The sequence below is a fragment of the Paroedura picta genome, chromosome 3 (genome assembly GCF_049243985.1).
Source record: "Paroedura picta isolate Pp20150507F chromosome 3, Ppicta_v3.0, whole genome shotgun sequence".
Taxonomy (NCBI): Eukaryota; Metazoa; Chordata; class Lepidosauria; order Squamata; family Gekkonidae; genus Paroedura; species Paroedura picta.
In genome coordinates, this window is record NC_135371.1 from 12326937 (window position 1) to 12469913 (window position 142977).

At 46.5% G+C, this 142977-nt stretch overlaps 3 protein-coding genes and 1 long non-coding RNA gene across 7 annotated transcripts; 3 read left to right on the forward strand and 1 right to left on the reverse strand.

Moving 5' to 3' along the window:
• Positions 1-235: 235 nt before the first annotated feature.
• On the forward strand, positions 236-10324 carry LOC143831540 (uncharacterized). The gene is made up of 4 exons (XR_013228914.1): positions 236-765; positions 2037-2158; positions 4751-5047; positions 9005-10324. It is a non-coding gene; the product is annotated as an uncharacterized LOC143831540 (long non-coding RNA).
• Positions 10325-14986: 4662 nt separating this feature from the next.
• On the reverse strand, positions 14987-36081 carry GTF2H4 (general transcription factor IIH subunit 4). 4 transcript variants are annotated; one of them, XM_077324604.1, is made up of 14 exons: positions 35928-36081; positions 29487-29623; positions 27321-27425; positions 25486-25617; positions 24600-24696; positions 24126-24214; positions 22449-22560; positions 22295-22363; positions 20849-20932; positions 20536-20668; positions 19067-19197; positions 18807-18854; positions 17692-17770; positions 14987-16699 (listed from the first exon to the last, which is right to left on the reverse strand). In XM_077324604.1, exons 2-14 carry the CDS (start codon positions 29603-29605, stop codon positions 16527-16529), a joined length of 1371 nt encoding a protein of 456 aa, XP_077180719.1. In that variant the 5' UTR covers positions 29606-29623; positions 35928-36081; the 3' UTR covers positions 14987-16526. The 4 variants fall into 4 exon arrangements, with proteins under 4 accessions (XP_077180719.1, XP_077180718.1, XP_077180721.1 ...); XM_077324603.1 differs by having other exon boundaries at positions 29487-29674; positions 35928-36060; XM_077324606.1 differs by lacking the exon at positions 35928-36081 and adding an exon at positions 28138-28285.
• On the forward strand, positions 36020-69726 carry VARS2 (valyl-tRNA synthetase 2, mitochondrial). The gene is made up of 30 exons (XM_077324601.1): positions 36020-36160; positions 38786-39140; positions 40046-40130; positions 42207-42307; positions 43898-44019; positions 44583-44649; positions 45469-45566; positions 46077-46158; positions 48074-48193; positions 48277-48388; positions 48757-48845; positions 50204-50294; positions 50410-50537; positions 52729-52832; positions 53784-53865; positions 54544-54620; positions 56296-56383; positions 56474-56579; positions 58337-58407; positions 59880-60005; positions 61142-61246; positions 61964-62032; positions 62119-62197; positions 63582-63709; positions 64156-64308; positions 64735-64944; positions 66534-66639; positions 67640-67821; positions 68102-68251; positions 69061-69726. Exons 2-30 carry the CDS (start codon positions 38895-38897, stop codon positions 69133-69135), a joined length of 3252 nt encoding a protein of 1083 aa, XP_077180716.1. The 5' UTR covers positions 36020-36160; positions 38786-38894; the 3' UTR covers positions 69136-69726.
• A 37616-nt stretch (positions 69727-107342) lies between these two features.
• LOC143831545 (uncharacterized) lies at positions 107343-114255 on the forward strand. The gene is made up of 4 exons (XM_077324610.1): positions 107343-107412; positions 108680-108889; positions 111736-111839; positions 113842-114255. Exons 2-4 carry the CDS (start codon positions 108760-108762, stop codon positions 113947-113949), a joined length of 342 nt encoding a protein of 113 aa, XP_077180725.1. The 5' UTR covers positions 107343-107412; positions 108680-108759; the 3' UTR covers positions 113950-114255.
• Positions 114256-142977: the final 28722 nt, after the last annotated feature.

Sequence of the window (142977 nt, forward strand, 5' to 3'; positions counted from 1 at the left end):
GGGGGGACGGGGACGGGACAGGAAAGACACCAGCTCCTCTCTTTGCCGGCCCTCCTCCTCCTCCTTCTGGACCTGGAATTATGCATTGGCCACGATGACACATCTTTTCCGACGGGTCCTGAACAGCACGCCGGGCTCTTCTCTTCTCTTCCCCGCCCCCCCCTCCTCCTCCTCCTCCTCCTCCTCCTCCTCCTCCTCCTCCTCCTCCTCCTCCTGAACTGAATGAGGTTGAAGCTGGAGAGAAGCATTCCCTTTTGGAATGCGGTTTTAGATAATCTTGGGGAAGGAGGATCCCTGTAGCCAATGTTGATGTTAGGGGTGTGTCGAATTGACTTAATCTTTCAAGGCTAAAGGAAGAAATCTGTGTTGTTTATGTAAACCATTGGAGGCTGGGGTGGGAGGGGGAGACAGGACAGCAGCTTTTCAGAACCTGCCAGCAACTTTTTGGGGGCTGCAGGGTGGTCCTGTGGGGTGTCCAATGGAGGCTTGGCCCATAAGGGCATCACCTCTCCCTGTCTCCAATGGGAAGATAATTAATACCATGTAATTGTATTGTTCTCTGTGCAGGTATTTTTGGGGATCTGCCCCACCTGTGTCAAAATTGTATTTCTATTCTTCTGCAGTTGAATAAAAATCAGAAAAAGGTTTCCAGCCTCATGGTTTAAGGTGTACCTAGACTTCCCCTCTTGGACACATCGGTGACAGTGCCTCGTGTGGAAAACTTTTCAAGGCCTGGCCAGGAGCATCAGATTCCTCTCTCCAACGGTGAGTCCATTTGAATTTTTTTTGGGGGGGAGGGAGGTCACACAGACAGAGCCAGTGAACTTCTGACCCCTACTGCCCCAAACTACCTTTAATTTCATAGCCCAAATGATCCAACGTTTGCCCAGAACAAATCCTGGTGCTATCTTATTGGAAAGTGTCAGAATGTGGATAACGACATATTTTTTCTTCCCCCTCCCTCCCTCCTTCCTGGAATTGACAGGTAGTCAATGAGATGTTATATGGCAGGGATGACCAAGCTGTAGCTCTCTAGGTGCCCATGGACCACAATTACCACGAGCCCCTGCCAGCATGGCCAATTGGAGGCAAAGGTGCCTAGGGCCTGCAAGAGCCATAATGCAGCCCTGAGCACTGGCAGCAAAAAGTCACGGCTGACTCATAGCAGCCTTTTGACTGTGGAGGAACTCCTGAAAGATTTCAAGGCTTCGAGGAACCGGGCTGGAAGTGATGCCTGCTGGCCAAGTCTCCCTGACATGCTTGGGGAGGACTGGGAGCGGCTTGAGGCAGCAGTGGGTGTCCAGGCTCCACCTCCTTTCCCAGGAGGGAAAACTACACAAGAATGCCACCCCCAGGTCAATGGATGCGGCCAGGTTCTTGCTTTCACGGCAAATACCAGGAACAGCTTGTGGAGGAGGCTATTAAGGCAGATTATAGGGGAAGGAGAGTTGTTTTTTTATACCCCACTTTTCACTACCCGAAGGAGTCTCAAAGTGGCTTACAATTGTCTTCCCTTCCTCTCCCTGCAACAGGTGGGACTGAGAGAGTTCTGACAGAACTGCTATGTGAGAACAGCTCTAGAAGAGCTGTGATTAGCCCAAGGGCACCCAGCTGGCTGTAGGTGGAGGAGTCGGGCATCAAGCCTGGCTCTCCAGGTTATGTAGGTTCATTTCCCTCTCATTAATGTCCAAAACAATGGGTAGTCAAACTGCAGCCCTCCAGATGTCCATGGACTACAATTGCTGACAATTTACAATTGCAAATGCTGGCAGGGGCTCCTGGGAATTGTAGTCCATGGACATCTGGAGGGCCGCAGTTTGACTACCTCTGACCAATCATGGGTCCATCTACATGTGGCAGTTATAAATTTACTGTTCACAGTGTTTATTGTTGTTCTATTGTTATTTATGGCTAGCGATTTTCCCTGTATTGTTCTTGTTTCATGTGAACCACCCTGAGCCTTAAGGGAGGGCAGCATATAAATGTAATAAATAATAATCCTAATGTGGATCATTGTTCCTTTATGCTTCCTGCAGAAGTCCTCCATCTTCTTTTGCTGCTATGTGGTTCTGGAAAATGTTACAGTTCTTCTTGCTATTTCTCTGTATTCCCGGAGTGTGGAATTTGTTCTCTGTTAACTGCAAGCAATGGCAGCAAGGTAAGAGGGGGCAGGGTGATCTCTCTGGGCTGGGGACCCTGAAGCAGAAATGCCTGGCATTCCAAAATTGGGCCATTTGCTGGAGATAGCCAATCTGGACACCTGCCACACCTGATTTGTTCTCTCACCTAGGCTAGGTGTGTGACTTTGGTTTCTCACATACCTTTCATTTGTGACTTTGAAGAAAGATGTCAGAGCTGAAAGGCTTTGAAAGCATTTTCAGTCTGTTGTCGATGCTTTCATGGCCAGAATCAACCGGTGTTTGTAGTTTTCTCGGGCTGCGAGGCTGTGTTATGGTAGATTTGCGCCTAATATATCATCTGTGGCTGGCATCTTCAGAGGACTGTCACAGCAAGAAGTATCTCTCTCTACCAGAACACGGCCCTGCAGCCCAAAAAACCCACAAATGTCAGTATCTTCAGGCCTTGGAATTATTTGCTGGTCATGGCTGAGGAATGTAAATAGTGTGGCCAATGAAAGTCAAAGCTGAAAAACTCCCTTGGTGCTACCTGAGTGGTAGCACCTGTCCTAAACTATCAGAAGGAAGGCCTCCAACCAAGGCTTGTCAACTGCTAGAAAGCTCTTCTTCTAGATTTCCCCCACAATGATGTAAAGGCTGAAAGCATTCTAAAAGAACCTTAGGGCCACCCTTAGGGCTCCGTGAAATACATTAGGATGAGTTATAACAATCGACAGACAGAAGGCAGCTAGTCCTCTGTGACCCAGTGTGTTGAAGCAGTCCTGTGGTGAACTGCAGGCCCTATTCCACTCTGCTCTCCAAGTTTTTCGAACGTGTAGGGGAGTGGGCTTTTCTTTCTTGCTGTTCAACTGCTGCCATCCCTTGACCATCATAGGCATTGCTCACTAAGAGAGCCAGAACTCCCAGCTCCTCTTCCAAACTCTGAGGCCTTGCCACTGTTTCTTCCACTATCCAGCACTTGGTTATCACGGGGAGGGGTTACTTCCCAACTGCCTGCCCATCACCTTTCTCCTGGCGCTCCTTTTAAAATAGCACGTCCAAGATAGTGGAGGCCTATGTGGTACAGAGAACCACTAGTAGTAGCGAAAGTTATAAAGTATTTGTTAAAAAGAAAATGTTCACAAGCATACTCTCAGCACAGCACCAGTTTGAACAAGGGATTCAAAAGAAAAGGGTACAACACAATTCCTCTGTGCCTCCCTCTATGCATGCCCTAGCAGGTGTTAAATATAAGGCAGGCTTTTTAACTTAGTCAATAACAGGGTTTCCCGAACTTTCAATCCTCCTTTTGGAGTGCAGGCCAGTACATGGCAACGACTGCCTACCACAGACCTCTGGTAAGAGTTCTGCCTGCCTCGATGGAACCAGCACCCAAATAAGAGCCTCCTCCTTGTTTCCAGGAGTTTCACCATCTCTTTTCTTCCTCCCACTGACCAGGTCAAGCTAGGCCAATGAAGCTTTTCCTGAAGTCTTTCTAGCACTTAATTCCTCAACATCTCTGTTCCATGCTGGCTATCACCTCTATAGCTAGAGATGAAGAGTAGGGCTGGACCATCCCATTGTCTCCAGCTCGGCCTATTAGCATTTCCTAAAGTAGCGATCCCCAACCTGTGGGCCACAGACCACATGTGGTCCTTTGACTAATTGGAGGTGGGCCCCAAAGGACACCTTCTCCCCCCCCCCCAGCCCTTTACAACACACTTCATTGTTGTGGTGTGTCTGTATCTTATTTTGAAGGGATGTTTAAACATTACCATAGCGATCAGAGAGCGTTAGGGCAGTGGTTGAGAGTAAAGGAGTAAACTACCCCCACACACACACCGGGCCTCAGTAAAAGGCGTTGAGTCCCCGGTGAGCGTTGAGTCCCCGGTGATAAAAAGGTTGGGGACCACTGTCCTAAAGGGTGGCTGAGGTGAGGCTGGAAAGCAAGTGAATCGACTCTCCCCTTCCCCCCTGCCGTTTCTCAATCAAGGAAGGATTTAAAATCTAAAACTAATGGTGAACATTTTTGCTCCATACATAGAATCATACAGTTGAAGGTACATCCTGGGTCATCTAGTCCAACCCTCTGCACCATGCAGGACACCCACAACCCTATTGCTGACACTGTAACCTGCCACCCCCTTGAATCTTCACAGATGGCTCTCCAGCCTCTATTTAAAAATTTCCAAAGATGGAGAACCCACCACCTCCCGAGGAAGCCTGTTCCACTGAGAAACCGCTTTGTTAGGAACTTCTCCTGGATGTTTAGATGGAATTTCTTTTGCATTAATTTCATCCCACTGGTTCTGGTCCATCCCTCTGGGGCAAGAGAGACCAACTCCACTACATCCTCTACATGGCAGCCTTTTAAATACTTGAAGATGGTTATCAGATCCCCTCTGAGTCATCTCCTCTCCAGGCTAAACAGACTAAGCTCCCCCAACCTTTCATCATACATCTTGGTCTCCAAACCCCTCACCATCTTTGTTGCCCATTCAAATCTCTCAAGATAAAATGTGCTTCTTCACACCTAGGTAGGTTCTTATGTTTTGTCCCTCACCACCCAAGCCTTTGGGATTCTGATCTGTAGTCAATCTCATCACAACCCCCCTCCCAAATCTTTGTTGCAGAGTTCTTTAATTTTCCTACATACAACTGTTCCATCCCCGCTTATTCGACCATCACAATACCAACGATGCTTAGGAATTGGACCTACCTGGACTGGCAAGTCAACTCCAGCAGTGAGGAAGTCACAGTGCTAACGGTCCATCACGGGGCCCTGAAACTTTTCCGCAGTGAATTCAAAGACTGCGCCCTCTCTAACGGTTACCTCTGCCTCAACAATCTGAGAGAAAACCAACAAGGAAAATATGACGTGAAGGAAAAGGAAACCATCAAAGCTCGTATCTATGTCAGCATATTGCCAGGTAAGTCAGAACCAATTCTTATGCAGAATTCTTTGGCACCACCTTAGATGCCCTTTTCACTTGGATGGCTTGAGCCGCTGTTGCTTCTCCCTTTTGTGGAATAGAATTTATTTTATTTATTGATTTGTTTTTGGATTTGCATACCGCCGTTTCCAGCAAGTTGGCTCGCGGCGGTTTACAATAATAAGCTAAAAACAATAACTAATATAAAACTATACAGCACATTAATAATAAGTTAAAACAATCCCCAACAGTAAATAAGATGGCAGTACATGGTAAAAAACTCCTCCCCACGCACTGGACCATTGGAGTCAGTCCGAGTAACATTAAAGTTGGTAATAAAAGTGGAATAAACTGGGCCATCCTCCAACAACTCTTAGCAGCAGAGTTGGTAGTAGCAGAAGGAGTCTCAAAGTGGCTTACAATCGCCTTCCCTTCCTCTCCCCACAACAGACCCCCTGGGAGGTAGGTTAGGCTGAGAGAGCCCTGATATTACCAAAGAAGAGTTGGTTCTTATATGCTACTTTTCTCTACCCGAAGGAGGCTCAAAGGGGCTTACAATCACCTTCCCTTTCCTCCCCCCCCCCCACAAAGGACACCCCGTGAGGTGGGTGAGGCTGAGAGAGCCCAGATATCACTGCCCGGTCAGAACAGCTTTATCAGTGCTGTGGCGAGCCCAAGGTCACCCAGCTGGCTGCATGTGGAGGAGCGTGGAATCAAACCCGGCTCGCCAGATTAGAAGTCCATACTCCGAACCACTACAGCAAGCTGTCACAGTCTAGCATTGTGCACTGGAGCCAAGGGGAGGGAAGAGCTCTGAAGGAGGAATGGTCCCAAGTCTCCAAAGCCACCTATAACTCAATACAGTTTGGTCCACGCCTCTGAGAATGCTGAGGGGAATTCTGGGATATTTCCCCCTTTTAAATATGGAGAACATGCATTAAACCTCCATAACTGTACATTCCTGCATGCACAGTCTGTGGGAAGTACGTTAGTTGAAGAGATTTGATTATGGCAGGTCTTCTCAACCAGCTTCACTGCTGTCCCAAGTCCCTCCGCTTGTCGGGAAGAGAGAGGGAAGCTATCAATTGGTCCCGGTAGTGACTCCTGCTGCCAAAAAACCTGTTAGAGAGACCCCCTGCTGGACAGATTTATATATTTAACAATGTGCGTCTACATAACCATCTCAAATTCTGTCTAGTTGCCATCCCCTGACTAACTCATACTGGCTAGTTGACTTGGTCAAGATGGACTCCCAAGTGTAGTTGTTCAGTCTTTCATGGCTTTTGTGTCCATCCAAAGAGAAGACCCAAACAGAAGAGGGCTTCTTCCGGCTGTCTTAGAATCACAGAGTTGGAAGGGCTTTGAGATGCCTTCAGGTAGAGGAAAGTAGGGTATAAAACTGTTCTTCTTCTCATAAGTCCTGATCAAGAGGAAGAAGAACTACCTAGCTATTTGACCTTTGCAGTCTTTTCTTCTTCAGGTGTGACCATCTAGAGCAGGGGTAGTCAAACTGCGGCCCCTTAGTTTTCTGCATTCGCTGGCAGGGGCTCCTGGGAATTGTAGTCCGTGGACATCTGGAGGGCTGCAGTTTGACTACCCCTGATCTAAAGGTATTAGATGGCAAACCTTTAGTTATGCTCTGGCCAGGTCCCAGTGCTCTTTCCTTGGGAGAAAGATGACTTTTCTCCTGTAGTTTTCTTTTTGCCTTGTAACTTCTGGAGCATGTATGGAATGCAACTCCAATTAATGCAATACTGAGGTGGAGATATTCCTCCACAAGTCCCCATTTTTAATCCAGAGCAAGATTAGATTCCAGTGGCGCCCTAAAGAACCTAAATAAGATTTCCCGGGTACAAACTTTGGGGGCCAAAGCTTAAGATCCCGAAAATCTTGCTCATCTTGGGATTCAAATCTTGTTCTTCTACTGCCGATCAACACAGCTTCCTGCCTGAAACTATTTTGTAATGGATTCTTAGTGGATATTTCAATATTCTAATGGATTTCTTTCCTTCCCAATGGCCGATGTCTCACTTGGAAGAACTGAATTAATTTACTGAAAAGCAGCTGGCCGTAGAAGTGCCCCAAGGAACTAATACTTGAGGAAATGAAAGATAAGCTTAGATGGATAAGCTTAGAGTTCAGATGGATAAGCTAAATAGGAAAGACAGTATTGAAAGCCTTTACACTTAGGATTCTACTTCATTCCAGAGCAAGAGGATCCCGTCTGTATCTGCAGCCCGCACGCTGCCTATCCCCTGCCTCCTGTTCTGCTTTGTGCTGCTTATGGTTTTCTGAAGAGAGGTTGGTTTTCTGCAGTGCTCCTGACTTTGGGCATTTTGGCTCTGGGGTTTAACAGCGCTTGTTGTATAGACTCACAGAATCATAGAGTTGGAAGGGGCCATACAGGCCATCTAGTCCAACCCCCTGCTCAACGCAGAATCAGCCCTAAGCATCCCAAAGCATCCAAGAAAAGTGTGCATCCAACCTTTGCTTGAAGACTGCCAGTTGTGTGTTGGCGGAGGGGAATTCAGGAGGAGGAGGATCTCAAGCCCCGTCTACCGATATGGACAGAGATCTGGCCAGCAGTGCTGAATTTCTGCTCCAGGAGCAGCGAGTCAGAAATTAAGTGCTCTGCAGTGCCCCAGTAGGACCGATTATGCACTGGGAACTTTACTGCCCCAGCTCCCGTGCAGAAGCACAAATTGTGGCTGGATAAGGTGCACCAGGACAAATGCTCCCCCGTGTGGGTGCAGGAAGAGGTGGAGCAACCAGCCATGACTAAAACTCCAGCCTGCAGCCTGGCATGAAACCTCCAGTGCATAAACGGTCTATGAAAGCCCATGTCTCTAATACTACCGTTTTGGGGAGGCGCTTGCAAAGCAGGGACTAGAAGTACATGGTGGAGACAGTTGCCTATGAATGTTCTTTGGAGCAGATTGGCTGCAGCCCCTCATCTGCCATAGCTTTGTGCCTATGACTCTGCAGAGGGATACTGCCCCGCTGTTAAGAAGAAGAAGAAGAAGAAGAAGAGTTGGTTCTTATATGCCGCTTTTCCCTACCCGAAGGAGGCTCAAAGCGGCTTACAGTCGCCTTCCCATTCCCCTCCCCACAACAGACACCCTGTGGGGTGGGTGAGGCTGAGAGAGCCCTGATATCACTGCTCGGTCAGAACAGTTTTATCAGTGCCGTGGCGAGCCCAAGGTCACCCAGCTGGTTGCATGTGGGGGAGCGCAGAATCGAACCCGGCATGCCAGATTAGAAGTCCGCACTCCTAACCACTACACCAAACAGCCTGTGCTGCAGCCACCCCTCTCTCTACAAACCACACAGACTCTTTAAGCACTCTGGGAATGCCTCCTCTCACTTCCCAATGCAGTTTCCACGATCTAAGGCTATAAAGACAAGTTGGAAAGGAGCATCTCACAAACTTGGAAGTAACACAGCAGGATTTCAGTGCAGATCTGTGCTGGCAGAACCAAGGCAGGAGTCCAGTTCAGAGCTCGAATGCGTGCTTTGCTCACAGAAAGCCCCACATTTAATCCCTGCTGTTTCCCGCGAAAAGGATCCGGAGAGCCAAACTGAGGGCACCCAGTGCGGACCGAGCAGGTGTAGTTGTATGACTTGATGGGAAGCAGTCTCAAATGCAGGGCCAGCCAAAGGGCTTCTGCCACCCTAGGCCAGCTGGCCTGGCACATTCCTTCCTTCCTTGAACAGGACAGGAGGGCAAGCTCCTTTCAGCGCCCTTCACCCCCTCTTGCCCTAGGTGTGCTTTGTGGGTAGGCTGCCCTGATCAGATGTTGACTATTCAAGTGGACAGCATGATCTCCCCCCACTAACAAAAGTGGAATAATGCATGCAGGTTAACTTAATTCACAAAGGTGTGAAGTGACATATTTGCCTGCTTCATGTACAGAACTCAGTTTTTCTTGACGCAAAACTTTGTTTTCTATGCAGCTCCAGTAATATCTGCACCAGGCACAGGTCTTCCATGGGATGGATCGCTGTAAATATTCCTGTTGCCTTCCATTTTGTCCACTGGATTCCATCACCAGCAGCACTGCAGTGCTCCAGCGCTGTAAATAATCCTGTTGCCTTTCATTTTGTCCACTGGATTCCATCACCAGCAGCACTGCAGTGCTCCAGCGCTATAAATAATCCTGTTGCCTTCCATTTTGTCCACTGGATTCCATCACCGGCAGCACTGCAGTGCCCCAGCGCTGTAAATAATCCTGTTGCCTTCCATTTTGTCCACTGGATTCCATCACCGGCAGCACTGCAGTGCCCCAGCGCTGTAAATAATCCTGTTGCCTTCCATTTTGTCCACTGGATTCCATCACCGGCAGCACTGCAGTGCCCCAGCGCTGTAAATAATCCTGTTGCCTTCCATTTTGTCCACTGGATTCCATCACCGGCAGCACTGCAGTGCTCCAGCGCTATAAATAATCCTGTTGCCTTCCATTTTGTCCACTGGATTCCATCACCGGCAGCACTGCAGTGCCCCAGCGCTGTAAATAATCCTGTTGCCTTCCATTTTGTCCACTGGATTCCATCACCGGCAGCACTGCAGTGCCCCAGCGCTGTAAATAATCCTGTTGCCTTCCATTTTGTCCACTGGATTCCATCACCAGCAGCACTGGAGGCCTGGACTACAGAAGGTTTACCTCATTGACTCCAGACTCAGGGACATTTATCTTTCTTACGTGATTCCTCTTGCAGAAAATGTAGAAACACCTTAAGTGGCTTTTTGATGGTAGAACTCCGAAGGGCCTGCAAGGTGATCCTCTTTTGCCAAGCATATGGTTGAGGCCAACCTAATTGCACAAATCAACATCAGAGCCCCTCCCCCTCCCTCCCTCACTATCTGAAAATGGCTTTAACATCTCCACCAGAATTGCACAAAGCCGCACTCTGGGGTGGGGATCAGTTTAAAGTTTCAATCCATTGACCTGAAACTGTTTAGACTGTATTTGTGCGCGTTTTAATTGGTGGTATTGTCTAGGTGAGGTAAAAATTTTCAAAATTTTTCAACATTTCTGACTACCGTATTGGATAAGGTTTATTAGAATTTCTCATCGAGTATATTACTTTTACAGGTATTCTATAATAATAATAATTATTATTATTACATTTATTCCCCGCCACTCCCAGAGCCAGCTCGCGGCGGGTTAGATGTCCCATAAAAACCCATTAAAAACCCCATTAAAAGGACACAACACTCAGAATATAAATCACAATAAAAAGTGAGAAACATGGTAGAATATTACCCCACCCAACCCTGCCTCTAAAGGTGGGGGGGAAGGGAAGGAGGGTTGACTCAAGTTGTTGCTTAATGCTGGAGCGGGGGGGGGGGCTCAATCTTCCTCACTGACCCCTGCCTCAACCATAGACCTGGCGGAAGACCTACGTTTTGCAAGGACCTGCAGAATGCTGGAAGCTCCCGCAGCTCACCTGGGAGCTCATTCTACCTATACTCAGGTATTCCATAAGGTGTTTACAGACGGTGGAATCGAAGTCTAACTTTTATACATAAGGTAGGCAGCTTTGAATTTGGATATGGTGCATATATTTGTCGCAGAGCCCTGATCTCACAGCTTTTATCAGTGCTGTGGCAAGCCCAAGATCATCCAGCTGGCTGCATGTGGAGGAGTGGGAAATTAAACCCATCGCACCACTCTCAACCACTACACCAAGCTGGCTGCTCTTAACCACTACACCAAAAGTATTATGACAACTGTGAACCATTAGATTGCTACATATCACTCCGGGGGAACGAATGCTAAGACTGAGCGGCATGCTTTAAAATATTCTTATGCAAAGCTGTGGTCTGCCACATGCAAGTACTGTGAGGTGTCTTTGTTGTTGTTGTTATGTGCGAAGTCGTGTCCGACCCATCGCGACCCCATGGACAATGATCCTCCAGGCCTTCCTGTCCTCTACCATTCCCCGGAGTCCATTTAAATTTGCACCTACTGCTTCAGTGACTCCATCCAGCCACCTCATTCTCTGTCGTCCCCTTCTTCTTTTGCCCTCGATCACTCCCAGCATTAGGCTCTTCTCCAGGGAGTCCTTCCTTCTCATGAGGTGGCCAAAGTATTTGAGTTTCATCTTCAGGATCTGGCCTTCTAAAGAGCAGTCAGGGTTGATCTCCTCTAGGACTGACCGGTTTGTTCGCCTTGCAGTCCAAGGGACTCGCAAGAGTCTTCTCCAGCACCAGAGTTCAAAAGCCTCAATTCTTTGACGCTCGGCCTTCCTTATGGTCCAACTTTCGCAGCCATACATTGCAACTGGAAATACCATAGCTTTGACTAAACGCACTTTTGTTGGCAGGTGTCTTTGTAACCCTCTTTAATCCTATTGTTATTAGCTCTCAATAATAGGAAGACGTGGAGATGTTTTATGAATTTTAATTGACCTTGGATGAAGATACATGAAACAAAAAGAACATACCCTGGATTTCTCTTGGTCCTTAGTTTATATTGGGATTCTCGTCTTGCGACACATTTTTAAAGTTGCAGGAGCCGTCCGTCTTTGAGAAAGCAAAAGGTCTCTTGAGAATCCTCATAAGGTCTGTTCCCTGGGCTTACTCCAAGGAAAGCGGATTGCCAAATGGGGAGCTCTCATACATACATTTTAAGTAATGCCATTTCAATCCACTTCAGTTGCCATTTGCAAGTGCCTTTGCTCATTTCACACAGTTGAATGATGCACTTCCAGTGGGCTTTTGCAGGCTGGGTTTTCCTGTAAACTCCAGTTGCAAATGTGCACTGAAGCTGCCGGTCTCTGCAGGTCTTTTCTGTAGAGATGCCTGCACAATCCCATATAGCAAGAATGAAAGGGAACCATTGCATTGCCATGAAATCAGTAAATGGCTGTAAAAGCTGCCTTAGAAGACTTAGAAACACCTCCTGCGGGACTGGAGTCTGTTTATGAATGAAGACTGACTTATTGAAGATTTTCCAATTAAGAAAATGTGAAACAAATTAAACCTGAGCGGTCTGCTGTCGTCACATCTTCGGCATCCTACAAATCCAAGACGGTATGTCTTATCTCTACATTTCTGCCTTATGAGTTTACAAGACGGCACGATCCTGAGAAATTCCATCTCAACATCCGGAAGAAGTTCCTGACAGTCAGAGTGGTTTCTCAGTGGAACAGGCTTCCTTGGGAGGTTGTGGGTTCTCCATCTTTGGAAATTTTAAAGCAGAGGCTGGATAGCCATCTGACAGAGGCTGATTCTGTAAAGGTTCAAGGGGGTGGCAGGTGACAGTGGATGAACAAGAGGGTTGTGAGTGTCCTGCATAGTGCAGGGGGTTGGACTAGATGACCCAGGAGGTCCCTTCCAATTCTGTTATTCTCTGATTCTATTCTATGACTATGATTCTGCGGTTTCGCCAATGACTTCCCATGTATGCTGCTCAAGTTCTGTAGCAGAGCGGTTTGCCTGGATATTGTGATGCAAGTCTTTTGTAATACTTCTAGCTTTACATTGTCGTTTCACTCTTGACAATACACTGTTTTGTGCACTTTTGATAAGAATTGCTCAAGGGTGGTTCTTTCCCCCATTCCATGCTATAGCTTTACAGCAATTTCCTGTTACTAATCTAATATAGTGGAGGAGATACTGTTTTAATTTAACCTGTGGTTTTAATGTTAATTTATGATTGTATTGCCAATTTTATATATGGGTCATAAAGGAAAGGCAGGCTATAAGAGTACAATTTATTAATAAATTATAATCATAAATTTATTAATAAATAATTATAGTAGAATTTTTTATTATTATTATTATTATTATTATTATTATTATTATTATTATTATTATTACATCTGATGCTGGATTTGCTGGCCATTTGTGATAAGCGAAGTATAATTTAGACCAGGGGTAGTCAAACTGCGGCCCTCCAGATGTCCATGGACTACAATTCCTAGGAGCCCCTGCCAGCATTCGCTGGCAGGGGCTCCTGGGAATTGTAGTCCATGGACATCTGGAGGGCCGCAGTTTGACTACCCCTGATTTAGACTGACTGCAATGTGAGAGTCAACTGGGACTATTTGAATAAGTTCATGTTTTTTGCACTGCAACTCTTAGGAGATTTATTGACTATACTCAGTATCATGTTTCTAGGGCTGGACAAAACTCTGCCATAGTAGCCAAATATCCCAAAAGTCCATTTCCCCCCTGAAAGTAGCACCTGCCCCCTTCATGTAAAAGGGATGTGGACCTTGGGGAAGGGGGAGTACAGAAAATGGCAGCGCTTAGGGCCTTTGGGGAAGGTGCTTGGGTAAGGAAACACCAGCCTCATGTCCAATGCTCAGTCCATCTCCCAGGGGAGGGGCAGGCACCAGGAGGGCAATAATAGCCATTAAGAAGTTGTGGTGGGGAGTTAATTGGTTGTGGGTTTCCCCTCTGAGGGAAACCACCTCAATTAACTCATTGGATTGCTTTAATGCGGTAATGGCCAATCCAGGGATGAAATGAAAGGTCCTCTTTTAGCCTTGTTTTTTCTCTGGGGCAAGCTGGACCGTGCCAAAGGGGATTGTTGTGATTTTGGTTTGCATTGCCCTACCTCTTATCAATGGCCAAAGAAAATGCAGCTCTTCTAAGGCCTATAGTAGCGATCCCCAACCCGTGGGCCGCGGACCACATGTGGTCCGTCGACTAATTGGAGGTGGGCCATGAAGGACGCCTCCCCCCCCCCGGCCCTTTAGAACACGCTTTGGGTGTCATTGTCTCCCATCACTCCCAGATGGGACCATCTCGTTGCAGAGAAACAAGCTCAGGGTTCCCATTGATTCGTCATTGTCATGAGTTAAAATTTCCATGAAAATAAAATGTTGATTATGTTCATTGTTGTGGCATGTCCGTATCTTATTTTGAAGGGATGTATAAACATTACCATAGCAATCAGAGAGCATTAGGGCAGTGGTTGAGAGTAGAGGAGTCAACTACACCCCCCCCCCACCAGGCCTCAGTAAAATTGTCAAGCGTTGAGTGGTCCCCGGTTGGGGACCACTGGCCTATCTAGCAGCAAGGCTGGTCCCTGGGTACAATGGAGGACTGAGTTACATGGGTGACATGCAGCCTTGGTTATAAACTAGGGGCACAGAGGATGGGAAAGGGACCCCAGATTCGGACCAATGACGGAAATACCCACAAACACCAGCAAAGAAATCTCTGGTTTCAACATTATTCCTGCAGACAATATGTCATTGTTACTATGGTAATCCTCCTGGCACGAATGAATGCTTTCCCCTCAAAGGTCTTAGAGGGAAGATTCCACCGTATCCCATACCATGGGAGACTCTGTCCGTGTGGTTCTGGCTGCCCTGACTCTGTCTCACACATTTTGTTAGATTGCCCCTTATATGAGCAGTGTCGGGATGACAGTTTTGTTGCTTTGCTGGGAAACAAGCCTTCTGTAAGTAAATCTGTGACCTGGCAATTTCTGCTCTCTGACAAAGACCCAGAGGTAACCATTTTAGTTGCCAGAGTTTTAACTAAGATGCTTTTATAATATGCTGCCTATCTTGTATTTTATCTTTTATAGTTTATTTAATCATTTTAAGATCTGTTTGGTTATGTAACCCGACGGCCTATTTTATTATTTTGTTGAAATTTTAAATCCTATTTTTATATGTTTATTTTTATATGCTATCGGACTCAAATCCTATTTTTATATGTTTTATACATATTTTATGCCAATAAAAGGTTACTGATTGACTGACTGAGGTAATTCTGAATGGTTAATACAAGTGCAATGCAGTACACTATTTGTAAGCTTGGCTTACATCCCAGCACAATTCTCCCCATCTTTTCTTATGTTATTTAATTTTCTCCATTATATTGTGGAAAGAATGCTCAATGGATGGTAGAATCAGGTGGGTAGCCATGTTAGTCTGAAGCAACATAACAAAAATCTGAGTCCAGGGACACCATTAAGATCAATAGTGTTTTATTCCGATTATATGCTTTTGTGAACACTACGTAGGCCCAGAATCAAAGTCTATTGGACTTAAAGGGCAACTATCCTCAAATTGTGTTCTGTCCCAGTAGGTGAGGTATTTTATGTTGTACTGTCGTACATTATAGAACCGCAATCGATAAGGGAAGACTGGAAGACATTCCATCAAGTTATTTTAGAATGCATATAAAATGGTGAGATCCAAATTCTACTCTCCTGAAAACTTACTTAGAAAAAGAGAGAGATTCAAGTGGGTAGCTGTGTTGTTTTGAAGTAGCACAGCAAAATTTGAATCCGATGGCACTGTTAAGACCAGCAAAGATTTATTCAAGGCGTGAGCTTTCAAGTAAATGCAAGGGGTGTCTTGAAGTGCTCCTGCCCTGCACATGAAAGCTCACGCCTTAAATAAATCTTTGTTGGTCTTAAAGGTGCTATCGGACTCAAATTTTGTTAAAAGAAAAAAAAAAGCTGGATGTCAAATTTTCTCTGTGACTCAATTCTTTGCTCGTGTACTGATCCAGGAGCAGCTCCTGCTTGGTATCACCAACGCAAAGGTTTTTCTCTGCCTGAGGTTTTGGACAGCTCCTCTCCAGCTCAACATCCTTTTCTTTGATCTTCACATGGACCGATCAGCTCAGATCCCAGCAGCATGTAAATTGAGACCAACCAGCTGACAGAGCAGCCAAATGAAACCTTGCCTTGCCTATACTTAACTCCAACCAACGAAGACGGGTGTCTCAGCTCCCGTGTACTTTTCTCCCTCACGTCCTAGGACCAGTGGGCTTGCTGACTTTCCAAACTTATGTGTGAAGTTATAGGCACTCTCCCTTGCATGCACTCTCACGCAAGAAAACAAGGCAGAACCCAAGTAAGGTCGATGTGGGCAGAAGAGCCCTTGAATCTTACCCTTGCTTACTAAAAGGAAGGTTCTCAGTGGAACCATGGGGAATGTGGCCTACAGAGACCTTGTTAACTGTTTTAAAGCAACAATGCATCTTCCATATACTTCCCCAGCATACAATCTCCTAAACATCCAGACAGCACTGGCATTTCACTCTCCTGCTGATGTTTTATGGTCACCTGCCTATCAGCACTCTCTCTCTCTCAAACACACACACACACACACACACACACACACACAGATATGTTGGTCCTCTAAAAAGTGGGACACAGTGCTTACGAGCAACTTCATCATTTTAGGCCAAACCGGTTCCATAACAAAACTAGCCGAACTTCAGTACTCTCCTGCCAGGAAGAATTGCTGATAGGTGATAAAGTTTTAGCTATTTTGTAACTCCCAAGGTTTCCCCTTCTCCTGGAGTTCTTCTCCTCTTCATTCCTGAGCAAGAGTCACCAGGCAATTCCCATTATGCCTTCTTCTCAGTTAGCAAACTTGTGGCTACCCGCCTTTAGAGTATCCACCCAAAGTTATGAGGGAGGGATGCGGCCAAGGACATCCACTCTACCACCATGTAGTACCAAGGGAGTGAATAGATAACGTCTGAGCTTCATCCTCAGGAACTGTGTTTCTGCCGCTTCCAGAAACGCTTGACGTCCGAGTGGCCGGCAGGAGTCACCACCATGAGCCGTCTGGATGGGTTCTCAAAGACAAGCACCCCAAGTTCCCTGGCATGATCGCGCAGCAGCTCAAAATCCACTTGGGACAGGAACTGGTTGTAGAGGACACCTAAGAGGGAGCAGAGCTACAGTGTAAGGATAAAGAGCATCCCAAGAAAGGGAAGATGCATGAAGCTGCTGGAGGGGTAAATAGAGATGGGCACAGAAGTGGGCATGAGAAGGGAAAAAGCAAGGCCAAACGTGGTGGGAAGAGGACCAAGGAGGAGGAAATGTGATGTAAACAGAAGAACAGACCAGGGCTAAATGAGGCAAAATAAATGTGGTAAAATAAAAGAAGGCAGAGATGAAAAAAATAATTAAGATGAGAAAAAAGAATACAGGCCAGGCATTACAAGGAGAAGAGGATTATGGGTCAAATGGTTTGTTGGAACAAATTCAAGGGGAGGGGGAGAGAAAACAGACAGCTCCCTAAAACCATATCTCCCCCCTCCCCCAGTTTAGTAACTATTTCATTGTCCCATGCAAAGAAGAGAGGTGGCCATCGATTTCTGTCCAATTGGATTTGTATGGAATTTTTAAAAATTGAGTTTTAGAATTTTAAAACTGAGATTAATATTCAATGATTATGAATTTTAAACATGGCTGTAAACCGCCCTAGACCCCCCCTGGGGAAGGGCTGGTTATAAATCTAAAAATAAACAAAAGGCAAAGGAAGCAGAGAATCAGAAAAGAGCAGACAAAGCTGGGCTGCTGGGGAGGGGGGAGGAGTAGAAGAGAAGGGAGTCACTGGGGAGGAAGGGAAGAGCAAGTGCAAGGTGAACAGACACAGAGAGAGATGTGAGAGAGCACACAACAGATTACAGCTGCATTTAGGAAACACTTGTGTGCACATGGAAGCTCATACCCTTGAATAAAACTTTGCTGCCTGAAAGGTGGACCTGGACTCTAAATTTTGTTCTGTCCTGGAGAGGGGCGAGCGTGCATGGGTGTGGGGCAATGGTCACAGCACAAACATGTGCTCGAGAGAGACAATGTTAATCACTTTCCTCATCGCCTTCGCCGCTTCCTTCCTCACAGGATCTCCCCTCCCTGCACACTCACCCTCAGAGAAGCGCAGCCGGTCCCGTTCCAGTTCCCACAGCCGGATTTGATCTGTGATGGTGGGGGGCAGCACTGGGGTCTGTTGGGAGGCCAAAGAGGAGAAGTCACGGCCACGTGACAAAGAGGCCATTGGCCAGGGTGCAGGAAAAAAAAGATTAGCTTTTCCTGAAAGTTAGTGAGGTTTCTCAGTGGAGCAGGCTTCCTCCGGAGGTGGTGGGCTCTCTATCTTTGGAGATTTTTAAACAGAGGCTGGACAAGCCACCAGCTCTCCCCCACCCCCGGAGGCGGCCCCCGACCAGAAGAAGGTTGGGGACCGCTACTTTATATAGCCGGCCGTCCTCACTTGATCCTCAATCAAGTGGAAATCAAAGCAATAAGGGCCAGTATAATACATGTATAATACAATGAGCCTCTTGTGGCGCAGAGTGGTAAGGCAGCGACATGTTGTCTGAAAGCTCTGCCCATGAGGTTGGGAGTTCGATCCCAGCAGCCGGCTCAAGGTCGACTCAGCCTTCCATCCTTCCGAGGTCGGTAAAATGAGGACCCAGCTTGCTGCTGGGGGGTAAACGGTAATGACTGGGGAAGGCACTGGCAAACCACCCCGTATTGAGTCTGCCATGAAAACACTAGAGGGCTTCACCCCAAGGGTCAGACATGACCCAGTGCTTGCACAGGGGACACCTTTACCTTTTTACAATGCAACAAAACTGAATTACAAAATGAGAGAACAATGAAATTAGAAATGGATAGAAGCACAGACTTTCAGCTGTTCTGATTTGGGGTAGCACCTCAGAGCTGAGAACATTAGGGTGCAGGTGAGTTTTTTTAAAGCCCTGATTTTGGGAGGGGTGTATGCAAGCCTGTGGGTTTTCTCCCAAATGGGAAATATCGGAGGGAAAGGGGGGGTGAAGAAGAGGTGACCTGGTGGCAGAGTGGCAGGTCAGCCCCTGAGGTAGCAGCTGGGGAGGAGGACGAGGAGGAGCCACGGCCCGGTACCGACTTATCCATAGACCGGTACCAGTCGCCGGACCGGGGGTTGGGGACCACTGATCCACAGGACATCCTTACAAAGCAACTCAGGGATGCTGGCTTCCAGCCTTCCTTCTCTTCCTCACCTGTTTGAGCATCACAGAGTGGGCCCTGGTGCGCAGGAAGTGAATGATCTGTCAGAAAGAGAGAACCCAGGGAATTAATCCAAAGCTGGCCTTCACACAGTTTGACCCCCATCAATCCTCGATCCCCCTATTATGCTGGGAAGTATCCACCTGGAATGCAGCAACTAAGGAAAGGAAGCAGCCTTCCCAACAAGCCTGCAAACCTTCGACCCGTTCAGGAGCGGCTTGCTCTCTTTCCACTGCCTCTCGGCTATTCTGACCTGATCCGCCGTGATGCCGTTGGCGATGGCCTGCTGCACGCTCTCCCGGGTGACTTGAGCCACCACCAGATTGGGGAAACGATACAGCATCTCTGAGAAGAGGGCAATGAGGGCGATCTGCAACTCAGAGTCTGGAAGAAGGACGGGGAAGGGAAGAGAAGCAGTGAGTGGAAAAAAGGTCACGTTATTAATTTCTTAAACAATCAGTCTGCAGGTTCGAGCCTCCCTACAGAGGGCATTTTTAAAGCAGAAAGGGATCTCCCTCAGCCCAGATTGCCAACGGCAGGGGCAGAGCTTGCATGTGTGCAACAGGTTGTAGTGTCAGTATACTATTAACTTGTTCCAAGGTACCCTCTCCTTTAACTATATAAAACAGAGCCCCGGAGTTGAAACAGCTTGTCAGCTGTATCCTGGGTCGATTATGCACAACTCACAAAAAGTCTGCAAAAAAAGGCGTTTCAATTTTTTATTGAATGAGCGGGAACCTCCTTACGGCAACAGATGGTACACAGCAGAAAGAGACCACAGTCCCTCCCTAACCCATTGCCAGAGCATCCTTCAGAACCATTTAGAATCATAGAAACATAGAGTTGGACATAGAGTTTAATGTCCATATTAAACATAGATTTTAATTCCAGTGCAGTCCTATTACCGGTGTAAAAAAGTCCTGCGGATCATTATATTTGGGAAAGACCCAACTAGAATGGGCTCTCTCACTAGTTCTCAGGAAATCCAGTTCATGACTTGATTTTATGGTTCTGCCTTGCATTTGTTGTACTGCTTTAACTATGAACCTCCTGGAGCAGGGTCTGGAGAGGTAGAATCCTAGAATCATAGAGTTGGAAGGGGCCATACAGGCCATAGAATCCTAGAATCATAGAGTTGGAAGGGGCCATACAGGCCATAGAATCCTAGAATCATAGAGTTGGAAGGGGCCATACAGGCCATAGAATCCTAGAATCATAGAGTTGGAAGGGGCCATAGAATCCTAGAATCATAGAGTTGGAAGGGGCCATACAGGCCATCTAGTCCAACCCCCTGCTCAACGCAGGATCAGCCCTAAGCATCCTAAAGCATCCAAGAAAAGTGCGTATCCAACCTTTGCTTGAAGACTGCCAGTGAGGGGGAGCTCACCACCTCCTTAGGCAGCCTATTCCACTGCTGAACTACCCTGACTGTGAAGTTTTTCCCCCTGATATCTAGCCTATATCGTTGTACTTGTAGTTTAGCCTATACTGTTGTACTTGTAGCATCTATATCTTTTAAATAAATGAATAAAAAGAACAAGGGCTCTCTGTCCACTTCTATTTAGGTGTTGCAGCACCTGGGGTATTATCAGGCAGGCAGTTAAGCAAGCCAATCAGGATTTCAGGAGGAAAGAAAGTCATTAACCGGAAGGGGGGGCAATGCGGTCTCAATGCAGTAATCAGACCCGCCCAACAGGGACATGCTGGACTTTGACCTCTGACCTGTGTATGCATAAATCCTGTAGTTGGTCTCCACCACAATGAAGCCCTGGTTGTGGGTGTCCACTGTCATGCCTGAGATGCCAGAGGAAAGGTTGATGGCCAGGCGGGTGGGGTAGTAACGTCGGGATTTCCTCTGGAACCGGAGAAGAAAGGACAGCAGTTCCAAGATTCATCGATGATTCCAATTCACAACTATATCTTTATTAATGCTACTGCCAACATCGTCAGTTCTCCCAGCCTATGGCTGTTTGGATATCTTTTTTCAAACTCTGGCTTCCCCGAAAACTCTCTCTTATGTCTTTCCAGGCATTACCTTCCTCTGAAAGACCAGGCCAAACTCCCGAAGATGCTGAAGGAAATTTAGCAGAGAGTCACTCATCCCTTCCACAGAATAATCCTGGAAGAAGAAAAACAGCTCTGGTTCACACATGCAGGCATATTGCTGGAATGAATCAGTGTGCAGCGGCCGACAGCTGAGTGTGCGAATGATGGCTTGGCCGGAAAGCACAGCAGGCCAATTTACACGTGACCAGGAATGCACATACAATCTGGTGCAGGGGTAGTCAAACTGTGGCCCTCCAGATGTCCATGGACTACAATTCCCAGGAGCCCAGGGGCTCCTGGGAATTGGAGTCCATGGACATCTGGAGGGCCGCAGTTTGACTACCCCTGATCTGGTGTATGGTGTGTACTTGGTTTTTCTTTATAAATGTTTTGAGTAATGATCATGTTGCATCAACAGATGGGTAGCTGAACATCTGTCTGAAACTTCACATTTAGCTAAGGCACCTGTCCTCGTTTCGTTGTCTTTCTTACAAAGAGACAAAACCTGCCTTATGGGGGCCATTATAATCAACAGGCTTCCTCATCCAGGGTTTTGGGAAACCCCGGGGTTTCTTGATGGCTTTGGTCATGTCAACGCCCCTCTCCCAAAATGGCCAATGACAGACCTGGAGGGGGTGGAAAGGGGTGGGGCCTTGAGTGGGCGTGTACACAGCTGTGTTTCCCAACCATATTCTGCACTACGGTGCCGCTTCTGGGGTTTCTCAGAGCCTGAAGAATGTTTCAGGGGTTTTTCAACCAAAAAAAGTTGCGAAAGGCTACCATAGGGTATAATGGAGAATCAATCCAGAGTATCTGGGGCTCAGGGGGATGTTTTTTTGAGGTAGAGGCTGCAAATATGCAGTATAGTTGCTAGCACCTTCCCCCTTCATTGTTCCTAGGGCAAGAGGAATGCTCCCTGTAGCAAGGGACAGTTTCACAGTGTCTGTAGAGCAGTCTGCACTGGACCCCTATATAAGATCTAAGCCAAGGTCTGAAGGACATGGAGAACCAACTTTGCTACAGCTAAGCAGATCTGGGTATGTCTAGTTCCTGGATGGGAGGACCTCCTGAAAATGTTATATCCATTGCCCGCAATCCGTCAGCTATGCTGACAGGAGAGATCTGGCCTTCTTTCCTCTCTCCACTACCCACTGAGGCTCTTACTCCACGCTGGTCTTCTGACCTTGGGAACCTATGTTCCCAGTGTTGGAAGGGGCTGTTGTGGGATGGCTGGATCCAACTCACTGCTTTGAGTTCCACAGAAGAAAGGCAGGACATATACATATCAATAAATTCCATCAACTAATATAACCCATATATCAACATTTGGTGCAGCTAGGTGTACTGTGTACATTGTTGTCATCTCATGTCAAGCAAAATATTGGAGAACTGCGGGGGAAGGAGGGGCGGAAAACCCTGCCCTGCCCTGCCTCACCTTGCCAAGAGTGGAGAAGCTGAGCTGAAAGAGGAAGGAAAGGATCTCCACCAGATCCATGCCCCGGGTCTGCAGGGAGCAATGCAAAGAAAGGGGTTAGAAACACAGCCAGGGGAGAAGCAGAGTGGTTGGGGCTGAGGCTGTGGGCAGTCACCTCAGCGGACTGGAGATACTGCAGCATGAAGTACCAGAGCTGAGAGGAGGTATCCAGCAGCAGGAACTGGAAGCCAGAAGACGTGATGCAAGGAGGTTCTCCGGGCTCACTGCTAAAGGGAAGAAATAGGCAAAATGGTGTTAAAACATTGGGGGGCAGGGGTGGGGGTGTAGACGGGTATACCTTACTTCTGTATAGATAGCACTCTCTCTCACACACACACACCATGTGAAGAAGTACATTTTTTCAACACAAAAGGAAGCCTTAAGTAAGTGAGGGTATCCCGGCACCCTCTTCTGTCCTGTTTTCAAGATAGGAAGCAGTTCTCTCTGCACTGCAGGAAAGAATGGAGTGGCTACTATTCCAGCATTCAGTTAGGAGAGCCTTCCTCAACTTTTTTAGCATTATGAAACCCCTGAAACATTCTTCCGGTTTCGAGAAAACCCCTGGAGGTGGCACGATCAGGTGGTATGTGGTTGGGAAGCAGAGCTGGGGACACGCCCACCCAAGGCCCCTCCCCTTCCCACCCCCTCCAGGGCCATCATTGGCCATTTTAAGAGGGAGGCGCAGATCAACATGACTGTATATGGTCATAGCACCCGATGAACGTTTAACACATTTAAAACATATATCAAAAATTAATTGACTCCCGTCCATTGTGGAAACCCTTCCAGGGCTGTGAGGAAACCTTAGGTTTTCACAGAATCCTGGTTGAAAAAACCTGAGATAGGAACAGAGATTCAACATCCTATGTAAAGAGGTGTCCGGTCTCCTCTCAGAGGACCATAGTGGGTCTGCACGATACCAAGAGAAGGAGGGGAGGGGGTTTCAAGACGTTCTCTGACTTACTGTCATCAGTAAGAAGACAAAACATTGTATTCCTTAAGCACTGGGCTGGATGAAAGTGGCTGTTCACTAAAGGTAAGATAAAGGTATCCCCTGTGCAAGCACTAAGTCATGTCTGACCCTTGGGGTGACGCCCTCCAGCGTTTTCATGGCAGACTCAATATGGGGTGGTTTGCCAGTGCCTTCCCCAGTCATTACCGTTTACCCCCCAGCAAGCTGGGTACTCATTTTACCGACCTCGGAAGGATGGAAGGCTGAGTCGACCTTGAGCCGGCTGCTGGGATCGAACTCCCAGCCTCATGGGCAGAGCTTTCAGACTGCATGTCTGCCGCCTTACCACTCTGCGCCACAACAGGCTCTTCACTAAAGGTAGGCTTTCTCAATCAGGGTTTCGGGAAGGCCCCGGAAGGGTTTCTCGAACGGGCGCACGTTAATTTTCTGATATATTTTTAAAATCTGTTAAATATTTACTAGGTGATAGGACCATATATGGTCATGTTGACCTGCCCCCCCCCCACCCCCGTGGCCAATGAAAGAACTGGAGGGGGTGAGAGGAGGAGGGGCTCCACAGCTCTGCTTCCCAACCATATTCTGCTCGGCCTGCTACTTCTGGGTTACTCAGAGCCTGAAGAATGTTTCAGGGGCTTTTCAACAGTATAGCCGAGAGAGAGTGGGAGGGGTAGGCACCAGGACCAAGTGACCAAATGCTCTTCCCTGTTACGTCAAAGGAGGCCGGAATACTGCCTGGTCTACTCTTCGTTTGGAGTCTCAGAGCCCTAAATCTTTTGACACTGTCTCTCCATTCAGCTTGGCCTTGTCTCTGCCACTTACCTCTTCATCAACCCAGCTTCTATGAGCAGCTGAGCTAAGTCTTGGCTCACCGCTGCACTTGGAGAGCCCACCATAAAGTGCAGGATGACCTAGGGGAAATATTGGGGGGAGGAAGAAAAAGAAGAGTTGGTTTTTATACCCCACTTTTCACTGCCTGAAGGAGTCTCAAAGCAGCGTACAGTCACCTTCCCTTCCTCTCCCCACAATCAGACACCCTGTGAGGGAGGTGGGGCTGAGAGAGCTCTGAGGGGATCTGCTCTGTGAGAACAGCTCTAACAGGATTGTGACTAGCCCAAGGTCACCCCACTGGCTGCCTGTGGAGGAGCAGGGAATCAAGCCTGGCTCTCCAGTCTAGAGGCCATCTTGCTTAAGCACTATATCATGCATAGCAGTTCTGAAGGGTTTACCTCCAACCTCAGTGGCCCCCAACCCGACTCTTAGTGAGGGAGAAGACAAAGGGCAAACGGAACTCACCTCCCACCTCTCCTCAGCATACTTGTCGAGCGATGGGACGTCTCGGGCATGTTTGTCGGGGCCCAGCTGGCTGGTGTCATCAGACCAGGCCTTCCCTCTAAGCAGACAGAATGAAAAGCAAAACATGGTCTATTAGAATCAAAAGGGTCAGCTAGTCCAACTCACTACACAATGCAGGAAATTCACAACTACTTGTCCACCCACAGTGACCCTTCTAATCTGGCATGCCAGGTTCAATCCTGCGCTCTCCCACATGCAGCCAGCTGGGTGACCTTGGGCTTGCCACGGCACTGATAAAATTGTTCTGACCGGGCAGTGATATCAGGGCTGGGAAGGTGAATGTAAGCCGCTTTGGGCCTCCTTTGGGTAGGGAAAAGCGGCATATAAGAACCACTATCTTCTTCTTCTTCTGAACTTCTTCTTCTTCAGATGATCCCCCCCCCCCAAAAAAAAAGCAGACTCCCTGGCCAGTCTGGCCTGGAGTAAATTTGCCCCCAAGTGGTGACCAGCATCTCCCTGTCATGCAAGAAAGACCCACAGGAGCCAAGCACTTACACAGTCCTTCCTATGCACCCACTCACAATCTGCCTGGATTCACAGAATCAGCATTTCTGCTTAAAAGCTTCCCCAAAAGGAGAAGACACAAATATACTCATGCTGTCGCCAATGTCACCTGTAATCCACAGTTAAAGAACGTGAAAGGGATGAGGGTCGAGGGGGGAAAGTGCATTTGACAGAATGGGGCAGAGAATTTCTATTCCACAGGCCTGTGCGAATTGTTCCTCCTGCACTGTAACCAAGTCATGCCTTTCCTTGCCTCCTCTTCCCAATCGCAACCTTCTGCCTTGAGGCTCAGGCCACAAGTAGCTCCGGGGTTCTCACTTACCCTCCTAGCAGAGCAATGCGCAAGTTCTCCTTGAAGATGGGGTTCAAGATGATCCCTTGGAGTCCCCCGGGCAGCACCTGCATGTGCCAGAGTCTCAGGCCCCGCAAGATATCCGAGCTTTCGTCCTGCTCCCTGCAGAACAAGAGAAGACTGTGAGATAAGAGAGCAGAGAATCCAAAAGAAACATGGAAGGAGGAGCAGATTAAGAGTTTTCTTGGCCTCTAGTTCCTATCTGTTGGCTCTCCAAGACTTCTTAGGTTGGGCATTGGGCAAACCAAGCAAATTCCTCTTTGATCATAGCACCAGCATGGCAGAACTCCCTCGCCAGGGATGGCCATCTATCTCCTTTCATCACTGCCCTCTGTCCAGCAGCTGAGGACTTTTTTTGTTTTGTTTTGTCAGGCATTTCCTTCCTGACCTCTGCTCCATGCCCTATGTTTTAATTGCTGGTTCCTCTTTTTAAACATGTGCGTTTTATTTCTGGTTATTATATGCTATGCATTAGAATGGTTTGCTTTTCATTGTTAACCTTAAAACCCTCTAATGGTCCGAGTAGGGTCAATACCCACGTCAGGCTTTCTCAACCAGGGTGTGGTGGAATCCTGAGGTTTCTCGATGAGCCTGGAAAGGTTTCCTAAGTGGGTGGCTAATGACGGGCCTGGAGGGGCTCTGGGTGGGCATGTACACAACTCTGCTTCCCAACCATATTCTGCACAATCGTGCCACAGCTGAGGTTTTTCGAAGCCTGAAGAATGTTTCTGGGGGTTCTCAATGGTAAAAATGTTGAAAAAGGCTGATCTTCTACGTATACGATAAATCACAAATAAACCAAGAAGTCTTTTTTATTTCCCGCTTGATTCCGGACGTGCAATGAAAATGATCCAGAGGGAAATATTCACGAACATATCCACTAAGCGATGCTTGTTCGTTGTCCCTGATTGGACAGAAAGTTGGGATAATAATTTTGTAAATAAAATTATTATTATTATTATATTATTATTATTAATTTGATTTTTATACTGCCTTTCCCATTAACTGGCTCGTGGCTGTTAACAAATAGCAAAATCCATATAATTTAAAATCCCCATAAAACAGTTAAAACAATTTACAACATATAACAAATAGCGAATGGCGGCCACCTACTATAACCATCTCCCCTGTTCCGGGCATCAGTCAGTGTAGGTCAGGGGTAGTCAAACTGCGGCCCTCCAGATGTCCATGGACTACAATTCCCAGGAGCCCCTGCCAGCGAATATTTCCCTCTGGATTATTTTCATTGCATGTCCGGAATCAAGCAGGAAATAAAAAAGGCTTTTTGTCCATGGACATCTGGAGGGCCGCAGTTTGACTACCCCTGGTGTAGATGAAATAATAACAGAAAGCATAATGTAAGACGAAATAAACCCGGCTGGAAGATTAAATTAGGCCCAACCACAGTCTAGCACTGCAGTTCACTATGGCCTGGGGGGGGATCCTTCCTGGCCTCAACCAAGTGCCTGAATGAACTGGTTGTCTACTGTGTGAAACAGGGTGCTAGAGTAGATGGACCACTAGCCTGACCCAGAGTACCTCTTATGTTGGTACACAGGGACGGACACACACCACAACCACGGAACCCCTTTCCCTGTGAGATTCATCAAAGCCTAACCTGGAGAATTTCCAGAATCATTCCGAGCTGGGCCGGCTTTCACCAGCCATCGTTAAGGAGAGTTAGGGGACTTGGAATTGGCTCAGCCTGCTAGTTTCGTTTTAATGGAAGCTAGGGGTGGCTTGAAGGCAGTGTCGTGCATCTCTTTGGGGATGGAGCGTATCAGGAATTCAAGCACAAAACTTACTTGACAAACTCCTTCTTTACCCATGATGCGACGGCCGCTTGAGGCAGGGGCTGCTCCAGGAAGAGCATTCGCATGACATAATTCTTAGCCAATCCTGGCAGCTCGCTAAAAAAAAAAAAAAAAAAAAAAAAAAAACATGAACATGAACATTTCTTCAGGTATTTAATGCAAAAGGATGCTAAATATTTTTACCCAATACTTCCTGCCTGAAAGACACTATGAAGGTTCAATTAGATCACACCCAAAACTCCCTTTCTGTAAAGACTTGGGTGGCATTCTGCTCCTTGCACCAGAGATGCTAGTTATTTATTTATTTATACACACACACACACACACTTGCTGATCACAGGGAGAAATTTCTTTGCTGTGATTCTTTGCTGATCACAGGGAGAAACAATCCATAACATATAGATAACCATTACATTACCTTGATTTTGAGAGTCTTCTATGTAAATGTTTCAAAATGTTTTATGTAAACCGCCTAGAGCCGTAGGGAAGGGCGGTCTAAAAATCTAAATAAGTAAATAAACTGATAATTGTAACAATGGTAACAGTGCTAACAGGTCCAGGAGCAGAATGCCCTGAAGGATTTCTGGGAGGGAGGGAGAAGGGGCCCTGCAGATGTTGTGGATTACACCTGGTCTCAACCAAATGCCTGGTGGAAGAGCTCCCTTTTGCAGGCCCTGCAGAAATGCTGGACCAGTGGTTCTCAACCTTTCTAATACCGCGACCCTTTAATACAGTTCCTCATGTTGTGGTGACCCCTAACCATAAAATTATGCAAGTGTTCTTTCACAGAAATTAAACCGAAACTGACCAATGGCATGAAGATCCGTTGTTCGATTGTATATAAATTGGGTTTTTTTCCGGGGTTTCTCAGTTCAGTTCTTGTCCCACCATGCCGATCTCTCTCTTTTCTGCTGCTCCAGACAGATGAACGCTCTGTCTCGATCTACCCCACAAGGCTGTTGTGTGGATGAGACAGAAGAGGAGCGATGTCGGCCACTTTGGAGAGAAGGGCGGGGTACGAACCGAGTAACGAAAACCAATGATTTGGAAGAACAAAAACTGAGTCCAGGGGCACCTTTAAGACCAACAAAGATTTATTCAGCTTTTGTGCGCAGGTTCCCTCCCTCAGACAAAATTGATTTGGAGGGAGTAAAAGGATTTGGGCCACTTTGGGTCCCCACTGGAGAGAAGGGTGGGGGAGAAGCCAAGAAGACACATGATTTTGGGGAGGCAACACAGACAGCCCTGAGAACTGAGATTCTCACAGCGTCTGGGCCAGGACAGGCTAACAGTGGTGGCACCCTCCTGGCCAAGCTGCTCGCCTTGCCGCAACCCCCGTGAAAGGGTTGTTCGACCTCCAAAGCAGTCCAGGCCCCCAGGTTGAGAACCACTGCGTTAGATAAATTAAGAACACTTCCATAGAAAAAAGTGAAGTTGAAAAATGCTGAATCATCAACACGCCTGTTTTGGTTCCCAGTTCCAGCTACTGAGGATGCTGGCCACAAGTTTTGAGTCTGCTCTACCTTGTCTCCAGTTTTGCTATTTTTCCTTGCTTTCCCCGCTTATCTCCAAATACTGTCAGTTCTAGCCTCTATTTTATGGGCATAAAGTTTGAAGGTCACCAAGGTCATTGCTTTTTAAAGGACCCTGATTTAGGGGCTTTTAAAAATTCTTTCCCTATGGAAAAAAACATTTCAGCAGCTGGAGCTCCAGCAAAGCCAAGAACATGCGTCAGGAAGCAGGGAGAAAAGAGGATGTTCTGATGGAGGCATCGACCCAGCTGAAGGATTTTCGCTCTCTTCGCACTCCCAGAGTCCCGCAAACAAGGCAAGTGACTTGCATCTCCTACCTCAGGCTTTCTCAACCAGGGGGTCATAAACCCTGGGGTTTCTTGAGTCTGCCATGAAAACGCTAGAGGGCATCACCCCAAGGGTCAGACATGTCCCGGTGCTTGCACAGGGGAGACCTTTACCTTTATGACCATATATGGTCATATTGACCCACCCCCCAATGACTAATGATGGGCCTGGAGGGGGGGGGGAAGGGGTGGGGGTCCCAGGTGGGCATGTACACAGCTATGCTTCCCAACCACATTCTGTCCTATTGCAGTGGGGGAACAACATTTCTATACCCAGGAAGATGGGGCTTCTCACTCACCGGAAGACTGCTAGGCAGGTGGCAGGATGGTTGTACAGCCGGTCTAAGATCCCCGGACTGAGTCCCCGCAGGAATGCATGAAGGTTCTTGCACTTCAGCTGCACCCTCTGAAGCGTCATCGCAGAGTCCGTAACAGACTACAGGCCAAAGAAGATGGGTAGAGTTAAGGGACAATTTCAGCTGTGATGCTGGGAGAGAATATGGACAGCCAAAAAGACAAATAAGTGGATTCTAGATCAACCGAAGCTTGTACTAGGAGATAAAATGACTAAACCATTCATTGGTCATATCATAGGAAAGCAAGACGCACTGGAAAAAAGACAGTAATGCTAGGTAGAAGAAGAAGACTTGATTTTAATATCCCGTTTTTCACTACCTGAAGAAGTCTCAAGGCGGCTCACAGTCGCCTTCCCTTCCTCTCCCCACAACAGACACTCTGTAAAGCAGGTGGGGCTGAGAGAGCCCCGGTACAACTGCTCGGTCAGAACAGCACTATCAGGGTCAAGGTCGCCCAGCTGGCTGAATGTGGAGGAGCAGATTAGAAGCCGCCACTCCTAACCACTACACCAGGGGTAGTCAAACTGCGGCCCTCCAGATGTCCATGGACTACAATTCCCAGGAGCCCCCTGCCAGCATTCGCTGGCAGGGGGCTCCTGGGAATTGTAGTCCATGGACATCTGGAGGGCCGCAGTTTGACTACCCCTGCACTACACCAAACTGGCTCTCTAGAGGGGCAGACGCAGCAAAGGAAGCAGTATGCATGATGTGAGCAAAGCTTTTAATGCTAGAACATTTCTGAAGTCAATAATAATTTATTTTTTAATGTAGTTCATTGCACTTATATACCACCTTCCCTTGCAGCTCAGGGGGGTTTTACAGGGGGGTTGCTCCAGCATTCCCTTCAAGGGTTTTCTCGTGGGGGAGTCAGCCACGGAAGCTCACGCCTTGAATAAATCTTTGTTGGTCTTAAAGAGGTCATTGGACTCAAATTTTGTTCTGCTACTTCTGCTACAATTACCTGTTGGTAATTAAACAAACCCCCTTCAAGGATCGCTGCCTTGTTGTGGCAAGGGGGCTTGCGTAGTTCAGTGAAGCTATGAGCTATACCGTGCAGGGCCACCCAAGACGGACAGGTCATAGCTGAGAGCTATGACAAAAGGTGATCCACTGGAGAAGGAAATGGCAAACCACTCCAGTATCTTTGCCATGAAAACTCTATGGACAGTTCCAATAGGCATAACGATATGACGCCGGAAGATGAGCCCCTCAGGTCGGAAGGTGTCCAATATGCTACTGGGGATGAGCAGACGGCTAGTACGAGTAGCGCCAGAATGAATGAAGCGACTGGGCCAAAGCCGAAAGGACGCTCAGTTGTGGAAGTAATTGGTGGCGAAAAGACAGTCCGATGCTGTAAAGATTTTTATTCCATAGGAACCTGGAACGTCAGATCCATGAATCAAGGTAAGCTGGACGTGGTCAAACAAGAAATGACAAGACTGAACATCGACATTTTAGGAATCAGTGAACTAAAATGGACAGGAATGGGTGAATTCAATTCAGATGACCATCAGGTATACTACTGTGGACAAGAATCTCGCAGAAGAAATGGAGTAGCCTTCATAATCAATAAGAGAGTAGGAAAAGCAGTCTTGGGATACAATCCCCAAAATGACAGAATGATCTCAGTTCGAATCCAAGGCAAACCATTCAACATCACAGTGATCCAGGTCTATGCCCCAACCACTGCTGCTGAAGAGGATGAAGTTGATCAGTTCTATGAAGCCCTACAACACCTTCTAGAAGCAACGCCAAAAAATGATGTGCTTATCATCATGGGGGATTGGAATGCTAAAGTAGGAAGCCAAAAGATAACCGGGATAACAGGCAGGTTTGGCCTTGGAGTACAAAATGAAGCAGGACACAGGCTGGTAGAATTTTGTCAAGAGAATACAATGGTCATAGCAAACACTCTTTTCCAACAACCCAAGAGACGACTCTACACATGGACATCACCAGACGGTCAACACAGAAATCAGATTGACTATGTGCTCTGCAGCCAAAGATGGAAAAGTTCTATCCAGTCAATAAAAACAAGACCAGGAGCTGATTGTGGTTCAGATCATGAGCTTCTTGTTGCAAAATTTAGGCTTAAATTGAAGAAAGTAGGGAAAAGCACTAGGCCTCTCAGGTATGAACTAAATCATATCCCCGACGAATACACAGTAGAGGTGACAAATAGATTTAAGGAATTAGATCTGATAGACAGAGTGCCTGAAGAACTATGGACGGAGGTTCGCAACATTGTACAAGAGGTAGCAACTAAAACCATCCCAAAGAAAAAGAAATGCAAGAAATCAAAATGGCTGTCTGAGGAAGCTTTACAAATAGCTAAGGAGAGAAGGGAAGTGAAAGGCAAGGGAGAAAGAGAAAGATACACCCAACTGAATGCAGAATTCCAGAGAAAAGCTAGAAGAGATAAGAATGCCTTCTTAAATGAACAGTGCAAACAAATAGAAGAAAACAATAGAATGGGGAGGACCAGAGATCTTTTCAAGAAAATTGGAGATATGAAGAGAACATTTCATGCAAAGTTGGGTATGATAAGAGACCAAAATGGTAGGGACCTCACAGAAGCAGAAGAGATTAAACAAAGGTGGCAAAATTATACAGAACAACTATACAAGAGCGAGCTTAACATCCCTGATGACCACAGTGGGGTAGTTACTGACCTGGAGCCAGACATCCTGGAATGTGAAGTCAAATGGGCCTTAGGAAGTCTGAGCAACAATAAAGCTAGTGGTGGTGACAGCATTCCAGTTGAACTATTCAAAATCTTAAAGGACGATGCAGTAAAAGTGCTACAATCAATATGCCAGCAAATTTGGAAAACTCAACAATGGCCACAGGATTGGAAAAGGTCAGTTTACATTCCAATCCCAAAGAAGGGCAATGCCAAAGAATGTTCAAACTACCGCACCATTGCACTAATTTCTCATGCTAGCAAAGTTATGCTCAAAATCCTACAAGCTAGGCTCCAGCAATATGTGGACCGAGAACTTCCAGAAGTACAGGCAGGATTTCGAAGAGGCAGAGGAACTAGAGATCAAATTGCCAACATACGCTGGATCATGGAGAAAGCTAGGGAGTACCAGAAGAACGTCTACTTCTGCTTCATTGACTATGCTAAAGCCTTTGATTGTGTGGAGCACAACAAATTGTGGCAAGTTCTTAAAGAGATGGGAATACCAGAGCATCTTATTGGTCTCTTGAGAAATTTATATGCAGGTCAAGAAGCAACAGTGAGAACTGAACATGGAATCACTGACTGGTTCAAAATTGAGAAAGGAGTTCGGCAAGGCTGTATACTGTCACCTTGCCTATTTAACTTGTATGCAGAGCACATCATGAGAAATGCGGGATTAGAGGAGTCACAAATTGGGATCAAGATTGCAGGGAGAAATATCAACAACCTCAGATATGCAGATGATACCACTCTAATGGCAGAAAGTGAAGAGGAACTAAAGAGCCTGTTGATGCGGGTGAAGGAGGAGAGTGCAAAAGTTGGCTTGAAACTCAACATCAAGAAAACAAAGATCATGGCATCCGGCCCTCTCAATTCCTGGCAAATAGATGGGGAAGAAATGGAGATAGTGACAGATTTTATTTTCCTGGGCTCCAAGATCACTGCAGATGGGGACTGCAGCAAAGAAATTAAAAGACGCTTGCTCCTGGGGAGGAAAGCTATGGCAAATCTAGACAGCATCCTAAAAAGCAGAGACATCACCCTGCCAACAAAAGTGCGTTTAGTCAAGGCTATGGTATTCCCAGTTGCAATGTATGGCTGCGAGAGTTGGACCATAAGGAAGGCCGAGCGTCAAAGAATTGAGGCTTTTGAACTCTGGTGCTGGAGAAGACTCTTGCGAGTCCCTTGGACTGCAAGACGAACAAACCGGTCAGTCCTAGAGGAGATCAGCCCTGACTGCTCTTTAGAAGGCCAGATCCTGAAGATGAAACTCAAATACTTTGGCCACCTCATGAGAAGGAAGGACTCCCTGGAGAAGAGCCTAATGCTGGGAGCGATCGAGGGCAAAAGAAGAAGGGGACGACAGAGAATGAGGTGGCTGGATGGAGTCACTGAAGCAGTAGGTGCAAACTTAAATGGACTCCGGGGAATGGTAGAGGACAGGAAGGCCTGGAGGATCATTGTCCATGGGGTCGCGATGGGTCGGACACGACTTCGCACATAACAACAACAAATTTAGAAGAAACTGATCATGAAGATACTTTTACTAGGATTGTACAACTCCTTGTCTCCAAGTTAGAGAAGAGTTAGATTTTGCAGGTTAAAACATATGCCAATGACCTGTTGATAATTTTGGAAGACCCAGAAGAGAGTATTAGGTTGCTTAATAATAAATTGGAGGAAATGGGTACAATACCTGATTTAAAAGTTAATAGTTAGGCAGGTAAAGTGTTTAGGGATTACAATTAGAAATACTAATTTGGCCCTTTTTAAAAATAATCACCATAAGGTGTGGGTGGACCTTAAAAAGGATATAGCAAGATAGAAAACCTGAAATTTAACGTTGTTTTGTAGAATTTCAACTATAAAGATGAATACAGAAACACTGTCCACTGATGAACCCTTTCCAGGACAAAATGCCTCCAGAATGGGGGGGAAAGGGGAATAAGTATTTCACAGTTAAGTGGCTACATTCCAAGCTGAGCACAGGTTTCTGGAGAGGTGCTGGGTAGTTGTTGCTCACGGGTTCAGGAGTGGACAGAACTAGAAGCTTAAAATTCACAGCGCCTCTCTCTGGAACGTCTAACAAAACTTGCTGGACATGTAAGCGAGCATCCTGGAGAGATGTGCCGCAAATAAGCATACTCTATGCCTGCATTTAAAGTTCCAAAATATTGTTCTGTAGTGCCTTTAACACATCCCACTTTTTGTGGCACTCCTATGTGTTTAAAGCCCACTCCAGTGGCATTTTAGCCTGGAAAGGGTTAATAAAAGTGGGGGAGTTTCACTTTTTCATTTCTAAAATATCCTCCAGTATTTGTAATGCATCCCACTGTTTTTTAGCAGTTCTCGTTTGTTTCATGCCTGTTCCAGGGTGTTCCAGAGGCATTTTGGCCTGCAACAGGTGAATAAAGATGTAACAGTTACACTTCTTTATTTCTAAAATATTGTTCTAGAGTGCCTGTCATTCATCCCACTGTTTTTTGCAGTACTTTTGTTTGCTCCAGGGTGTTCGAGGTATTTTGACCCAGGATTAACAAGAGGGTGAGACAATAAAATCAGAGTCCAGTAGTACCTTTAAGACCAACAAAGATTTATTCAAGGCGTGAGCTTTCGAGTGCAAGCACTCTTCCTCAGACTGGGATCTTACACTTCCTCATTTCTAAAATATTCTTCTCTGGTATCCAGAATACTTTTGTTTGTTCCAGGGTGTTCGAGGCATTTTGACTCAGGATTAATAAGAGGCTGAGAGTTACACTTCCTTATTTCTAAAATACTCTTCTCTGGTGTCCATAATGTACCCCACTGTTTTTTTGTGGGTACTCCAGTTTGTTCAATGCCCACTCTGGCCTGTTCCGGAGGCTTTTTTGGCCTGATAAAGATTAATAAAGTTGCAGGATTTCCACCTTTTCATTTCTAAAGTATTGTCTATAATGCATCCACGGTTTTTTTGTTTTGTTTTTGCAGTACTCTTTGTTTAATGCCCATTCTGGCTTTGACCATGTCCTGAATTACATTTAAAAAGCATTTCCTGGATTTTGTGAACATTTGTAAAAATTATTAACATTGCAGCAGGTCTTTAAACTAACTTAGCGCTACAGACCTACGTTTCTTCCTTCCACTTTGACTGGGTTTAGGGGGAAAAGTCTATCGATTTTTGTATCACTTCTCCCTGTCATGTCTGCATTTCTATTTATGTTTTGCTCCTAATCTGTACTGACCCTTCTAACGCACAATAAATTATTTAAAAAAAAGATCATAGGATCATAGAACCATAGAGTTGGAAGGGGCCATACAGGCCATCTAGTCCAACCCCCTGCTCAATGCAGGATCAGCCCAAAGCATCCTAAAGCAACATTGCAATATTAAATGCACAACATTAGAATATTAGAAATGCACAATATTAACATTAAATGCACAATTATAGATCACAACATTGCAATATTAAATGCACAATATTGCACTGGTAAAGGCGCAAAGCCGTGTTGTACATTTTCTACCGTCTGCAGGAAGCTTTCTCTCCAAGCAACGCCTGGGCAGGGCAAGCAGAAAGGGGCTGCCTGCCTCAATCCCAAAGCCCCCCCATTAAATTCAGCAGCTCCCCTTTCCCCAGGCTGCCCAAGGCCATTGCACTTTGTCCCTGCCTGCAATTGCACCTCAGCGACTCTAGCCAGCCCGGGGAGTCCCTTCCCGCTCACCTGGCTTGCATCCCCCGGCCTTCAGCTCCTCATGGCCGCTCTCGGAAGAGCCAAGCCTTCCGACTTCTCCCCTCCATGTCCCGCACACTCCCGTCATGCACCTCACGCGGAAAGCCGACATCGTGGGTCGGGCTTCATGCTGCACGTGAACGGCTCTCCCAGCCCCCCCCCAGCCTTGCAGCGGTCGGCGGAGGATGGCGCTTCCCGCTCTGTGTGCCTTTTTGCCCTTGAAGGTAATCCAGGAGCCGAGATTGCTGCAGGATTTGGGTTGCAATGAGAGTCAGACCCCTGGGGGTGGAAAGGTGGTCCAGGGTGGCACGAGGGGTGCCAGTCCCCAGGCGGGACCTGGGGATCCCCTGGAATCCAGCCTATTACAGAGATCAGTTTCCCCACCCCAGGGAGAAAATGGTGGATTTGGAGAGCGCTTTGTACTCCAGCGCTTTGTACTCCATTGAGGTCCCTCCCGCCCTCTTCCGGCTCCGTCCCCGAAGTCTCAAGGTATTTCTCCCCTCCAGTTGGCATCCTTAGGTGGCCCCTGGTCCTGTTGACAGGTTCAAAATTCGCCCCAGGAAGCTCTTCCTGTTGCATCCGCAAGGCTGGGGAAAGACTTCTCCCCTGCTGAATTTCTGCCTGCGGAGAAAAACACAGGGTGTCTTTTTGCTGGAGGAAAAGGCAGCAGTCCTCTTCCTCTCCCCCCCCCCGCCCATTTATTCAGTCATTTGACTCGTAAATGATGTGGATACAAGGACTATAAGAGCCGTGAAGCGATTGAACAATTAAAAAATCGGTAAGGTTAAAACTTCACAAATGAATGGGAGATTGTTGCATGTGAATATGAAAAACAGATAGAAATTGGTAGTATATTATTTACCATTGAAGAAACTATAGGGCAGGGGTAGTCAAACTGCGGCCCCTCCAGATGTCCATGGACTACAATTCCCATGAGCCCCTGCAAGCATTCGCTGGCAGGGGCTCATGGGAATTGTAGTCCATGGACATCTGGAGGGCCGCAGTTTGACTACCACATAAAAGTAATAACGGCAGAAAGAGGAGTTCAACTTGTTGACTCCAATAATCAACATAAAAATATTTGTCTATACTTTAGTATACCTCAGATACCTTGCTCGTCTTACTTTGTTGGGGATATAATGAAATTTTGCTACCCTACGAGTGGTAATTGGAACTTTATCCCTTAACAGAAAGCTTTCAAACGTTCACTGTTATGAGGGTAGAGATTAATGTTCAGTAAAATGTGATAGCAGAGGGTGAATTCGGCTGCCCCTGATACAGCTATAAAATGATCAAGATACAAGTACGGGTGAGATTGTCTCAATTTGGTTAGTACTACAGGGACATAAACGTGTCTTCAACAGTCGTCTGAGGAACCAGGCCTCCAAAAGAGCTGAAGGAAAAGCATTAAAATGTGCTCTAGAACAGGGGTAGTCAACCTGTGGTCCTCCAGATGCCCATAGACTACAATTCCCATGAGCCCCTGCCAGCGTTTGCAGTCAGGGGCTCATGGGAATTATAGTCCATGGACATCTGGAGGACCACAGGTTGACTACCCCTGCTCTAGAAAACGCCCAACAGCATTTTGGCCTTGAAATATTTGATAAGTATGGAGCGGGAGTATTTCCTAACCAGCTTTTCAAAGTATTGTAAAATTTGGAAAGAGCTGCTGTTTCATCCAGAAATCATCTGTCAAGAAGACATTGCTGTACAATGGCCTTGGCTGGTTTAAATCCAAGTTTTATTCGTTGTTCTGGGTCAAGACCCAAGGCACACATTTTAATTTTTAATATGATTTTGGTATTCCAAGGGAAATGGGAGGAAACTGCAAGAAATTTTGGGATTAACCCCACTCAGGAATCTTGACTGAACTCTCAAGAACCACACAGCTCCTGTATGGGCCCAACTGGGCCCCATACATGAGCTGTGTTAATACTTTGCAGAGTATAGTTTAAGGGCTTCTGGATAAATCCCCCCTTTAGTATAAAGGAATCTAAGGATGGCGAAGACACTTTTTTGTGTGGAGCCTGCAGCTCATTGAATATGGGCAGCCCTCTTGATTCAGAATCCGAGGTAAGAATCTGGCATGAGATTGTGGAGGCATAAAAACTGATACTTCCTACTATTGAAAAAGTACTCTGGGTATGCTCAGAAGAGAAGAATAGCTGGATTTTTTTATACCCTATTTTTTACTACTTGGAGTCCGACAGTGGCTTACAAGCCCCTTTCCCTTCCCCTCCTCACAACAGACACCTTCTTGAGGTAGGTGGGGTTGAGAGAGCTCAGAGAACTGCTCTGAGGGAACAGCCCTAAAAGAACTGTGACTGGCCCAGGGTTACCCAGCTTGCTGCATGTGGTGGAGTGGGGCATCAAACCTGCTTCCCCAGATTAGAGTCTGCCGCCCTTCACCATTACAGCACACTGGGTCTCTTAGTATAGGGGTAGTCAACCTGTGGTCCTCCAGATGTTCATGGACTACAGTTCCCATGAGCCCCTGACAGCAAACGCTGGCAGGGGCTTGTGGGAATTGTAGTCCATGGACATCTGGAGGACCACAGTTTGACTTGAGGCACCCTGTTTGGTAACATTTACATCCATTTGTTTGGATGTCAAGGTAGATACTTTTGCATCCTCCTTTCTTGTCAAGCCAGGGGTTAGCAATCTTGAAGGAAACCTCTCTAAAAACGAAATGGATATATATATGATTAGGGCCTTAACTAATTTTGTTTGTTTGTTTTATTTATTTAGATTAGATCTTTATACCACCCTTCCATACGGCTATAGGCGGTTTAAATAGAACATTGTAGAACATTTACATAGAACATAACTTGGGGTTTGTCCTTGTGCAGATCGTATCTCCTACAAGATAAAGAGAAGGGATCTCCATAAGCCGTGAGAGAAGCATCTTCGATTTTTCATCCACGCATCTATAAGGACTGAACACGGCCACTCGTAAAGATGCCATCAGCCCTGCTTAAGTCTGGCACTAGCTGGAGAATGTGTTCTCTCTGCCGTCTGTTTCCCCTGGCCAAGGAGAAGAGCTGGGAGGCGCCCTGCAGGTGGAAAGCGTATTCCCAAGGCAGCAAGCCTGATCCCAATAACCAGGCAGGTAAAACGTCTCATCTGAAAGACCGGGCGGAGAAACAGAAGCGGCAATCGGAGAGGATGGAGTCCATTGAAGCCAGGCTGGCGGCAGGCCTGAAGGTGAGGCAGCCTGGGAAGGCAGGAGAGGACCAAACGGGCTGATAATTTACAAGGGAATGGAGTTAGTTGCTGACAGCTCTGTAGATCAGATCCAGGATGGAATGAGATTAATTGAGAGACCACAGCCTGGTGGTTTGTGATCTGTTGCATGGAGCATAAAGTGGGTGCAATTTGGTTTAATTATTTGGTAGTTCTCTCGTTTAAAAAAATGCTCAGGGTCACTGACGTCCACTGTGACATATCGGTCACTAAAAATTAGCGAAATTATTGGGCAGCAGTAAAAAAAATCAATAAAAACAGCTGGTAAAGCTTCCTGTTCATATAGCAGCAGAGTTAAATACATTATATTCAAACTAAAGTGATAGTATAATATATATTAATTAATAAAATTGTATTTATAATCTGCTCTTCCCTGAAGGCTCAGAACAGGAAAACTTATTAATCCATGAGTTCCTCTTAATATTTAGGAAAATGGCCAGGGGTGGAGCGTGTCCAGCCCCCGGTGAGTGTCCTGGTTGGGGCGGCCCCTACAGCTGCTGCCCTCCTTGGCCAGCTGCCGGCTGGAGCCATTGTGTCTGCCACGCTCCACTGCTCCACCTGGGTGGTGGAACACAGCATCTGGCTGCAGCGGTCAGGAGGAGCCGGCTGTGGCAGTGCCACTGAAGAGGCCGCCGCGCCGCCATGGACAACCCAGCAGCAGCTCCCAGAAAGAAGGCGGCAGTGATGCTGGGGCGGCTGGCACAGCCACAAGGCGGCAGCACCGCCCGCAGAGGGTTGCCGCCACCATATGGCATGTGGGAAGGCCACGCCGATGCCTGTGCTCAGTGCCTGAATACCTCACGGCTTTCTCCGTGACCTGAAGGTTTGTTTTTAAAATTCATCTTTTGTTTTTTTCCCTTCCTCAGAAAGAGCGTCCAAGGCCACTCAAGACCTTGGCTTTGAAAAATGGCGTTCAGTATGACATCCCCACTGTCGCTGGAGAAAAGAAAGGTACCGTGGAAATCTTTTTGACATGAAGACAGCCTTAAGGCCTACACACGGCAGTGGATGCGGACCATGGAAGGGGAGGGACTCTTGGGCCCACCCCCACAGAGCAAGGAGGACAAGGAGGCCTGCTTCGGTCTGCGGCCGGTTTGCCTCAGTGTATGGGGAAAGAAAAAGGCGAGGAAGAGGAGAAGGGTGGAAGCACTTGCCCCCCTGTCCCGAGGGGCCGTGGCCTGAGAGCGGCAGGTGGGGGGCGGCCCCAAGCGCCTTCTCAGAAGCAGCAGTAGTGGACCGAGGGCTTCCACGCCACCACTGCTACTTATTCTGGTGGCATCAGCAGTGACCCCTGTCCCCAGCAGCGTCCCTTTGTTTCCCCCACCTTCGTCACCCTCAAGAAGCAGCCTGCTGCTCGGGGGGCTGGAATGCCGTCGCCTCAGCCCCACAGCCGGGCCCAGGTGGTCGAGCAAGGCGAACGGAGGTGGCCAAATAATTTTGGAACTCTTAATTTAGAGACAGGGTGGGGAAAGGGGGACAAGATTTTTGTCTCCTACTCCCAAGCTTAGGGGCATCTTGCGCCCTCCCCCTTCCCGCTGTCTCTTTCACATACACATACGCAGTGCCCACACGAGGGGGGGGGGTCAGGTTCGCCTTTACCCATTGTGGGGGAAAGTCCAAATGATCCACAGTGCCAGAGAAATCTTCCAAAATGCCGTTTTAATAGCTGCAGCATTAAAATGGGGAGGGCTGTGTCAGGTCTGAAAGCCAGCATCCACATAAAGAAACACTGGGTGAAGTAATGACAGACAGGAGGCTTCCTTCTCTCTGTGCTTAGTCGCTCCAGAGCTTCCTTCCCAGACCATGTTCTGCTCTCCTTGAGCAGACGAAGCTTTTGATTCAGTTTTACAGCTCATGAAAAACTTCGCAATACACGTCCCCGGACATAGAGGTTTGCAGAAGCTTAGTTGTGTACGCATTCTGTTGTTATCAAGTTTCGAGATGTTGCATAGCTCATCTTCACCCAGGAAGGTTTCTCGTGGTCAGCTATTTGCAGGAACCCTGTCTTCCTGATGATGACACAGAGACCAGAGAGTGACCTGCCCCAGCACCTGGGTTTGCCCAACAGCGAGGAGCAGAGACAAAATTAGGCAGATCTGTACAACGGGGTACAGGTTTCTATACAGGGATGGTAGAAAGGGCAGCTGTAGATACTTCAGGTCAGCCTTTCTCAACCTTTTTACTATCGAGAAACCCCTGAAACATTTTCTCCTGGAGGGGTTAGCCTAGTATATCATGATTTTGGTGTTGCTAATTTGATAGTATGATCAGTCTGAATGCATCAGCCAGACATTTGTAAAAGCCAGGGATGTGACCAGAAGTGATGGGTTTGGCCTAGGGGTGAGGATGTTGTTGATTTAGGATGGCCTTTCTTCTCCGCTCTCTTGTGGGGTTCTTGCTTTTGAAATGTCACCTTGTGACCGATGCCAGTGTAAGCCCACATTAAATAAGCAATAGCACCGGAAAGAAAGCTGTGCCAAGTGCCAGAGAGGCAAGGAAGTCCTTCTTAGTCTCCTTCTAAGGGAGACTAAGGTAATGCCACACGTTGTAAGGGAATGCCACATATTCCCAAGAGTCCCCCTCTTCCATCTTGAGGACTAGAAACCAAAAGACTAATGGCTTTCATACCAGGTAATCATTTGAATGCACTTATGCCGTTTAAGAGCCTCTTGTGGTGCAGAGTGGTAAGGCAGCCGAAATGCAGTCTGAAAGCTCTGCCCATGAGGCTGGGAGTTCGATCCCAGCAGCCGGCTCAAGGTTGACTCAGCCTTCCATCCTTCCGAGGTTGGTAAAACGAGTACCCAGCTTGCTGGGGGGTAAATGGTAATGACTGGGGAAGGCACTGGCAAACCACCCCGTATTGAGTCTGCCATGAAAACGCTAGAGGGCGTCACCCCAAGGGTCAGACATGACCTGGTGCTTGCACAGGGGATACCTTTACCTTTATGCCGTTTAAACCCTGAACAAGGTCCTTAAAATATAGTGGTGATAACAACATTGTTCTCTGTATGTTTGTTTTACCCACAGATATATCGGGACCACTGCCTACCTCCTATAGCCCAAGCTACGTTGAGGCTGCTTGGTACGCTTGGTGGGTGAAGGAGGGATTTTTTAAGCCAGAATACCAGGTAGAGAATTATTATTATATGACATAAATGACTTGCCTTCAGTTCTGCTGTGAATTAATAAGAAGAATGAATAAGATATGAATAAGAAATTAATTCAAAAGAAATTCCGTCTAAACATCCGGAAGAAGTTCCTGACAGTTAGAGCGGTTCCTCAGTGGAACAGGCTTCCTCGGGAGGTGGTGGGTTCTCCATCTCTGGAAATTTTTAAACAGAGGCTGGATAGCCATCTGACGGAGAGGCTGATTCTGTGAAGTTTCAAGGAGGTGGCAGGTTACAGTGGATGAGCAATAGGGTTGTGAGTGTCCTGTATAGTGCAGGGGGTTGGATTAGATGGCCCTGGGGGTCTCTTCCAACTCTATTATTCTATGATTCTATGATTCTAGGGCTCTTCCCTCAAACATAATGGATGGACAAGTGAACAGGCCGATGGACCTCAGAATTGGTAATGCTAGAAGGTGCCACTGGGGTGCACCTTTAGATGGCATCTAAAGGATAGATGAATCTATCCTTTAGATGGGAGTTTGCTCTGTGTCCAGACCTTGACTCATAGCAGCTAAGAGAGCTGACTCACACAGGCCAATTCCGCACGAGCGGAAGAGGCCAAGAGGGTGATCATATGGAAGTGGGAGAAATCAGCATTTCCACATGATGCTGCCTCCTACTGGGCCTGCTGCAGATCAGGCCCTCAGTCAGCCGGGGCTGAGGGAACACGTAAAAATCTGCATTCCCTTAGCTGCTGCGGGGGCCAACGGAGCCTGTCCTGCAGCAGGCCCGTGTGGACAGGAAAGAACCAGGCGTGGAGGGAGCCCATTGGGGTCAAGAATGCCCCAGTTGGCTTTGCGGCATTTTTCCACCACAGGGCAGACCGGGGCATTCTTTTTAATTTTAATAAAACCCCGCATCCCACCCCCTCACACAGTGGAACTATTCTGCCACAGCTTTGTTTCCCTGGGGGGGGGGACACATTTTGGTGCGGGAGCAGATCCGGCCCTGAAATGTGTCCCCTATGGGGACACAGTAAATGGTGGAGCTTTTTGCTCCACAGCACGGCACCAGCGGCAGAATGGGCCACAGGCAGCAGAATGCAGTCATAGCATTCAGCTCTTCAGACCATGGGATTGAGTCCCCCTTTGGATGGTCCTTTCCTTTGGAAGGTCCTTAACATAAAGAAATCTCCATGTGGGTAGAAAGCTAGCAAGCGGGAACCAAGGTTCTTACCCCTCCCTCTGCTGCTTCTCCTCAATTCCTACTTGATGGCATTTTTTAAAAGAGCAAGACCTACAATCTGTAGTACTAGCTTAAGTCTCTGCCACCTCGTTGGCCAGCATGTGTGAACCAAGCTCAAGTCACAAATCAGGAAGCTCCCTGCTCAGATGCCTTCTCTGGCATGAACTTCCTGTGTTCCCCCAGGACTTCTCCCAAGCTGTGACAGGCCTTTTGTATGCCTACACAAGGAGGGTCTGATATATCGAGACAGGCAGCTGGTCAACCGGTCATGCGCCTTGCAAAACGCCAGTCTATAATCATTAGGGAGGGATAATTGTACTCACCATAGACCATCCCTTTTTCCCCCTCTCTCTTTCTTGGCAGCCTCAGTTGCCCCATCAGAAAGCCCAGGTGTACTCTCTCTCCATCCCCCCTCCGAACATCACAGGGTCCCTGCACTTGGGGCATGCTTTGACCGTAGCCATTGAAGATGCTCTTGTGCGGTGGTAAGTGACTTCATGGAAGGCCAGGGAGACGGCTGCTCACCCAGGGGACGCTGGGGCTCAAGCGTTGAAATGGGATGGCTAAAAAATGAATGTCAGAGGCATGCAGGCAGAAGAGCCCCTTTGGCCTGCTGAGGCGTCACCTACCTCTGATGCTAATTCAGGAATCTGTCTGTGTCCCAGGAGAACGGTGGGCTTCTTTTGAGCCCCAAAGGGCTTGATAAGGGCTTTCTCTCCCCATCCCTTGGGCCCACCACACATGGGTTTCCTGCACCTCTGTGCAATTCATGTGCTGTGTTGTTGAGCTCTGGCTTTTTCAGGATTGGGGATGTGGGGGGGGGCGGCAGCGGAGGGAATGGCGTATTTTCCAAACTTCCAGTTTTAGATCTCATTGGGCGTTAGCTTGGGAGATGCAATTAGTTGTGGGCGTGTGCTTATTATTTTTTTTAAACATTGCTGTATTGCTTTTCAACCGTATTTGGGTTCTTAGCAACGGGATCTTGTGCAATGCCCAAATTCTGAGCTTCTCTGTGTTTTTTTCCCTTCATTTGACTGGCCTGCGACAGGAAGAGGATGGAAGGCTGTAAAGTGCTGTGGGTTCCAGGTTCAGATCACGCCGGGATTGCCACTCAGGTGAGGAGCACGGATTCAAAAGGGACGCTTATGCAAAGGACTGGTAGCTTCCTGTTGCCGTCGCTGCCTCCTCCTCATCCCTAGGGCTTTAGTGTTTAAATGTAGTCTCCCTTCTATAAATGGATTGAAAACATTCCTGAGAGCCAGCTTGGTGTAGTGGTTAGGAGCGCGGACTTCTAATCTGGCAAGCCGGGTTTGATTTCCGCCTTTTTCTCCACATGCAGCCACCTGGGTGACCGTGGGCTCCCCACAGCACTGAGAAAGCTGTTCTGACTGAACAGGAATCTCAAGGCTCTCTCAGCCTCGCCCACCTCACAGGGTGTCTGTTGTGGGGAGAGGAAAGGGAAGGCGACTGTAAGCCGCTTTGAGTCTCCTGGTAAAGGTAAAGGTAAAGGTATCCCCTGTGCAAGCACCGGGTCATGTCTGACCCTTGGGGTGACGCCCTCCAGCGTTTTCATGGCAGACTCAATACGGGGTGGTTTTCCAATGCCTTCCCCAGTCATTACCGTTTACCCCCCAGCAAGCAAGCTGGGTCCTCATTTTACCGACCTCGGAAGGATGGAAGGCCGAGTCAACCTTGAGCCGGCTGCTGGGATTGAACTCCCAGCCTCATGGGCGGCAGAGCTTTCAGACGGCTGCCTTACCACTCTGCACCACAAGAGGCTCATGAGTCTCCTGGTAGAGATGCTCAATTCCACAAAACATCTTCTTGAGGAATCATTTATCTTCTGACTGTTATTAACTGAAGCTCCCAGCGTTGTGTTGGGGGGGGGGGGGAGGGTTGTAGCCCACTTTTGACTATCTCTTTCATCTGGCCAGGCTGTGGTGGAAAGAAAAATCTGGAAAGAACGGAGAGTCCTTCGCCAAGACCTGACACAAGAGGAGTTCCTGCAGGAAGTCTGGAATTGGAAAGAAGAGTAAGAGAGAGAGAGACTGTGTGTGTTTGTGTGTGTGTGTGTGTGAGAGAGAGAGAGAGAATATCTAGGTCTGTATTATGTGGTCTAAGCACCGACAGGCTTAGGGAATGAATCTGTTGAGGTAAATCTTAAATGTACCACATAGTTTACTGTAAAAAAAAGGAAGGAGGAAATTTACTTCCTTCCAGGCAGAATGTGTCCTGCATATTTTCACTAAACTTCGGTCAGAAAAAGGGCTGGGTTATTTATTTCTTCTAAAGCTGATAATTCCAGGAATGGACTTGAGCAGCCCTGCTCTGTGACTCTGTTGTTGCGTTGATTTGATTTTGTAATAAATGATTACCGAAATATGCCACAAAGAGCAAGATTGGGGAAGAGGAATACCCTCTACAGCAATAACAAAAAAATTACTTCATAGCAGCAGTAACCCCTCCCCCCAAAAAAAGCACAACTGTGTGAATTGCAGATTTCAATATGAGGTTTGTTTTTGCTTTCCCCCACTGAAATTAGGAAAGGGGCTGAAATATTCCAGCAGCTGAAGGTGATGGGAGCATCGTTGGACTGGGACCGTTCCTGTTTCACCATGGATTCCGTAAGAAACAATGAAATATACGAAACAATGAAACATACGAATGTTTGTGGGATTCAAGGTTTGCGGAATTTACAGAGGAAAAAGACTGGATTTTGAAGTCACACAGTGGAGACAAGGCTCCCAAATGTCTCCTGAGATAATTTCAGACCATTAGCAGCACCTGTTACTTGGTCATTGCATTTTGTGCCTAGTTTTCTATAGTGCTTGCAGAGTAAAAGCTTACAGCTCACTCAAACACCAACCACATTTTAAAAATCATCATAAAAAGCCCCAAATTGTTCCAAACACGATGTCAAGTGCTAAAAGAACCCACAACAAAACCTCTGTAATAAGAAAGCTTTAATGGAAGTTTACTTCAGTCACTATAACTAGCAAAGTCAAATCTAACCTACAATGAAAATGCAAGCCCTTTTCAAGGCAATTCCCCCGCCCAAAACTTGAATGTTCCCAGAGGGAGGATTGCCCCCCATATAAGGTACAGGCAAAATGGAGAGGCCCCTGTTCATGAAAACATGGCAGGGAACAGGCACTGATCCTGACACACGACAGCTTAAAACGTAGCATGCAGCTGGCAAAATGCAAGTTCTTACTCACTCATCCTTCTGTATTCCATCCATCCCTCCATCCTGCCACTGCCACTGACCCCCACAACCCCAACCCCCCCACACCTGTTTCCCTTCTGGCCACTCAGTGGACTACATGTACATCCTGTGCCCCAATGGAGGAGGATTCAAAGGAGGGACCTGATTAAATGTCTGGCAGAAGATCTTACTGCTTCCATTGCTGGAATGAGATCAGTAATAGGAGGAAATTGGCATCCTGGGGTGGGGGAGGAGGGAATTTTCCACCATGAAGGGGCAGCCACTGAAAAGTCCTTGCTGTGTGTGAAGTGTCAGGTTTGCGTCCACCAAAGCTGGTACAATAAATAAGAGACTGTAGCAGTGGATCTTAAAAAGCTTCTATGATACCTCCACGATGCCTTACATACAAACATACATGCCAGCGTTTGCTGGCAGGGGCTCCTGGGAATTGTAGTCCATGGACATCTGGAGGACCACAGGTGGACTACCCCTGATTTAGAGCTCTAAAAGTTAAAATGGGCATGTTAAGTTGTGACCAGAAACCTATAGGTAACCTATAGAGAGCCAGTTTGGTGTAGTGGTTAGGAGTGTGGACTTCTAATCTGGCAAGCCAGGTTCGATTCTGCACTCCCCCACATGCAGCCAGCTGGGTGACCTTGGGCTCGCCATGGCACTGATAAAGCTGCTCTGACCAAGCAGGAATATCAGGGCTCTCTCAGCCTCCCCTCCCTCACAGGGTGTCTGTTGTGGGGAGAGGAAAGGGAAGGGGACTGTAAGCCGCTTTGAGACTCCTTCGGGTAGAGAAAAGCGGCATATAAGAACCAACCCTTCTTCTTTTTCAGTGTATTTCTCAGACCTTGTAAATATGCTTCTTTGTGCCCCCGTATCTCAGGAGCTCAGAGCCTCTTGTGGCGCAGAGTGGTAAGGCAGCCGTCTGAAAGCTTTGCCCATGAGGCTGGGAGTTCAATCCCAGCAGCCGGCTCAAGGTCGACTCAGCCTTCCATCCTTCCGAGGTTGGTAAAATGAGTACCCAGCTTGCTGGGGGGTAAACGGTAATGACTGGGGAAGGCACTGGCAAACCACCCCGTATTGAGTCTGCCATGAAAATGCTAGAGGGCGTCACCCCAAGGGTCAGACATGACCACTGTGTCTCAGCTTCCTCCGCCTAACGTGATTGTTGTGAGGTAAAACCGTGGCTCTGAATTCCTCTGAGGAAGAGCTAGAGCAAAATTGTTTCGAATGGAGAGGCCTTGTGATGTGGGTTTCTCTTTTCTGTCCGCCTCAGACTTGCTCTCGCTACAGTTAATTCCATTTCCTGTTCCTCATTTCCCCAGGACTTCTCCCGAGCGGTGACGGAGGCCTTTGTGCGCCTACACGAGGAGGGTCTGATATATCAGGACAGGCATCTGGTCAGCTGGTCTTGCGCCTTGCGGTCCGCCATTTCTGACATTGAGGTATGGCGCTGAGGTGAAGGCGAGGGTGGGAGAACCTGGCGCTGTTTGTACAGAGGCAGCTGAAGCTCTTGTTTCTCGGACAGGTGGAGAACAGGCAGCTGGAGGGACGGACAGAGCTCTCTGTTCCGGGGGTCCCGGGCAAAGTACCCTTTGGGGTCTTGGTGACGTTTGCTTACAAGGTCGAAGGAGAGGAAGGTGAGTGACGATACGATGCAAGGCTGGAGAAGGACAGAGGTCACCATTTGTGTCTTGCCTTCCTTGGTCAGAGCTGAGGGCAGAAGACAAAGGGAGAGCTTTGCCCTCTTCCTTCTTTGCAGCAGTCCCGTGAAATAGGTTTGGCTGAGAGAAGATGATTCAGGTCCCATCTTTGTGAGGGGTCGCCATAGGTTGGCTGTGACTTGCTGGCACATTCCTCCCATGGCAGCTTCCCCTGGGCGAACAACTGCCCCTCGCTCCCTCCCTCAGATAGCTTTGTCCATCATGTCCAGAGAGTTTTCTGAATAAGGTGTTCGTCTTGTTTTGCTCCTCCTCTCTGATATCTGCATTCCTTGACTTGAGGGCAGCCGAGGAACTCCCTGTGGCCACCACCCGCCCAGAGACCATGTTGGGAGACGTGGCTGTTGCCGTTCACCCGGATGATCTCCGATACACAGTAAGGCTTCCTCATCTTGGTGTCCTTGGTTAGCAGCACAGCGTTCATTGGGAGGAAAGGTGCCCTTCAGTTGGAGAATACCAGGCTCTAGCAGTCCCTGGCATTGCCTCTCAAGAAGAAACATTTGCCTGAGTCCCTGAAGAGTTGTTGACAGTTTTGACAGTTAGAGCGGTTTCTCAGTAGAACAGGCTTCCTCGGGAGGTGGTGGGTTCTCCATCTTTGGAGGCTTTTAAACAGAGGCTGGAGAGACATCTGATGGAGAGGCTGATTCTGTGAAGGGGGTGTCAGGTGACAGCGGATGAATGATAGGGTTGTGAGTGTCCTGCACAGTGCAGGGGTTGGACTAGATGACCCATGAGGTCTCTTCCACCTCTATGATTCTATAATTTTATATCAGAACTACACCAAGAGAACATGTTATAAGGCAGGCTTGGTGAATGGGGTAGCAGGGGATGTCTTTTGCAAAATTGCAACACGTGATAATTAATAATAGTAAATATTTTTAACTTGCCCTTCCTGGAAGGTTCAGGGCAGATAACATGTATAAAAACAGTTAAAGAACAGTAATTGATATATTCAAACATTCTACAGTCAAATTAGTTCAAAATCACCTCTAATTTCCCAGTTTTGGGGGTGGTGGTGATACAAATATCAAAAACATGGCTGATGTTTTGAGCAGGGAGACCAGAATTGTGGTGTCATTTCTGGTGTCAGCCATAGGCCTGGCGGAACAGCCCTGTTTTACAGGACCTGTGGAACTGTCTCAAGTCCTTCAGGGCCCTGATCTCTCTGGGACCGCCTTTCTCAACTTTTTTACTGTTGAGAGAAACCCCGGAAACATTCCTCAGGCTTCGAGCAACCCCAGAATTGATGCAATGGTGCCGAATGTGGTTGGGAAGCAGAGCTGGTGGACACGCGTCCACCTGAGGCCTCTCCTTTTCCCACCCATCATTGGACATTTTGGGCGGAGGGGTTAACATGACCATATATGGTCATATTACCTGCATTTTTTAAAAACAAATTTAAAAAATATATATTAAAAATTAAGTAACTCCCACCCGTTCCAGAAACCCAGGGCCCTCAAGAAACCCCAGGGTTTCCCAAAAGCCTCATTGAGAAACCCTGCTTTAGAGAAAGCCTTCTACCAGACCAGGGCCAGTGTGACATCCTTGGTTTTGGGGATCTCGAGCAGGTCCTGCTGACTCAATCTTAAACTCCTTTGGGGGACGTAAGGGAGGAGGTGATCCCACAGGTATGAAAGCCCCAGATTACAGTCGTTCTGTTGGAGGGAGAGCCCCCTTCTCTACTTCCCTAGCATCTGACATCAACACAAGCTCATGTTTTGTTTTTTTTACCAGCACCTGCATAGCAAGAGACTCTGCCACCCGTTCACCGGGCGGCTCCTTCCGATCATCACCGATCCCTCGGTGGAGCAGGCCATGGGCACAGGTGAGCCCCGATCGATCTTGCCCTGCTGCAGCGTGTTGGCCGGGGGAGGGCCATACTGGCGCTGGGTGCAGGATGCCTGTTCTCAGTTCTCACTCTTTTCCACTCTGCCTTTCAGGAGCTATGAAGGTAACACCAGCACACAGCCACGTTGACTACGCACTGGGACAGAAACATGGCCTTCCTGCTGTTTCGGTCATTGCAGAGGACGGAACTATGACAGCTGAGTGTGGGGAATGGCTTCAGGTAGGGGGTGGACGTTGTGTTGTTTCCACGCTGCTCGTTTTGTACTTGTCTGTTCTGGTATTGTCTCTGGCAGGATATTTATGTTGGCTGCAGAGGAGAGTACGCACAGTAATGGGTTTAAACTACAAGTACAACGATATAGGCTAGATGTCAGGAAAAAATTTTTCACAGTCAGAGTAGTTCAGCAGTGGAATAGGCTGCCTAAGGAGGTGGTGAGCTCCCCCTCACTGGCAGTCTTCAAGCAAAGGTTGGATGCACACTTTTCTTGGATGCTTTAGGATGCTTAGGGCTGATCCTGCGTAGAGCAGGGGGTTGGACTAGATGGCCTTTATGGACCCTTCCAACTTTATGATTCTGTGATTGCCTAAAGAGCTGGTGTGGCCTGTTCCATGTCTGCTGATAAGAACATAATAGCCCTTCAGGATCAGACCCATGTAGTCCCATGTTCCTTTTCTCATAATACCTAACCAGGTGTTTTAGGGAAGCCCAGCAGCAGCTTGTGCAAACTTGGCGGTTGGCGTATGCTGTAGCCTCTGAAAAGCTGGTATTCAGTGATACAGCGCTTTAACAAGAAAAAGAAGAGCTGGTTTTTATGCCCTGCTTTTCACTATCTGGAGGAGTCTCAAAGCGGTTTACAATCACCTTCCCTTCCTCTCCCAACAGTGGACACCCTGTGAGGTAGGTGGGACTGAGAGAGCTCTGTGAGAACTGTTCTCACAGAACTGTGACTCACCCAGTGTCACACAACGGGCTGCATATGGAGGAGCAGGGAATCAAACCTGGCTTGCCAGATTAGAAGCTGCACTGAGCAGGGGGTTGGACTAGATGGCCTGTATGGCCCCTTCCAACTCCTGTGATTCCATGCTTCTAGGTTTTTCCTGACAATCATGAAATTGGAAATCTGCTCTCCGTGCCTTTTTTTTTGCTTGTTTGTTTTTCCTGTTAAAACTGTACCACATGCTTTGTAAGTGGTTTACTAGCAATCTTGTCTGGATGTACTCCTCTCATCCTTAGGCATTTTGGTTTCCTGACCTCATCGTGTTTTCTTTTCCTTCCATTTCACAAGAAATATTTCTAGCTGGAATTTTTTTTTTCCTTCATGAAAGTAAATGAATGATTTCCTCATTTAAACAGGCATTATCTTGATTGGTGGTTGTGGTTTTCTGGAATTGCTCGTGGTAAAAGTGATGTTCTTTTAGTTGCACTAGATCAGGGCTAGTCAACCTGTGGTCCTCCAGATGTTCATGGACTACAATTCCCCATGGGAATTGTAGTCCATGAACATCTGGAGGACCACAGATTGACTACATGTGGACTAGACTATGTCTGGTGTATAAATCCATCAGCCAGTTTTTCTCTCCCCTCTCTCACAGAATTAACGTCCAACCTCTCTCTGAACAAGTGGGGAAAGTGGGGAGAGTTATAGAATAGAATGCCATCTTTTTATTGCAATAATGGTGTATTTATGGGGTTTTATAGAGCCTCTTGTGGCGCAGAATGGTAAGGCAGCAGTCTGAAAGCTTTGCCCATGAGGCTGGGAGTTCAATCCCAGCAGCCGGCTCAAGGTTGACTCAGCCTTCCATCGGTAAAATGAGTACCCAGCTTGCTGGGGGGTAAACGGTAATGACTGGGGAAGGCACTGGCAAACCACCCCGTATTGAGTCTGCCATGAAAACGCTAGAGGGCGTCACCCCAAGGGTCACACATGACTCGGTGCTTGCACAGGGGATACCTTTACCTTTACCTTTATGTGATTTGACTTTGATTTTATATTTTATTGTGAACCGCCGTGAGACCTTTTGGCGAACGGTGGTATATAAATCCATCTAGAAATATAAATAAATATAAATAAATAAAGAAGAGAAGAAGTCCCTACAGGGGGCAGTGAGAAGACTGTTAGATAGGATGGTGAGGTCAGGACCTTCTCTTCTGTTAAGTGTCATTCTTTGTCTCAAGATTGCTACACTAAGGGGCAATTTCCTGCTTCTTCTTGGAAGCCACAATTCCAGTCTCTCTCCCTCCCTCTCTCTCTCTCTCTCTCTCTCTCTCTCTCAGTTAGGCATGTAGTCAACTCCTGTCTCTGTTTTTCCTCTGCACTATCAAGTATGGTAATTCTTTAATAGACCTTTTCCTGTTCTTAGATCAGGGTGTGCAACCTCACTGCCTTATTTACTCTGCTAACACTTTTCAGGGGCAGAACAGGTTCCTGGCCAGAGAGAAGGTGCTGGCTGCGTTGAAAGAGAGAGGGCTGTATCGAGGTGTGGAGGAGCACCCCATGGTACTCCCTCTTTGCAGGTAAAGGCAGAGAAACGGACTCCAGTACGGAGTCAGTATATGTTTAGAATATCTGTGGTGTGGATTTAAGGTTATTAGGTACCACGATGGTTAAGCAAAAATATGTTTTAAAATGAATCAGACAAAAGCAATGTATCATACAATTCACTTAAAGTATAAATTTAAAACGGCAGGCCTTAAATTTAGCCTTTCATCTGAAGCCACCAGATTGTAATCCTCAATATACAACTATATAATACCAGTGAGTATCTCATAGGCTACAAACAAAGCCACAGTAAATAAGACCAAGCACATTTTGGCTCTGTGGGCTTTCTTCAGTGGTCGCCTTCCCCCCAAGTTTGCTGAAAAATCTGCTTATCTTCTACGTGGCCCTGATTTGCGGATTTAGTTATCTGCAGAGGGAGGCAAATGTGGCTAATAGTATAAGAACTACTTAGTCCAGTGTCTTTCAAGCCCTCTGCTTTTGTGTTAAATTTGTCATTTAAGTTTACTGTGTAATAGTAATAGATTTACTTTACATTGTTTTAAAACAAAGATGGAGTATGCAAGTGTGTCCTGTTAGTTTGCCTTTTCAGCTTTTAGATCAATGCTGCCTGCTTACTTCTACTATACTTGGCTGCCACGCTTGATAAGAGCTCCACAATCATTATTCTAGACTTCTCCAATTCAGCACTCTCCTCCTTCCTGTTACTTCCATGTGAGCAAACGGGAGACAGGAGTGTGGGGGAGAAAAAAGTTCCCAGGACAGCTTTTCATATGAAACATTTGAGGTTGTTAGCTTTTCCAGGCATAGTCTGCATATGCCATTCTGTAAAATATGTGTCGTGGTGGCTTTATATAAGTTAAACTTACAAGGCCAAAATGGTGATAACTTGGGATAATGGCACTGCAAGATGAAAAGCATTCTGGGAAATATAAAGTGACTTCTTGTCTTCTCTCCCCCCCCTGCAGCCGTTCTGGGGATGTGATTGAAAACCTCCTGAAGAACCAATGGTTTGTCCGATGTGAAGCAATGGCTCAAAGAGCGTGGAAGGTAAGTCACTTTAATTTAGGCAAATTCATCCACTGGGCCCCATTTCCCTTGGTGTAGTGATTGGGAGTGCGGACTTCTAATCTGGCAAGCCGGGTTTGATTCCTCACTCCTCCTCTACATGCAGCCAGCTGGGTGACCTTGGGCTCACCAGAGCACTGATAAAGCTGTTCTGACCGTGCAGAAATATCAGGGCTCTCTCAGACTCACCTCCCTCACAGGGTGTCTGTTGTGGGGAGAGGAAAGGGAAGGCAATTGTAAGCCGCTTTGAGACTCCTTCGGGGAGAGAAAAGCAGCATATAAGAACCAACTCTTCTTCTTTTTCAGTAATATCAGGGCTCTCTCAGCCTCACCTCCCTCACAGGATGTCTGATGTGGGAAGAGGAAAGGGAAGGCAATTGTAAGCCGCTTTGAGGCTCCATCGGGTAGAGAAAAGCGGCATATAAGAACCAGCTCTTCTTCTTTCCCACAGAGTCCTAAAATTAGCAGAAGAGATGAAAGCTTTTGTGCATGTGCTAGATTTCAGGAATCTCATGTCATCAGACTTGGGAAGCAGGCATTCTGGGAGTGTGAAACTGTTAGATGAGATCTGTTAATGTTTGGACATGAGATTTTGCCTCCTCATTCAAGATCTAGGTTGAATTAACCCAGTCTGTTCTCCTCCTCCTCTTCTTTTTTAAGGCTGTAGAATCTGGGGATTTGAAAATCATTCCTCAGTTTCATGAGAAGAATTGGAAGACTTGGCTTTCAAAAATCAGGTGAGAAGAAGACAGTCCTCAGTACCCTTATTGGAGTGTCATGAATGACCATTCAGGGCTCTCACCTGCTAGGGTCACCAGCTGCCCAGGAAGAAAACCAGTCCTGTCCCTGTAACCCCCAGGGTGAATGACATGTAATTGACCAGATAATGTTATTTGCCTCCATACCATGAGAAGCTTTAAGTGGCCATTTCCACACATTAAGCCTCTATTAAAGGGTCAGGATATTTTTCTCCAGGCCTGTTGCCAACCCTAATTCCTGAAGTAGTGTTAGAAAATTCAGTGTTGTGGAACCCATTACTAAAATTCCATGTGATCTTCAATGCCATTGGTTCTTTTCAGATGGCATTACCCATTGTGTCCTCACAACAAAGTAACTGAGGCAGAAAATGATTTGGCTAGGGCCAGCCTATGTGCTGTATGCTTGAACAGGGACTCAGATTCAAGTATCTTTCTAGTACAAGTTCAACACTGTGATCAGTACATTGCCCTGATATTCTAAGCAGCGGCTTACAAGCTCTTTCATGGTGATACTTAGTGGAGTCTCTGCCTGGGTAGTCAAACTAAAGGAACTGAAGTTGTGGTCATTTCCTCTAACAAGAACAGAGTCTGTTTGGGATATTTCGCCTAATCTGGATTCCATAATAAGTTTTTGCTAGCAGAAGGGGAGCCTGATTTTTTTTTTACTCTCTCCCTTACCACAAACCTCATTCATTCATTCATTCATTCATTCATTCATTCATTCATTCATTCATTCATTCATTCATTCATTCATTTTCTATGCTGCCCTCCCATACAACTCAGGGCGGTTCGCATACAACAGTCTGAACATATATCACAGTCACAAAATAACACATCAGCAACAATCCAACCGTGGCTCTAAATCAACAGAGTGGCTTTGGCCAGTGATATAACAACTGCAACTTTGACAAACCCCCAAGGAGGTCAGGCGGGTTCAGGTCATGGAGGGGGTGTCTGATGGGGGGACCCGTGGAGGTTTTGGGGCCGGTCAGACTCAAGCAAATGCCTGGTAGAGGCATGTCGCTTTTGTATGCTTATGTGTGCGTCTTAGGGGGGGATGTTACTGAACACTAGAAGCATCATTTTGAGCTATGGCAGGGGGGCGAGGAGAGGGAGGAATTCCTATTCAGCTACAAGAAACTCCTTCTATCCGTGTATATTTGCTATGGAATCCCAACTATCAGGCCCCTCCCTGGTTTCTGTATTATTATTTCCAAGCTATTCCGTGAGTGACTTAAAGCAGGGATAGTCAACCTGTGGTCCTCCAGATGTTCATGGACTACAATTCCCATGAGCCCCTGCCAGCATTTGCTGGCAGGGGCTCATGGGAATTGTAGTCCATGGACATCTGGAGGACCACAGGTGGTTGACTACCTCTGACTTAAAGCACGATTCTGGAGGCTGCCTGGAGGGAACAACGTGCCAAATTCTGCCCTGAAGTGCTGCAAAAGATTGTCAACAATGGAAGGAGCGTGCCGCATCTCTTCTACCACCGTTTAGTTGCCCAGGGATTGGAATCAAAGACAGTGGTGGACACATCTGGCTGGCCGGTGCAGAAAACAGGAAACGGGACAAAATGGATGCTCAGCCCCACCCGTGGCTACTCCTGCGTTCCTCAGATCCTAATGACATTTCCATGGATTGCTTTTCACAGTGACTGGTGCATTTCCCGCCAGCTGTGGTGGGGCCATCAGATTCCAGCCTATCGAGTCACCGTTTCGCAGACGCTGGATGCCGGGAAGGTGAGCGTAAACAGGCAGTGGGCTGGGAGGGAGAACTCCTGGTTCCTCCCAACATGACCACTAAGCGTCTTGTTGCCTGTATTGTAACAGGAGGGGAGCGATGGATTATGGGTAGTGGGCAGGACGGAAGCAGAAGCTCGGAAAAAAGCAGCAGGCATGCTGGGGAAATCGGAAGAGGACCTGACACTTGTGAGAGGTAAAAGTGCTCATGATTCTGGAAGGGGAAGACGGTGACGTATTTGAGCTGAGGGCCTGAGAACCCCTAATGCAATTATAATGTCATGAGATCTTGCCACAAAGACACTAACATCCCTATAGTTGCTTTTCTTCTCACTTTGCTTGAGAAGATTATATTGTCAAGTAAAATATTCTGCACTTTGCTATATGGAGGCTTTGGCAAATGCCACCCAAAGGCCCAAGTGATGACCTCTCCTGGCTTTTTTGAGATGGCTTAAAAGCTGGGAACGGCAGCTGGGGAATTTGGCACCCCAGTAATCGTCCTGTTCTAGTGTAGCTTCTTTCAACAGCAGCGGAAATCCTTTAAAGTACGAACGGCTTATCCAAAGACTTTAAAGAGCTGCTAACGACACCTAAAGAGCCTCTTGTGGCGCAGAGTGGTAAGGCAGCAGACATGCAGTCTGAAAGCTCTGCCCATGAGGCTGGGAGTTCAGTCCCAGCAGCCGGCTCAAGGTTGACTCAGCCTTCCATCCTTCCGAGGTCGGTCAAATGAGTACCCAGCTTGCTGCTGGGGGGTAAACAGTTTTGACTGGGGAAGGCACTGGCAAACCACCCCGTATTGAGTCTGCCATGAAAACGCTGGAGGGCGTCACCCAAAGGGTCAGACATGACTCGGTGCTTGCACAGGGGATGCCTTTACCTAACGTTACCTAATTAGCTAAAGAAGAAGAAAAGGGGCTTTAAAAATAAATATATGCCCCACTTTTTACTACCTGGAGTCCCAAAATGGCTTACAAACACCTTTCCCCTCCTCTCCCCACAACAGATACCCTGTGAGGGAGGTGGGGCTGAGAGAACTCTAAGAGAACTGTGACTGGTTCAAGGTCACCCATCTGGCTTCATGTGGAAGAGGAGCGTGGAATCAAATCCGTCTCTCCAGATTAGAGGCTGCCACTCTTAACCACCACACCATGCTGAAAGGAAGATTGGGGTGCCCCCACCCCTCCATGTGCCATCCACAAGAAAAGGGGGCCATCTTAAATTGACATACAGTTTACAATAAAATCGGAGTCCAGTAGCACCTTTAAGACCAACAAAGATTTATTCAAGTCGTGAATTTCGAGTGCAAGCACTCTTCATAAGACTAAGAGCTGACCATCATAACAGTGGGAATATAAAAGCAAAAGTTAATCCTGTTACATTAGTAAACTGTGTCACAGCATCCACATACAGCCACATGATAATTCCCTGCCAAACCAGCCAATCAGACTCCTGGAACCCATTTGTAGTTCACAAAGACATATCAGAAATAAAACTGTCAAAGCCAGTGATCCATGGCTCACATCCTACTATTTACTGCCGGGCCCCATCTGTCTCCAACCAGTGTGAAACTTTCTTACAAGTAGAAGCTAAGCTGGCAGCTACCTTGTCCTGGGACCAGAAAGTAGAATTCAAAATTACAGTTTACAGTTACGTAAATTGAACAAAACTTTCACAAATAATCTTTTCTTGAGCAAGGCTGCCTTATGTAGGGAGCCTGTAGGGAGTGGTGGGAAATAAATTGAATAATAATAATAATAATAATAATAATAATAATAATAATAATAATAATAATAATAATAATAATGTTTAAGGCCATCTTCCTGGCCTCTTGTTCTGCTGTCTCTGGTTTCTCCAGCCCTGATGGACTTCTAGAAGGAATGTTTGCCAGCCTTAGTGCATCTTCTTCTTTTTATAAAACAAATGTGTGATTTGTGTTTTTTCCTTCTCCACTAGACGAGGATGTCTTGGACACGTGGTTCTCATCCGCTCTCTTCCCTTTTGCTGCTCTGGGGTGGCCTCACCAGGTGAGTCGCATCGCACGGGACGGGTTGTGGGCTAGATCGGGGGTAGTCAACCTGTGGTCCTCCAGATGTCCATGGACTACAATTCCCATGAGCCCCTGCCAGCGTTTGCTGGCATGGGGCTCATGGGAATTGTAGTCCACGAACATCTGGAGGACCACAGGTTTGACTACCCCTGGGCTACATGGTGAAAAAATTAAATCAGATCAGAATACAAAATAATTGTGCCACCTTGCTATGTTCAGGTGAAGGGGAAGCCCTGTCTTGTTAGAGGAAATATATGTGATGCCTTTTATTGGAGCAGCCAGAGGTGCACAGCACATGGACCACTATGGCTGTACAATGTTTTCTGTTTCAGAAAAAGTGAGGCGTGAGATGGGGGAGGGAATATCCCTAGGGGTAGCCGGTTCTCCCTCTGGCCGTCCCCATGGGAGCAAGCTGCAGGATGTTCCAAAGAGCCAAGGAGGCTGCATTTGTTTCCTACAAGTTGAGAGCACGAGAACATCAGCAGAACAGTCGTAGGACTTAAAGCAACCTGTGTGAGAAGTATCAACTTCCATTCAGCAGAGAGGCCTGCAAAAAAACAACTGCCTTTATTCTTTTCGCCCTCCCAATCACTCTGGAGAGCTGATGGAGGGATTTGGAAGGTTTTGAATTACAGAGGGGGAGATTTGAGACTAACTTGGAGCCCTTTGGCCAGAAAGCCTCCCAGAGCCCCATTATGCATGGCAGAAACCACACTGGGCCTTGCACCGGGGCGGCATGCTCCGGCGCTTCCCGTGTACTCACAGGGGAAGGAATCCCCTGGAATATGGGCTTCCTCAGTGTAGCGCACATGCAAAACACCAGGGCTTGCGGCTGGAAAGCTTGACACACTTCCTGGAGGCAGCAACAGTGTGGGGGGGAAGAGCGGGGGAAATGGGGCCCCCACCGCACAATGGCAGGGAGCAGCATACTGCTCTCCCACCAAGGTAGGGGTGGGGGACTCCCTGGTCGGCTTCGCGGAGCTGACATGGGCATGCAGCTTCCCTCCAGGGACACCGTAGGCTGAGGGAAGGGCCAGGCCAAAAGGCACGGCTCTTCTGCTTATGCATGGGGCTGGCCTGACCCAGCCCCCACTGGCACCTGCGGCATTCCAGAGAACATGAAAGATTCTGCGTTCCCTTGTTGCGGGTCTTCTAGGGCGCTGCGCCGGGCCAGGGCCGGGATGGCGGCAGCGGGGTGCTTAATCGGGGCTGCCCTGCTGCCGCCATCCCAGATTTCCAAGCCCGTGCATAATCGATCAGAGAGAGGTTTGAAACCAGAGCTTCTTGGTCCAAAGACAGGTTCTGGATTTCCCAGAGCCCAGAGATCTCTTCATCATGGGGCTGATCCCGGGGACAGAAGGGGAGATTGCAGAGAGGGAAACGGAGAGACTGTATTTGTTGGATGTCTGAGGTAAAAATATTTCAGGCTTTTGTCCCTCTTCCTCGTAGACTCAAGATCTCCAGCTGTTCTACCCCAACAGCCTCTTGGAAACAGGAAACGACCTTCTTTTCTTCTGGGTGGTCCGAATGGTGATGCTAGGAGAACAGCTGACTGGAAAACTACCTTTCTCCCAGGTAGGGGTGGGCTGGACCACTAAAAATGACACGGTTCCGCTAGTTGAGGGCACCGTGGACAGTGCGGCACCATCCCATTTTGGCTAAATTGTGAGCCCATCCCCAAGTGAATAATTGTATTTTGTCCCTCACAAAAGTTCTCGATATTTTACTCAGTTCTGTGTGTGTTGGATGGGCTCAGCTTTTCTGTCCTCCTGAACTGTAAATATAGACCTAGGTGAGTAGATTCGTTTAATCCTTGTGACCTATATGATCTGTGAGAATCTGAATAGGTTGATGACTCATACAGAGCCAGGGCTTTTTCAGTCCTGGCCCCAACCTGGTGGAATGAGCTCCCGGAAGGGCTAAGGGCCCTGTCAGTGCTATCACAGTTCCACAGGGCCTGTAAGACGGAGCTCTTCTGTCAGGCATTTAGTTGAGGCTGGGACGAGGAACATCTATTGGGTCCCTCTTCTGAAGCGCTGGGTTGAAGGAGGGTCTGTCAAGTTTGGCGGGGGGCGGATGGTTAGAGTTGAATTTTATGGGTTTTGTGGGGTTATTGTATTTTAACTGATTTAAAACGGCTGCGAGCCAGCTAGACCCAGAGCGTCCGTCAACAAATATCAATAATAGTGATAATGATAATTCCTCCTGAGTGGGTATACACTCTGCTTTCCTACCTCATGGGCCCTCCAAAGCATCCTGGTGGTTAAAGATCCTTGAAAACTGTTTCTCAATCCATTTCTTCAGCCTTGGGCAGGATGGCTCTCTGCTCACCATGGGGCACATTCTCTTGGCTTGTCAAGGGGATGGCTCTGAGAGGCACCTACACTCAGTTCTTTTGGGTCATAAAGGTGGGCTTAGAAGGCCTTGCCTCTGCTTTGTTTCTTCTTTCTGGCCAACTCCCAAAACATGCAGGGTTCCTTCTCCTAACACCGGCTCGAGGATTTGTTTAATACATTTTTAAAAACGATATGCCAAAATAGTTTACAACCCAGCCTTGTGCAGCCTAACAGAGAAGAACGTTCCATGGTTACGTTCACTGAGGCTTCAGTACAAATTAATTCTGGGCTGGAGACAGCACTGAGGGGCGATTACAGGTCAGGGCTAACGTCGCTGGCAGGTCCGACATTTCACTGTGTTTGTCTCTCCCTCAGGTTTTCCTTCACCCGATGGTCCGTGACATTCATGGTCGGAAGATGAGTAAATCTCTAGGGAATGTGATTGACCCCTTGGATGTTATCCAGGGGGCCTCTTTGCAGGTACTTCTGCTTGAGAGCACCGGGCTTTCCATTTGCCCCTTGAGCACTTGACACCCAGCCTATACCATGCAAGGAAAGCGCCCTCGGCTTTGAAAGTCGTAGTTTTTATAGCTGTGTCGTGGATCTTTCAGGACCTTGGGCAGCAGTTAGCTCTTGACTCCCTTTTGCTTTTGCAGGCTAGCTGCACGGAAAGGCACCTGGGTTTTGGCACCAAAGGGTGTTAAGGGAGGGGGGTTGAGAGCATCTTAAATCTGGGTCATTGCTTGTTATCCTCAGTTTCACCAAAGAGTTTCCATGTGCCTGTTTCATTAACCCCTGAATAAAGATGCATTCAAATGGGTAGCCGTGTTGGTCTGAAGTCGCACAATAAAATCAGAGTCCAGTGGCCCCTTTAAGACCAACAAAGATTTATTCAAGGCGTGAGCGTTCGAGTGTCTGAGGAAGAGTGAGTGCACTCGATCGCTCACGTCTTGAATAAACCTTTGTTGGTCTTAAAGGTGCCACTGGACTCTGATTTTCACCCTGAATAAAGAGATTTCTTCAACGAAGAGTCTGCTTATTTGGGAATTTGACTGGAACGTGAGAGCTACCACTGGCTTAGTTGGCATGCAAAGGAGACTGGCTTATACAATCAGCAGGGGGAAAGGCCTGGACATCCAGTGCCAACCCCCCTCTCTTTCAGGCACTTTCTCATACTGCATCTGCTTCCCATTTCAGGCCCTACAGGAGAAGCTTCAAAACAGCAACTTGGATCCAAAGGAGGTGGACCTTGCTATGGAAGGCCAGGTGTGTTCTCTCCCCTTCAAGGTTTCTGTTCAGTCCCGTGCCTTCCACAGCGGATCTCACTTCTTCCTTTCTCTCTCCCTTTGCAGCAGCAAGATTTCCCCGAAGGCATCCCCCAGTGTGGCGCTGATGCTCTAAGGTTTGCCCTCTGCTCTTATTCCACCCAAGGTGAGAAGGAGCACACGGGCTCTCTTCCACGGGAGCACAGGCTGTAGCATAGCTTCTTATATAATATAATGTAAATAAATTTTTAGCCCCGGGGGGTTCAAGGCAGGTAACGATACATTGGCAACAATAAAATAATACTATAAAAGTATTGTAACATTTACAATCCATAATAAATCCCTTAAACAAGTAACCAACCACCTCCTTCTTATAGCCAGTAGCATTGATATGAATCTAGGTTTCAGATTCTGTTGCAAATTGGGCTGGCGTTTTGAATGGTGAAGCCAGGATTTCAGCACCATTTTAGGCCTCAACCGGAGGCCTGGCAGAACAGCTTACAGGTGCTGCAGAGCTGTCCAGGGTTCTGAAATACCCTAATCTTGCCAGGGAGAGTGTTCCACCAGGCTGGTTGAGACCGATCTGATATCTTTGAGGCTTGAGCAGATTTTGACCTCTAAGATCCTAAGTTGTTGGAGGGACGGATGGGAGGAGGCAACCACCTTGATCCAGTTGTCTCCGGAGTTCGTCCATGAGGGCGATTAGAGCCGTATCCACTCTATGGCCAGGTCGAAAGCCGGACTTGACGAGCCCAAGGTCACCGAGCAAACTTCTGTGGCAGATCTGGTTCAAACGCAGATCTACCTGCTGGCTGTAGGGCTGGAGCCAAGCAGACCCGAGTTCAGATCCTCACTGGGCTATGTGACAACAGACCCCTCTCCCAGCATGGTGGTTGGAGCAAATGAGGGAAGGGGGAGAATCATGCCTGCCATACTGAACCCTTTGGAAGGAAAGTGGGATAGAAAATATTATTTATTTTTGAATTTATATACCGCTGCTCTCAAAGTGTCCCACGGCGGTTCCTGTTTTCAATAGGAACAAGGAACTTTCCAGCCATGAGCAGTGGGGGCTTTCATCCAAGGCTTCTTGTTATGCCCGAGCCTTATAACAGGTTTGGGGGTGATTTACGTTGGGGGTCCTCAACCCCCGGTCTGCGGACCAGTACTGGGCCGCAAAGGCCACAGTACTGGGCCGCCGGCGGTCGCGCATACCTCCCCCCCCGCAGCAAGAAGCTTGCCAGGCCGCTTCGCTCGCGGCCCGGCTAGCTGCTCACTGCGAGGGGTGGGGGGAAGAGGCAGGCATGGCCGCCGGCATGCCAGCGACGCAAACGGGCACGTGCAGAGATGCCGCGCATGTGCGTTTGCGCCCCCTGCTGGCAACTCTGCGCATGCACTTTAGCGCCACCTGGTGGCAAAAACGCGCAGCTGCCGTGCAGGCGAGGCGCCCGGGCCACCGGCTTTCCCCCACCCCCGGAGGTGGTCCTCGACCACAAGAAGGTTGGGGACCGCTGATTTGCATGATGAGTCTTTGAACACATTCCCTCCTCCAGGTGGCGGCATTAACTTGGACGTGGCTGCAGTGGAGAACGCCAGGTGCTTCTGCAACAAGGTCTGGAACGCCCTGAAATTCACTTTGGCAGCCCTGGGAGAAGGGTTCTCCCCACTGGCACCCGAGGAGGTAAGAGTGTGCGTCCCTTTTGAAAGACTGAAGTGCTTCCCTTGTCGATACTGCAAATTAGTTTAAAATCAGCCTTGAGGCTTGCTGAAGTTCAAGGAGAGTCAGATTGGTGTAGTGGTTAAGAGTGGCGGTCTCTAATCTGGAGAGCCAGGTTTGATTCCCCATTCCTCCACTTGCAACCAGCTGGATGATCTTGGGCCTAGTCACTGTCCTGTTAGTGCTGTTCTCACAGAGCAGTTTTGTCAGAGTTCCCTCTGCCCTCACCTCCCTCCCAGGGTGTCTGTTGTGAGGAGAGGAAGGGAAGGTGATCGGGAGCTGCTTTGAGACTCCTTTGGGAGTGAAAAGCAGGGTATTAAAGAAACCCCTCTTTTTCTTCTACATTAAAAAAAAATAAAGATTATAAACAAAGTAGATAAATGAGACCTACACTTTACCGCTCCCTCCAGTTCTTCCCCAGCTCTCCCATGGACCGGTGGATCCTTAGCCGTCTCCATCACACAGCGCAAGACTGCACGCGGCGGTTTGAAAAATTTGAGCTGCATTTCATCACCACGGCCGTCCGTCTTTTCTGGCTGAACGATTTCTGCAGTGTCTACATGGTGAGCTTCCTAGGACACACTGCTGTGGATGGAGAAGCCCAGCTGCCTCTGCTCTCAGCTTGCAGGCCATAAATTCACTCTCCTGGGCGCTTGAGAACGTCCAGCAGCTTCCTTCAGTGGGAGTGGTGGGGGGGAGGGGCAAGGGCTACTTTCCCCAGGCTGCTATGAGGATAAAATGGAGGGAACCGAGCCGTCCTGAGCTCCTCGGAAGGAGGGCGAGATAAAAAACGTGCTGAGACCACTGTGCTGTCGGACACGAGCATTGATTTTGCTATATGCATAATGAAAATTAGGGAATTCGAGGGTGTCCTGGGAGACTTTTCCATAGGAAAGATTGCAGGATGGGGTTCTTTTTGGCGTGTGTTTGTTTTTTTGCAGACTTGCAGATTTGGGGATTAGCACTAATCGCTCTCTCCTCCTGAACAGGAATCCGTAAAACCAGTTCTACGCTCTGGGGATCCGGTTCGTCTCCTCTCCACCCGCCAGACCTTGTACAGCTGTGCAGACTTGGCCCTGCGCCTCCTGTCTCCATTCATGCCCTACCTGACAGAGGAACTGTGGCAGCGGCTTCCCAAGGGGGACCTGACAACTCCTCCCAGCATCTGTGTGGCCAAATATCCCAACGCTGACCACCTGGTGAGTCTGCTTCCTGGGCTGAACTGTGGGCCGAAGATTTCAGGTCTTCAGGACCGCTCAGGACTCCGTTACGTCTTTCGCAGGGCAGGTTTTGTGTCAATATTTGGCTCTTGGAGAAGACCCAGCCAATTCCACATTTCCTGTCCTAATCATGTTGTGGTTGTTGTTGTTGCTAAAGGTAAAGGTATCCCCTGTGCAAGCACTGGGTCATGTCTGACCCTTGGGGTGACGCCCTGTAGCGTTTTCATGCCAGACTCAATACGGGGTGGTTTGCCAGTGCCTTCCCCAGTCATTACCCTTTACCCCCCAGCAAACTGGGTACTCATTTTAACGACCTCAGAAGGATGGAAGGCTGAGTCAACCTTGAGCCGGCTGCTGGGATTGAACTCCCAACCTCATGGGCAGAGCTTCAGACTGCATGTCCGCTGCCTTACCACTCTGCGCCACAAGAGGCTCTGTTGTTGTTAAGACCCAGCCAATTCTGCATTTCCTGTCCTGATCATATATTTATATTTATATTTATATTTATATTTATATTTATATTTATATTTATATTTATATTTATATTTATATTTATATTTATATTTATATTTATATTTATATTTATATTTATATTTATATTTATATTTATATTTATATTTATATTTATATTTATATTTATATTTATATTTATATTTATATTTATATTTATATTTATATTTATATTTATATTTATATTTCCGAGGGCTCAAGGCGGGTGACAATGTTTGACTAACCCCCTCCCCCCATAAAGCCCCTTAAAGCAGGCATGAAAATCCCTTAAATACAATACAAAACCCTGTACAGAGCCAGAAAAGATGCTGCGGCAAAAAGCACATACCCAGTCTAACAAACCCATAAAAAAAAAAAAAGCAGGGAGGGGGTGAACCGAGGGTGCTGGTGTACCTCCCTAACACCACTCATGTAAGGGGGCCCTGAGGTTCCTCGCTGCCCGGCCTCAACCGTAGACCTGGCGGAAGAGCTCAATTTTTCAGGCCCTGCAGAATAGCGATCCCCAACCTGTGGGCTGTGGACCACATGTGGTCCGTTGACTAATTGGAAGTGGGCCGTGAAGAACGCCTTCTCCCCCGGCCCTTTACTTCATCCCCCCTGGCCCTTTACAGCACACTTCGGGTGACCTTGTCTCCCATCACTCCCAGATGGGACTATCTCGTTGCAGAGAAACAAGCTCAGGGTTCCCATTGATTTGTCATTGTCATGAGTTAAAATGTCCATGGAAATAAAACGTTCCTTATGTTCATTGTTGTGGCGTGTCTGTATCTTATTTTGAAGGGATGTTTAAACATTACCATAGCGATCAGAGAGCGTTAGGGCAGTGGTTGAGAGTAGAGGAGTAAACTACCCCCCGCCCCACCGGGCCTCAGTAAAATTGTCAAGCGTTGAGTGGTCCCCGGTGATAAAAAGGTTGGGGACCACTGCTGCAGAACACCGAAAGTTCCCGCATCCTGCAATAAGGTCTAGTTTTGTACTCTGCCTGACGCTTCTGACCTAGGACATTCCGTAACGTGGTCCTTTCCCCCTCCCCCTATCCCGACACCTCCTTTTCCCAGGCCCACTGGAGTCACCCTGAGGAAGAGGCAAACTTCCTGTTAGTCCAAGAAGTCATCCGAACTGTGCGCCATCTGAGGGCACAATACCAGCAAGTTCGGCCAAGAGGTGAGTCCCCTTCAGCTACTTGCTACGGCGTTTGAGTTTTAACTGGGACGGGGGAAATCTTACTAAAAGCACTTGTGAGTTAATGGAGCCATTTCCGGATAGGCTTTTATTCTGTCCTACTTGGGGGTGGTGGATTGGCCTGTGCTTATCACCCTTGGATTCTAGCACCATCTAGTGCAGGGGTAGTCAAACTGCGGCCCTCCAGATGTCCATGGACTACAATTCCCAGGAGCATTCGCTGGCAGGGGGCTCCTGGGAATTGTAGTCCATGGACATCTGGAGGGCCGCAGTTTGACTAACCCTGATCTAGTGTTATCTTGTGGAAGATGTGCCCGCCGCCTTATTTGTTTATCCCATGGTCATGGGGTTGATGATAATGTTCTTGTTACTAATTGGGATGAATACGCATACCCTGTTTAAAAAGGAGAAGACTCTTCCGTCATGAAGTGACAAATCTATTTATCAATGTTTTTTCCTTTTTTTTTTTTTTCTTTTTTTTTGGTCTTAATGTGCACCACAGGAGAACTTCTGGAAATTTAAGCACCCAGTTCCTGGAAAAAAAAGACCCTTCATGGTCTTCCTAATTTCTTGTGACTGCTTTTATTTGGGGAAGCGTCTGTTTTATGAACAAGAAAGACTGCTGGCATCCCCATTGTCCCCTTGTTAATGTTTTTCTCTCTCCTAAAATGGCAAAAATCTGTTTCCTTTATCACCTTGCTCCCAGCAAGTCCCCCTTTTGGAGGATTGGTAACTTGCCTTTTAAGCTCTATATGTTCTTACTGTACATTAGAGGTACTTATAAAGATGATAGAATCATAGAATCATAGAGTTGGAAGGGCTATACAGTCCCCATGTTCATAGGGCTTGATCCCTTGATACTTCAAGACTCAACCAGTGACAGAAATAAGACGTCCCATTGTGCCGTTCACAGAGCTTGACAGGCCACCTTTACTGCTGAAGAACAGAGATATTCTATTTCCATCTCTTCGTTTTCCCCCAGTGTATGTGGTCTGCCCAGAGCTGGCTGCTCATGACGTGTATGAGAAATTCCAGGAGACATTGCAGACTCTGTCTTTTGCTGGTTCTGTGAGAATCTTCCTTGATCCTGAGACAGCTGAACTACCTGTGGGCTGTGTCACCACAAAGGCAAACACCCACACCGACATCTATATGGACATTCAGGTAAGAGCCACTTTGGAGTCTTCCCGAGTTCGAGGGTAGAATGGTTCATGAGAAGACTGTGGAGAAACAGTGACCAGAAGAAGCACATTGTGGGCCAGTTTTGGACCTCCTTTCAGGGAACAAGCCTTGGCTAGTCTCTGATGGACAGAGGATAGACTAGATTGGCAAGGCAATGAAACGACCCATGGTCAGGACACGAGGCAATACAAGGATCCAGAGGTAGGACGAGACTGAATCACACATGTAACCAAGGACACCTGTGGTTCTCCTCTCCTCACAGGGACTGGATGACCCCCAAAAGGAGCTCCTTAAACTGAGAGCTCAGCGACGGAAGCTGGAACAGCAGCTGGAAGACCTCACCGTAAGGGTTCAAGGGGCTAAACATCAGAAGCAGATTTCCCTGAAAGCCAAAGCACATCTCCAGGAAAAGGTACCCGCTGTCTTTGAGAGTGCATGTTCTTTGGAGGGTCAGCAAAAAATAGTATATAGCGCTTTAAGAATATTTATACTTGATCCAAAAGAAGGTGATTTCCCCCAGCATGTAGGATACCGGTACAACAAAAAATCTGCTTCATGATTTCTTCCCTTAAAGTAATATAGCTTTCTGCGTTCAGTTTTCCATTTTTTATCATAGAATCCTAGAATCATAGAGTTGGAAGGGGCCATTCAGGCCATCTAGTCCAACCCCCTGCTCAACGCAGGATCAGCCCAAAGCATCCTAAAGCATCCAAGAAAAGTGTGTATCCAACCTTTGCTTGAAGACTGCCAGTGAGGGGGAGCTCGCCACCTCCTTAGGCAGCCTATTCCACTGCTGAACTACTCTGACTGTGAAATTTTTTCCCCTGATATCTGGCCTATATCATTGTACTTGAAGTTTAAACACATTACTGTGTGATTGTTTCTTGAGACGCTGGGGGGGGGGGGGCTGCCAATTGGAGACATTTACTTTCTTTCTCTCTTTCTCTCTCTCTCTTTCTCTCTCTCTCTTTCTCTCTCTCTCTCTTTCTTTCTTTCTTTCTCTCTTTCTTTCTCTCTCTCTTTCTCTCTCTCTTTCTCTCTCTCTTTCTCTTTCTCTTTCTCTTTCTCTTTCTCTTTCTCTTTCTCTTTCTCTTTCTCTTTCTCTTTCTCTTTCTCTCTCTCTTTCTCTCTTTCTTTCTTTCTCTCTTTCTCGCTCTCTTTCTCTTTCTTTCTGTTTGTTCGAGTGCTACCTCATCCTGATGTTCTCCTTTTAACTTGCAGATTGCCCTTCTACATTCAGAGCTGGAGCAGATTAAGCAGGCCACAGAAACCTTTCAAAAGATGGCGGCAAGATGAGGATTCTCAGCAGATGGGACTGAGTTGCCAGATCCGGCAGCCTTTCTAGACCCAGGAACCAAAGAGCTGACAAAGACATCGGGAAGATCCATGAGATTATGAGAGACCTGTTTTTAAAAATCACGTTTCTGTGACAGAGCTTGTTGGTGGGGATCGCATACTGACTTGATTTGGTCAGCGAGGATCAACCAGCATCAATGCACTTGGCACAGATGAGAAGTCATAGAGCTGCTGGCGAAGGGCTGTTCTACACCAGTCATTGACTGTACCAGGTGCAAAATACCGTCATCTGGTCTCTAAGGGTCTCTGTTGTGTCACAGAATAGGCGCATGTTGTTGGTCCTGCTCTTTGGATGCTACGTTCACAATATTCTCCATGCAATGCGCCCTGACCATCCCTGGAGCTGTATCCATATGGAAAGTGTAACATGCAGTCTTCGCCGTCTGCAGATATGGTCACAGCCCCAGGCAAAATTCCTCTAATCCACAGGGCTGGAGGTATGTTGCTGTGACTGTAGCAGAAGCTACAGCCTTTCTGTGACCTCATCCACTTTAGGTAATAAAAATAAATAAAAATAAATGTACTAAGTTCTCCCTGTGGGTCTCCTCTGTGGCCTGCCAACGTAGAAGGGTTTGAACGTCTGAAGCAGTCTCATAAATATTTATTGCCTTGTTCTCTTTACTTCTTTTTTTTTAAAGAAAAGGGCCTAAGTTTGTTTTTCAGTCAGAAAAATTAGCTACTTTCCCCCCATTTGGACGTGATTTAGAGCAGGGGTGGTCAACCTGTTGTCCTCCAGATGTTCATGTACCAGCTCCTTCCTGCAGCTCCAGGCCCCGAGAAAGAGAAGGACCCTCCAACCCGCAGACTTCTAGTCACCTTGGACTATGAAGGGGGCCGGGTGGCATTCCCAGAATCTCTGTTTACTTTCAGGACCTCCTTCATGGAGAAGCTTTTCCCTTCTGGCTGTGGTCCCCTGAGGCATCTATTGTGCTGTGTCCTTGAGAGACAAGGTCATAATTCGGCTGCTTCTCCTGATGCAGAGGTTATTCAGGGACTAGAAAGGCACCTGCTGTTAAAACATTTTTTTTGAACAGAGGGCTCATTTGAACTGGGTATGGTTTCCAGTAAGTCAAAGGGGAGCCCTACGAGAGGGAGGATGATGGGAGTTCTGTTAATCCCACCATTAAAAGAAACCCTCACAGAGACTTTGAATTGGGGAGAAAGGAGAATCCTCTCCATGCCTTTCCTAAGTGCACTTTGTTCCCCCCAAGTGGGGGGAAAAAGACAGCTTCATTATGGGAACTTGTATTTGCCCTAATGGGAGATGAGAGGGGTTTTATCGAGAAGTATAAGGAAAAGTGTAGAACCCCCCCAAAGTACGCATTTATGGTTTCGTTTTCCCATTAAAATAAACATCTCAGTGTTGTCCTAAGGTGTGCACAACCTCATGTTAGAGACCTGTGTGACTTGGAGGATTCCATATAGAATGAGACATCATTTAGGCAATTATAGCTTTGCCAAGACATGAATGCCAGGGCAAGATGGCGTGCAAGGAAAATCCTAGCAGAGGGGAGACTCACTTCACTTTCCTGTGCCTACTGTTTGTTCTCTGTAAATCCTCCTCTCCAGGTCTTTTACTCTTTTGGTTTTGCAGCTTAACTGGAGGTTGGAATGTAAAACAGCACGCACAGTCTCCCCTGCGTCCACCCCCACCCCCTTTCTGCATTAGTCTAACAAAGGAAGTGTTGGGAATACCGCGTCACATTCAGAATGGCTAGCTGTGAACCTGTACATCAGGTGTCCCCAACTATGGTGTAGGATGCAAGCTCCTTTGCAATTTGGAGAGAGCTTGGTGAGTTCCATTCCAAAATGGCTTCCGCACGAGGCGGAGCCAAACTGGAAATGGCTGCCTTGGGAGGGGAAAGATGAACATAGAGGAGGAATGGAACCACACCCTGACTAAGGGAACCCCAGTTGCTTGCTAGTCCTTCTCCTCTTCCAGTGGAAAATTCGTTCATTTGAATGTGGTTAATGATAAGCCCTGCTTTACAATGACCCCGCCTGATTTCTTGAAAAGCTTAGTGAGTGCTGGGGAAGTACTGGCAGGCACCAAAAGCCTGGTTTTAGACTAAGAAACAGAGACCAGGGTTGAAAAGGAATTGGAATTTCTTACTCCCTGTAGCAGAATTTGGTTTTCCTTACCTATTGGGGTGTTAGTCAGCTTGGTGTAATGGTTAAGAGCTGTGGCCTCAAATCCGGAGAACTGGGTGACCTTGGGCTAGTCACAGTCCTGATAAAAACTGTCCTTAGAGCAGTGTGTCTCAGAACTCCCAGTCTCATGTACCTCACGGGAGTGTCTGTTGTGGGGAGAGGAAGAGGAGACTCCCTCCTGCTTATATAAAAATCAACTCTTATTATTGAATTTAGATTAGATGTAACTAGATTAGATGTCTCTGCATTTTTCTTAATTACTTATTTTACTTAATTACATTTCACCCTGTAGTTCTTGCATTTCATAGCCCCTAGATCCTGCTTCCTGCCTCCCTCCTTTCATACATCCTACACGAAATGTCTTCCAGACTCTGTCTCTGAAGAAGTGGACTCTAATCCATGAAAGCTTCTTTTGGAAAAGGCCGTTGTCAGTCTAAGGGGTCCCATTATATTTTGCCCCCATGATAGTCTTATTATCTGTATTGTATGGCAGAATTACACACAGGATGCACAAAATAATATAAAATACATAACCATGTAGATTCAAGAGTTATGTAGACCAATTGCTCCCCCCCCCCAATACCAATATTTAAATTTTCAATCTGCCCAATTGCATCTGGGGGAGAGTTCAAAGCGCTCCATCACATCTCCCTGGAAAGCATGACATTCACATTCCTGTGACAGATGGAAAATAGTTTGGTGTGCTGCACCACAATCTTCTCCAGGACCTGGTATTTGGCCCCATTTAAACAGCAGGTCTGCACCACTGCCTTGCTTATCTCTACCTGTGCGTCACTAAGGTAAAGCACTTGGAAGCTAAGGACACCTGAATCTCTCACCAGCAGTATCAAATGACTACACACATTATCAGGTTTAATCCTTTATTTGCTTTCTCTCATTCTCCCTCTCTGTGGGAAGACAGCTGTGTTGACAGTCACAATGGCTCAAGTACCATCTGATAGTCAAGCCAACAGCAAAGGATGTTGTTTCCCTGCTGGCTTATCGAACATGATGGCTTGCTAATGACTTTACTGAGGGCAATAAAGATAACAGTGCTCTTTAAGGAGGCATGTAATCCAGTCAGCTCAGGACAGTAATCCTGTGTCTTTAACAGCTGGTTATAAAAGAGAAGGTTGAGATGGAAATGCAGTAGCCCTTTCATCAGTGTTTCTTCAACTGGGTAGCCCTGTTGGTCTGAAGCAGCACAACAAATTTTGAGTCCAATGGCACCTTTAAGACCAGCAAAGATTTATTCAAGGCGAGAGCTTCCGACTGCATGCAGAGGTTGTCTGAGGATCTGTGCCACACGAAAGCTCACACTTTGAACAAGTCTTTGTCGGTCTTGAAGGTGCCACTGGATTCAAATTTTCGTCATCTCAGTGTTCCTAGACAGTCTTGATTTCTTCTGTCTGGGATAGTGCTGCTCCTCCAAGGCTGCCTTTGAGAACAACAGGTTCATGTAACAAAATCAGCCAGGGGATAAGAGCTATTGCGATTTGGAGAAATATCAGCCCAAAGTGACTTTCCAGTGAATTAAAGACACAGGTTAAATTAAAGACACTGCTTCTTGGGTTTGCTTGTGAAGTAAAACAAATGCAAGAGGTTTTAGCCACTACCGTTCAGAAAATGTACATTTTTGAAAAGATTAAGTGCCTTATAAGTCATCTGTGATAAGTATTTGGATAATAACAGCTGGCCTGCATTAGCCAACGCTCTTTATAGAGCTCCACTGGTTTGTGGTGTTGGGTTAGAAATAATTCGGCTGGTTCCTCGGCTTCCCAATAATTCCCCGTGTGGATTCCAGCCTTTGGTTTTAGGAATTTGGGGACACATATCTTGTGCCCCATTCCCTAGCCTTTGGTGGTTAGTTGGTGGGTATGAAGAATGGGGTCGTTTTAGTGGTGATGCCTGTCTTATGGAACATTGTACTTAAGAAAGCTTGACCAGGCCTACTTAGGAATAGGCTGCCTAAGGAGGTGGTGAGCTCCCCCTCACTGGCAGTCTTCAAGCAAAGGTTGGATGCACACTTTTCTTGGATGCTTTAGGATGCTTAGGGCTGATCCTGCGTTGAGCAGGGGGTTGGACTAGATGGCCTGTGTGGCCCCTTCCAACTCTATGATTCTATGGTTCTAGGATTCTATGATTCTATGATTCTACTTGTCCATTTGCTGAATCTGCTTAATTAAAGAGGGCCTTTGGGGCTACTGGCTGTGCTTCAATCCACGGAACAGACGAAATCTAAACAAATCCATTTTGTGTATCATTTGCTACTACTTGCTTAACCTTCAAACAATTTATACCTTTTAATAAAATAAAGGGTGTTTTATGTCATTTGCTTTGTGGGGTTTGATGGATATGACTGTAAGCTGCTTTAAGGGCCCCCTTGTTAGCAGAGCAAATAAGTCATTGATATGCACACGCTGTATTTTAGGATTAGGAGAAAAGGATTTGTTTAAGGAACGACCACACTGGATAGTGCAGAGGAGAGAGAGAGAGATAGCCTGTCTACATGGCTGCCCAACAGAGAGAATGAGAGAGAAGCTACCGAGAAGAAGCAGGAAATTGTCCCTAAGAGTAGCAAACTAGAGACAGACAAGAAGTAACGAGGTCTTGAGTGACCTCACTATCCTAATAGCCTTCTTGTTGCCCCCTTCAGGTTCTTCTTCTCTTCCTAACTTTGTACACCAGACATTGCCTATTCCAACACCCCTGAGGCCAGGATATACATTGAAAAAAATAAAACAGAAAACTAAAGTACCTGGGAATTCTCAGATAAAGAGTTCACAAGCAGCTAGTTCTCTGTAAGGACTGCCCCGTTCTTTGCCCCCAGCCCTAACATTGATAACAAGCTAGTTTTGGACTCCAGTGCAAAAATTGGACTCGGACCCTGCAGCTACCTCCTTGCAAGCCTCCCGCTCAGCTCCAGGCTTTTTACCTTTTCTAGAACGAGTCAGTGTTGACAGCACTCTCTGGCTGCTTTTCATTCACGTAGGATATAAAAGTCATCCCCCCCCTTCAATTCTGAGCTTGTGTGTTATTCTTAGTAGTATTCTTTGCTTTTCAACTTTGTCCCCTCGCTACGTCTTCTTAAAATGGGAAAACACTCTAGAACATTTGAGAAATTAGACATTTCCTTGTCAAAAGCTCAGCGGGGACACGGAGAGGCCTCACAGAGCATACCTGGGTCGGGCGTCACCTCGAGAACAGTGGTCCCCAACCTTTTTATTACCGGGGACGGGTTAAGGCATGACATTTTTACTGAGGCCCGGGCGTGGTGGTGGTGGTAGTCTTTTGCCGAGGGATGTCGCTGCCGCCTGACCCCTTGCTCCACTTGCTTTCCCGCTGGTGCCCCTGACTTCCCACCACCCACTGGGGGGCGCTGCTGGCACAGCTGTGCAGTGCCATGCTGAGGGGGAGCCCCAGCCATGGTGGCCACTGGAGAGCACCAAAGGTAAGCCAGCAGCAGAGTGGCAGGGCAGCCCCTGAGGCAGCATCCGGGGAAGAGGACAAGGAAGAGCCACGGCCTGGTACCAACTGATCCACGGACCGGTACTGGTTCCGGCCCGGGGGTTGGGGACCGCTGCTCTAGAAGACTAAACCCCCTTTCCTAGAAAGGTTTATACAGAGAGAGGGAAAAGGGATAAGCAACATATATATATAAAAAACTGGCAAGGTCTGGTTTGAAAGGGCTGTGATCTAGTGGGAAATGAAGATGAGAAAAACCAGGCCCAGATGTTTACTAGGCTCTTCCCTTACTGTTTTCTCACAGAGTGTCCCCACCTGATGAGTCCCCTGCCATTAGGCACAAGGGCCTCCATTTTATATGGGAACACTCCACGGTAGTGCAGGAAACACTCTGTCAGCGGCCTCATAAAAACCTCCCTCTCTAGTCCCTGGACCTCCGGCCACTGGCAGCAGCTGGGGTTACTGGGCAGCCTCTGCCATGTGGCTGGTTCCAGGGGCAGCTTGGAAAATCATCTTCCCAACACTCTTTTGCCTGGCAAAAGCAGGTAAGGTCTTCCTTGCTTCACCGAATCTCTTCCATTTATAAAGAAAGAGGATGGTGGGGTGGGCAGAGACGTGATTTACAGAATCGTGTAAATGCAGGATTACAAACAGTGCGCTAGGGAAAATATCTCAGCCCTTTAACAGAGGCTCAATGGGATGTAATTTACCACAGAAAAGACTCATACTGTTTCCATTTCCTCACATTAAGGCAGGGGTAGTCAACCTGTGGTCCTCCAGATGTCCATGGACTACAATTCCTATGAGCCACTGCCAGCGTTCGCTGGCAGGGGCTCATGGGAATTGTAGTCCATGGACATCTGGAGGACCACAGGTTGACTACCCCTGCTTTAAGGGACACAGCATTATCTTTTCCTCCTCAGCAACACTGTCCACAGGAGAGAGAAAGTATCTACTTTTCACCCTGCTGTGTTCGTGATAGAGCTTTGGAAGCTCCCAGTGAAGCTGAGGGGCAGTGGATTCAGGATGGAGAAAAGGAAATGCTTCTTTACTCCATGAATAATTTGTGCAATTCACTGCCAATGAGGGTAGCAATGGCCCATGAGCACAAATGGCTTCAAGGGGGAGTTGAGCAGATTCATGGACGAGAGGTCCATCAATTGGTGACTGAAGGAGATCCTCCATCGTTGGAGCACCTTCATATGTTTTTTCTTAAGATACTCAGGTAGAACTGAGAAATCGCTTCCCTGAGCAGTTCTGAATGGAAGCATGAATGTTTTTTTTGACGTGATTTTCTGTCAGAACCAAAGTTACTAATAACCCGCTAGAGGTAGCCTGCCCCAAGCAGAAGATATCGAAGTATAATCAAAAGTCACCAGATTGCCAAGGATTGAATCTGAGGGGTGTGTGTGTGTGTGGTTTCAGCTTTTTTTGTCACCACAGTGGACCCTATTTGCATTTTTTACCTCAGGTACCGCAATATACTCGGTGATTCGTTCCAGCAGCAGTACCTGCTTTTCTTTCACTAATTTTCTTGTTAAAAGGAGGAAAAGATGAGGAGGTGAGGGCGTTCTTATCCAGCGTAGAGGCAGAGTTGCCAAGAAGACTGGAGAAACAGGCCCTGTCCCTTTCACAGCCATATCAATCTCTGGGAATAGGTCAGCAACGCTTTTCATGGTATGGAGATAACTAACACCACCTGATAAATAACAGCTCATTAAACCTTTATTAAGGCAAAGGGCATTTTCCTCCAGGCCTGTTGGCAACCATAAGAAGTAGCACAAACAACTATAGCTTTAAGCTTCTGTTAACCTGTGTGAGCTCTAACCTGGCTAGCCCAGGCTAGCTTCATCTGATCAGATCTTGGAAGCCAGGCAGGATGGGATGGGAGACCTCAAAGAACTACTACAGACTTGATGTGGTGGCAGGCAAACCACTTCTGAAGGATCCCACCATAAGTCAGCTGTGACTTGGCAGAAAAAGCAAAACACTGGTGGCTCATCTGATGTTTGGCAAAGGACGAAAAATCTTTCTGCAGATTTGAAGAAGCAACAACACAGTGTGAGGCAGAGGAGATTTGTGCATTGAGGCCTTGAGAGAGTGCAGAAGGACGCAATGGGTCAGGCCTGGAGAAGGGACAGAAGGGGAGTCAGCTTGGTGTAGTGGTTAAGACTGTTGGCTGCTAAACTGGAGAGCTGGGTTTGATTCCCCATTTCTCCACATGCAGCCAGCGGGGGTGGCCTTGGGCCAGTCACAGTCCTGTTTGAGCTGTTCTCACAGAGCAGTTCAGTCAAACCTCTCTCAGCTCCACCTACCTCACAGGGTGTCTGTTGTGGGGAGAGGAAAGGGAAGGTGATTGTAAGCCCCTTTGAGACTTCTTCAGGCCGTGAAAAGTGGGCTATAAAAACCAACTTTTCTTCTTCAGTTTCTCCTTCCCCCTGAGTCCTCATAGGTTCCCGTCTTATTCCGTCTATTCAGCTGGTGCATCAAAAAAGAAACAATAAGCATATTTTGATATTTCTGGCCATGCTCTGATCAGTGTTTGCAAATCTACTTATGATTCCTATTCATTTAATGTATCAGGCTGTACATATTTCTGCTTGCATGCACTAAACTTCAAGGGTCTTATGGTGATAGAGCTAAAATATAATCTTGCTTCTTGTCCTTTTCTCTCCAGACATGGAACCCAATGCCGCTGCAGAAAGGATGGGCAAACTGACAGCAACCCTTCCAGACACCATAAATGGGGAAACAAGCATAGCCCAAGCCCTGCAATGCATGAATGGCTTCAACAATGTGGAAAATGCATCCACAGTCATTATAGTCATTACAGTTCCCAAGAACAGCACAGTTGCCACGGCTCAGGAAAACACCACTAACTTCCCTGGAGTCACTATGCCCATTACTGTCATGGACAACACCACAACAACAGAGGGATATTCTATAACTATCAGTGACCCTGGAGGTACCCTTGCTGGAGGGGAGATGACCACTGACCTACCTGCCCCCGGTGTCTCCTCCACTGCTTCTGAGGAAGTCACCAAAAACATTCTTCAAAATGTTATCCACACGGCTTCTGCAGAGAACCCCTACACTGTCTTTATGACTGCTTCAGGTCCTGGAGGGGCTGCCACCCCAAATGGAGATGCAACTGCTGGGAGTGAAGAAGGCCCCGGGTCCCTTGGAGAACTTTCCACGAGCCAAGAGGACGTCGTCTCAGAAGTAACCTCTGGAGCCGCTACCCTTCGCTCAACAGAAAATACCATCAGTACCGTCATGGGAAAAACTGTCACCCAAGGCCGGGACAATACTGCTGACCTGGCTAAAACTATTGGAAACGCTCCTGAAGTTCTACCTAACAACATTCAAGGTAAATGGTGACCAAATCTGTAGTGACCAAATGGTGACCAAATCAGGCACTGGCAAACCACCAAATCTGTAGGATTTGGAGGGGACGAAGCAACAGGAGGAGTGATGGAGTGTTAAACTATTGATTTGCTTCTGCAAATGGCCCTTGGGTGATGGTATTTTTCCTGCAAGTAGACCTGCTTGCAAACTGCCTGTGGAGAAAATGGGGTAAAAATGAAGATGCACATACTGGAGAGAACCGGTGAGAATGGGAAAGATTAAGCATCTCCCTCCCTTTTGCTCACGCCACAAATACCACTACCCCCTATTTTGCTTTATGAGGCACATATAGGGATTGCTAATTTGCATTAGCTAGGAAGGTTGAATTTTGGAGAGTTAAACATTGCAATGATTAATTGCATTATTAGTTAAGTGTTTTATAACTGTTATATCTTGAGATGTAATAAAAAAAATGCAAGGAAAATTTAAATGCAATTAAGCTGTTATTATGAGCCTCTTGTGGCGCAGAGTGGTAAGGCAGCAGACATGCAGTCTGAAAGCTCTGCCCATGAGGCTGGGAGTTCGATCCCAGCAGCCGGCTGAATGTTGACTCAGCCTCCCATCCTTCCGAGGTCGGTAAAATGAGGACCCAGCTTGCTGGGGGGTCAACGGTCATGACTGGGGAAGGCACTGGCAAACCACCCCGTATTGAGTCTGCCATGAAAACACTAGAGGGCATCACCCCAAGGGTCAGACATGACCCAGTGCTTGCACTAAGGATACCTTTACCTTTAAGCAGTTATTAAACAGCTCTTACACTGAACAGTGGTTAACAGTAGTTCTTTCACCCGTGGTATATGTGGTACTGTGAAGGCAGTTAGGAACTTCCAAAGCAGCATTTCTCAACCTTTTAAGCTTTGAGAACATGCTTCACACTTTGAGAAACCACGGAAGTGATGTCAGCAGGCCTGCCAAGCCCCTGGTATTAGCTTCTAACCACAGAGTTTTGCCCTAAAAACCAGAGTGTCCTCCCAAAGTCCCTGAAGGGCCTACATCACTTCCAGATCACATAGAAATGTGGCATTCATTCTTCGCTTTTCTTCCCCTGAAACTAGGGGATCCCTGCCCTGACAGAGGTGTCCAGCGACCCTGCCTTCTGGTGACACCCACTTTCTGAAAAAAATGGTTGGGTACCTGGAAAATGGTCAGTGGGCACTGTGGTACACATGGGGGCCACACTGGGGGACCCCGTTTTAAGCGGTGTTGAAGATCCAGCATGTGTGTGTGTACACCCACAGCTCCCTTTGATAATCCAGTGATTGCCCTGATAAGGTTTCTCTAGGAGGAAGTATTTCTCCTTTCTCTCATTTTGCTCTCATTTTACTAGTGTTGTGATAATCCAGTGATTGCCCTGATAGGGTTCCTCTATTTAGGGGGAAGTATTTCCCTTTCTCTCATTTTGCTCTCATTTTGCTAGTGCTGGGGCTTCATCCCATTTACTGCCTATTTACCAATTAATTGGGACTGCCCAAAAGGCTTGATCCAGGAACCATCGCTCACGGTCTTAGTTGGCTTCCTTTGCCTCACATGTCAGAATCACAGAATCATAGAGTTGGAAGGGGCCATACAGGCCATCTAGTCCAACCAGAATATATGTCCTAACCAGAGAATATTGTTTCATGGCCTAGGACTGCTCATGTGACTGATCTAAATAAATATTAGTCACAATTAGAAGGCACAAAAGGGTGTACAATGGTCAGGGAAAGCATGACATCAGACAGCTCTAAACTAAAAGGGCTGCTCCAAGTGGCTTCCAAGTTATGCTTTTGTTTCATGTTACACCAAAGGCACTTTTTAAATTTCCAAAAGAGATTTTTTCTAGGCATCCCTAAGAACTGCTGCATCCTAAGAACCTGGAAGTCCAATCCTGATGCTGAGTAAATTATTCCTTTGATCCCGATGTTTGTCCTTTCCAGGGAACCCAGAGTGCTACTCCGAGTGTGAAGTTATCCCACGATGGGGTACTGTCCTTCTGTGCTTGGGAACCGCATTCTTCATTTTCACGCTGGTTGGCCTCCTATTTGTGGTAAGCTTGAGAGTGGTCAAGTCTACAGAAGACAAGCTAGTGCTCTGTTCCCTGTGCTTGTTCCTCCTAGTTACAGAGGGGCCTGTCTTCCCATGCTAAGTCTCTGTGTGGGCCCAGCCTGCCTTTTGGATACTGCTCATGATGGTCCAAACTGTTGAAGGAAACACTGAGGGACAAATCTTGGGTTAAGTGGGAAATCTGCAATCTGTATGAGACTGGGGGCTTCAAAGCAGCCCTGGAAGGCCTGAATTGGACCCAGGTCATAGATCTGAGGAAGGAAGGTGAAGTCTTTCCCCCATTCCCTTCTCTGATCCAAATGAGCCACTTCCACCCCCAAAGTTGCTATTAATCAGAAGTGGGCAATATGTACATGTCTATATTTTGACCACTGGCAGTTTCACTCAGGGAAATGACCCATCTCCCTGAGCACCATGACTTTGATAGAGTTCAGGTTTCCTCACAGCCTTTTGGGAAACACACAGACATAAAATTGTGAGAGAAAAGAAATTGTGAGTCAACATGTTGCAGTGGTTACAGTGTAGAACCACAACCAGGTTCAAATCCCCATTCTGTCATGGCAGCTGACGGAATGATGGCTGACTTTGGGCCTATCTCAGTTTCTCAGCCTAATTTACCTCAGAACATTCTTTTTGTGATGATAACAATAGGGGAGAATGATGTGGGATATAGCTAAAACAAAACTGGCAATATTATCCCAACCCAAAGCCCTTCTTGCCAATACACAGTTTTCTGGATTGGGTTGCCATCTTTGGGTTGTGAAATTCCTGGAGATTTGGGAGTGGAGCTGGGTGAGGGCAGGGCCTGATAAGGGGAGAACCCTCAGCAGGGTATAATGCCATAGGATTCCTCCTGCACAGCAGCCCTTTTCTCCAGAGAAACTGCTGTCTCTAGTCTAGAGATCAGTTGTAATTCTGAGAGATCTCCAGGCTCTCCCTGGAAATTGGCAGCCCTGTGCCTAAGCTTGAGTTTGGGTGTTGTTCAGTGATATATTTAAGGAATGCAGAGTGTCTGTAATCCCTGAGGCATTAATAAACCACTCTTTATCCTGTTAATGTAAGTGTGTCTGTCGCTCTCTTCCTTTTTCAGCTTCCGTACTGCACAAAGTTCAGATGCATCACAACTGTGTCGAGCAGCTCATCTCCACGATGTTCCGTTTAGCAGCTTTCCCCGGAGGAAAATACGAGTCAATTTCAAAACACAAGTCAATTTCAAAACAACTACGGGTCAATTTCAAACCACGCTGGTTTTCAAATTCATGTGACCAGTTTTGTCCTACTTTATTAAGATTGCTTCAGCACGTTTGCCTTTTAATTATTTTAACCAAGAGAGCAAGCAGTTTTGAACCTTTGAATGACATAACAGGTGCAAATGCCTGCCTTCATCATTCCATTCGAAATGCTAAGTATGGGAAATTTAGCGTGGATAAGCTAGAAAATACTTTAATTTATGCTGATTTGAATACTTTTGGGGCTTGTCTGAACCCAATCACACATCCCATCAGCTTAAATCAGCTGAATCAGAGAAGCCCCAATCAATTTTACTGATTCATCATTTGGCTGATTGAGAAAGATCCTGCCAAGCACCTGATCCTGAGGCTCAGCTGCTTGGAGGGTCTTTAACTGCTTCCCTGCCCGCTCTGAAGCTGTGGAGAGGGGAAGAAAGAACCTGCCAAGCAGCTGATCCTCAGATCAAGCTGCTTCAGAAGGGTGTGGGGAGAAGCGTTTAAAGACCCTGCCATGCTGCTGAGACTCAGGATCAGCTGATTGACAGGGTCTTTCTCAATCAGCTGAATCATCAATCAGCCAAATTGATTGGGGAAGAAAGAACCCTCCAAGCAGCTGGTCCTTCAGTAGGGGGGGGGTGAGGGAAGCATTTAAAGACCCTGCCAAGCAGCTGAGCCTCAGGATCTTTCTTCCCCACCCTACTGGAGCCAGCTACACCCTGGGATCAGGTGGGATGGGAGCAAAGCTGACCTGTCAGCCTCACACCCGCCTTCCCTTACACTCTTGAAGACCCCGGTCCTGTGTGCTGCCCTCTTTACAGAACCCAGGCTGTGCAGGGAGGGCCAGCTGGAGGGATTTAAAGGGACCAATGATTGTCATTTACCTGCCTGGTCTCTCACAATGGTATGTTTATCAACAGAGTTTCAGCAAATCTTAGCATGTCACTCTGATGTCAAACTTATTTTTCAACATAAGCTATATTGCTTGCTGGCATGCCTGTGGACCGCCTCCCATATTCCCCTAGGCATGCCAGACAGCAGCCTGTCATCATTACCCGATACCACAAAACACAACTAGTGGCTATAGAGGAAGGAAAGGCAATTGTAAGACACTGTGGGACTTTTTGTGGTCGATAAAAGCATGGAATACCAACCAACTCTTCTAGAGTTGCCAACCTCCAGGTAGAATCTAGGGATGTTCCAGAATTGCCACTGATCTCCACAGCACAAAGAGTAGTTCTCCTGAGAACTGTTTGGACCCCTTGATAATATATGGAGAAACCTTTTGTGTTTCTGACTCCCATAGAAGAGGCAGCAATTAAAAGGCAAATGTGCAGAAAACTTCAGAGATGGTCCAAAGCTAGACCTGTTGGACTTCATTCTGCTATGGAGCTGCTGAAGGGACAGGAGCTGTCCAGAAAAAAAAGAGAAGAAATTCAAATTAGTCTTATTTGTTGATGTTAGTGGACTGAATAAACAGAGGGGTAGGGAATATTAATTATCTGTAATTCTGGTACGGGGAGCAGGGTAAAAACTTGTGTTCCTTGTTTCTTGTCAATATCTTTGTGCCAGATTGGTTTTATCACTTAAGAAAATTAAACATGTCCCAGCCCTGGGTGTTTCTGACCTCCCATGATGCATGCTCCACAAAAATCATCACAACTTTGATGCAACTAATGTTGATTCTAAAGTACTTGGGAAGCCTTCTCCGCAAATCATAAGGATCTACAAAAAAACCTTTCTTCCATCTCTCAAGAGTGCAGATTTAAGCAGATGAGCAGGCCTCAACTACAGAGGGAATCTGAAAGGCCCGGGGAGGCAGTCGAAGTTTGCCTGTGATGGCTGATCAGCTACTTCCCGGTAGAGCCAAACATAAGACCTGCTGCCTCATTGTGTCACTTGAATTCTAGCATTCTTTTGGCTCTGTGTAATTATATCTAGCTGATAACACTGTTAGATCTGTGGGTTAAGAGACCAGGACACTGGGCGTTCATTTCAGCTCTTTATTGTGACCTCAGCTCTAAGATACAGAGGACCAAAACTGAACTAGGAAACCCCAAACTTATATACATAGCAGAACAAGAGGATCTTTCCCACAAATTTCATTTTAATCTGACTGGATCCAGCAGATGGATTCAACATACTCTGGCCAATTGTGTACTCAGGATTACAATCCTGCTTCAGACTCCAAACTCAATCCTCAGCAGGTCTACAGACACAATACTCCTCCCCCTAAGATAGTCACTTGGTCATAGATGCACAAGGTCCTGGGGAGGTCCTTGTAAAGCAGCAAAAGGCAACATTTGACAACGATGTGAAAATGCAACAACTGGCAGTCATGCAACAACAGTCCGCAAGGATTTCTTGACCGGACACTGCTGCCAGCAACACAGCGGATCTGTTTCAAGTGGCCATACAGAAAAAGGTGAAATCATTGGCATGCAGCAGTCATTTCAACACTGTCCTTAATAATAAGCAACCGTGACTGCTTTGAAAAACTATTTGAAGGAATATGTTAAGAAAGGGGCAAGTGGCATGCATTATAAGGGGGCGGGGCGTATGACCTACTCAGCTGCAAGGGGAATAGGGCTGGATGTGTGTGCACGGGAGGGGGGGCACAGATTGCTTCACGTAGAAAGGAAGGTAGGTTGGCAAGGCTTATGGAGAGGGGTCCTCAAATTTACCCTTTCCAACTGATAGAGCAGGGAAGAGCCTCTTGCCTCCCCCCCCCCCCCGGAAGTGCTCTTGGCAAGGAGATTTTTTTCTGTTTCAGTTATAGAGCGTAAACAGGACTCTGGTATGTGAACGCTGCCTCTTCTCGGGACTCTTCTGCAGCTTCCCTCTATCTCTGCAGGAAGATATCTTGGCTGGAGACACCCCCTTGTGGCCATCTGTAGCCATAGCAACCAAGGGCCTTTAACAGTTCACAGACCCACTCCGCCCCCCCCCCCCCCGCAATAATGGCAGACCCATGATGATTTGCGACTGATAGAGCCAGTGTCCAGCCATCTTAAAGGATGCGCACATGAAATAAAGTACACTTGAATGAACAAGTGGGAAATGTAATGTCTCATTTGACCCTAGGAAAGGGAGAACCACAAGAGATTATCAAGCGCCAGGCAGTAGCCGTCCTCCTCATTAAGTCATATCTGTCACAAAAACTACAGTTCCCAGGCAAACTATGCCCAAATATATCTCCTACTAGGTCTATAAGTGGCTAAGTTTATCTGTGGGTACTAGCTACGGTCACTAAAGTTTGCTAAAGCTCTGAACACCAGCTTCAGCAGGGGAAGGCCTTCGCCCCTCTGCCCTGCTGTTGGCCCACCAGGGTAACTGGATAGCTACAGGATTCTGGACTGGGTGGACCATTGTTCTGATCCAGTAGCGCTCTTGCGTTCTTATACAATTCTGAATCCCTCAGCCTGTTTGCCTCGTTCTTGGCCCTTCAGGCTAATCGGATAGCTACTGTGTGAGACAGGATGCTGGGTTAGACGGACCACTGGTCTGATCTAGCGGGGCTTTCCTTATGTTCGCTTTGAAATCTGGGAGCTTTGAATTAGTTCTAGCAGAAGCACTGATAAATAAACCAACACCTTTCCACAGAATTAGATATTGGGGCAAATTTATCCTGGTTTAACTATAATCTACCCTACTCGGTCTGAGGAAGGCCGTACTCTCCTAGTGTCTTTCGGAGGAATCTTTTCCTAGGCATCCCACAGGCAGCTTGGAGCTTGGTAATGACTGCTTTGGAAAAAAAGACTAATTTCATTTTAAGAGAATGAGTTTGAAGACAGTGTGGCTGAGAAGGCCACCCAGATGAAGACTGTCACGTAATAAATGACCTAGGAGAGAAAGACAAAGAAGGAGAATCAGTATTGCAAGCAGTCTGTTTAGCCTGGAGAAGTTCCTGACAGAGTGGTTTCTCAGCGGAACAGGCTTCCTTGGGAGGTGGTGGGTTCTCCATCTTTGGAAATTTTAAAACAGAGGCTGGAGAGCCGTCTGATGGAGAGGCTGATTCTGCAAAGGCTCAAGGGGGTGGCAGGTGACAGTGGATGAGCGATTGGAATGTGAGTGTCCTGCATAGTGCAGGGGGTTGGACTAGATGACCCAGGAGGTCGCTTCCACTGCTATGATTCTATGAGGATTGTCTGCAGGGCCAAAGAACAGAATCTCAAGTCTCAATACCAAATCCCATACTCTGTACATGCGGATTCACCTGACATTTGCTCAGGTTTGTTCCCTGTGAAAAAGAGCCATTCTTACCATGCAAAATCCAGCAAGCAGGATGACGATGACCGTCATGCCAATAAGCATGATAGACCAATATGGCAGAGAGGTGACTGGAGGAATCAAAAAGAGAAAAGAATGTTTCAGTCTTCAACGGCTTATCAAAATGGCGGTCAAAGCTATTTCCAGATCAGGGCTTCTCTGTTGCTGAGAAACCTATTGTTGATGCTGAAGTCTAGTCTTACATTGTAAAAAAACAGATACAGTGTCTCTGGCCGTGTGCAGAGTGCCTTTCAATCACCAGCCTTAAAGCCATATCCAGTTGGCCTCTTCACCCACCTAGTGTAGCCCTGCATTAGCCGATGAGAAGAACCAGCGATCAGGGGGATTTCGCAGCCCGTTCTCTGTTTTGGGATTGCTCTAGCTTTTTGGAGTGCTTAAAGTTAGCTCAGAATATATGAGGCTCGCCCATGAGAGCTACATGGACTCAGCATGTCTTGACCTACCCCCCAGAAGAACCCCAAGTCAGCATAAACCTGTTTCCCCGGAACCAGGCTAGAAGTGATGTCAGCTGGCTACGCCTCCCTGCCATGCCTGAGGAGGACTGAGTGGGGGAAGAGAAAGGAGGTGGTTGGAGGCAGGAGTAGGTGTCCAGGCTCCACCCCCATTCCCAGGCATGGGACCCACATGAAAACACCACTCCCAGGCCAATGGGTGTGGCCAGTCCCTTGTTTTCATGGCAATGCTGGAAATAGTTTGTGGCCGCGTCCATTAAGGCAGAATATAGGGGAAGCCCCTGGGCTTCAGGGAGTCCTGGTCGGGATCCCTGCTCTAAGGCCTTTGAATGGTCATCCATTTATAACTGTACTATGGACAAAGCCCGTTGCATTCAGGAATGCAACAGGCGCTAGATTGGTGGGGTGGGGTGGAAGAACTCTGTGGATGGCCTCTCCCTCCACCCAGGACCTGGAAAGGAAGGGAACTCACCAACAAGGGCAGCTCTCATGCAGCAGGGATTTGCAGCCTCTGAGCCTTGGAGGGAAGTGGAAGGAGGGGGTGTTCAGGGGCGGAGGACGGAAGGTGATTGGCTGGCCGCTGGACAGACAGGTCAGCCAGTTGAAGGAGGAGTCACTCAGGGGCAGGACAGCAACCCTCAGTTGGTGTTAAGTACTGAGTGGCACTTAAGCCATGAGACCAGCTCCTCCTCCAAGCCCTTACCAGAAATATTAAGTGGAACGGATTCGCTGCAAGTCAAAGGGCATCCCACGGCACAAGTTTGCTAGGGGTACTGGTAGAGACTTTGCATCAGATGAAAAGGCTGTATCTTGCTTACCTGTCCTGTTTTTTTCTTGGGAAGTTGCAGCAGTCTTGCTGGAGACAGCCATGGAAGTCTCTTCAGGGGTAACACCTGTGGGCATGTCGTCACGATGTACAGAAAGAGGGGGAGTTTTATAAGCAGCTTCTGCCAAGGCCATGGTAGGAATCTCACCAGGAGCGTTGTCTGGACTTGCTCCAGAATTGGGGCTAGTGAAGGTCTTCCGAGGGACCGCAGTGGATATCTTTCTGTGCCTGAGCATGGTGGTCTCTCCAGTGATGGTTGCAGTAGCTTTCCCAAGCTTGACAGGAGCAGTTTCTCTAGGGATGCCAGTGATTGCTTCTTTACAAACATCTGAGGCATCTTCATGGGAGTGATCACCTCTTGGGCTTGTGGAAAGATAAGTGGGGCCAGTAATTTTGCCAGATGTGGCAGCAAATGTCTCTCCAGGACTGATGATTCGGGCCTCACTAGGAGCCAGAAAGGTCTCTCTAGTGGGAGACACCATGACCCTTTCAAGGGTGGCAATGTTTGTATCTTTGGGAGTGGCAGTGAGTCCGTCTCCTGTCTCATCATTGCTCCATCCTGTGATCATGGCAGTCTCTGTCATGGTATGAGCCACCATGGTTTTATCTCCAAGATTAACGTTAGGAGTCTCTTCTGGGACAATTATTGTTGTTCCAAGAGTGGTGATACTGTTCTCTGCGATGATTGTATCAATTGTATCTCTGGGTGTTGCAGTGGCAATACTTAAGGCCCCTTCTGCAGTGGTCGAGGTCTCTTTAGCAGGACTGTCCATGTCATTGCCAAGTGGAATGAGGACAGGGCCTTCAGAGACCTTGCAAATGTTTCCAGAAACAATGGTTGTATCTTCAGGAACTGTTGTATCTTCAGGAGGGAAAGCCTTATTTTCAGGTATGTATGAGTGTCCAGGTGCACCATAAGCATCATCTTCAAACAGCTTTGTGCCCATGTCGAAAGGTGTGAAGGGGACGTTGGCAGAAGAAGAGGTGCTACTGCTAGTGGTCATGACAGTGAGGTCTTCACTGGCAACACTCTCCTTGGAAGAAGCATTTATAGACGCAGCTGTCTGTCCAGAGGAAAAAGTAGCTCCACCGGTAGATGTTTCAGCAGGGAAAATGGTTGCCTCCGAGGAAGATGCTAATGGGAATTCAGTGGCAGATCTGGGCACGAAGGCCTCTTTCAAACTAGTAGTGATTTTAGGAACAAAGGTCTCTCTAGCAGTAGTGATTATTCCAGACACAGCAATATCTTCTGTGACCATTGTCAGTTCCGGAGCAGGATATTGTCCTGAGACAACCATTGCAGAAGCTGTAGGAGATCTCCCAACAACAGCCGTGGTGGCCACAATATCAGTAGCTTTGGAAACAGTGCTGGCACTGGGAGTTTGAATCTCCCTAAGGGAAATCGTGGCTGTACAGGTAGGGATCATACTGGCATCAACCTGATATATTCTTGGCCCCGAAGTAGGTTCTCCATCATCATCCATGGCTTCTTCATGGGCTCTTGCATGAATGCTTGCAACAGCACTGACTGGGTTTTTATCTCTTGGAATAGCTTGGTCAGGGATATTATCTTCAGGAGCTGCAATAGTCTCTTCGGAAACTGTCATGGCAGCAATCATATATTTGGCCACATCAGTCGCAGAGGTTTTGCCCCTGTTATAAGTGACAGCAGCTCCAAAAGTGGTGGGGATTTGTTCAGGGCAACAGGTAGCAACAGACTCTCCAGATTCATGAATGGTTGTCCTCATCAATGTGTGAATGTCCCCAGGAGAAGCAGTGGTGCTCTTAAGACCTGAAAAGGCAGCACCCTCAGTAGTGGCTTCGGAACTGGTGGTGTTTTTAGTGGCAATGGATTGGTTAGTGCCTTGTAGGAACAACATGGGAGTGACGGCATTCTCCAAGCCAGTACTGTTCACAGATATCTGAGAAGGATACTCTGACATGGAAATGGTACTCAGGCATGGAGTTACTACTTCCACTAAAGGCCTAGTATCACTAAGGGAGGTGCTGGACAGAGTGCTGAATACCTCTGTAGGAGATGAGTAGTCTAGATGAGCACTGACATCTAGAGATGTGTTGGTGTTGGTACCATTTCTAGAACAAAATCTCTGCTCCGATGGTGCTGTCTTTCCAAGGGCATTGGTAGTTGTGCCCAATGGAATACAAGCGGAAGTAACCACCTCTCTGGGACTGACAGAGGGGGCAGTGAAGTTCGGGAAGTTTTCAGAATTGTTGATGGTGACACTGCTGTTGGTTTCATCTTCTGGGGTATTAGTCGTGGTGGCATCTTCAGGAGCAGGGTGGACAATTCCTGCTTCTCTTGGGGTGATGGTGGTAGCATTTTCTTCAGCCGCAGAATCCTTCTCTGTCACAGTGCTGGGAGTCTCAGAGATTGTGGTTTGACTCTGGGTACCGATTTGTACATGGGTGGTTGTGCGGTTGTTTCCAGAAGTCAGGATTCCTTTGGGGCTAGTGGCGACCTCAAGCAAGGAGCTGGTATTATTAGGGATAGAAGTAGTATCACTCAGGATATTGATGGTATTAGTAGTGGTTAATAAGTCTGTAATAACTCTGTCAATGTAGTAACCTGAAGGATCATGGTTGAGGGTCTCTTTTGGATTAATATAACCAACAGGGTTTCCCTCACAGGAACTTGTCCCAGGAATGAGAACTTCACTGTGGTCCACAATGTTTCCATGGGTAGCAGCAGCCATCTTTTCTGAGGCAACTGTTTCTCTTGGCATTGATGTGTCTTCAAGGATGGTGGTGGTTTTATTTCTAGAAACAGGGGAAACATCTCTCATAGATGTTTGGGTGGTCATGACGGTACCCTTCAGGGCAGTAACCGTGGCTGTGGCTCCTGTGGAAGTCGTGGTGAATGTGGTTGTGTCTTTCAAAAGAGTGGTAGTCTTCACAAAGTCTCCTGACCCTCCAGGAGCAGTGGCTCCTGGAGATTTCGTGGAGGTGATAGTGGCAGCATCTCCTGCAGAAAATGCAGAATTAGCATCAAGAGTGGTGTTTCTGCTCTCTTTAAGAATAGCGGTGGCTTCAGATATGCCAGAAATCACTGAGGTCGATATGGAATCTGGTATTGAGGATTTGTTTAAAATTTCAATACCCTGATGGCTGGTAATATCCTTAGCCCCTATGTTGACAGGAGCATTGAGGGTCTCACTCTGAACGCTGTTGTCTGCAGAAGGGCTGGTAGCCTTTGCTGTTGGAGAACTCTCACTTTGTCTAGCAGCTTCAGCAGAGATACCCCCACCCAAAATGGCGGCTGTATCATTGAATTTGGGTGTCTGTACAGGAACAGTGGGGATCTTGCTGTGCACAAATTCATGACAAACCAGTGCACCCTCTAAAGTATCGGTGGGATACACCGAAAGAGTGGTGGTATCTCCTGGACCTTTGCTGGCCTCCTGAAAATTAGTTCTGATTGAGAATGAGAAATCAGGAGTGGACACACAGTCAAGAGTAGGCTCAGTCCTACTGTGCCCAGAAGTAATTCTCCCTTCATAGTGTGCATCCTCTGAAGTATCTCCACTGCCGCTTGCATTGATGGATGCAGAGTCAGATGTGTTGTTAGCAGCATCTCCCAAAGCAATGGCATCGAGTTCTCTTGAAAGCAGAGAAATGTTATTTGCAGAAGTGATATCCCCTGGAGCATCTATGATAGTATCCAAAGGAATTTTGCTGTCATCACCAATTGTAGCTACACTCAGTTTTCTGTCCTGTACTATGTTGTTGGCTGGAGCACCATTGGGTCTGACTGTCTCATTAAAGGTACCTCCATGTACACCAGTGAATTCACTGATAGGTTTCCCTATGGAAATGGGGGTTTCTTTAGGGGCAGTAGCATGAAGCTCTCTGGTGGCAGACACAGGGACACAAAAGCTGTTTCCAGAAGTTGTCTTGCTTGTATCATTTCCAGAGGAGCAGGTGGTCTCTCTAGGAGGTAAGGAAGTAGCATTGTTGCTCTCAAACTCCCCCAATGAGACGGAGGTGGCGACTGTGGTGACACCATTTTCAAAATGAATAGTTGCCATATTTCTACACTCAGTGTCATCTTCAGACATCGGTGAGGCAGCGACTTCTTCAGAAATCAGACCATTCATGTTCTGAGATGTGAGAGTGGGTCTCCTTGCAGTAGCAGAGTCACTGTTTCCCAGGAGAGTGCTTGTGCTTGTTGTGGCAGCTGTGGCAGTGGCTGTATTTGGAGGACTGGTGAGCGTTACTTCTATGGGAATGTTGGTGGAGCTTCCAAAAAATGTGGGGGGGTTGCTAGTGAGGGTTTCTGAAAACTGTCCAACTTGAGATTCAGCAGACTGTTCACTGGCATTCTGAGAGGACATGGTGGCAACAATATTCATGGTGGCATCTTGGGACACAATAAGGTTTTCCTCGGAGGCAGGGGTGATAGATGCATAATCCAAACAAGACCTGTTGTTCTCTCTGTGCATCATGCCTGTGTCATTTCCAGGGATGGCACTGCCTCCGAAGCCAGTAGTAGCACCTTTGTCATCAACTAAACCCTTAAAAACAGTGGTGGATCCACCGTGCATGGCAACATATCCACTTGAGCTTGTGAATGCATATCCCTGAGTGGTTGTAGTGCTAGCACCCACGGTGACAACACTGGCAGTGCTTCCTCCTAAGGAAGCCTTGGCAGTGCTATCTCCAGAGCTCTTTTTTTGGGTGGTGGTGGGATTCTCTCCAGCAAGGACAATGGCGCCATTTTGAGGAGAACTGGAGGTTTCCATTTGGTTGATGTTTTCTGGAGTAGTAGCAACAGCATCTTCTCTAGTTGTGCTGTCCACAGCACCTGGGATGGCAACACATACAGTAGCATGAGAATTCCCAGAGACAGGAAGGGAGTCAGGTTCAGTGGTGGAATCTTCAGATTCACCAGTGACTTCTTCTGTAAGGTTGGAAGCCTTCATGGAATTTCCACAGGATAGCTTAGTGTTCCTGTCTCCATAGTGGGTGTCTCCTTGGGTCATAGAAGTAGTTGGTTTCTTTCCAGGTGCAGTGGTCATGTTTCTAGGAGTTACAATCGTAGAGCCTCTGGTGCCTGCAGTGTCGGTGATATTTCCAGAAATGAGGGAAGACTCATTAATAATGACAGTATCTAAATGGGTGGGACTGATGTTTCCAACAGCTGTGGAATTTGTCCCAATAATGACCGAAGTATCTCCAGATTCTATTGTAACAGGACATTTGGTGGCCTCCAAAGAGACTGTACTGGTTGCATTTCTGGAAACGTTCAATCCATCAGTAGAAGCCTTACAAACATCCCTAGATGTCGTGGTTGGGACAGCAGAGATAGAAGCATCGGCTTCTCTAGATAAGGTGTCTGTTTGGTTTCCATTGGTAAAACTGTCTCTAGGACCGCCAGTCACACATGTGCCTTCAACAGCTGCATTGCTGTCATTGCGGGCAAGGTCACTGGTGCTTCCAGAGATGACAGGCAGGCTCTGATCGCTGGTGATATATACCGTGGTGGCTGAAAATGTAGGAATAATGCCTGACGTATCTGTAGTGAACGCTTCGACAGTGCCGTCCTGTAAGAGAACAGCAGTGTCTCCAGGGAGAGAGGAAGAAGCCTCTTTAGATGTGGTATGAGAAATCTCTCCAGAGTCAGAAACAGGGTCAGCAGGGGTATCTCCGGTAGAAGTGTTGATGTCACCTGCTGTTTTAGTGTGGTCGTCAGGGTTTGAGATGATTCGAGTGCCGTTGGTATCCACAAAGACCAAGGTGGAACCAAGACTAGGAGTGGCAATTGTTGGGTCTCCAGGAGAAACAGCACTGGAAGTGTCAGCTGTACCAGCAACCTTTTCTCCAGAAGAAATGTTACGGATGACTCCAGGATCAGGAGTGGCTCCCTCAGAGTGGGTGGCACTGCTAATATCTCCTAGGACAGTTATGGAAATGAGGCAGATTCTAGTAGTGGTAACATCGTCTTCATTGGTAGCCATATTTATAGGAGCAGTGGAAGGGTCACCTGCAACACTGGAGATATTTTCCAGCACTGCAACATTGTCCTTGGTAGGGGAGGCAGGATCATCCTTAGAACGTACGCTGGGAATGTATCCTTTGCTGGAGATATCTGCAAAAGCAGTGGACTCAACGTTCAAGGCCATATCCTTGGAGTGGGTAGAGGACTCCCAGTTCTGAACATCAACTCCCTCAGATGTGGTTTTGCATATCTGGTTAGAGATGCTTCTGTGGTTGTTTCCAAAAGTCACATGGTTCCTCCGGCCAGCTGTGGTGTTTTTTTCTTCTAAAGGTGAAGTTGTCATCTCCAAAATGGCGGTCACGTGGCTTTGAGGGATGGTAATGGGGCAAGGGTGATGTCTATCACAGTTTTCAGAAGTTATTGCCAATCTGAATAGAGAAGTAGCAAGTCTCTTCGCTGCTAATAGTGATATGTGAAATTCTGAGGTTATGTAGTGGGCGTGTCCACAGGACTGTTCTTGGCTATGTCCATTTGTTGAGCTGTGGTGCTGTTTCGAATGTTAGCTATTCTGGTCTTGGTAAATCTCTTTCTCCATTTCTGTTGGGTTCATTTTCTAATCCTTAGCCATATGTCCAGGGACAACAACACCTGTGAGAATATAGCAAAGAGGAAACAAACAGACACAGCACCGAAACTCATTAATTCCTTATCTGACTGCTAATTTCCTTTATCTCTTCATCAGTTAAGTTAGGCTGAATCTAAACATTCAATTTAAGCCCACCACAAAAGAGGGGAAACCAACACAGCCCCAAATATTCCAGTTTTGTTAAGAGGGTCAAGCGGCAACAAATTAAATAAAATAATTAAATATTGATTACATGGCATGCACATATAAAATTAGACATGTTAAGTGTCTGAATATCAGATTGCCAATTGACAAGCATACTCTCACAGAATCACAGAATCATAGAGTTTGAGGGGGCCATACAGGCCATCTAGTCCAACCCCCTGCTCAACGCAAGATCAACCTTAAGCATCCTAAAGAATCTGAATGTGTGTTCTGTATAATGTATTTTTGACCACTGAGGAAGGCTGTAAAGACTGAAATGCATCTCATTTCATGTGGTTCATGGGACGTGCTCATAGAATCATTAGATATGGTATCCTTCTAGCCTCCTTAGCATAGAACCATAGAGTTTGAAAGGGCCATCCAGGCCATCTAGTCCAACCCCCTGCTCAGTGCAGGATCAGCTTATAAATTGTATGGTCTGATATTCAGACACCTAATGTTTTTAATTCTGTATGTGCACACTCTATAATAAATATTCAATTGTTATTTTATTTGACCCTCTTAACAAAATTACTAGGCAAATTTACCCAGGAATGCTACCCCAAGATACCTGCACTTAACTTATTGATCAGGCAAACTGCACAAGCAGACCATAAAGGTGCTCATCCGCAGCTTTCCCTTGTTTGACCCCAGGCATTTGCTATTTGGAAGAAACATCCCCTGCGCCAGAAGACTCCATTTAGCTATTGAGACTTATTTTAAAATAATCAAAGCCTAGTGGCCATCCACATAACTTGCAGCAAAGGATCCCATATGAAAGCAGTATGCTGTGTGAAGAATTACAGCCTCTGGTTGTGTTTGAATCCGGGCAGCTGAAGTATTCTAATATTATGAGACAAAAGACAAAAGTCCCCTTCTTAGCATACATCAACTTAAAAGCATCAGCACTCCCACCCCACAAGATGACTTTCCCCTCAAATTAAAGGCTTCCAAATTGATTTAGCTTCTCATGGCAGGTTTTTCATTCACCAGCAGCTGGACAGATACCCTGGATGCTTGAGGCTGACCCTGCCTTGAGCAGGGGGTTGGACTAGATGGCCTGTCTGGCCCCTTCAATGATATTAGGATTCTAAACTTGTCTTTTTATGTTCTTGTCTGTTTGTCTGGGGGAGGAGCCATGGCTCTGTGGTAGAACATCTGCTTGGCACGCAGAAGGTCCTAGATTCCAGCTCCAGATAATTGCGTGAAAGACCTGGACGTCAAAAAAACGGCGAGCCCCTGACAGTCAGACTGTCATTGAGGGATTAGTGGTATAAGGCAGCATTGTGTGTTCATATACATGTAACGTTTTACACCTCACATATTGTGTTGTTGTACAGTTCTGAACCTTTTACAAATAGATTATCAACCAGAATAAGGTATGAAGTTTTAAAAATAGAGGATTTAACTTTTATTATTGCCTCTTCATCAGCACTGGGTCTTGTTACTGCAACACCTGTCCTATTTAATTCGCTCCTAACCCTCCTTTCTCCCTCTATGTTTGTCTAATAAGCACATCTCTGAGTGTGTGCTTTCGTGGCATAAGTCAACACACACCTTGGCATATACTGACACTATAGTCTTCTTATGACAGTGAGTAAGATGGGAGTTCCCCCAGAAATGCAGTCCCAGGGAAGGAAACACTCAGATCTTGAAAGGGCCAGAGACTGTCCCAGGTGTTGAACTTTCCTTCAAGGGAGGGGGCGGAAACCCAATGAGAAAGACACTACCCTTTTCACCACCTGTCAGAGGGCTCTGATAGGATCCCTCTTTAACCAACAGTCATGGGACGCTGGGAGGTAACATTTAAACTGTAGAAGCCCCATCAGGTGTGAATTTGCTTTTATGGATGAGGTAATTTCATTGCTAATCAGTTTTCAGTTCAGAAGGATTCAGCATCTCTGGAGTGCTGAACAACCAATCCCACCCCCAGGGAAATGTGATCATATTTCAGATGATATTCACTGTTTCAATGGTAAATGATAATCTAGAAGAATTATTTATATTGTTAGATATAGGGCTCAAATAGGGATGCCATTTCTCAGGTGGGACCTGAGGATCCCCTGGAATTATAGCTCATCGCCAGGCAACAGAGAACAGTTCCTCTGGAGAAAATAGCTGCTTTCGAGGGGGGACTCCATAGCATTTCACTCTGCTGAAGTCCCTCTCTGCCCGAAATCCTGCCGACTCTCGGCTCCACCTCCAAAATCTCCAGGTTTTTCCCAACCCAGAACTGGCAACCCTAGGCTCAAAGTCTATGTGACATAAGAAGAAGAAGAAGAAGAAGAAGAAGAAGAAGAAGAAGAAGAAGAAGAAGAAGAAGAAGAAGAAGAGTTGGTTCTTATATGCCGCTTTTCCCTACCCGAAGGAGGCTCAAAGCGGCTTACAGTCGCCTTCCCATTCCTCTACCCACAACAGACACCTTGTGAGGTGGGTGAGGCTGAGAGAGCCCTGATATCACTGCCCGGTCAGAACAGTTTTATCAGTGCCATGGGGAGCCCAAGGTCACCCAGCTGGATGCATGTGGGGGCGCGCAGAATCGAACCTGGCATGCCAGATTAGAAGTCCGCACTCCTAACCACTACACCAAACTGGCTCTTAAAAATTCCATGACTGGAACTCCCAGTAAATAAGCTGATTTTAAAAAATCACCTATGGGGCAATATAGATTGTGGGTCTGAGGGAGGGAAGGAGGAAGGAAGGAGGAAGGAAGGAAACTAGCAACTCTTTCTAGTTGATGTTTCTTAGAAATATTCCTCCCCCAAACTGATGCAAACACTGGTGGGGGATAAAAGCAGTTATCCAGTTAATTAGTTCCCTCTCTCACTTATCCCTAAAAATGGAAAAGCAGCCTTAGGGGGAATTCTGATTGGTGGGAAGGAGAGTTAACCTTTCTTCAGAGCTGCAGCCCTGACCCATTGCCCCTCTCCACTTTTTTTTTGGGGGGGGGTATTACATGCTTCGAATTCCAGTCTGATCTGTGTAGCTTTGCCTTTTGGAAGTTCTTCAGTGAATGAAGGTTGGAAAAATCAGGAGTTAGAAAGAAGGGGCAGCTAATAATACAATAATCGAGACAGGCTAAAGGATAGCATTGTATTCATAAGCATTTGAAACCTAGCTGATGGATGGTCATACCTAGATTTAAGAAAGCATGTTCATGTTAAGGAGCCCACCGAGAGGCACAAGGAAGAGCCTCATGCAAGCATATGTGTGATAAACCAAAAGGAATGTTCACACGCTATGGCTACCACAGCAAAAAAGTAAAGATTTGAAATGTCCTACATGCATATACTTGAATGACTGCTACAGGACGGAGGGAATGGACTACATGTGCCCAGATGGGCAAATAAAAACAATTCTGTTTGCTCTTTGAGTTAAAGCTTATTAGCAACATAATACTGATGACAGAACACCATCAGAAAGACAAACATTTAACAACACATTGAGAAGAAATTAAAGGAGATGATAGATGGTAGGTTGATGGTAGGTAGGTAGGTAGGTAGAAAGGTAGAAAGGTAGATAGATAGATAGGTAGGTAGGTAGATGGTAGGTAGGTAGGTAGGTAGAAAGGTAGATAGGTAGGTAAGTAGGTAGGTAGATGGTAGGTAGGTAGGTAGATGGTAGGTAGGTAGGTAGGTAGATAGATAGATAGATAGATAGATAGATAGATAGATAGATAGATAGATAGATAGATACGTACTTTCCGTGGCACTCAGGACTTGAAAGTAGGAGTTGAAATAGGTCAGTACACACAGTGTGTCACATAGATCTCTTTGAGATGCAGCCTAACTTCTCCTTAAATAGAAGCTTTTCACCAGAGGAATTATAAGCCAATTATCTCAAGCATCCTGAATTTTGTCTCAATGACCTCCATCAAGAATGGTGTGTGGACTATGTTTGGGAGCGTTTCTCAAACTGGGCTGCAGTGAACTTCCACTAGTCATGACGTTGACTCTATAAACCCCACCGGCAGCAGAAGTTTTCACATTCCCTTCAAGAGTAAAGCACTTCTCTATTTCTGTCTGGGCAGAAGGGATTCAGACAGTGGTATCCATTTCTTGCATCTCTCAACAGGAAGGCCTACAAGCATGGTTTGTGAATATTGCTACACAGCAAAGTTGGGAGTCTCACAAAACCTTTAGCTCTCAGCCTTGTTTGCCAGTGGCTGAGGGTTTCATCATAAATCCATGTGACCTCTCATCAAGGAAAAAGAACTCACCTGTTTTTTTCAAAATGCAGAAGAGGAGAATGAGTTTCTGGGGGACAGAGCCAAGCCCAACTCCATCCAATCTATTCTTCACCAGTTTCCAGCTAAAGTTCTTTTGGGGGAGGGGAAACCCTGTTGACAGTCTCTTGAAGCCTAGTGTTAAAATGGTGGCTGAGATACACGGACCTTTTGCAAACTGCCAAACTTAAGAATCACTTGGAATCGATTCATGTGGAGGGAAGAGGCTTTAAAGAACTGCCAAGATCACAACCAGTGTGCAGGATCAAATGAGAGAATCACAAAGGGAAAACCACACAGATTTGCAAGGGAGGGCCGGGAATTAGCTTTACTATGCAGCTGAACTAGGGCATTGGCAAAAATACCCTCTTTTTTTCCAGTTTAATGGCACGAGACTACAAAATCACACCAGAGCTGCTGCCAGAGGTCTCTTCCCCCATAGAAATTGCAACCCAGTGCAAAGTGTGGTAGAGTTCCAGCTGACTTTGCACAAGCGCATGCGCACAGACCATGTTGCTGGGGATCATACCTTGCAATGCTAGCATCATCAGGTTTTCCCACGCATTCTGTGCACTCAGTGAGTCCCCCATATTATGAGATCGCATGACTCTTTCCCATTTTTCACAGTGGCCAATAACACAGGGGAGAATCCCCTAATGCTTGGCCATATGGAAAACAGGGTTGTCAGTTTCAAAAATAGGCCTGTCAGTTTCAACATTGTCCCCCCTCCTTTGCCTTCCTTCCTTTGTGTTCCCTTTCATTCAACAAACTAACGCTAAAATACATTCACAAAACCTGAACCACGAGGATTTAAATGGAAGGTCCTTGCTAGCCACTACTGTGCAGCTGCGATAGGGAAATTGTGTAAATTAAAAGAAAAAACCTTGGACACTCCCCCCTCCACACACACACCACAAATGATGTTCTGGCCTCATTTAGAAAAGAGCAGGTTTTAAATTGTAGCTGCAGAATAAACACACTGAAGGGAAAAGAAGGGTGCATAAGGTGGGCACAGAATCTGAAGTCAAGCATAAAGTCGTACTGCTAGGAAAATCTGCAGTAAACGGTGCGGGCACAATACAGGCCCAATTCCATCTAGTCTATTCATCGCCAATTTTTGGCTAATCACATGAGTCCCTGCAGTGCTGGCAGGGGCTCATGGTAATTGTAGTCCATAGACATCTGGGGAGCCACCGTTTGGCCATCCATGGTGTAGCCCTTTTATCTGAAAATGGGTTTTGTGATCACTCTCACTAATTGCTGAGACAAGGCCTCCAGAACTGCAGAAGTGATGCCATTGCCTACAATTGCAGAAGCAATGCCTGCAAATAACTGATGATCTAAAGCCGCAAGATGAGTTCATGGCAGTGGTCAAAGTCCTTTTCGCCCAATAATACTTCCTCTGAAGCTATGAAGACGGCTGCAGTTGAAGCATCTGGAAAGTAATAGACAGCGGCTCATTCTGCAGACATTGGATACTAGACTTCCAATGTTCTTTTGCAGTTGGATTTTCCAGTGCGGAACAGGAAAATCTGCTTCTAAAGTGCATTGAAAGGGCATTATCCAGTGTGTGCAGAAACAGCCCTGGGTCATCCAGGTGCCTTGCTAATATAACTTTTTTCCCTTTAGAGAAAGGACATAACTGGAGCAAACAGAACAAAACGGGAACAGCGCACAGACCTATTTGGATGACATACTTTCATTTTGAGTGGCCTCTCATCTTTCAAAATGCCTTGTTCCAGTTTATTTGTCACAGACAGAAGGAGGGGGATTGGGACTCCTGGCATGCTGAAGACAACAGTTGGGTAGATTATAGGCTGTGACTCCTTTTCAGACATTACAATGATCTCTGTAGATACCCTCATAAGCTCATTTGTGGTGAGAAGGTCAGCACATGGATTTTCTATATGCACATAGCCTAGAGATACCACCTGGGGATCCCCCAGTTTTACACCTAATTTCCAGGTGACAGAGATCAGTTCTTCTGGAGGAAATGGCTGCTTTGGATGGTGGGCTCCATAGAATTATACTCCACTGTGGTCCCGCCCAACCCAAATCCCACCCAGCCCTGGCTCCACCCCCAAAGTTTCCAGGTATTTCCCAACCCAGAGCGGGCAACCCTAACATAGCTATGAGGTGGTTTTGTAACCCAGGCCCAATCAGAGACAAGGCCAGGAGAGCTATTTAGCTTGGTTATCGAGCTCTACATTTAGAAATGTGTTAATTTTTGTTATTTGAATGTTTGCATGTCTTTATGTGCATCACATGTCATTTTGCTTGTTTACTATGGATAGGGGTCTCAAAAGATTAAAGTGGCCTAGGCCTTTCTGGACCATCTTATCAAATGTCCTACATCCCCCTTTTCAGGCTGCTGAATCTATGTCTGCAGTAATGGGTTGAAACTATATGGAGAATGGTACCGGCTAGATGTTGGGGGGCAAAATTGACTGTCAGAATAGGTCAGCAGTGGCTTAAGCAGGCTGCTTAAGGAAGTGGTGAGCCCCCCCCCCAACCGACTGTCTTCAAGCAGCGGCTGGATAGATCCTTCTCATGGATGCTTTAGGTTGATCCTGCGTTGAGCAGTGGGTCAGACAAGATGGCCTGTATGGCCCCTTCCAACTCTACGGTTCTATGATTCTGTAACTTGGTCACACCCATCCTGAGAAGAACCATCTGCCTCAGCCTTCTTTTCAGCAGAGTGCTAACCTAGGGAAAGGCTGGAGGGAGGGGGGGAATGCTTTGAAAAACAGGCATGCAAAGAGAAGAGAAATACAGCTATGTTGTAAAAGCAAACCAAAGAGGGTAATGCACATTGAAGGTTGGGAATACTTTAATGGCAACTGCCCCTCCCCCCTGTTCAGACGCTTCTGTCAGTTGTGGGGCAGCAGGAAGCATCTGGGAAAGCTTCCTTGAGGGCCTCTCTGATCATTCTCTTTATCTGCTGTGAGAAACCACCTGCCAATCTGTATGGTGCTGTTGAGCCAGCAGGGTTGTTGTTCTTAGGTTCCTGTCCCTTTAGGTAGCCACCACTGTCTCTTATTCATTCGCTCTCAACGGGATTGTTTCTGTGTAGCCACTGGCAACTTGTATAACCTTGACAATTAGTTCATTTTGAAGGAGTAACCATTGATGCCGAGTTCTTAATTAGCAGTTTCAGTAATGAAGGCATTTATTGAAAGAGGTGTAGTCTGCCTCTCAGCATTGGAACGGGCTTTCCTAACTGAAGTGAACCATAACCTGGTATGTTCGGCTCTTGGCAGGAAGATCTTTTAAGCTTTAGGTATTGGTGAGTCATAAGGCTTTGGACTAATTAACCAACATTATATTAAGTGGTGTTAATGGTAGTGATATAATAAAAAGTTTCTTTCTAAAACACCTGCTGGCACCGCACCTGCAAATGCCTGGAGATTTTGGGCAGGTAACCGGGGAACGAGAGGAGTTTTATGGAGAGATGTGACATCAGTTCTGGGTGATTCTCTGGGACCTTCCCAGATCTCTGTGGTTGTTACCATAGAATGTGTGGAAATTACTGGAGAAGCATGAAGGATGTGACATCACATTTTTTTTGTTTTGTTTTGATGGAGGTGATCCATTTCTGCATGGTGCTCTAGGAATTCTCCCAATCTCTATGGTTTTTACCACAGAGGCTGGGTGAAAATCTTAGAGCATAACCATCATCTTCTCCCTTTTTCTCCCACTCAGATTATTAAGGGTGGGGATAGGAGATTATGCGCTGTTGATTGCACCGGGTGATGCTGTTTGGATATGTAAGAAGAAACCCAACAAAACAGGCTCAAACTAGTCCTGAACGGCCAAACAGTACATTGAAAAACAAGCTCCCTGCTTGCAATTGGCAAACAGAACATGAGTCTAATGGATGAAAATTCAGACATCCACAACATGGTGAATAAAACGATGCACAGAAAAACCTGGCATTTGAAGAAGACGACTTGGTTTTTATACCTCACTTTTAAGCAGGAGATAGATGAAATATCAAAGCAACCACTAGATGGAGCCAGACATGTGTAGAAGGTGGGAGGGGGGGGGGAGATTCTACAGGGTCACACAACTGAGAAAATCACCCGAGGAAAAACCCAAGATTGGGGACTCCTCTAAAGAAATTAATTTTTAATTTGATTTTATTTCTTAGAATTTATAGACTGCCCTCTCTACTGAAGCAAAGAACTTGCCCGTGTACACACTGATCCTTGGGGTCAGTAAACTTCATAAATCAGTGAAAGAAGCAGATCTTTACCGGAAGAACATTTAGCCAAGAGCTGATTCATTCTTTTATTAGGCAGAACTTCTTGCTTCGGAGCCTGTTGGCTTTTATTTCTTAGAATTTATAGACTGCCCTCTCTACTGAAGCAAAGAACTTGCCCGTGTACACACTGACCCTCGGGGGCAGTAAACTTCATAAATCAGTGAAAGAAGCAGATCTTTACCTGAAGAACTTTTAGCCAAAAGCTGATTCATTCTTTTATTAGGCAGAACTTCTGGCTTCGGAGCCTGTTGGCTTTCAAAGCATGCTGCTTGCATGTGATAGATTTTCCTTTAGGGGAAGAAAAAGCAAGCGGTTATTTACACAGTAGTGAAATGAGATTTCAGAATCCTTGGCTTCATATGTGGCGTTCATTATTTTGCCGCTTCCTGGGATTAGGAACTGATGACAGGCACTGAGACGCAGGCATCCCAAAGTAAGTGTGATGAAAAGACAGACAGATATGGGGGTTTAGGGATAATAGATCAAGAGGTGAATGTCAAGGAATGGAAAGAAAGCATTTAGGACATCTAGGCATTCAAAGGCACTGGGCCAAGTAAGCCGGTTTGTTTAGGACATGAATACTTGGGCTTGCTTGTTTGTTTGGTATATGGAAGTACATGATGTCTGAAAGGTTGCCAAAGAATACCGGTATCATTTTAGGTGAAGTCTCATGATTAAAATATTCTGCCCCCCTCCCCCCCAATGATTACTTGACTGAGCGGAATGTGATCAGACCAGTATTAGTTTCAAAGATTGTGTATCCTGGCCTGGCGATTTCCCCCCTCTATATCCTTTGGCTGAGCACAAGTCTACAGAAGGCATGAGATGGCCCCTGCCGGTGTAGAAGGCTGTAATTAAAATCCTGGATTACATCATAAATTATACCCTGTGTGGAGACCAGACTGTCCATCCCTGTTCTTTCACTCAAGTAGGAAGGTGTGTATATGTGTGTGTGGATTCATACGGTGCCATTCAGATTACCTTAATTATAATTAAGAATGCTATGGGCAAAATTCCAAAATAAGATTGTTACTTTTTGATGTGGAAACACATCTATAGCTGCGGCTGTGGGGGGGGACTGCAACGGAAGTATTCAGAGAAGTGACCTTGTGTTTCCCCCTGTGTCTGGGAAAGCCGAGCTTGGATGAGGCTATCTTCTCTGCAGGAATCTCTATCACAGCCACAGTCTTCTTGCAGGTCTCCTGGAAATGGCCTGGAGGCTGGGGCCTGCCTGGAAGAGGCTGGTGCAGAAGCAATGCTGTGACCCCAATGGGGCCCGGGGCGATGTGCCAGCTTCATGTACATCCAGGCCAGCAGGAGGCAGGAGCGGCTGCCACTGAGGTGAGCCAGGTGGCTGGGCTTCCTTCATAATTCTCATGGGACTCACTTGTGGGCTGGGTTCAGGTCAGTCTGGGATGGCAGCTGCCTTCCAGCCCCATAGCCAACATCCTTTTGGCCTGCAGCCATTGACCAGTAGGGGGGCGGAAGCAACCCAGTGGGAAGTGGGGCGGAAAGAAGGAGCGGTGGGAAGAGAATGGAGAAGAAAGAAAAATGGATGGGGAGAAAGAGGAAGGAGAGACGGAGAGACGGAGAGATGAAAGACGAGAGGGAGGTGAGGGAGAAATAAGCAAGGATGGAAGTAGGAGGGAGTGACTGGGAAAGAAAGTGGATGGAGGAATGACAAGGGACTGACAGGGACGAGAGAGAAGACAGATGGAGCAGGGACAAGAGCGTGACGGAGAAGGGAGAGAAGACTGACAGGGGAAGCACTTTGTTTATATGCTTGATGCTTCTACCTAATCTTTCATGACAAGCTGATTCTCACCAAAATAAATAAATAAATTGTACTAGCTCTGCTCCAGTGTCCTCAGAAACGGGGGGAAGGAAGCTTTTCCCATCAGAAAGATAAATGGTGAGAAATAGCTGTGGCCAGAGTATGGTTTATAAGTCAGCAACATTGGGCATCGGGCTAAGGAGATGCTAGCCTTAAAGAGGGGAGCTTTGGGTCTCAAAACTGATACCCTGAAAATCTTGTTGGCTTCTAAATTGCCACTGGAGTCAAATCTAGCTTTTCTTGGCCAACATGGCTGCCCTCTTGAAACTATCTTACATTTAGCTCTATCACAAGCTACCTACCCATCTACGTACTCAACTGTTGAAGAAAATAACACAAACTGTTTGACGTCGCTTGTAAGTCTCTGGCAGCACTAACCTGCGTGGCTGGCACTGTGTTACGTTTCGGATGTTTCCTTTTAATTCATGAGGAAAGGTATAACGTCGGTGCCTAGGCCATTGTGCATTTGAGTGCTTGTGATGTCATCAGCAGAAAATTAGTGTACTCCTTAGTATGACTGTACATCTTTTCTGCAGGGCAAGGCTGTATGTATGTACACACCAATTGTTTACGGATTAGGACAAACCCAGATTTGTCCTGCCGTGGACCGCAGAATCGTGCCTAAATCAGGTTTTGCTATATGTCAATTTCATCCTGAAATTGCTTACAAAAACACGAGGCAAGTCTTTTGTCTCGAGAGAGCAGAAAGTGTGCACCTTCCTGAATCTTCTGCCAGGTGGATAGATAAGGCGGTGGTTCTCAACCTTCCTGATGCCGCGACCCTTGAATACAGTTCCTCATGTTGTGGTGACAGCCAACCATAAAATTAAGCAAGTGTTCTCTCACAGAAATTAAACCAAAACTGACCAATGCCGTGAAGATCCATTGTTCATGATTGTATATAAATTGTTTTTTCCTCTGGGGTTTCTCAGTTCAGCTCTGCCTCTCGTCCCACCATGCCGATCTCGCTCTTTTCCGCTGCTCCAGACAGACAAACACTCTATCTCAATCAACCCTGCAAGACTGTTGTGTGGATGATGCCCCCAAACCCCAGCCAACTTGCTTGCCCTGCCATGACCCCCAAAGAGGTCCCAACCCCCAAATTGAGAACCACTGATATAAGGTATTGGGACATTGAATAAAGGGCGGGGGGAGAAGATCAGAGGTGCTGTTTGGCCCACCCTAGCTTTGCCTGCTAAAAATTTCATGTGTGCTAGCCTGTTGTTAATGCCACTAGAGCACGACATATTCCAAACAACAGTCCTACATGAACTGGAACTGAAGCTTTTAGTTTATGGCCTTAGTGATGCATTCAAGGTTCTTATAAACATGAGCTGAAAAAAAAACCCGGAATGTTGGTAGCTGCTAGAGATATGTGCATTTGTTGTGACGTCATGCTAATAGGGGAAAAGGAGAAATTTGACGTCCTATAGCTGATCGAGGCATTTATAATGAAGAATCATCAAGGTTCATTCATGTCTTCTCTGATCTCAACTCTATAGTGTTGGGAATCCAAGGATTCTCAGGGAGGTAGGGCAGATCCAAGGAAACAGTTCCTCAGGCAATGCGTAATTGGCACGTGTATTATGCTTATATCTACACTGAAAATATGTCTACCAATGACTACTCCACTAGAGCTGAAGAGGGAAGCTTCATGCTCAGGCACAGTGTACCTAATTAACAGACCTGGGGGGATAAACTAGAGGTCAAGACCAGTGGGCTGCATCTTCCATTCCTTTAGCTCAGGGGTAGTCAACCTGTGGCCCTCCAGATGTTCATGGACTACAATTCCCATGAGCCCCTGCCAGCGTTTGCTGGCAGGGGCTCATGGGAATTGTAGTCCATGAACATCTGGAGGGCCACAGGTTGACTACTCCTGCTTTAGCTGATCATTCTACTTTCACTGGGCGTTCTAATTCAGCAGTCAACAGCTGGTCAACTCTGGACGTCATCCGGCGCCATATTTTACCGTATTGCTTTACCTCACTGGAGAAGAAGTTCTCCCCTTCACTATGAACGGTTCCCATAGGTCATCCTAAAAAGAAAGGGTTGGATCCAGATGAGCACTGTATTTATTTAATCATTAGCTTTTTATCCTGCCTCTCTCTGGGAACTCATGGCGGGTTACACAAAGCAGAAACAAACCCCAATACAATAAATCACATCCCTCCTGCTAAAAATCCATAACCCCCCCATAAAACCCATAACCCCCCCCCCCAAAATGGTGGCATAATCCCCAAATCTTCCTCAATTTACAATCAAGCCATCAGAGGTACAAGATACACAGAATGTAATACTGCTGGACGGAGGAAGGGAGGAAGTTGTCCCTGGAGAATCCTGCCTCAACCAAAGACCTGGCGGAAGAGCTCCGTTGTGTAGGCCTTGCGGAACTGAGACAGGTCCGTCAGGGCCCTCAGCTCTTCCGGGACTTCATTCCACCAAGTCGCGGCCAACAGCCATATATGGAAGAATCTCATGCAAAGAGCCCTCTCCCTCTCATTGCAAGCAGATTGTCAGGCCTTTTCTGTGCACCACTCCCCTATCCCTGTCCTTCCGTCTTGGGCATGTCTTGCGTTGATTCCCAAGAGTCTGCAGGCTGAGGTGAAGGTGGGGCTTCCCTAGGGAGGAAATTCCATGTCTTTCTTTCCCTAGGCATTCTCAAAATACACGGTAATAAGGTAGTGGCAAGTTGTTACACAGGTAGGGCCTATATACAGAAACTTAATAACAGGACACATCAGGATCACGCTCCGTCATCCACTGAGACACCCAACTCTGAGTCCAACTTGGGCTCGTTCCAACACGGCTATCAATCACAAAGCCATAAATGTTCATTTTAATTTCTTTAATTAGTGGCACTGAGCTACTTTGCGGGATGATTTCATTATTCATTTATTTTCTTTGAAAAAATCTCCTCTCCCTCCCCTCCGCCAGGTGGAACGGATGGTTATCTGAGGAAGGCCACAAATAAGTGGGTCTGGACTCGGTTCTCAGGCCTTTCCCTGTCTTAATCAGTGACACTATGTGAAAAACATGCATGTTTATCTGCTGGAGGGTAAAAATATGACAATAGTAGCATTTTAGGACATTTCTACCAGCGTGAGGTGGCTCTTTGGACAGTCTATATAAAAGAGCAGGCAAGGCTAAAGGGACTGTTCTTGATACCATGGAGAGGAAACGGGTGGTCCACAAGGAAGGCCTGTTGAGAACATTTTTTACGCTGGTGGTCCTGTTTCTGTGTGTAGCAGGTGAGGTTCTCATTTTCTTTGGTTCAGCCATTTTGACGCTGGATGTCACCAATATCTGAGAGACAGTTTATTGATCTGATATTTCATAGTTCTGACAGCTGTGCGTGTTACGAGGGAAACTCTAGAGTTGGGAACCCTATTTCTCCCTTGCCTCCCTGGGAGAATTGGGGCTCAAAGAAAAGGGTGCTTGAAATTTGGCATCCCTGCCAACTTTCCCCTATGCAAGCACCTCCCAAGCTTTTTTTTTTAATCATGTTTTCTTCAGTAAGCTGAAGAAAACCAACCGTGGGAATGGGGTGGGGTGGGTGCGTGGGGGGAGACAACTTTGGCATGTAGGAGTTTAGTACCCGATTGGCCATAAGTCTGCATCTATCTATCTATCTATCTATCTATCTATCTATCTATCTATCTATCTATCTATCTATCTATCTATCTATCTATCTATCTATCTATCTATCTATCTATCTATCTATCTATCTATCATCTATCCATCTATCCATCTATCCATCTATCATCTATCATCTATCATCTATCATCTATCATCTATCATCTATCATCTATCCATCTATCCATCTATCCATCCATCCATCCATCCATCCATCCACCCACCCATCCACCCATCCATCCATCCATCCACCTACCTACCTACCTACCTACCTACCTACCTACCTACCTATATGCTGCCCTCCCCGAAGGCTCAGGGCGGTTTGCATGAAACAACAAAAATGGCACAGGTAACATCATTCTGAAGCTTTTAGTGTACGGTGGTAAGGTGGTAACAACAATAACATTAACACAATAACAATAACAACAATGGCATTCAAGGAAAGTGGACCTGCAAAGAGCCTTAGCTCAGCTCGTACTGAGACCCAGGGGTTGGGTGGATTCGTAACAGTCATGGTAGGGGGGGAGGCTTCTGGCCACTGTGCCATTGAACAAATTAGGATACCATCCTAAACCCTTCTAAGCCCATTGAATTAAATGGACTGAGAAGGATTGCATTGGGTTAGGATTGCATTAACTCAGTATAAAATGGGGACCTATCTGTGTTATTGCAGTGAACAATGGGACTAAGAATACGTGTTTGCTGAGATAATACAGAGTCACTGCTTTTGTTTCTGTAAGTTTCTGAACCTCCTTGATTGAAGGCCAGGAGTTCCTTCAACAATGAGAAGCAATAGCCTGATATTTAAGAAAATAAGGACTTGTGATAAAAGGAACAACATGGTTCTATTTCTTTCCCACCAACACCGTCACCTGGTTCCAGATTCCCACAAACATCCTGCACCCCACAACCGTCATGAAAAAAACTCTCAAGGAACTGTCCTGCTCCCCCCCACCGCAGCCATGCCTGGTCCCAAGACCATCCCTGTGACAACAGATGACACAAATACGCTTCTCACCGAGTCAGCGGACGGGTTCAATGGCACGGCAGGTACATCTAACACCACAGATTCACCTGACTCTGCAAACCCTGGTAAGCCATGAAATCATTTTATCGTTTGAACAAGGGGTGCCAGCATGACTGCGACACATGCAGAAGTACCGTAAGGCAGTGGTTCCTAACCCCAGGTCCAGGGACCAGTACCGGTCCGTGGCTCCTCCTCGTCCTCCTCCCTGGCTGCTGCTTCCGGGGCTGCCCTGCCACTCTGCCACCGGCTCACCTTTGGTACTCTCCAGCAGTCGCCATGGCTGGGGCTCCCCCTTGGCTTGGAACTGCGCAGCTGCTGCTGGCAGCGCCCCCCAGCGGGCAGCTTGAAGTCAGGGGCGCCGGCGGGAAAGCAAGTGGAGCAGGGGCTCAGGTGGTGGCGACGTCCCTTGGCAAAAGACTACCCCTCCAGGCCTCAGTAAAATTGTCAAGCATTGACTGGTCCCCAGTGATAAAAAGGTTGGGGACCACTGCCATAAGGAATGCAGTTTTTGTCACAAAAACATTTCTTTTGTTTCTCTTAATGGGGTGAATATACCAAATTCATCATGATTCAGTTTTAAGTGGGTCATTTGCCCTTGGAAACGGAGCTACTGAATCTGAACTGTGCAATGGATATATTCTCTCTCTCCCCCACCCCCCATTAATCAGGCACAGTCTCAAGGATGCCCAAGATCATCACTCTCCCCTTTGGGTGTCCTCTGGGTCCCCCTTTGAGTGCTTAGTGCTATTGTCTTCTAGCACTGGGCTATGTAACATCAATGGCCCCGTCCTAGCCCATGTAATTAGATATTGGTAGGAGGGTCGGGTTAGGTCCTGGCACCTGTGTTTTTTGTTTATTGCTGGATGTCCTGTTTTTAATGAGGTTTTATCTGGGTTTTAGAAGAAGAAGAAGAAGAGTTGGTTCTTATATGCCACTTTTCCCTACCCGAAGGAGGCTCAAAGCGGCTTACAGTCGCCTTCCCTTTCCTCTCCCCACAACAGACACCCTGTGGGGTGGGTGAGGCTGAGAGAGCCCTGATATCACTGCTTGGTCAGAACAGTTTTATCAGTGCCGTGGCGAGCCCAAGGTCACCCAGCTGGCTGCATGTGGGGGAGCCCAGAATCGAACCTGGCATGCCAGATTAGAAGTCCGCACTCCTAACCACTACACCAAACTGGCTTTTATAATGGACTATTGTAACCCGCCACGAGCCAGCTCTGGGAGCGGCGGGGAATAAATCACATAACAACAACAACAATAACAATAATACCAATCAGTAATTTTATGACTCTACCAACATAAAATGGGGATGGAATGATAAAGTGCTTGCATAAGAATGGGTAGAGCTTTTTTTTTTTTTTTGCAGAGTCTGAGACGGAATGTATAGGGGCATAACGACCCCCGCTGTATTGAAAGTTAACTCCAAGATATCTAAAACACTTTACCTAGGATGACACGTGCTCGCATAATGTGCAGGTCTGAACAGGCATAGCATAGCTCACTTTGACAACTGCAGAGAGAGGGCACATTCCAGCACTGATAAAAGTGTCTCCTGTGCAGGTGAAATGGCCTTTGTGTAGGGGCAGAAGGCTGGTGGCTCCAGCCTAGTGCTGCCGACCCTGATAGCCCTCTTTAGGTATTTGAAAGGTTGTCACAGGATGCTGTTTCTGTTGGCTGCAGAGGAGAGGACACGCAGTAATGGGTTTAAACTTCAAGTACAACGATATAGGCTAGATATCAGGAAAAAATGTTTCACAGTCAGAGTAGTTCAGCAGTGGAATAGGCTGCCTAAGGAGGTGGTGAGCTCCCCCTCACTGGCAGTCTTCAAGCAAAGGTTGGATACACACTTTTCTTGGATGCTTTAGGATGCTTAGGGCTGATCCTACGTTGAGCAGGGGGTTGGACTAGATGGCCTGTATGGCCCCTTCCAACTCTATGATTCTAGGATGCTTAGGGCTGATCCTGCATTGAGCAGGGGGTTGGACTCGATGGCCTGTATGGCCCCTTCCAACTCTATGATTCTATGATCCTATGACTCCGGAGTCTCAGATGTCCCCCTGAGATGCTGGGGATTTCCCCACATAAAACATGTGCTGTGCTGTGGTTCGGATGTCCACATGGAAGCCCGAGTGGTCTTGTGACCAGGGTGGGGATGCTCAAACTATATCATCTCCAGGGTTTCAACCAGAAGAGACATCAGTGTTGGTGACTTTGGTTTTTCCTTTCTCTTCTGTCTGAATTTCACATTGATCAGTGGCAGGCAAATGACTCAACAGTGGAGGACTTTTCACCACCACCTTGCAACAGGCAGCTTTGGGCTCCATAGCCCCATATGAAATGAGAGGAAACCTATTTTTATCAGTATATTTTCATTACACTTCAGATAGGCTGATGTGCATCGGTTTTCGATACTGCCACTGTCTTTTATGGCTTTCAGTGGGGAATCACAACTATTTTGGGAGGGGCAAATCCAGTCCCCACCTGTTTTTTTTAAAAAATGAATGTGTCTTATCCTGTTATCAGTGTTATTCCCTCTGAGTCTTTTGAGGGTATGGGGTGTTTCTGTGGCAGCACAAGGACCGTTTATGCACTGGGAACTTCACTGCCCCAGCTCTCATGCAGAAGGACAAATCGGGGGCGGATGAGGTGCACCGGGCCAAATGCTCCCCCATGTGGGTGCAGGAAGAGGTGGGGCAACCTGCCACGACTAAAACTCCAGCCTGCAGCCTGCCATAAACCTCCAGTGCATAAACGGTCAAGGTGAGGCAGAAATTCCAAACCCAACTGTCTAATTAGACACAAAGAGCCCAACTACACTTATAATTTTTGTTAGCTATTTCGGGTTTATTTCCTCGAAAAAGAAAGGATGGGCCGACACCCGAGAGCTAAAGCAGTCTTTTATTTCCAACAGAGTCCACACCATCAGAACCGAAGTGCTTGGAGGGCTGGGCTGTCTTCCTCATCTGCTTCGGGGCTGTTCTGACAGTATTCTTGCTGGCGGGTATCCCAATGATGGTAAGCTAGCTGCTCACTCTCACCCGTGCACATTGCTGATCGCTGCGGAAGGCACTGCATACCTCACCCACAAAGGCTTTGGGATCAAAAAGTCATTTTTGCAATGCAAGGATAAACCAACGTGTGACAAAGGGTGGAAATGCTGAGGCAGTAATATGGCGGAGGTCAGAGGAGTATGGTCGAATTCTGATTGCTGCTTTTGCCATAGTGAAAGAAAGCATGCTGGAGGGGCATCATTTGGGACAGGGCTGGCCAAACTGTGACTCTCCAGATGGCCATAGACTACAAATGTCATGAGCCCCTGCTAGCAATTGGCAGGGGCTCATGGTAACTGTAGTCCATGGACATCTGAAGAGCCACAGTTTGGACACCCCTGAATTCTAGGATATGATAGGGAGAATAGTCCTAAGAATTCAACAGCATAATTCTTTTAAGAAATACATTATTATGCAGTAGCAAAGTCAGTATAGATTAGTTCACTTAATAGCAAAACAGAAATACAAACATAACAAGTGTTACAAGAATCCATGGACTTCTCCCTTAACCCCATCCAGGGTTGAAACTGGTTGAAACTCTTCAGTTCTGTGGAACTAAATTATTGCAAAAACCCACTGCTACATTACTAATGTTTACAAATGTATGCAAAGTCTGGGAAGGGCTTCTTAATATAACTAAAAAATAATTAACATGGTCCATGATGTCTTCCGAGCTGTTGATCCTTCAATACCGCAGATGATAGAAGAATTATGTTGATAGTCTGAACTACTGAAACTATCAAGGACATAATTCTTCAGTTACATATCATTTGGACCAGCAAGGCATTGTTACTTGAACTGTCATCTCACACCAATCACAAATCTGGCAAGGGGAGGTCCTACCCCAAGGACAGGATCCTAGGGCTGCCAACATCCAGGTGGGTCCTGGAGATGCCGGGGAGTTACTGTCGATCTTCAGGCAGGAGAAAATGGCTGCTTTGGAGGGTGGGGTCTGTGGCATCATGCCATGTTGGGATCCTGCCTCTCCCTAACGCCCTCCCTAAGCTCCACCCCCAAAATCTCCAGCCCAAAGCTAATCCCTGCCCTTGAGGATTTTTATGGTATTCTAAGGATGGAGACAGTACTCATCATCAGGACCAGATCGTGGGGGTAATTGTTACCAATGTGTATAGGCAGAATACAAGATAGAGTCCTTCAGGATATCCTTAACACTATTTCGCTCCCTTATATATTTGGGAAACAGCCTCCTGGGAGGAGACTGTCCAGGGCCCTGTCCGTCCAGGTCCACCCTGATTGGCCCTCTTCCTCCAGCTCCCATCCTCCCTTCTTGCCTGCTAGAAGCCTTGAGGCTGCAGGCTCCATTGTCACCCATGAGGAGAGAGGCTGTGATAGGGCTTTGCAGCCCACAGGTATGCTCCTGCTGGGAGGTAGCCCATTTTTAAAATGGGCTTTGATACAGGTTTATTTATAATTTGATTTATTTCCCTCCTTTCCTGACAATGTCGTCTCAAGGCGGCTTACAAAATCCCTGTACCCCCTAAAATCCCTGTACAACATTAAAACTGGCATACTCCACAACAATCTTAACAGTAACCTCTCCTAATCAATCAAGATGGTGGTATAGAGTCAACAATTCTCCCTTATTTCATTCATCAGCTGTTCCACACTCAGGACTGCTCTCATGGCACTGACTGATGTCACTCGAGGCCCCAGATTTTCCATGTCCAGTGCAAAGAGCTTAGCATAAGGCAGGACCCCCAGTTCGTAACTCCAGGCACCCCCTGGGCTCAACCAAATGTCTAGTGGAAGACCTCCATCTTGCAGGCCCTGCAGGGCCCTCAGCTCTTCTGGGAGCTCATTCCACCAGGTTGGGGCCAGGGCTAGGTAAATGTCCCGGGGGTCCGAGACAACCAATATGGCATCAAACAGCCAGGCCAAAAGACACCTTATTGCAGAGGCTTCTGTAACACTGCTGATATGCTTCTCCCTCTGATTCTGCTTTCCAGATCTACTGTATCCTACAAGGCCGCCAGTTGCCACCCCAGGCATGCCCTTCCCGGTACAGCTGTAAAATCTACACCACTCCTGAGGAACAAGCCTTTCCGCTAGAATAAGACAGACATGATGGCCTAGACCCTGCATCAGGATTCTTGGATTCAAGTACTTAATTCTGCATTGGACGGGACTTTGGATAGGAAGAAAATGAGCTGGTCTTGTGTTAGGACAGCACTGTCACTGGGCAACCAAGACCCTCCCTCCCAGCTGTTGGTGATGCCACTGCCGTGTCAGAATGTGGGAGGGGGATCAGGGGACAGGAAATGGTCATATGCAAATGAGGAAGGTGACCCCCTCTTGGACTTCTGCCTGTCACACGACTCTTCCATGCAGGTGGTAGGCTTCAGCCCCCCTAGGATCCTACCTACATCCTCAGACTGAATAAACAGAAAAGTATCTCAAGGGAGTGGACAGTTCTGCACCCAACCCCACCGGACTGTGTCAGTTGGTGAATAAGTGTACTGGTTTGGAAGCCAAAGACTCTACAAACAAAGAATTAAAAAAATGAAAACGTCACACTAAAAACAAGTGATCTCAATCTTACTTTATCTGCAATATGATCTGAAAATAAAATCAGTAAGGCGTTAGGAAGCATGGCTAAAAATCACAAGCGCAGAGAAACAGAAGAAACAGAGCCCTGCATGGACTAGAATGAAGTTTCCTCTGCTGTACTTGCAACAAACCTCTTCCTAATAGTTATGGGTGAGGAATTGAAATGAGCAACCGTTCGAGGGACAGGAGGGAACACATCTGTTAAAAGAAATATTGTATCATCAAACAGTTGAGAACCCCCTGAAACGGTCTTCAAACTTTGAGGAACCCCCAAAGTGACATGATCCTGCAGAATATAGCTAGGAAGCATAGCTGTGTACATGCCCACCTGGGGCCCCTCCCCTTCCCACCCCCTCCAGGCCCATCATTGGCTATTTTGGGAAGAGTGGGTGGGTCATATGACCACATATGGTCGTAGCACCCAATAAATGTTTAATAAACTCACAGAACCCTGGTTGAAAAACCCTGCAGCAGACAGCATTGTGTTCAACTTAATTCGAGCATCATCGTATATAGGGCAATTCAAGCCAAAGGGAACCTGACTGTGTCACTGCTAATGTACAGGCCAATTCTGAAAGGATCTGAAAGATTTCATCTGCACATGGCTGAGCAAAATGTCACTGTGGCCATCAAGCAGTCCACCTCCTCCTAGAATAATCGAATCTCAGAGTTGGAAGGTGCCTCCAAGGTCATCTAGTCCAACCCCTGCAGAATGTCGGAAATTCTCAACTACCTGCCCTGCTCACAATGACTCCAATTCCATCCCCAGATGATGCCTCCCCACCCCCCAAATCTGTGTAGGGAAGGCCATGGGGGAGTAGGCTGCTTAATTCCCACCCCAAATCTCCCAAAGGACAGGCCAGGCAGGGAAGGTCTGGAGGGGACCTGTATCAAGTTTATTTATCAAGTTTATTAATGCAGTCACAGACCAGAATTCAGATAACACTTTAACAGATTACAGAGGAGGCGGTTTTGCTAATTGGGTGGAAGTAATTAATTTTGAATCTATTCTTAAAATTTGTTTTAAAAAAAATTCAGGTGATATGATCATATATGTTGACTCCTCCCCTTCCCAAAATGGCCACTGATGGACCTGGAGCAGGTGGAAAGGTGAAAGGCCCTGGCTATGCATCCCAAACATATTCTACATGATTGTATCAGGGTTTCTCGAAGCCTAAATAATGTTTTCAGGGTTTCTTAATGGTAAAAAGTTTTAGAAAGGCTGTTCTAGAGTGAAGGAATCTACTTTTGGAAGACATGAATGGATACTCAAGGTCCACATCCAGTCACCTGAAGGAAGTGTGCCATGTTTGTTTTCCTCCCTGAAGTCAAGAGGGACTACACTTATCATGTATAAATTGATATGGCTTTTAGAGGAGAACATTAGGGGCCTGGAGAATTGAATTAAAACCCTGCAAGAAATAATGGAAGGAAAGAATTCCATTGACAGAATAGGTGCAAACCTGTATAGGAACGAAGAGACCAGTCCAAAGGAGAGTGGGGGTATTGCCTTCCCTATGGAGCCTCCCTTCACTCCTGCAATTCAAGCCCAAAGATGTGAGACAGCACATTGGAGCTCAAGAATAAATGCCAAGCTCTTGCAGAGGAGATGGAAGCAGCATCAAGGACAGTGGAAGAACCAAAACAAATTCAAAGATGGAGTGAAGAGGGCATGGGGACAGGAGGAAATGGCATTAGAAGGAAAAGGAAAATTCTGGTCATCGGCGACTCTCTGCTGAGGGGCTATGTGGCATGTGGCTAGGCCTGCCCTCCTAGTACGAGTGGTGTGTTATTACAGTTATTACAGTAAAGTTATTACAGACCAGATGTTAAAACTGATCACACCTATGGATCCCTACCCATTTGTGATGGCCCACGTGGGAACAAATGACACAGCCATGAGCACAATTGCATGTATTAAGGTTGACTATGAAGATCTTGGGAAGCCTCTGAAACAAACAAGGACAGAATTGGTTTTCTCTTCCATCCTTCCTGCCAGGGGAAGAGAAATTACTCAAGAGCTGAAGATGATGGAAATGAACTACTGGCTGGGTTGGTGGTGCCGGCAGGTGGGATTTGGATTCTGGGACCACGGGAGAGGTTTTCTAGAAGAAGGCTTGCTAGCACAGGATGGCAACATAGCCATCTTAGTGAATGATCCCATGCTGTAAAAGATAGTATTTCCTCATTTTAACATTAAATGTGTAGATATATTTCAACCAAACATAATCTCTCTCTCTCTTTCTCTCTGCATACATGTACACACACACACTTGCTCCACCTAAAATATCAGTTTTAAAGATGAAATTCTGGAAGAGAATCTTTCACCTCCATTTCCTAGGCACTTACTCACCCTAAGTGCCTCCTCATACACTCTACACGTCCCCATTTTGTCACACTCCCTGCTCACCTCCAATAACCGTTCTTGAGTGTGGAGTCACCAGGTCATCTGTGCCTCATGGCTGTCCCCTGTCTTGGTCCCATGTGATGAGCTGTCCTCATGAACTGGGTAGGATGCGTGCCAAGTCCTCCTTATGGATTGAGGTGGGAGGAGTCGGTAAAACCGGTCTATAGTGATCATTTTCATGCAATGAGTACCCTATGAGTGTTTTTCAACAGAAACTATTCCAGAGCTTTCCAGCAGAGTTACCTTTGTTTGCGTAAATTCTAAGCATCAACTACTGGTGATTTCTGGGACACATTTAACTGTCAGCCAGCCCAATGACAGATCATAAACCAGGTTCATGGGAATTGTAGTCCATGGACATTTGGAGAGTCACAGTTTGGCCACCCCTGCTCATAGTGCTGGTGGCTGTTCTGCATTTTCAGCTTCCGTTACCGGAAAAAATGACACTTTGTTCCTTGACATTGTGGAGAAATAAGAGAAAGAATGCAGGATGTCACTCAGCCTCATAAGAAGTCAAGCCAGTCTGACCTTTCATTATCCCAGCCAATTTTTTAAAATTTTATTATTATTTATCTTTGAATTTATATACCGCCGCTTAGTCTCGTGGTGCTTACAATAAAACAATAAAATATAATACCCTTAAAAACCCTTAATATATAAACATTAACATTAAAACATTAAAAGACAGTGATGTAATCCGAGTTGATAACTCCCACCCTCGGTTCAGCATTCGGTCTAATGAGTTCTCTCATCAGGAGCGAGAGCAGACTAACCACCTCTAAGGGATCCTCTGTTAGAAACACCGGGACTCCACCCTGGCTTCAACCGTCAGAAAACGCCTGGCTACAGGCGAGGTTTTGTGGCAGCGCCTCGGCTGTGCCATGGTTTCCCCAAAAGCGGCGAATAAAACATTTCCCTACAGTTCACCTAGATTTTTTCCCCCTTCGCCATCCCGATTATCCAGGTGGAAGGATGTGTCAGTTTCCTATGATATACAACTGTTGAATGAATGGACAGAAGTTTGTTTTTTTCCTCACAAAGATGTCAAGAAAGGGATCCTGTTGGGCCAACAATCTGTCAACAAGTCAGGTTAATAATGATAGCCTGGGCCAGTTGGATGGGGTAGCATCGGGCTCAGCGTTCATGCGGTGAGCCATATTTAAGCAGCGTAAATTTCGAGGGAATCAGGAGATCCGAAAGGACATCCAGGACGAGAATTGTTCTGCCAGCCTCTCTTGCTACCAACTTGCCAACCATGAGCCACTCAAAGATTTCTTGGGCGTCCGTTTTAAGGACTCTGCTCCTGTGTTTTGCAGTATGGTATCAGGTGAAAGGTAAGGCTGTCTTTTTACAGTTCTAATGAAATATTTTCACATTTGTTACTTGGGGAGGCTGCTGCAGGGGCAGCCAAACCACGAAGCCTACAGGGAGCGAGGTCGGATTTTGAAAGCAGTTGAGCGGGATTTAAAGGTTTGACAGCTGTGTTTAATTACCTCAAAGGTAGACCTGTTGTAGAGGAGGCTGACTGGTTTATTGCCACTTTAGAGACAAGGACTAGGAGCAATGGGTCCGAATTGCAGGGAAGAGGGTTCCACTTCAATCTCATAGTGTTGGTAGATGGAATATACTGCCTCGGTGGGTGATGGAGTCTCCTTCGTTGGAAGTTTTTAAGAGGAGATTAAAGGAGTGTTTTTTAAGTCCGGAGAAGGTGGGGGGGGCTGGGCTGGATGGCCTTCTGTGGTCACTTGCTGCTCTATGTCATTCAGATCCTGATCCCCATTTTGATTTTGTTTTATGTCAGCATGCAAAAGAAAAATGAGTGAGGTTTCGTTTTCACACCATTTTCTCTTCCCTTGTGCCATTTTTCCCCCTGTTAAAATTAACCAGTTTTCAGTGATCTTTTGAAATCGATGGCATAGAGATGGCATAGGCAGGGGTGGACAAACTGTGGTCCTCCAGATGTCAAAGGACTACAATTCCCATGAGCCCCTGCTGCCACTGGCAGGGGCTCATGGGAATTATAGTTCGCGGACAACTGGAGAGCCACAGTTTGGCTGCCCCTGCCCTAGGATGAATGAACTGCAAGGTGGGTCCTCAAGTTCTCACATATTACAAGTGATCCCCAGATATCAGAAATCAGTTTCCCGGAGAAAATGGTAGACTGATTGTGGCAGAGATTGATGTCTTGGATCCAGGCGTTTTCTAGCGCTGCTTTCTAGCGGGAATTACTTAGTATTGCTAAGACTGGCTGGGAAATCTCTGAAGGTTGGGAGAGGAGACCCGAAGAGGGTGGAGTCCAGGGGAGACAGGGAGATGCCATACAGCCCATCGCTCCAAAGCTGGGAACCCAAAGGCTGAGCTGCAAAACTAATTTTTAAAAATTTCAGATATTTATTAAATAAAGTGCACTAATGCAACATATTAAAAACATGGTCATCATCATTTAAAAAGCTTTTTCTGACCTATGTGGGAATGCACTTTTGATTGAGAGCTGGGCAAAAGCTGAGAGTGGTAGCCTCAGGAAGTGCATATTTTAGAACAAAGGTAGTCAAACTGCGTCCCTCCAGATGTCCATGGACTACAATTCCCATGAGGCCCTGCCAGCATTTGCTGGCAGGGGCTCATGGGAATTGTAGTCCATGGACATCTGGAGGGACGCAGTTTGACTACCTTTGTAGTCTACTCCTGTTTTAGAAGGTGGCCTCAAATCAGATACCTTTAAATTAGAAAGACTAGCTGGAGCAGCACCTAACAGATTTTTCCTTGCCACCCAGCAAGACTTTTGATTTTGATTTTATACGCAAGTGCAGCCCTTACCGTAATTTGGCCACTGAGGAAGACCCCCTCAGGGTTGAAACACATTTGGTCCATTCTGTTGGTCTATTTCTGGGGCCAAGGGACCCATGATCTGGGGCCAAGATAGGTTGAGGGACTTGGGAATGTTCAGCCTGGAGAAAAGGAGGCTGAGAGGGGACATGATAGCCTTCTTTAAGTATTTGAAAGGTTGTCACTTGGAGGAGGGCAGGATGCTGTATCCGTTGGCTGCAGAGGAGAGGACACGCAGTAATGGGTTTAAACTACAAGTACAACGATATAGGCTAGATATCAGGAAAAAGTTTCACAGTCAGAGTAGTTCAGCAGTGGAATAGGCTGCCTAAGGAGGTGGTGAGCTCCCCCTCATTGGCAGTCTTCAAGCAAAGGTTGGATACACACTTTTCTTGGATGCTTTAGGATGCTTAGGGCTGATCCTGCGTTGAGCAGGGGGTTGGACTAGATGGCCTGTATGGCCCCTTCCAACTCTATGATTCTAGGATTCTATGATTTCATGTGTAGCTAGAAATGGGTTGATTTTAAATGATGATGGCCATATTTTTAATATGTTGAATTAGTGCACTTTAATAAATATATGAAAAAACATTATTAAAATTTTTATTTTTGCAGCTCAACCTTTGGGTTCCTAACTTTTCTGGTTACGTTGGGGTTCAGTTTCCCTTTTTGGCTTTGCAAAACTGCCGTTTCCATCAGGGGTACGGATATCTGCAATCTGCAGTTACTAAATTCCGGAAGAACTCTCTGCAACAACTTGAGGTTGATCACCAAATGATTTCTGCTGCGGTTCACATGTGACCAAGAGAATTTTGCTGTTAAAAGTGTTGACGGGACATCTAGCAATACTTTACGGTGGTTTTGCTTTGGGGAAAGGGATGGTCCTAAGCAAGTATGGCCTGTGATGGGCTGCCTCTTGTTCTGGATTTTTATTGCCATAGGGTGTGCAGAAAAGGCAAGCCAAACAAGCTAAGCATCTGCCCTGAACTTAGTCACGAGTTTAAAACCGGCTCAACTAGCATTTGCTTGCCTGCTAGGCAAGGTTTCATTTTGATAGGATTTTGGCCTAGGCTTTTAGGCCTATTAATAGTCAGTGATTTAAAGTTTGCCAACGCCCTGCAGGCCAAAAGAGTAGGGAATGACATGAAGGCACACGAGGGAATTTCGTCTGATCAAACCAGGCAGATCCATGGACTGTGTATTGTTTGGAGGGTATATCAGCTAGGATATGTTCTAAAACAGGGGTAGTCAAACTGCGGCCCTCCAGATGTCCATGGACTACAATTCCCAGGAGCCCCCCTACCAGCATTCGCTGGCAGGGGGCTCCTGGGAATTGTAGTCCATGGACATCTGGAGGGCCGCAGTTTGACTACCCCTGTTCTAAAATGTCTTGAAGCTCTTTGTGAGGGGTAGAATTCAGGGCAGCATACAGTATATGTGCAAGTCCCCCTCCCCTCATATTGCCCAGCATGTCAACCAGTGGGGGGCCAGGGTAGTAGGGACTAGGGATGCCAGTCCCCAGGTTGTGTCTTCCTGATTTATTGACATATTTCTGGTCGTCTTCTCCCAACAGCTCAACTCCCAGGTTTAGTGGATACCCCTGTGGCTGTACTACCTTCCTCAGACAGTCTGTTGCCAGATACACTGCCTATCCTCACTACCCTCGGTCCTGTCATAGGGCCGACGACCACGCCAGCACCAACAACCACAACAACCCCGACCACCACCACGACCACCACCACGACCACCACCACACCCACAACCACAACCAGTAAGAATAAATCTTATTTCTCAAGAAACAAACTGGCATGCCTGTGTGAGAATATTCACAATGCAACTGGGAATATCAAGGGTTCTGCGTGATCTCTTCCCTCCTCACCTCTGTTTCTGAGAGCTTTGCAAAGACGAGGAGAATGAAGAGATCCCACTGGGTGGTGGCACAACACTGGAGAATTCAGTCATGATGCCTATTTCTCTTTTTCACTAGTAGTGTACTGTGCTCTGGTTCGGCCTCACTTGGAGTCCTGTGTTCAGTTTTGGGCACCCCAGTTGAAGAGGGATGTAGACAAACTGGAGAGTGTCCAGAGGAGGCCAACTAAGATGGTGAGAGGTTTGGAGACCAAGACGTATGAGGAAAGGTTAGGGGGTCTTGGTCTATTTAGCCTGGATAAGAGACAACTGAGATAAACTGATAACCTGATAATCTGATAACCATATAGAAGATGGAGCAGAGTTGTTCTCTCTTGCCCCAGAGGGACAGACCAGAACCAATGGGATGAAATTAATTCAAAAGAAATTCCGCCTAAACATCCGGAAGACGTTCCTGACAGTTAGAGCGGTTCCTCAGTGGAACAAGCTTCCTCGGGAGGTGGTGGGTTCTCCATCTTTGGAGATTTTTAAGAAGAGGCTGGATAGCCATCTGACAGAGAGGCTGATTCTGTGAAGGTTCAAGGGGGTTACAGTGGATGAGCAAAAGGGTTGTGAGTGTCCTGCATAGTGCAGGGGGTTGGACTAGATGACCCAGGAGGTCCCTTCCAGCTATTATTCTATGATTCTATTATTCTAGTGTGGATTTTGAGAGACTGGCTGCTGCCAGCTCATGGTGGTAGTCCCATTCCATCTTGGAAAGAGTGTTCTGTTCCACCCTTAATCTATGACCTGACTGAAATCTTCTACTAATACTCTTCTACTACCCTTTTGTTTTCCTGCAGCACATCCAACCACAACAGAACACCATACTACAACAACTGCAGCAGCTACAACAGGTACGACAAGTTAGAATGATTATTTATTATAAAGAAACTATTAGCCTTCTGACACAATAGAAGAATAATAATTGGTTTTTATATTCCATTTTTCACTACCCAAGGGCATCTCAAAACGGCCTACAATCACCTTCCCACCCTCTCCCCACAATAGACACCTTGTGAAGCAGGTGGGGCTGAGAGAGCTCTGACAGAACTCCTCTGTGAGAACAGTTCTGACAGGATTGTGACTAGCCCAAGGTCACCCAGCTAGCTTCATTGGGGGGAGGAGTGGGGAATCAAACCAGCTCTCCCGATTAGAGACTATCACTCTTAACCACTACACCAATAATCAACTATAACCTAATGAATGAGTGATTTGTATCTGTGGTGTTAAAAATATTGTGATGGTGATTGTGTGGAAGATGGGTTGCAGTACATTACAGAGAGGAGCTTTTAAAGAGTTGGAAGCCAAATCTAGAAGAAGAAGAAGAAGAAGAAGAAGAAGAAGAAGAAGAAGAAGAAGAAGAAGAAGAAGAAGAAGAAGAAGAAGAGTTGGTTCTTATATGCCGCTTTTCCCTACCCAAAGGAGGCTCAAAGCGGCTTACAGTCGCCTTCCCATTCCTCCCCCCATAACAGACACCCTGTGAGGTGGGTGAGGCTGAGAGAGCCCTGATATCACTGCTCGGTCAGAACAGTTTTATCAGTGCTGTGTTGAGCCCAAGGTCACCCAGCTGGCTGCATGTGGGGGAGTGCAGAATCGAACCTGGCATGCCAGATTAGAAGTCCGCACTCCTAACCACTACACCAAACTGGCTCTCTAGAACTTGTTTGTCACTAAATTATCTAACTGCTTAGCATCGTATCTTAACGAGAAGAGGCTCTCACGAATCAATTCTGCCACGCTTGCTTTCACCTTCTGTATGGATATCAGAGTTGAAAATGAATAATGCTTTTCACCATATGAGGGACAGTTATAAAAGCAAACAAACATGGGGAAATTAGGCACACTTCTTTCCTCAAGAGAACTAAAGAGCCACCCCTTATATATTTAAATATAAGAGGGACGCTTTGGAACTCAGGTTTTAACATACAGGGTCTGGGTGACCATCTCACCCACAACTTGACTACAAAAGGAGCTGGAACCAGTAAAGAAAATGGGGAGTAGGGAGATGGAAACTGATAGGATGGTCAGGCTTCTAAACGTTGTGCTCTAAAGATGCCTTAGAAGCCCAGGGGAATAACCTTTGTCTTGGCTTTGACCTCAAAGCTCTATTTCAGGGTTTCTCGATCTGTCTCCTGCCTGGTGGAATGAGCTCCCTGAAGACATCAGGGCCCCAGCGGGACTTCCAAAGTTCCGCAGGGCCAGCAAGACAGGGCTCTTCCACCAGGCCTCTGGTTGAGGCCAACCGAGAAAGCAGACTACAACACACATAAACCCCTTTCGCCCTCCTCCCTCCGACTCCTCTGAATCTAGCTGAATTGCCTATAACACCATACAGACCATACAGCGCGTGGCTTGAACTCTTTTAACGTTTAAATTATTGTTTTATGTACTAATATAATTGTTTTAATGATCCGTCCGCTGCTGTTTTATTCCTTGTTGTACAATGCCTGGAGACAGCTAGATTGTGCGGGGCAATCTATAAATCAAATTATAAACAATCAAACAAGTAAATAAGAACCTTTTCTCTCTTTGTCTGCACACAGCCTCTTCACACGATATAGTAATGGCCCCCTGGGCTCTCGCCCTGATCATTTTGGGCTGCTTGTTTGCAGGAATGCTGATCCTTGGATCACTTTTTGCTGTAAGTATTTCTTTTTGTTGTTGTTTTTGTTGCACCATTGCACCGTAGTCTATATGGATAAGAGACAAAAGGGAGAATGGTAAAAAGAAATCTATCTGTTCTACTCTATTAAGGAAAGAAGACTAAGGTCCCAAGCAAAGGAAAAATGAGTCCACTTTACTAAGGCCTAGAAACAGAACAACCCTGACCTGGACGGCCCATTCTTATCAGATCTTAAAAGCAATGTGTGCAGAATGGGTCCTTAAAAACAGGACCCATTCTGCACACATTGGATAATGCACTTTCAAAGTGCTTTTGCAGCTGTATTTTCCTGTGTGGAACAGGATAATCTACTTCTAAAGTGCATTGAAAGTGCATTATCCAACGTGTGCGGAATGGGCCCAGGTTCAGCCTCGGTTAGTATTTGGAGGGGAGATCCCCAAAGAAATCCAAGCTTGCTATGCGGAGACAAAGAACAGCAAGACAACTCTTGCTTTGAAAAGCCTACGGCAGGGTTTTTTTCCCCTGAGCCTGTGGGCACCTTCTGAATTCTGACACAAGTCTGCAGGCACAATTACCCAAGTGCAGGTAAGAAGAGGGGCTGTTAAAAAACATACCATGGGAATGAAGAATGAGAAAATGAAATCAACATCGTTAAAATAAATAACATTATTTTAATCTGCACAACTACTCTGTTACCCTGGTGAGAATCCCCATGATTGAAGGCAGTCGTCATGGAGACGCCTCCCTATGCCTGGCACATATTGGGCACTGTACAGAATGGTTTACACAGGAACCAGACTGACAGCTGCTTGATATTGAATTCATTTCTTGGCCTAAGATCTCCATCTTGTCTGGAGCCAGTAGGGTTGCCAGCTGCAGACCGGGAAATACCTGGAGATTTTGTGGGTGAAGCTTGGGGGGGGGGTGCAAGGTTTGGGGCCTAATACCATGGAGTACAATTTCCAAAGTGGCCATTTTGTCCGGATGAATTGATAGATGTTGCCTGAGGTGAGTCCCCCACTGAGGTATCTCCCTGCCCCAAATCCCGCCCTCTCCCAGCTCTACCCCCAAACTGAGAGTAGATTATCTTGATTATCCTACAGCAGAGGATAGTTCCAATCAGGATTTGGAATGGAGGGCCAGGATCAAATAGGATTAAGTTGGGTTCTTCCCTCACCCATTATCCAGGCCAGAATGCAGTGAGTCTGTGACTTGAATTTAATAGTTCTTTCTCCCTTACCCCAGGCCTGCTACTGTCTGAGGAGACCAAGCCAGCAACAGGCTCCTGCCATTGGAAGTTTTATGCCACACGCCAGTCAAGCTGGTAGATTCTGAGGAGCCCAGAAAGGACGTGACTGGCTTGAAAAACCCTAACTGGAAACTCCGTCTTTGCTGCTTCCTGAAAATTCCCCGCACCCAGGACATGCCGCTTCTTATGGATACGGCCTTGATTAGAAATGGTTTCAGAACACAGAGCACCTGTTTGCCCCTTAGCACAAAGCGCTTGCCAGCTTTATCCAGAGTCTCTGAGCTGGTGCAAACCTTTGCCACGAGGTCTAGCCTGGCCAGCTGCCTTCTCTCCCAGGGCTCTTTCCCCACCTGTGAAGCATCAGCAGCAAGTCTCAGGGGCTTTCTCCTTGGCTCTCACAGTTCCTGCGGACTCAGCTCTGAGCTTCAAGGTCACCACCTGATGAAGCTCTTTTGTAAGTGTCCTTCAAGGACCAGTCCATGTCCAGCACAACATCAGGGGCCCCAGGTTTCTCCGACTATCCTGGAGAGGATTGTGGTTGGCTCCCTTGCACAGCTGCCTTTCGGGATCCAGCTCCTTCAATGTTGAACTAAATGGTCTACCTTTAAGCCCTTCTGATAATTGGTTTCTACTTCTGGTATTTGAGCCTAGCCTTTCCTGGACTGCCCACAACAAACAAACAGCCAGTTCTCTGCTGACTCCGGGCCCCTAAGTTCCTGGGGGCCTGACTCTGTACTAGCCCCTCCCCCTTTTCTTTCAGCTATTCTCCTCCTGAGCTAGCCTGAAGAAGCTGTCCATCTTCGCTACCTCCCAACCGTGCCCCATCTTTTTCTTGATACATGGATGATATTGCAGTGAAGTCACAGCGTCACTGTTGTTTATCAACTGCAATGCATTTGCCACATTTCCCAGAATCCGGCCCAAATGACTAACAGAATGTTATTCCCACATCAGAGTTCAAGTGCCTGAAAATTAATGCTAGCATACTTTTGGGGGGACTAGGCATTAAAGGTGTAACCAGACTCCTGTTTACATCTTTATTGCTGCAATGGACTAACATGGCCATCCCCTTTAAACAAAATGGCTGACCAGACTGTAGTTCCAACTGAAGGCCAGAGATGAGAAAGGTGGCACCTCTCAAGGTAGCAAGCCCAGGATTGTTGTGACTGGGCTGAATTCTGTCAGGTTATTTTTCCCTTGCTTGCCCAAGCCCCCTTCTTACTGCTCTCTGGCTTTTGTCTATGGAAGTCTTCTGATCTTGGGCATAGCCATTTTGGTGGTCCAGAAGGGCTTCTCATCCCACTTTCACAAGTGAGAAAACTAGAACTCTCCAACCCTGTAATCCTGATTCCTCCTTAGCCGAGGATTCCTTCTCCAAAACCTCTTTCTTCAAGGAGTTACAATTGGTTAGGAACAAGTATAGAGAATGCTTATTTCACCATGTTTAATAGGACTGATGGTTTATATAATACATGCAAGTTTAGCTTTGGAGTGTCTGAAACCTCTGTGTGGCTGGTCTCTGCAGCTGTATGAATTATCTTGAATGTCCGTATGTGCTTAATTTCCAGGACTGCATTTTAGTATTTATTTTTCCCCCTGTTCTCAGTTCAGGGCTAAACGTGAGATGTATTAGAATGGCTAATTTGGTGTCCTGATTAATATTTCTGTTCACCAGAACTGTATCTGGTATATTATAATCTATTATTTATCTATTAAAATAGTTTAATCCCGATTCTTTGTTTGCGTTTATGATACCAAGCTACGTTCAGATTGGGCTAAGGGAGGGGTCAAAGGCAATAGAGGATGGAGAAGGGAGAGGCCAAAAGGAAAGGGAGATATGTAATAAATGCAATGACATTGTTGGAGTCTGCAAGTTCTGTAGTATGCATGATTCAATAACATATGAAGAGTGTCCTGCAGGGGGCATCAGAGAAATTATATGTTTAGCATAGTTAGATTATGAACTTCCTGATATTTTCAAATTATCTCCTCCTCTTTCCCGATTGGCTCCTTTGGAGACTTCTTGCTCCTTTGAGCACAGTTTCTCGCTGCTTGCCTCCAGAACAGACAGTTAGAGCAAGCCCCTTTCACTGAAGGTCCACTGCTAAGATTCCTGCAGTCATTAGGAAGCAAAGCCATTCTATATTGATACAATCTGGTCCCCCATAGACAGGCCAAGCCCATAAGACAGAAGCATGGACTATAAATTCACAACAATCTCTTAGCAGCTGCAGTATTTATATATTATTTTCATTCATTCATTCATTCATTCATTCATTCATTCATTCATTCATTCATTCATTCATTCATTCATTCATTCTTCAATTTATAGCCCGCCTTACTCTGAAGCTCAAGGTGCGTTACAAGAAAGTCATACCCCCCAATATAAAACCCCTCCCCTAAAACCAACACCCCAATAAAACATCAAGATAGCAAAAATTCCCTCCTCCCCTCTACATACAACCACCAGGGGGTCCACTTGATGACCCAGCAGGGCCTGAGGGGGACCCAGTGATCTTATATTCTGCCCTTCCGGGAACTGGATCTGGAATGACAATAATAAAAACAAAAAATTAAGACATAAAAATGTTTAAAACCACATTCCATCTTTTTTTCTACCACCCATCCAGAGATTCTGGGAAGGAAATGCTTCCTTGCAATTCGGAAGATATTAATTAGCCATCCCCACTCCCCAATGGCGGCTTGCACTGGCATTCCTGTATTGCATTCCAAATCTGTCGAGAGTCTACTTTAATCACCCAGAGCTATTGCCATTCGAGGATTAGCTATGTCAACCTTGGCTGTCCATTCTTAAAGCATGATTCACCTGCAAAACCTCTTGGAGGCATCGAATCTGCCTTTTTTGTGTCTTCTGCCCAACCGCTCATCTGTCAGCAAGGCCTACACATGTTTTGTGAGTTCATTGACTCAGAGAGAAAGTAACTTCCCTCCCTATCTTTGCATGCACCTCTCGGTGTGATCTTTTGCATGGTGGCAGCGGCGTTTTGGGCTTAACAAAGATATATTGGATCTGGTTGCACGGCATAATTAAGACTGGTACAATCCAACACCAAACATCACTGATTGCCATTTATTATTTGGACTTCATCGTCCTGTGACCCTTCACTTAAAAAACAAGCAGCTTCCGGCTACTGTGACGTGGAGGCAGGGTGTATATCTGTGCTGCTAACCTGCTGTAACGTTGCCATGCAGCATGGTGCGGAAAAATGCAGGAAGACGTGACATATTTATTTATTTATATTTATACACCGCCCTCCCCTGAGGCTCAGGGTGGTGTACATTGAACGTAGAACAATACAAGGATCTTAGTTTTTCCATAACGTATAACCACCACCACAATAATATTAACATTAATAACTGAACAAAGGTAACTATAACAATGTAAACAGGTCCAGGGGTAGAATGCATGAGTGGATTTCCGGGAGGGAGGGAGCAGGGAAGGAGCAGATGTTTCTGGTTTTGCTTGGCCTCAACCGAATGCCTGGCAGAAGAGCTCCCTTTTGCAGGCCCTGCGGAACTGTTTTAGCTCCGTCAGGGCCCTGATCTCCTCTGGGAGCTCATTCCACCAGGTGGGGGTTAGGACAGAGAAGGCTCTGGCCATGGTTGAGGCCAGGCGGGCTTCTTTAGGGCCAGGGATCATTAGCCGGTTGGTGGCGGCAGAGCATAAAGTGCTTTGAGGGGCATAGGCAGGGAGGCGGTCCCTCAGGGGGCCCTGACCGGGCCCTTTAGCCTAGAACCTTTAGCCTGATCTGGAATTCAACTGACAGCCACTGTAGTTGATAGAGAATAAGCCGAATGTGGGCCCTCCATGGTTTTGCTGTGAGGATCTCGGCTGCTGCATTTTGGACCAGCTGTAGTTTCTGGGTCAATGCTAAGGGCAGGCCTGCATACAGCGAGTTACAGAAGTCCAGTCTAGAGGTGACTGTTGCATGGGTCACTGTGGCTAGGTGTTCCAGGGCTAGGTAGGGTGCTAGTAGCTTGGCTTAGTATTCCTTGCACCTGACTGAAACGCATTGCCGCTGCAGACTGTATAAATTATTGTTATTGCTATTGCTATTGCTATTGCTATTGTTATTGTTTCGATTTATTTCCCGCCACTCCCAAATGGCTCGTGGCGGGTTACAGTGTCTTAAAACCCCATTAAAAACTCCCATTAAAAGACTTTAAAATGTCACAACATGGCGGCACAATAATAAGATCCCCTTCCTACCCCCCTTCCTAAAAAAGGATAGGAGATAACAGAATTCAGATAATCATCAGCAGTGCAAAAACAGGCCCAATTGCCCACAGTCCTTTCACAGGGAAATCTGTGGTTGCCCAGCAGATTTTTCAAAGCCAAGTGTGGTTCTTACCAAATACGAACAAGTGAACTGTAGCAAAAAGGGTACGTGCCATGATCAGAAACCAGTTGGTCTCAGGTTTTTTTTTAGCACTGAAAGACCCTTGAAACATTCTTCAGATTTTGAGATACTCCTGAAGTGACATGATCGTACAGAATATGGGTGGGAAGCAGGGCTGTGTACATGCCCACCTCGGGCCCTTCCCCTTCCCACCCCCTCCAGGCCCATCACTGGCCATTTTGGGAGGAAGAAGCAGGTCAATGTGACCATATGTGGTCATGTCACCTGATACATGTTTCAGAAATTTAAAAAATATATTTAAAATCATTAACTCTCACCCTTTCGGGAAACCCTTCCAAGGCCGTCAAGAAATCTCAGGGTTTTACAACACCCTTGTTGAGGAAGCCTGTTGTGGGGAGAGGAAAGGGAAGGCGACTGTAAGCCGCTTTGAGCCTCCTTCAGGTAGAGAAAAGCGGTATATAAGAACCAACAATTCTTCCCTCCCTCACCACCCTCACAGGGTGTCTGTTGTGGGGAGAGGAAAGGGAAGGCGACTGTAAGCCGCTTTGAGCCTCCTTCAGGTAGAGAAAAGAGGTATATAAGAACCAACAATTCTTCAGTAATCACAGGGCTCTCTCAGCCTCACCTCCCTCACAGGGTGTCTGTTATGGGGAGAGGAAAGGGAAGGTGACTGTAAGCCGCTTTGAGCCTCCTTCGGGTAGGGAAAAGTGGCATATAAGAACCAACAATTCTTTAGTAATCACAGGGCTCTCTCAGCCTCACCTCCCTCACCGGATGTCTTTTGTGGGGAGAGGAAAGGGAAGGCGACTGTAAGCCGCTTTGAGCCTCCTTCGGGTAGGGAAAAGCGGCATATAAGAACCAACTCTTCTTCTTCTTGTATACACATTCACTGTTACACTGCGAAGGATCAGGCAAATGCAGAATACAGTTGCAGTACCATAGAAAAAGCCTTTTGCGCTCTAACCAAAGATGTTCTGGGACTTGAGGCTTCAAAGATTTCACTGGAGAAACGCAAGATACTTTATGGACACAAAATGCTTTTCTTGGGGCCGATTCCTCATCATTGCAGGAAACACAACTGGTCTGCGGAAGATTTGTTCTAGATAGCTATGTCAAGACCTGACCTAATTAATTAATTACTTATAAGAATTGTATCCCGCCACTCTTAGAAACTAAGAAATGCATTGATTTCAGATGCCTCTTTGAACTCAAGAGATACAATGGATAGTAATGACATGGTCTTAAGAGGGCCTTAAGGAGGCTTGTGTGGGCAGGGCTTATGGTGTTGTTAGGTTACTGTGGACTGTGGGCACCCCAGGAGCTTCTGGATGCGTTATCACACAACAGCAGTCCAAGCTGCCTGTTCACACTCTCTCTAGGACAGGGATCCCCAACCGGGGTTCCCTGGTCTCCTAGGGTTCTGTGAGAGCTCCCCAGCAGCTCCTTGGCCCTTTCTGCATATTCTGCCTTAAGGGGCTCAGCCACAAGGTATTCCAGGCATTGCCGTGAAAGCAGGGAGGAATTCTGGTATTCGGAGTTTCCGAACAGAAAGCTTTGATTAGCAGCTATGGATGAACCAGTTCTCCATTTATCACGTTCCTTAACTGCTGCATCAACGCAACATGTTATTGTTTATGTTACATAAGGACTAAAAATAGAAATGGGCTTATATCTAAACATATCAGACTTACGAATAAGCACTGTGCAAATGACAACAGGGTTTTATTTTGGAGGAAGTGTCCTAACCCTTAATTCTCTTTTAGTTTGACATGGGCTCTGTTTAAATGGAGTAAATACCTGAGCACACAACTGTCTGTTCCTTCCTTGAAGGATGCATTATTACAGCATCTAGAAAACCCCTGTGGAATACGAGAAACTGAAAGAGGAAGTTTCATCTGCAGCTATCAAGAAGAAGAGCTGGGTTTTTTATACCCCACTTTTTATTACCCAAAGGAGCATCAAAGAAGCTTACAATCACATACCCTTCCTCTCTGCACATGTTAGATAATGCACTTTAGACGTAGATTTTCCTTTTCCACACAGGAAAATCCAGCTGCAAAAGCACATTGAAAGTGCATTTTCTAACATGTGCAGAATGGGTACTTGTGAGGTGGGTGAGGCTGAGAGAGCTCTGAGAGGAATTGTGAATAGCCCAAGGGCACCCAGATGGGTTCATGTGGAGGAGGAGTGGGGAATCAATCTTAGTTCTCCAGATTAGAGGTTCTTGCTCTTAAGCACTACACCAAATTGGCTCTCAAAAGTATAGTTTGGTAGTTTAAAAGTTAGTGGAAGCACCTGGGCAATCACTAAGAGCCATCTTCCTTAAGTGAAAGGGGAGCACTAGGACCTTGCGGAGACAATCATAACCGTAATCCTTTTCTTTGTGCAGTCGAGCCCTCCGACATTTCATAAATCAAAATAGGAACGCACTTGTAACATACCTATTGTTATACAAAAGATAACTTCTCAAGGCTCCAGCCCACCACCACATATTGCTCAACAGCTGTAGATCTAGCACCCCAACATGCAGATCAAAATATCCATACAATGGGTCCACCCAGGACAAAGATAGATATTTCAGCAAACATGGGGGGGGGGGTGAAGAAGCTGCTAAACATTCAAAAATGGAGAGAGAAAATATTATCGAGAAATAATGGGGGATGGGGGAGACTTGTCTTGGCAGTAGCATGTGCGAAAAGGATCTAGGAGTCTTAGTAGACCATACATTGAACATGAGTAAGCCGTGTGACTCGGTGGCTAAAAAGGCAAATGGGATTTTGGGCTGTATCAAACAGAGTATCGTGTCCAGATCACGGGAGGTGATGGTACCACTTTGCTCTGGTCCGGCCTTGCTTGGAGTCCTGTGTTCAGTTTTGGGCACCCCAGTTGAAGAGGGATGTAGACAAACTGGAGCATTTCCAGAGGAGGGCAATAAAGATGGTGAGGGGTTTGGAGACCATCATGTATGAAGAAAGGTTGGGGGAGCTTGGTCTGTTTAGCCTAGAGAGGAGACGACTGAGAGGGGATCTGATAACCATCTTCAAGTATTTAAAAGGGTGTCATATGGAGGATGGAGCAGAATTGTTCTCTCTTGCCCCAGAGGGACAGACCAGAACAAATGGGATGAAATTAATTCAAAAGAAATTCTGTCTAAACATCCAGAAGAAGTCCCTGACAGAGCATTTTCTCAGTGGAACAGGCTTCCTCGGGAGGTGCTGGGTTCTCCATCTTTGGAAATTTTTAAACAGAGGCTAGATAGCCATCTGACGGAGAGGCTGATTCTGTAAAGGTTCAAGGGGGTAGCAGGTTACAGTAGATGAGTGATTGGGATGTGAGTGTCCTGCATAGTGCAGGGGGTTGGACTAGATGACCCAGGAGGTCCCTTCCAACTATATGATTCTATGATTCTATAATTCTAAGGCATCCCTTTAAAAAGTCAGAATTGGGAAAGTGATTTAGCAAGGGACTGGTACAGGAAACAGGGGTTATACATGGCCGTGATAACTGGCGCATACTCAGTCAGGTGACCTGTTCCATCATCAGTTTCGTTCTGCATTTCTGATCAGTGCGCTGTTAGCATTGTGCTGGTAAGCGTTGGGCAAGTTCGGATCATTCCAGTTTTCAGAAAGAAGAGTTTTTTTTTACTAAGTATGTCATTGAAAACCACCAGCATATGAGTAAATATATCTAATCTGGGATGCCGGTGATGAAGGCAATGAACCGGGACAGTACCATCTTGCTAACTGAGGATCTGTCCTCTAGGTGACCTTAGGCAGAGCATGCTGTTAGCCTACATCTACGTATTGCTTCTGAGCAGCAGCTACAGATTTCTGGAAACCATAAAGCATGACTTCACTGGTCCCTATTAAAATATTGAAGGTGGGGAAAGGAGAAGGTGATACTTACAGCCAACTCCTCTAGCTGGGGACATCCATCACCACACAAATACCCAACAGAGAAACATTCCCATCACTCTTGAGTGTTCTGTGTGTGCCAGATAATTCACAAGGGGAGGAGGGAACTGTGGTGCTCACATCCAGGCCCTTAAATGGCTTATCCTCAGTCACTTTGCAAGGACTAGCCTTTCTCAACTTTTTTACCATTGAGAAACCCCTGAAGCATTCTTCAGGCTTCAAGAAACTCCAGCAGTGGTGCTGTAGTGCAGAATATGGTTGGGAAGCATAGTGTACATGCCCATTGGGGGGCCCTCCCCTTCCCTCCCTCTCCAGGCCCATCGTTGGCCATTTGGGGAGGGATGGGTGGGTTCACATGACCATATAAGGTCATATCACCCAAGAAATGCTTAACAAGTTTTAAAAAATATATAAAAAATTAATTCCCACCCATTTGGGAAACTCTTCCAGGACCATCAAGAAATCCCAGGGTTTCATGAAACCCTGGTTGAGAAATCCTGCTTTAGAACAATGAGAAGAATTCTCAGGCACCCTGTTACTCCTTCTCTTCCCAACTCTCTATGGTTCATTAAGTGGAGAGAAGCTTGTTATTTGTGGTGACCTCCTCCCTTGATTCCCAGTGCTCCCCAGGGAAATCCAGGGACATCCTTACCCATGGACAAAGAACAATGGTCTTTTGATTCAAGTCTTGGGCCACCAACCTCCAGAGGGGGTCTGACCTTCTCCCATCATGACAACGGATCTTCAGACTACAGAGATCAGTTCCTCTGGAACAAATGGTAGCACTGGGAGTTCTATGATAAATCACAGAAGAAGAAGTCATCAAGTAGTTACAGAGGATGGATGTTTCAGGACATCCATTTTCTTCTGTGGTACAATATACTGACTAGGAGAACCTGACTGTTCCCTATAAAGACAAAGTCAGAGGCTAGTTAGTGATCGAGAAAGGGATAGAATTCTCATTCTCTCATGTGTTTTCATAGTGGATTTTGCTTTGTAACACTGAGAAAAATATAACAAGGATTTTTAGAGTTGAGTGGAACATAACTGGATAGCAGTCAGTTAACATCACCACAAATATTTGGTAATTAAAAAGTTAGTATAAAATACATAAAGAAGCCCACAAGGTACGTAAACTAGGAGGAAAAGGCAGGAGAGAGAGGTATGAGGTGGAAATTTTAAATATAAGAATGAAATTTTGCTAGGAGAAAGCGATCCCTTGGCAATGGAGGATCTGACCTTTGACAAAAATGTGACTTCACAAGATGTGACATCACTTCCTTGTCGACCTTCCTCCCAAACTTCCACCCATCCCAGGCACCACCCCCAAAATCCTCAGGAATTTCCCAAGTCAGAACTGGGAGCCCGATTCCAGTCAGGCTTTTTCTAGAGAGAAGAAGAGTGAGCAACAGTAGTTGCTGCTTTTCCTTCTTACTCAGTCCACACCACTGAATGGGAAAATTTGGCAACAACATTGAGCAGGAGGAAGAAGAGCAAGAATAGCAGTAGACCACTTTGAAACTCAGAGCAAAGGGTGTGGAGTAATTAATCAGAAAAATGGTGTCACCTGTTCACCGTAAAGTATCTTTATAGCATTATGTGAGCAAAAAGTTAACCATTTAGGCAACTGGGGGAAGGAGTTGCCCATAGATTATCTCCTTCCTTGTGATTTCTTGGAGGTTCTCAAGTTGTCCACTGTGGCTGCAGTACTAAGGAGTGCTTTCCTGGGATTAAACCCCATTGAATAACATGAACTTCTGAGTAGACCTGTTTAGGTGTGCTCTTTTACCTGCTGATCTCTTTCTTCAGTCTTGTCAACCACTACTCACCTTGAATGATCACCACCCACTGTCCACACAGGGAGATAATAGACTATATTGATCCTGCAATTGCTTGGACATGTATTGTTCATCATCTTCACTTGTCTATCATCCGCTTCCCTCAATTCAGTGAAGACACATCTGAAATAATCATACAGAGCTCATTAGTAGGTATACAAACAATATTAATCCTCCCCTCCGTGCCCCGTCCCTTGTGTACGCTCCATTACACCAAAACGAAACAGGCCACACCTTCTGCTCAAAGGCAAATGTTGCAATATATCAGCTTGAGAAGGGCTACCAAATCAGACACATTTCAAGTTCTTCAGAAGCTCTATACAGGGGAATGAATAGACTCAGATCAGCACACAAGGTAGTGTTGTCACGATGGGTGGACTATTAAGGGCCACATTATGGATTACATTTGCGTTGTGTGCGCATGGGACACTGACAGGTAAGGATTTTCGAAAATATATATTTGTTGGATGCTTAATTTTGGGGTTTTTATGGAAATAAGGATAAATTGGAAAATTGGAACCATTAATGGTTTAATTGTACCAACAGTGGATGGGAAGCATATTGCCCCCAGGAAGGCATTGAGAAGGATCTTGCATGCTGTAACAGAAAATCTCCAGCTCTCTGCCAGTATGGCTTATCAGAAATTATGTTGATCGGTCATATTGTGTAAAATAAGGCAACAGTATGCAAACATTGGACCAAGTACTTTGCCAGTGGTATAGATAATGCCACTTTGGCCAAGGGTGTCAAACACATGCCCCAAGGGCTGGAATTGGCCTATCCAGGACTCCTACCCAGCCCGCAAGCAACTGGCGCAAGGGAGGGAAGGCATATGGCAAGCAGTCACACACAATAAGGAGTGTATATGTTGTAGAAGCTCTCAGAACATTGAAGAGAAATAATAATAATGAGGTGCTTCTTATGTGCTGCTTTTCTCTCCTGAAGGAGTCTCAAAGCGGCTTACAGTCGCCTTCCCTTCCCTCTCCCCACAACAAACCCCCTGTGAGGGAGGGACCTGATATTACTGCTCGGTCAGAAGAGCTTTATCATTGCTGTGGTGAGCCCAAGGACACCAAGCTGGTTGCCTGTGGAGAAGGAATGGGGAATCAAACTTGGCTCGCCAGATTAGAAGCCTGCACTCCTAACCACTACACCAAGCTGGCTAGGAGACTGGGCTAAGAGGCTGAGGTAAAATAATCTGGGGGGAATGGGAGGTGGAGAAATGGGGAGGTGCTGAAGAACTACCTTATTTGCTTGCAAGGATGATGCCTCATCTCCCAAAAGTGCTATATACACAAAATAAATTATTTTGTATGGAAATATATGCTACCCCCTTTTATGGTATCCCTTGGGGGGGGGGAAATAGCCTTGCATATAATTAAATACATTTATTGGGCCTTATCTGGGTTTTCCAATAAAGCAATTGCCTTCACTTGTTTATATGTTCATATCTCTGGCACCTGGCATTACATTTCATGGCATACATGGCCCAGACTGGTCCCATAACGTAACAGTTATGTCAGATCTGGCCTTCGTAACAAATGAATTTGACACCTCTGATTTAGATGATCGCCCTGAGGATGACTATTCTTATCTCTGGCCCCTTCCTCAATACATTGGTCCGTGAAATTTGACATCTGTTCCATGGGATCATGGACAGGCTACGTGGAAGCTTAAGAAATAGTATGCTTGCTAACAGCCAGTGAAAGTTATATGGAAGGTAAGGGATACTGGAAAAGGAGAAGCAGAATCTATAGGGAGAGTACAGGAAGATATATTAATAACTGGGACTGTTGGAATGAAGCTTCTGGATAAAAGAAATGGGGAACCTTTCCAAGGCAATATGTTTGTAATAATGTATACAATGAATTTCGATTCAATTTCTTATACAATTCTTTTATATACCAGAAGGAACAACCATAACAGCTTCTAGATAAATTCCTTTTTCATTAACTTCCTCAGTGGTCACTGATTAGCATTCCCCGCAGTACCCTAGAGAGCCTATGGCCTATTGATACCAAAATATTAAAATAGTAATATAAGGAAAGGCGATAGGATTTTGCCACCTTTCATACAACAAACTGTTTTTGGAGGATTGGAAGATTCAACCACTGAGGAAGTCAATGAAAACGGAGTTTATCTAGAAGCCGTTATGATTGTTCCTTCTGGTATATAAAAGAATTATAAGAAATTGAATCGAAATTCATTGTATACATTATTACAAGCATATCGCCTTGGAAAGGTTCCCTGTTTTCTTCTGTTGATTTTTCATTGCGAACCTTTCTTTTTTCGTATTGTCATTTTATAGGATAAAAGAAATGGGACATATGCCCATTGCCCATACAGAAAAATCTGTTCATGTCGTATGTAGTGTTATAATTGTTAATCATAGAATCATAGAGTTGGAAGGGGCCATACAGGCTATCTAGTCCAACTCCCTGCTCAACGCAGGATCAGCCCAAACCAAATTGTTGGTTACTTTTGGTCCCTGGAAAGGTTCTGCTTGCTATAGATCCACAATTTGCAATTGATTCGGTTGAAGAGTCACTTCAGCAATGGAGGGCAAGAGAGCCACAACCTAATTCCCTGTCAAATGGCTTTCTAGCACAGTCAGGAACGTCTCTCATCTCCACGCTGCACTGACTAGAACTGCTGAAGGGCCCGTTGATGCCTACAACAGATCCAGAATGCCTGGGTTATTTAATGGGGCTTGAACAGACATTCAGTAGGGACGAAAAACAGCAAGTGAGGTGCTATCTATAAATAGAGTGCATCTGTCTGTCTGTCTCCCTGTGACTGTCATAACTTGCCAAAAAATAAAGCGAGGAGTCTCAAAATTGGCCACCAGCTTCAGGATGATCACGAGGATTACTGTGCCAACAGTTAAGAGAACAGGAATATCCTGGTCCAGTTTATCTCTTGAACACACAGAGTATTTGTGGTGGGACCCTTTGTGGTGTGCATAATTCATCAGCAATAAAGCTGGGATTCTCAATATTGACCATCAGCTTTAGGATGTTGTTGTTGTTACCTGCAGTGCCAAAATGAAGGGAATCAGAAAACTGAGATTGTCATTTCCTACTGGGACCTAGAGACCTCCTGGAATTTACAACTGATCTCCAGCCGACAGAGATCAGTTCCCCTAGAGCAGCCTTTCTGAACCTTTTTTTTTACCATTGTGAAACCCCTGAAACATTCTTAAAGCTTTAAGAAACCCCCAGAAGTGCTGTAATGGTGCAGAATAGGGTTGGGAAGCAGAGCCAGGCACACAACCTGCCCCCCCCTTCCCACCACCTTTATGTCCATCACCAACCATTTTGGGAGGGGAGGTAGGTTAATATGACCATATATGGTCATATCACAGATAATTTTTTAACATTTTTTAAAAAATGCACTTAATTATCTCCCACCCATTTGAGAAATCTGTCCAGGGCCATCAAGAAAACCCAGGGTTTCACAAATCCCTCATTGAGGAAGTCTTTGGCTGCTTTGGAGGATGAACTATATACAGGATTATATACTGCTGAGGACTACCTCCTTCCCAAACCCTCCCTTTCCTAGGCTATGCCCCCAAATCTTCCGGAATTGCCCAACCCAGGTTGTCAAACCAGGATGTAGTGGTTAGAATGCCAGACTAATGCACCCGGTGGTAGCATCTTAGATTCTCTGACATTCTAAGAACTTCCCCCAATCTTGATGGTAGATTCCCTCAATCTCTATGGTAAGGATTGGAAGACATTCCTAGAACATCACAGACAGAACCATTTCCCAGCCTCCTTGCATTGCCCACTGCTCCACTTAGCAAGTTTAGGTGCTAGAGGGTGAGAGGTTGCCTGCACAGATTGGTCAAGGAGGCCCAGGTTTGAATCCCCAGTCTGCCACGGAAGGTTACTGGGTGATCTAGGGCTAGTTGCCTATTGTCAACCTGACCCAGCTCTTAGAATTCCTGTCAGGAAGACAATAATGTACTGTATATCCTCGAGTATAAGCCTACTTTTTCGGCACATTTTTAATGCTGAAAAAGACCCCCCCCCTAGGCTTATACTCAAGTGAGGGTCCCCACTTACCTGTTATCATTGATATTGTGGTGAATTTTGAGCCTTGTACTGAAGTTATACTATAAAAAGAACATTTGATTGAAGTTGTTCAACACCGAATGAAGGTATATTTGGTGTAGCCAGTTTGGTGTAGTGGTTAGGAGTGCGGACTTCTAATCTGGCATGCCAGGTTCGATTCTGCGCTCCCCCACATGCAGCCAGCTGGGTGACCTTGGGCTCATCATGGCACTGATTCAGCTGTTCTGACCGAGCAGTGATATCAGGGCTCTCTCACCCACCTCACAGGGTATCTGTTGTGGGGAGAGGAAAGGGAAGGCTGCTTTGAGACACCTTCTGGTAGAGAAAAGCGGCATATAAGAACCAATTCTTCTTCTTCTTCTTCTTCTTCTTCTTCTTCTTCTTCTTCTTCTTCTTCTTCTTCTTCTTCTTCTTCTTCTTCTTCTTCTTCTTCTTCTTCTTTTTCTTTTTCTTTTTCTTTTTCTTCTTCTTCTTCTTCTTCTTCTTCTTCTTCTTCTTAAATTCAGGTCGGCTTATGCTCGTGTATATACGGGTAAGTGGATTTGGGGAGAAAAGCAGAGTAGGTCGTTTATTATAAATCTCATTTTACCTACAGTTTGCCAACAAAAGATGATTGCTTTTGGGTTGCTTCATCCAGTATGGCATCCAGTATCGCTATAGCTGTTTTGGCAGAAGGCAAAATTCTTCATTATTCGAATTACCTTTTAATATCCAGAGCACAGCCCAACTATGGGTTTTGGTGAATGGGTGAGCAGGCACACCTCTAGTTACAAAAATATAGCAGAGGAACTAAACAAATATTTGCCTCACAAGTGCAAATACAGAAAGAATGAATCCACAGAATGCTAAACCTTGTCTATATTAACAGAGTTTAAACAGAGAATTGCTTAATAAAGTTTACTTGATTGAATCCTGAAGCACTGCTGAGATGTTAACAATCTGATATCACTTGACCTACCCTATGGAGAAGGTCAGACTATCACACCAGAAAGGCTGGTGTTATTTAAAAAAAAAAGAACTGGGGGAAATCCTTGTGCCCACTCCAGAGATGAATGGATGTGCAGGTGGTACTCCAAGGACAAATTAATAGTTTTAAAGGCAAATCAGAAAATAGACCCATAGAAGTAGGCCAAAGCCTGAACCAAACTTTTAATAGAAGCTGAAGAATGGACATGCTGGTTCATGCTTGGTGTAGCGGTTAGGTTGGCTTGGCGGAGTGGTTAGGAGCACTGACTTCTAATCTGGCGAGCTGGGTTTGATTCCCCACTCCTCCACATGGGGAGAGGAAAGGGAAGGGGATTGTACGCCACTTTGAGACTCCTTCTGGTAGAGAAAAGTAGCATATGAAAACCAACTCTTCCTCCTCCTCCTCTTCCTCCTCCTCCTCCTCCTCTTCTTTCCCACCAGTTTCCCACTTATTTTCACTTAGAATTGCCAGATCCAGGTTGGAAAATAACAGGAGATTTTGGGGGTGAGGGTGGAGCCTGAGGAGGGCAGGTTTTGAGGAGGGGATGGACTTCAGTAGGGTAGAATGACAGAATAGGCAGCAGATGGGAACAGCTCTGAGGCAAAAGGGGGTCTTTTACTGTAAACAGAGCAGTTTTCACTTAAACACAGAAAGTTTTCACTTATATAGGGGAAAAAATCTGCATAATGGTTTTTGTATGGTTAATAAGCATGATGGTTTCAGATAGCTGTACAAATCTTCTTGTTTCCCTAAAACTTCTTAAACAGACCCAGCAACAAGCACTCAAGCCACAGAAACCAACAGAACAGGAGCAAGAAACACTACGAGTCAAATCACTGAAGCTACAAGCCAAGGACATAAGAGCACACCAGTTGGGACTACAGAAGCCAAGAGCGCTACAAGCCTTGGAGCAACCAATTATCCAGTCCCAGCTACAGGATACACTACCCAAGGAGAAGAAAACTCTCCCAACTCAATCACTGGAGCAACAGACAGTACTAAACAAGGACAAACAAGAAGTCCACATGGGAGTACAGAAGCCATGGGGACTAACAGTTTGGGGGAAACAAACTCTATGGGTGATACTAGCCCAGTAGAAAAAACCTTTCCCAATCCAATCATGGAAATTACAAGTGATACTAGAACACAACCAACAACCACTCTAGTGGAGATCACAAAACCGATGGGCATTACCAACCAAAAAGCAACATACTCTCCAGTCCCCGCTACAAGTGACACTAGCCCAGGAGAAACAAGCTCTACCACCCAAATAATTGGATCTACAAGCAGTACTAGCCAAGGACTAAATAGGACTACGGTCTTAGCTACAGAAGAAACTAGCCCAAGAGAAACAAACTCTCCCACCGAAATCACTAGACCTACAAGCAGTACTAGCCAAGGAATAACAAACACTCCAGTTCCAGCTACAGAAGAAACTAGCCCAGGAGAAACAAGCTCTCCCACGGAAATCAATGGACCTACAAGGAGTACTAGCAAAGGAACAACAAGCATTCCAGTTCCAGCTACAGAAGAAACTAGCCCAGGAGAAACAAGCTCTCCCACGGAAATCACTGGACCTACAAGGAGTACTAGCAAAGGAACAACAAGCATTCTAGTTCCAGCTACAGAAGAAACTAGCCCAGGAGAAACAAGCTCTCCCACGGAGATCGCTGGAACTACAAGGAGTACTAGCCAAGCAATAACAAGCACTCCAGTTTCAGCTACAGAAGAAACTAGCCCAAGGGAAACAAGCTCTCTCACCGAAATCACTGGACCTACAACGAGTACTAGCCAAGCAATGACAAGCACTAGAGTTCCAGCTACAAAAGAAACGAGCCCAGGAGAAACAAGCTCTCCCAAGGAAATCGCTGGACCTACAAGTAGTAGTAGCCAAGGAATAACAAGCACTCCATTTCCAGCTACAGAAGAAACAAGCTCTCCCACGGATATCTCTGGACCTACAAGCAGTAGTAGCCAAGGAATAACAAGCACTCCAGTTCCAACTACAGAAGAAACTTGGCCAGGAGAAACAAGCAATCCCACGGAAATCTCTGGACCTACAAGCAGTAGTAGCCAAGGAATAACAAGCACTCCAGTTCCAGCTACAGAAGAAACTAGCCAAAGGGAAACAAGCTCTCCCACGGAAATCTCTGGACCTACAAGCAGTACTAGCCAAGCAATAACAAGCACTCCACTTCCAGCTATAGAAGAAACTTGGCCAGGAGAAACAAGCTCTCCCACGGAAATCTCTGGACCTACAAGCAGTACTAGTCAAGCAATAACAAGCACTCCAGTTCCAGCTACAGAAGTAACGAGCCCAGGAGAAACAAGCTCTCCCACGG

Bases quoted from the DNA above. Each gene is read 5' to 3' on its own strand.
- GTF2H4 (XM_077324604.1), bottom strand. From the start codon at position 29,605: ATGACGCTTCAGAGGGTGCAGCTGAAGTGCAAGAACCTTCATGCATTC. The intron at 20,933-22,294 runs GTGAGGCAGGGC...TTCTTCTTCCAG, and splicing joins GCTTCTCCACTCTTGGCAAG to GATTATTCTGTGGAAGGGAT. The intron at 19,198-20,535 runs GTCAGAGGTCAA...TCCTTCTTCCAG, and splicing joins CAGGATTTATGCATACACAG to ACTCTGAGTTGCAGATCGCC.
- LOC143831545 (XM_077324610.1), top strand. From the start codon at position 108,760: ATGCCTGGTCCCAAGACCATCCCTGTGACAACAGATGACACAAATACG. The intron at 108,890-111,735 runs GTAAGCCATGAA...TATTTCCAACAG, and splicing joins ACCTGACTCTGCAAACCCTG to AGTCCACACCATCAGAACCG. The intron at 111,840-113,841 runs GTAAGCTAGCTG...TCTGCTTTCCAG, and splicing joins TGGCGGGTATCCCAATGATG to ATCTACTGTATCCTACAAGG.
- VARS2 (XM_077324601.1), top strand. From the start codon at position 38,895: ATGCCATCAGCCCTGCTTAAGTCTGGCACTAGCTGGAGAATGTGTTCT. The intron at 40,131-42,206 runs GTACCGTGGAAA...TTTTACCCACAG, and splicing joins TGTCGCTGGAGAAAAGAAAG to ATATATCGGGACCACTGCCT. The intron at 48,846-50,203 runs GTAAGGCTTCCT...TTTTTTTACCAG, and splicing joins CGGATGATCTCCGATACACA to CACCTGCATAGCAAGAGACT.